Source organism: Miniopterus schreibersii, assembly GCF_964146895.1.
Source record: "Miniopterus schreibersii genome assembly, chromosome: 11".
Taxonomy (NCBI): domain Eukaryota; kingdom Metazoa; phylum Chordata; class Mammalia; order Chiroptera; family Miniopteridae; genus Miniopterus; species Miniopterus schreibersii.
Genome location: NC_138111.1, coordinates 67,444,673 through 67,567,959, shown reverse-complemented (window position 1 = coordinate 67,567,959; position 123,287 = coordinate 67,444,673). Strand labels below are relative to the sequence as shown.

General features: G+C 50.2%; 1 protein-coding gene across 1 annotated transcript; it reads left to right on the top strand.

Moving 5' to 3' along the window:
* Positions 1–2,005: 2,005 nt before the first annotated feature.
* Positions 2,006–87,238, top strand: PHF2 (PHD finger protein 2). The gene is made up of 22 exons (XM_081152381.1): positions 2,006–2,170; positions 46,400–46,485; positions 51,734–51,848; positions 58,341–58,501; positions 61,023–61,164; positions 63,742–63,928; positions 64,856–65,018; positions 65,968–66,055; positions 66,484–66,590; positions 68,049–68,140; positions 69,509–69,598; positions 70,444–70,812; positions 71,931–72,050; positions 72,548–72,666; positions 74,272–74,450; positions 74,574–74,644; positions 75,473–75,636; positions 80,954–81,228; positions 82,705–82,800; positions 83,250–83,359; positions 84,136–84,535; positions 85,300–87,238. Exons 1-22 carry the CDS (start codon positions 2,073–2,075, stop codon positions 85,386–85,388), a joined length of 3,321 nt encoding a protein of 1,106 aa, XP_081008507.1. The 5' UTR covers positions 2,006–2,072; the 3' UTR covers positions 85,389–87,238.
* Positions 87,239–123,287: the final 36,049 nt, after the last annotated feature.

Genomic DNA, 123,287 nt, shown 5'->3' with positions numbered 1-123,287 from the left:
AAGGAGATCAGCTGCTGGTGAGATGGGGGAGCAAGACAGGAACCTAGTAGCCTCCAGAAGTTTCTGGCTTCAGTGGACCCCTTGCGCGTGGAGATGGACACCGCTAGTTTGAGTGCTTCAGGACTGCTGGGGGGGGGGGTGAGTCACAGCAGTGCCCAGGCAGGCTCTGGGGCCTCCTCCCAGACTCTGACCTGCAGGCTGAGCACTGTGTACCTGCCCTAATTCACTCCATGGTGTCAAGGGTCAATAGTTACTCCCTTTTCAGAGCCCTACAGGCTGTCTCCAGGAGGAAGGACTCGGGAGGTGAGGGTGACAGCTGGAATTCAGGGAAGAAGGCCTTAGCTTCAGATCCTGAGCAGCTCGCCAAGGTGCGCAAGGGTGGGGAGGCAGCTTATCTCCGGCTGCCTTCCCTCTTCTCCAGCTTCCTTCCCCCTCATCTTCCTCACGCTGGTACCTCCCAGCTGACACTGCTGAGGTGGTGCCCTGTTAGGGGAGGCTGGCTGGCTACGTGAGGGCACATTCTGACTCAGGAGTGAGGACTTCAACTGGGCTGCCTGTAAGTGGAGCAAGTGGCCCTTAGAGGCTGCTGGTGGCAGCTGAGGGCCTGCCAAGGACGCTGCTGGGAGGTGGTCTGGACCAGGCTTCCTGCCTGGGGCCTGTAATTCTGAGTTTGCAGTGGCCAAGGTGGGACAGCGGAGGTAGCACACACAGGACCCTCCTCCAGTCTGCAGCCCAGGCCAGCACGGAGTACACAGCAGCAGCAGCTGGGAGGGGCAGGGGTCTGCCGAGGGGCGCCTTGGGGAAAGCTCCCTGCCAGCCACCGGCCCACCTGCACACACCAAAGACCAGGCCAGCCAGGTGAGGAGGGAGGAAACTTCAGGGCAAAGGCGGGGCCCAGAGGGCGTTACAGCACCTCTGCAGCCCCGCCTGCCCGGCCGCCAGCGCGGCTCGGTGCCCGGGTCGCAGACAGAAGGCAGGCCGGCTGCCTCCCAGCCCTTGGTCACCCAGGCCGGCGCTCTGACCAGTGTCCCGGGCAGCTCCGCTTTAGATAATCGCTCTCTTTTTACCGAGCTGAACTGTGCCAGTCTCCTGGGCCCCTGAATTCTGCCCCCTTGGGGGCTGAGCATCAGGGAAGTCCAGGGGCCGTACGAACAGCAGGAACGAGGGGAGCAGAAGGAAGGGCTGGGGGAACCCCCGGGCCCCGCGGGGTCGGCGCAGTCAGCCGAGCTCCGCCGCCTCCGCCCCGCAGCGGGCAGGGCAGCCGGGGTCCCACTCGCCTGAGGCTTCCGGGCCCCAGCGCACCCTCTCACCCCTCCCCGCCGCACCCCGGCAGCCGGCAGGGTGCCCCCGCCTTCTCGCGCAGGGGTCTCCCTGGGCGCCGCTCTCCCCTCCCCCGCCCCCCCGGGCCCAGGCCCACCTGCTCCCCGGAGGGTCCCCAGCTCCCCTGGAGACCCCAGCCCCCTGCCCTGGCAGGTCTCCGAGCCCCTCTTCCCTGGAGGGCACGCTGCCCGCCGTCCGTCCCCGAGCAGGGCTCCCGGGCCCGCCTGCCCCGGGCCGGACCGGCCACCCTCTCCGCAGGTCCCCAGCCCGCCTCCCCCGGAGGGTCCCGGCCCACCTGCGCCCCGTCGGGGCCTCAGACCCGCCTCTGCCCGCAGGTCGCGGCCCGTCTCCTCCCGCGGGTCCCGGGCCCGCCTTCCCGCCGCGGGAGCGGCCGCCAGGCCGCGGGCGGAGGCGGCGCCACCCGGGGCGCTGACGTAGAGGCCGCTCGGCGGCCGGGGGTCCCTTCGGTGGGGCCGCGGCTGCCGCCCGCCCGCCGCCCCCGCGCGTCCCTTCCCTTTTGTGTCCCGCGCCGCCCCGCGCACACTCGCGCCCAGCGCCCGGGCCGGCGGGCGGCTCCCGGCTGCGCGCGCCCCTTTGTGTGGACGCGCCGCGGGTGCGCGCGGGCTGTCGTGCGCCCCCGGCCCGTCCCCGGCCCCGGCCCCGGCCCCGGCCCGCCCGGCCCCCGCCCGGCCCGGCCCGCCCGGCCCGACCCGGAGCGCAGCGCGGGCGGCGGGCGGGCGGGCGGCGCGAACATGGCGACGGTGCCGGTGTACTGCGTCTGCCGGCTGCCCTACGACGTTACCCGCTTCATGATCGAGTGCGACGCCTGCAAGGACTGGTTCCACGGCAGGTGAGCGCGGCCCGGCCGCCCGGCCCGGCCCGGCCCGGCCCGCGCCCCGCGCCCCGCGCAGGCCCGGCCCGCCGCCCGCGGCCGCGCGCCCTTTTGTGCCCCGGGCGGGGGCCAGGCCGCGGGCGCCCCTCGCCGCCGCGCACAAAGCGGGCCCGGGGGCCGGCGGGCCGGCCGGGAGCCGGGGCGCCCGCGGCCTGGCGGCTGGCGGGGGCGCAGGCCGGCTCCGAGGCCCAGGCCGGCCGCCGCCTCCCCCGCGAAGTTGCAGGAACTTTCCCGGCGGCCCGGGGAGGCGCGAGCGGCGGGCTCGGGCGCCCGCGGGCTGGGCGGACGCGGGCCCGGGCGGGGGCGGCCGGCGCGCCCACCGCGCGTGGCCGGGGCTCGGGGCCTCGTCTCGCGGGCGGGACCCCTCCGGCCGCGGGCTCTGGCCCCGTGGCCCGCTGTCCCCGGTCGGGAGGGTGACAGGCGGTGCGCCGGTGGGTGTCGTGGCTTTGCCGCCCGCCCCGGCCCCGCGCCCCGCGCCCGTCTTCCCTGCTCCAGGCGGGGCACCCCTTCCGACTTGAACCCTGGGCTCCCGGAGGATGGGTGGGGGCGGCGAAGCTCCTCTTGCCCGCGGCCGTGACCTGGCCCTGCGCCCAGTTTTCAGAGCTGAGGTCCCTTCCCACCCAGAAGTGAGTGGAGGGGGAGCGGTGGCACCGCCGCCCAGACCGCTCCAACAGGTTCCGTGGGCTTGGGCCTCTGCGGACCGCGGGGCTGGCCAGCGCCGTGCCCTCCGAGGCCGCGGGGAGCAGGGCCGGGCCGAGGGGTCTGTGCTGGGGGCTGGCCCCTGACCCCCGTGGCTGTGGGGTCTGGTCCTGCCGGCTCGCATGTGGGGCACCAGGCACCCCGAGTGACGGGGCCTGTTCAACTGGTCAGCGCCAGGCCCGAGTCCCTGTGACAGGGACCCCAGCGAGGAGGGGGTGGGACTCTGGGGCAGGCCCACTGAAATCTCCTGGGCCTCCCAGGCTGCCTTCCTTGGGAGCCCGGGGCTGCAGGACCCCTCCCCCCATTTCCCACCCCCCGAAGCATGAGAGCCTGGGGTGTGGACACTGGGCTATGCACTCCACCAACGGGCATCCTCTCAAAGTTCTTAGCCAGACCAAGGGCGAGCGCTGCCATCTGATCCCTCAGGTCGCCTCAGTTTCAGAGATGCCGAGAAGGTGGCCCTCAGTGCCCTGAGAGTGAAGGGGCCTCTCCCTCCTCCCTAGGCCCACCTGGGCCTGCAGAGCTCCCAGGGTGCCCAGGTTTGGGGAGGTGTGAGGGCCTGGGAGGACCTTTGTCTGGCTGGCCAGGGCCTTCTCCTTCATCCTGGGAAGGCAAAGCCAGGTCTGAGCTAGGCAGGGGATTGGGGCTGGGGGCTGGCCTTAGGGGCTGGTGGCATTTGCTAGGTTGTTGGCCTGGGCAGAGGCTGGGAGAGAGGTGCTTCCTGACACCTTAAAGGGACTGTTTTGGGGAGGCCTTATCTCCTTATTTCTATTTTCTCATCTGAGGTCTTTGATTTGATCCCACACAGGCACAGATCATTTGATCAGCACAGATTCATGTCCACCTATGTGGAGTGGCCCTGGGGTCTGAAAGGGACTTCCCTCTGCGGAGGGACACAGCTTCTTTACATCTAAACAAGGGTCACTTGCAGAAGTGAGCCCTGAGGCTCGGGCCTGCAGTAGTTCCCTCCCCCTCCACCCACACACCAGGGGCCCTCACAGCCCTGGGGCCAGGCCCTCCTCCTCTGCAGCAGGGGTGTGTGTGACATGATGCTGTGGCTCCCAATCTCTAGATAGTCCTGGATGACTGGTGCTCTTTCCAGGTCCACTTACCATCTGTACTGTTGTTTACTTAGTATGAAACAGCTCAACTCACTCTATAAAAGTTTGAATACATTGTAACTTTTTATTTTAAGAGAATTTTAGACTTACAAGAGTTACAAAAACAGTACAGTTTCCCTTTCCCCATCCTTCACCTCCCCTGAAGTTAACATCTCACTAGATCATTCTGCGAGCGTGGAAACTGAGGCAGAAGCACTGGGCAGTACGTCATCCAGACCACAGGCGTCAGCGGATTTGTTTCACCAAGTTTTCTCTCCCTGCTGTCCATTTCTTGTTCCAGGACTCACAGTGCCTTTCACGCTCATGTCTCCTTACTCTCCATAATATTTTTTTTAGAGGGAAGCTTGGTATCATTCCCTGAAGTGGAACTTTAGTATCATTTGCCATAGATAGTACCTGTAAAAATAAACATAACTGTTAAAGTGACAGGCCCTGTCTTGTCCCTCTGTGATCTACCACATCTCTCCGGCACACCACATTTTGAGGGAACCGGAACAGGGTTCTGAGGTTACCCACATTCATGCCAGTGGAACGCACCAGCCGAGAACATGGTTGGGACAGCTCTTTTGTAGGGACAGAGCCTGCTCCCAGGGTATGATCCCCTCAGCACCCCAAGCACCCCTCCCCATGTTCTCTGGGGAGGCCTCTCTGCTGGATTGGGCTAGAAGTGTGCTTAGTCAGGAAGCCAGGAGTCCATGTGCCACCCCTTCTTGACCGTGGCTGGTCACTCTTGAGTCGGGGCACCTTGTCAGCCCATTCAGCTGTCACTGGCACTGATTGGGCCTCACCTGGGAATTGGCTGTGATGAGGAAGGAATGGATTTTGCAGCCAGTCGCCTTGTGAGCTATCTTGTCTGTGTGTTTGGTAGGGAGGTGTGGCACCACGTTGGCCTTGGGGACCCTCCTCCCCAATTAGGTTACCACAAAGCCACCTGTGCCAAGCACTGGACAGCTTCTTGTGTCTTCCACCAGACCCCAGGTGCCCTCCACCCTGGCCTGTGGTGAGGTGTCCAGCCGCTGTGGACCAGTTAGTTGCTCTATGAAGTGACCCAGGTGTTCATCTTGTCCCCACCCTGATGTGACGAGTATCTGTCTCTGGGAAATGGACATGATTCTGTTAAAGTAGCTGACGTCCTAAAGCTTCCTGGCCCTCTTTCAGTCACCTGTTCTATTGAATTTGAAGGGTTCGGGGAGGCAAATAAGTAAAATTGACTTTAAAGAGTTTGAAAGCTGAAGTTGTGTGTAAGTCCTTCAGAGATAAGTTTCATTTAGTCCTCGGTAAACATTTATGGGGGGGGGCATGTTCTCTGTGGGGTGCCGTACTGGCTGTGGGTTCCTGGGATAACAAGATAGATTCCTTGCCTGTGTGGGGTTTCTACTGTGGGAGTCAGACTTGTAGACTGGGAGTTCCAGGCCACCCTGGAGCCCTGTCAGAGTTGCGAAGAAACGTTGTGGGGGCGGGAGTGGGGCGAGAGCAAAGGGACGACATCAGGAACAGCCTGCAGTGGGACCAGGAGGCAGGAGCCATGTCAGAGGCTCTGAGCAAAGGAGTGGTGGGAGGGGACTAAGGACATGGCAGGGTCCTTTTGGTTGCTATGGGGACAGTTGGTGACAAGGGCAGGGGCAGGAGCCACTGTCCAGGTGAGAGGTACAGGGTAGGATGGGGGTGGGAGGAAGTGGGGTGGTGAGAAGGGGTCAGGTTCTGGCGCAGACCCCCCCCCCCCCAATCCCTGTGTGTTCTTCAGGCTGTCTGGGCTCTGCCTGCCTTCCCTGCCAGGGCCCTGTCTCTGTGCCCATCGCCTCCAGGACTTGTCGCCTTTGTGGGCTTTCGCCATGTCCCCACCCCACCCAGCGGTAAGATTCTTGGGGCAGAGCCACATCTAGAGGTCCTTGGCTCTCATGGGCTCCTGGCGACGCAGTGGGGCTCATGGCCAGCTCTGTTGGCCAGCGGAGCATGTGTGTGCTTGGACGGAAGGGAGGGCTCGCCAGGGGTCAAGCTTCAGTGTTGCAATCTGGGTGATTAGATCTGACAGTTAAATCCTAGAACCTGAGATTCCTAAATACCAGGGGAAGATGGAGTGTGGCCTGTTTGACGTGTTTAGAGATAACCATCACTTTAAAACGAGGAATTCTACTGTGTGAATTTAAGAAGTTCTGGAAGAGGTGGGGGATGCCAGCTTCTAGAGGGCAGAGCAGAGGCCCCTGTCCGCCGACCCTTTCCAAGTGAGGTGTCTCCAAGGGAGTCACTTGGAGTTGGGCTCATTGTAACTGGCAGAATGTTTGCTTTTGTTGAAAATATTGGGCTGGAAACATGCTTGGTGTGAGCCTTTTCCATGCATCCACATTTGTTTGGATCCAATTGGTCTCAGGTGTGGCTGCTGATGGCCTGAATTTGGGCAAAGGCTTGGGGGTCTTGGTATGGACCCTGCCACCCCTGGCACCCTGTCCTCTGGGGCCACCCCCTCACCTCTATGCTAGTGGCACCTGGTCACAGGGCAAGGCCTTATTCTCAAAGAATGTGGAGATTTGCTGTTGGGAGTATCAGGCAGAAAATAATGTTTCACATTGAATGTGCTGGAAGAATCTAACTCCTAAATTCTGGCTGTGGGGAAAGCAGAGTGGTCAGTTGGCTTCTAAATGACCAACGTGATAAAAGCACACACTGGGGTTGGCCTTTATGGCCTCAGGGTTTGCTCACAGTCGTCCTCTTATTGGTCCCCACAGTGACCTGGGTGGTTGTCCAGGAGGGCCACCTTGTCCTCCCACTTGTAGCAGAGAGGGGGAGTCCTGCCTCCTCGCCCTCTGGAGATGGACACTTCTGCTGAGGTACAGGGGCAGGGATTGCATCTGGCTTAAGTTATTCTGACCTGAACAAACACCAGCTACTGACAACCCCATTCATGTACATGGTTTCACAAATGCTATGTGGATGGAAACCTCTTTACAGCAGGAAGGTGGCATCTTTCGCCAGGTGAGGATGCCAGGCTCTCTGTAGCGCCCTCTGTGTCTCTGGTGTGCCCGGGTCCCACCAGCCTCTTGCTTAGAGTTGTCTCCATCTTTGCACCTCTGCTCCTCTTGCTCCGCCGTCATTCCCCTGTAATGCGTGCCTTGGTTCTCAGCTTCCTGGCTTGGTGGGCAACCCTAACCACACACTTTGGAATGGCTTGGCCCTGTGTTTTAAGAGTTTAGTGTCTGGCCCTGGCCAGGTGGCTCAGTTGGTTGGAGCATTGTCTTGTGCACCAAAAGGTTGCAGAAGGTGGTGGGTTCCATTCCCAGTCAGGGCACGTACCTAGGTTGCGGGTTCAATCCCTAGTCAGGGCTCGTATGAGAGGCAACCCATATATGTTTCTCTCTTCTTCTCTCTCTCCCTTCCTCTCTCTCTCTCATCAGTAAAAAATAAAATAAAATAAAATAAAATAAAATAAAATAAAATAAAATAAAATAAAATAAAATAAAATAAAATAAAATAAAATAAAATAATAAAATAAAATAAAATAAAATAAATAAAATAAAATAAAATAAATAAAAAACATATCCTTGAGTGAGGAAAAAAAAAAAAAAAAGAATTTAGTGCCTGTTCACTTCCCCTCAAAGTGGTGGGTCATCCATGGAAAAGCATAGAATTCCGATTGATGTCTGGCGTGGACCTCAGCACATAAAAACTAAAGGTCTCCGTGGCATTTGTCCAGGCAAGTGGAGAAACCAGCCTTTTGTTTTTTTAAAAAATTTGGGGTGAAATTCACATACCATGAAATTATCCATTTTAAAGTACACAGTTTATGGCAGTTAGTGCATTCAAAATGCTGTGCAACCATCACCTCTGTCTAGTTCCCAAACATTTTTATCACCCCAAAGAAAACCCCAAACCCATTAAATCACAGCTTTCCCTCCACTTCCCCATAGCCCTGGACAACCGTCCATCTGTTTTGTGTCCCTATGGGTTTACCTATTCTGGATACTTCATATAAATGGAATCATACAATGTGAAACCTTTTCTGTCTAGTTTCTTTCATTTAGCATGATGCTTTTTAGGTTCATCCATGTTGTAGCATGTTTCAGGACGTCACTGGTTTTTGTGGCGGGATGGTGTTGCATGTACGGGTGGACTACAGTTTGTGTGTCCATTCACCTGTTGATGGACACTTGGGCTTTTTCCACCTGTGGCTGTCGTCAGTAGTGCTGCTGTGAACATCCTTGTACAAATATTTGTTTGAAGACCTGTTTTCAATTCTTTTAGGAATTGTTGGGTCATATGGTTATTCTATGTTTACCTTTTTGAGAAACCAACAGACTTTTCCACAGCAGCTGCACTGTTTTACATTCTCACTACCAGTGTAGGAGCGAGCTGATCCCTCCCCATCCTCACCAGCACTAGGTGTTCCCCATTTTTAAAATCACAGCCACCCTAGTGGGTGTGAGGTGGGACCTCAGTGTGCTTTGGCTCGCATTTCCCTGATGGCTGATGATGGTCAGCATTTTTCCAGTGCTGCTTGTCCATTTGTATATGTTCTTTGGAGAAATGCTTATTGACACACTTTGCCCATTTGTAAATTGGGTTGTCTTTTTATTTTTGAATTGTAAGTGCTCTTTATATATTCTGGACACTAAACCCTTATCAGAAACACAATTTGCAAATATTTTCCCATTTGTGGGTTCTTTCTTCACTTTTGTGATAATGTCCGTGGATGCATAAAAGTTTTTAATTTAAATTTTTCTTCCGTTGTTTATGCTTTTGGTTTAATACCTAAGAATCCATTGCTAAATCCAAGGTCATGAAGATTTACCCCTTTGCTTTTTTTTAAGAGTTTTATAGTTTTAGCTCTTATATTTAGTTTTTAAATTTATTTTTAGTTAATTTTTGTACATGATTTGAGGTATGAATTCAACTTCATTTAGTTGAATGTGGGTATCTAGTTGCCCTGGCACCATTTGTTGAAAAAAATTATCTTTCCCTATTGAAATCTTGGTGACCTTGTTGAAAATCATTTGACCATATACATGAGCTCTGGACTCTTCCATTCCATTGATCTGTCTGTCTCTACTTATGCCAGTAGTACACTGTTTTAATTACTGTAGCTTTGTAAGTTTTGAAATCAGGAAATGTGAGACCTCCAACTTTGTTCTTTTTTAAAAATATTGTTTTGGCTTTTCAGAGCTTCTTGCAATTCCCTATGACTTTGAGAATTGCTCTCCACTTCTGCAGAAAGGGCTGTTGAATTTTGAAAGGGATTGCAGTGTAGACCATTTGGGGTAGTATTGACATCTTAACAATATTATGCCTTCTGATCCATGAGCGCGAGATGTCTTTCCATTTATTTAGATTTAGGTCTTTGATTTTTCTTAGCAATGTTTTATAGTTTTTATTGTATGAGCCTTTCATACCTTGGTTAAGTTTATTCCTAGATATTCTGTTCCTTTGGATGCAATTATAAATGGGATCATTTTTGTAATTTCCTTTTTGGATTGTTTATTGCTGGTACTTTTACCCTTTTAAAAAACATCACCTTTTAACGTGTGGTGACTGAATTTCCCGAAGCAGACACGTTCAGGGTGCAGGTGTTCGTGCACGTGTTGGGGTGTGCACATGCTCAGCTGAACGCCTGCGGAGGCCCCACGACCAGAGTGTGTCTACATGCCTGGGGAGGGGTGCTGCTTTCCCTTTTAACCATATGTGTTTGTTGAGCCTTGCCTCTGTCATATCCTGCGTTAGGCATTTTCCCTCCACATGTGGGGACTCCTTGTATTATTTATGGGTCCCTGTTTCTTTCACCCTGACCGTTGAGAAAGCCATGATGGGGTGGGTCAGGGACCACGTCTGGGTGTGCTGCACATGGCTGGAGAGATCAGCTGTGGAGGTCAACAGGACAGCATGATGGGCTGGGATGGCAGTGGTGTGTCTATTCAAGAGCTCCCCACCAGTGCCTTTTCATTGAGGAGAAGGATGGCGGGGTGCCAGAGACCCCAGAAGGCAGGCTGGTCCCAGGGGCCCTAACCTGCAGAATGGGTCAGCACTGCTCCCTGGGGTGAGCTGTGTCCCCAAGAAAGCTTTGGGCAGCCTCTGGCTGTGTATACCCCAGGCTGAGTCCTCCAAGTGGGGTGCTATTTTTTGCTTCACACAGAGGTGCAGAGTGAACCTCATTTTTTCCTACACCCAGCACACCATGGGCTGGGCACATGGGACAGTGTGAACATCTGGGTGGGCCTTGGAGAGGTCCGAGCCCATCAACACTGACCCCTGGGGCAGCCAGTCTCAGCTTGGGTCCCTTACCCTGCCTGCAACCCGCAATCCCAGAGCAACCTATGGGTAGCCCATAGCCTGGCTGTGTGAGCTCTGGTACTTGAAGATCGTGTAATGTTGCAGCTTCACCTCTTGTTTTGCTTTCCCCTTAGAAACCCTGTTAAGTCAGAGTGTGGGTGCAAATCACCAAGAAACTGGGCTGAGCAGGAAGGGTAGTGAGAAAGTGGAACCTGAGTGTGTCCTAGCAGGGCAAGGCGCCCTTCCCTACCTAGGCCTCATCTCCTGGGCTGCCTTTGGCTGGAGAGATGACACAGATTTGGGGGTTCAGGCCCCATTTTCGTGCAAGAGAGACTGAGGCCTGAGGTTCTGGTGCAGCGTGACACTTGGCATCATGACAAATTCTAGAAACTAAGGTGGATCCAGTCTGCCTCCCAGGTGAGCAAGGCTGAGGAGGGGCAGGTGGGGCTTCCTAAGAACTTCCCAGACCCTGTGGGGAGAGGGACCCTGTGGTACCACTTGAGGTAACATAGAGGGGCATGTTGGACAGGAGCTGGGTTCTCCCTAAACTTCCTTTGGCCTACATTTGTGAAACTTGGAGGATTAGTTGCCATTGGTGCTGTGGAGTCTCTTTCCATTTCTAACAGCGCTGGCTAGTCTGCCCAGCTGTTGTGGAGTTGCAGCTCATAAAAAAGAGGAGGGGCGTTTCCTGCCGCTCGTTTGCACCCAGCACCAGACACTTTCTAACTGTCATCTCCTCCTCTTCTCTCATCGGCTCCCAAGGGCACTGCACCTGGCTCTGCTGAGGAGCATCTGCCTGGGAGAGGCCCAGCAGCTGGCCTAGGTCACTGCTGACAAGTGATCTGTGGGACTTTGCCTGGACCTGGGGAGCCTCCCTGCCCCACTCTCTGCTGCAGCCACAGTGAGCAGCTGTGACGGTTTTGTGCGGTTCCTGTTGTGGTTGCAGACTGTGCTCACATTCGAGGCCAAAGCAGCCGGGAATCCCCAGTCTTAAAAGGCCAGGGCATTGCTCACAGATTGCAGTGGGAGTCGTGGGGTTGGCACTTGCCTGCCAAGTGAGGGAGCCCATCAGTCTGTCCAGCCTACCTTGGGGTTCAGGGCTCCAGTCTCAGCATCTGGTCACAGCACCGAGGAAGATACTGGGTCCCTGCACCACTGGGTGGCACATGCCAGCGGCCAGCCTCACAGGCAGTGCCGGGCACCCTCATGGCTGAGGCAGCAGGGTGATGGCCACAGGTGACTCAGAGTACATTGTGCAGGAGGGCAGAAGTGGTGGGGATGCACCTGGGCCAGGAGTGGGAGTTCTTCTTTTATCCTCAATGCAGCATCCAGACAGGAGTGGGACATTCTCTAATTTACCAAGTTCTCTCAGAGTGCTGTGTGCCCTGTATGAAGGGGCAGGATGAAGAGAGACCAGAGACCAGCTGGGAATCCTGGGGGGAGGGGCAGCAGGGGGCCTGGGATGGAAGGCCAACAGCGGAGTGTCTGGCACTCCCCCTTGCCTGCCCCTTGGGAAAGTCAGAGTCAACCACATGTTGCTCCTGCCCTGAATTCCACCCATGTTGCTGGAGGGTGGACGTATCACCTGCTGTTTAGCCTCAAGGTTACGAGGGTCCATGTCATCATGGTGACCCTGTGATCCCAGCCTGGGGTTTGTATAGCTGGCGCTGGCCTGGTCCTGGCACTGCCATGGGCTTCACCTGGGCCCCTGCCTTTCAGGATCCCTTCCACCTGCCTACTGCGCAGACATCAGGCACTTGTGTTTCAGTCCTGGCCCTAGGTGAGGCAGTGCACGACCACGTGTCTAGGGTCTGAGTCACATCTCCCCCTTCTCTGAGCTGCAACTGGTGCAGGACTAGGGCTTCAAGAACCTTTTACCTGGCACCTGCTTCAAAGGACAGGAAGAAATGCCTCTGTTCTCAGCCCAGATCTGTCCAATGTGTGCTGTGTGGTTCCCCCTGACTCCCACGTCCCCCTGCCCCCCAACTCTCTAAAATCTCTGTGGGGCCCTGTAGGCAGCTCTGGCGGTGACCGAGGGGATTCAGTTCAGAAGTCCCTCTGGCCATCTGGGGTGGGGTGGGGAGAGAGCGAGAGACCCTGGAGCAGGCAGTTGTGATGCCACTCTCCTGGGGCCCAACTCCGAACGCCAGACCCACACCCGCATGTTCTCTTCAGCTCTCCAGGGCACGTGGTTTTCCTTTCCTCTCTGTGGATGCCGTGTTCCCCTGGAGTAGAAGTGGGCATTGGTGGGAACAGAGCACCACGCGGTTTTGCTCCTGCTGGCCCTCAGCAGCTATCCCTGCCTCAGGCTATGAAGGAACCTAGTGCTAGATTAAAGTTTGGAGAAGGAGGCAGGCAGATTTGGGTTCAGTTTGAGAAATAACTTTAATAACTGAAACTGGCATCAAACTGGCATCAGGGGCACTAATGTATAGTTAGATCGGGGTTTCTCAGCCTGGCTGTGTGGACACTGAGGCTAGGGCTTCTGCTGGCAGGATGTGGGACCACTCTGGCCTCTACCCACTAATCCAGGATCATGTGTTACGCTGTCCACTCTGGCCCCTGCCCTCCAGTTGCACTGTTGGAACAGGATGTGCTAGTGGGATGTCCCTGGGAGCACTTAGTCCAAGCCCCTCTTTCACAAACAGGAAACAGAGGCTGCACACCAGTGTCCTCTTTCAGCCTGGTGCTCTTTGTGGACCCTGAGGTGTCCCTACAGAAGGACTGGACCCTCAGTGTGTGGGTTGGGTGCCCATGTGCAGCAAGGGGCTGCGGCCAGCTGGACTTGTGGTTCCAGGGAAAGGAGGAGGTGCCCTGATGCCTGTTGGAGTACAAGCCTGCCTGTCATTCTGCTGGGCCACCTTCTCTGCTGGCCTGTTTTTGTTCTCCATGGGGCCTCTGTGTCATGCTGGGGCCTGGCCAGCTCTCAGAGGTTCCAAGGCCTGCTCCCCCATTGAAACTATGGGTCAGGAGCCAGCCTATCACCAGTTCCCTTCGACCCGGTCGCTGGAGACCTAAGGGGCCGCAGAGCCGGCCAGGTTGTTTCCTGGCTCTCACGTCCCTCCAGACACTCTGGTATTCCAGGATTTGGTCTGTTCTTAAGCTCCTGAGGAATCCCTGTGCAGAGACTGCCAGTCTGTCCCAGTGGATGCAGGAGGACATGGCTGCATGCCCGCTCCTGGGCGGTATAGTCACTCCTGGCACTGGCCTGTCAGTGTGAAGGCATGCACCTAGGTAGTGAAGGAGGGCTCTTGGTGAAGTCACCCAGCGACACTTGGCCATCTGTCCTTCTTACCCTCTCTCAGCAAGAGCATTTGTCCAGGCCCTTTGAGAAGTGTCCCATCTTCAGGTTGGAACTTATGGATGAGGCTTCTGTGGTCTCCAGAGCCTGTCGGTGAGTGTCTCTCGGATGGATGGAGGACCTGGTGCTTCCCGTGCGTGAGGTCTGTGTGTGCACCTCATCCTGTCCGCAGGGGGCTCTGTGAGCCAGCGGGGTCCCGACACAGGGATGGGAACACAGGTGCTCCGAGCAGCTCAGGAGCCACAGGCATGCTGCTAGGTTGGAGGTGATCTGGCATGGCCCATGTCCTTTCACCACACTCACTGCCCCTTGGCCTGTGCTGGCTGCTGTTGAAGTGTCCCTGGAAGCCCAGCTTGTGCCATCCTAGCTTCATGGCCCCGGTGCCCTTGGAGTTGGGGACCCAGCAGAAGGCACTCAACCCAGGGGGCCACAGTGCTGTTCCTGCTCCAGGTCCCACACCCTGCAGTTGTGGCCTCTGGGGGTCTAGGGCAAGAACCAGCCGGAGCCCATCGAGGTTTCCATATCCTAATCTTTCCTTTTCTTGTCCTTTTGGGGCAGGGGAGTCGAAGAACAGATCATAAAATGTTCCAGTAGTACAGGACCTTGGAGAGCACCAGTCCCTCCCTCCTCCAGATGCTGTTGCAGTGGAGAGCCTGCCAACCTTTCTTTCTAGGGCTGCCCCCTGGAGGGTCGCAGAATAGAGCTGGCCCCCAGGTCCCACTCTAAGCACCCACCAGGTTGATACTCTCAGGGGTGTGGTGGAACCTATGGACAGAGGCCTCACCTCCCTTAGTCTAGAGTCTGTATTTCTGTTTATATGACCTGGACTGCATTTGCTCTCAGGTCAAATTTGTTTTCCCAGCAACTTTGTGAGTCTTGGGATTGTTAATCCAGGTGGAGGACTGTAATTCCCGGGGCTTCTAGAAAGAGGCATTTGTTGTACATCTGGATACAACTGATTTCCCTACAAACTGCTGGAACAGGTGCTCCAAAACCTGCTTCTGATGCTTAAAGCAACTATTTCTCTATCTGGAATATCTGTTAAAAATCCAGTGGAAAACGTTTAAAAACATAGAAAGAGACATTTGAACATTTATTTACTATATCAAGGATTCTGGACTCTTAGATGATAGAGTTGAGGACATGATTAAGTAAATTATGATATACGCACACAATAGAAAATTATGCAGTTATCAACAATGATGGTTACAACCAGGTTTTAGTGATATGTGAAAATGTTTGTTATGACACTGAATGGGAAAAAAGCAAGAGTCAACATTATATAATATGATAGTTGGTGTTAAGTAGTTGAAACAGAAAACAGCCTGGAAGAAAAGATGCCAACATGTTAAAAGGGCTAAGAGTATTTTTTCCTATAGCTTTTATACTTTACTTTCCATCTTGTTTTCCAGGAGCATAAAATTACTTTTATAATAAAAAATAATATTGTCAGAGTATAGAGGTCATCCTGTCCAGCTTCCCACTCACAGGTTTGTGATTATAGATACTATGGCTTGAGCATCTCCCACTCACAGTCACCAGGGGCAGGAAGGGGATGTCCACTTCAGGACTCCTTGCTCTAAAGGCTGGTATGGGGGTGTCTTTGCCCTTCTGGCACCCCCTTCTGATGTGACCTCCAGTAATGCACATTAGCCTGGCCTGCAGCCTGTCTGCTGAGAAGGGGCCCATCAACATCCATGGCCAGAGCTGCCCTGAGGGTCCCTGTACAGGTGTAGTTTTAAGCCCCAGGGCCCTGTCCAGTCAAAGCCCCCTCCCCTCCTTGAGGACCACCCCAGGCAGTAGGCCTCAGGGTGATGGGTTGTGGATGGAGCCACCATTGCACTAGGAGGAACAGCGAGGCCCCATGCCCATTTCCCAGGGCAGCAGAGCCATCCTGCCACAGCTACTCTCACTCCCAACAGTTGTACCCTAAGTTGGGACCCAGGTGCACAGCCAGCTTTGGAGGACACCACAGCTCCTGAGTCAAGCTCCCTCTGGTGTGTCCTGACATTTCCCTGCTGCAGACCTGCAGATCGGCCACAAAACTCCAATTTACTGCTCTCCACACAAGGGGAGAGCATGTGGGGCCTCTTGCTGCAGAATGTGTGGTTTGCAAGGCCGAGGGAACCCCAGTGGGGGCCCTTGGAGAGAGCTGAGCAGACATCAGCCTCACCAGACAGGCTGAGGGCATGGACCAGTGTAGGTTAGTTCCAGGCTGAGATGTTAAAACTGCTCTGCAAATGGGAGTCCTGCAGGGGCCTTTAAACCGTTACTTGCAGATACCAAATGATTGTTCATATATATTCGATACTTACAGATACTAAATTATTATTTACAGATGCTCCACCTGGAGGTGGAGAGTAGAGCAACCTAAGGCCAAAATATGGGGAGCCACTTCCAACTGGAGCTACTTTAGGAGTGACAGTAAAGAATTCTGAAGATATTACGGAAGCCTTGGGAAATTTAGAATTTTGTGTCGCAGAAAATATTTTCTGAGCACATTCATAATGTGACCATTCATTTTCACAGTACCCATTCTGGAATGCCCTGGGAACATGGTGTCTGTCTGTGCATACGCCCTTCCTGAGTGTGCCAGACACACTTTGCGCTGCACGAGGATGCATGTGGCTGCAGGTGCACCGCCGGGCACAGGTGCTTCACTCTGTGCGTGGCCACGTGGCTGGTCTGCACCACATATGTGCTTGTCCAAAGAGGCCCTTTTTTTTTAAATTTTTCTTACATAATTTACAAGATTTAGTTTTATTTTTCAGCTTTATTGAAGTATAATTGGCAAATGAAATTGTAACGTATGTAAAGTGTAATGATTTGATGTCTTTGTACATTGTGGAAGGATTCCCACCACCAGATTCATCAGCTCACTTGCTCACCCTTTTTTTTTTATGGGGATGCTGAACTCATATTGTCATGGCAGACTTTAAGTACTCTGTATATAGTGTAGCATTATGAACTCTGGTTCCCATGCTGTCCACCAGATCCTCTGACCTTACGTGCCTGGCAGCTGAAAGTTTGTCCCTACCCCCATTTCCCCTCCCCACAAAGGTCCCTTATTCTTGGCGGACCTGGGGTTCCTATAGGGGTTTCCATCAAACAGGAGGTCAGGGTCCTGAAGTTGACCAGTTTCTTTGTTTCACCGAGCGTCGTATTAACTTGGTTTTACGGCCATCTCACAGGACGGGTCCTGCTGGAGTGTTTCGGATTTGGTGGCTCATCTCTGTTTGAGTGGTCATGCCCACGATGGCCAGTAGGACTGCGCATTTTCCCAGGTGCTCGTTTACCAACCGTCCGACCTCTTGGGCAAGCTGCCCCTTGGCTCCGCGTTCCTGACCTGCCCGTTCAGCGTTTAGCAGGGCTCCTCCTCTCCTGTTCTCTGGGTCTGGGTTCTTCACTGAGATAGCTATAGGGCACTTGAAGCCTAAGGTCAGGTGAGTGACTGTCCCAGTGGGCAACTGTGTCACAGAGGTTCCCTTGTTTCTATCAGGACCCCGTGCCTGGAACAAAGGGGGCAGTTGCAGTTAGCATATGCTGGCACCCCCTCTTAGTTTTGGCACCTCCCAGCTCAGCTCACTGGGCGCTCTACTTCCTCTTCCTGCAGCCCCCAGCTGCTCATCCACTTGGGTGGGAGGCCTGCTTCCCGTGGTGACCACCAGCCTTGGGGTCCAGGAGAAGTCCAGATGCCACTAAAAGTAGAGAGGAAAGCCTGACTCACCCGGCTCCTGCCTATCCCTACAGGTGAAATCAGTTGTGTCCATGGTGACATGATTCCCCTGAATGTGACCCCATGTTTGGGGGGCGGCTGCCAAATTCCTTGTCTCCAGAACCTTGAGACTTGACCCCTGTCCCACTGGAAAGGCTATGGGGAGGGGCGCTAGAAGTAGCAGTGCCCACCTGTCCCAGCCCTCGCAGCCATCACCTCGCCTGCTGGATGAGGGTCTTGGTGTCCTAGCACCTCCTGGAAGGGCCCACTGCCCTGCAGACTGTGGGAAGGCCCAGGAGGCTGGCCCTGAGGCTGGGAGAGGGTCCTGCTGGTCGGGGAGATGGGTTGGGGAGGGCCTTCCAGGATGGGGCAGTTCCACAGCGGGCAAGGGTCTTGGCTTCCAAGTGGTTGTTCTCAGTGCTCAGGTCATTCCTGTCCCCGAGAACAGCACCTCTGGAGCTGGCCCAGGTGGCTGGGTCTCTCTGCCCCAGGCTGTGGTCCAGAGCCAGAGCCTAGCAGGCGTCCTGTTGGCCCCAAGCCTTGGGAAGTACAGTCCTTCTCAAGAGGATTCCCCCAGGAGCGTGTGCCCTGGGAGCACATTTGGATGGACTAGCCATCAGGACCCCAGTAAGAGAGTCCGGCACAGCAGTCCTCATGCAGGGAACTTGAACACCTCCAGGGGGACTCAGGAGAGCGTTTCCCTGAGAGGCTGGATCCACTTTGTCCCATTGGTACTGCCTCGCCCCAATCTGACCCAAGCCCCAATCTTTCCACAAGTTTGCCCTTGAAAATGGCTTTTATTGTGCATGTTCTTCATGAGTGATTTCATTTACTCCAGTTTTTCTGCAGCCTTTCTTCCCTTTTAACACAGGCCTCAGTGAGCCCTCCCTTTGGACACCCTTGTTGTCATGGGGCCCCAGGGGTGGGGTCTGCTAGCCATCCCTCTGTGGGAGGTGGGGGCCCCCTCAGACACCTGCCCTCATACACCCTGCAGAGGCTCCTGAGGGTGGTTCCAGGGCACTCAAGGGGCTGGGACTGTGCTCAGGGTTAGTTCTTGTGTTTAGCATGTTCACCTGCCAGTGGCAGGGCGGGCAGGGATCAGGTGGCACTGGCTTGGCCTGAGAGTGGAAGTGCACATACCAGAGCAGGATGGCACCACCACACTATGATGCCACCAGCCCCCCATGACCCCAGGTCAGCCCCTCCAGCAAGTCAAGAAGTAGGACCCCAGTGGACCAAGGAGGGGTTTCTAACAAATTCCAAGTTGGTGGTGATGGAGATTGTGCAAGGAGGTGGGGTGCCTGAGGTTGGAAGCAGCGATTTAAAAAAACTAAGTGAAGGGTGTCTATATTTTGAAATGGGAGCCAGTGCCAGTGAACAGCTGTGGGGGACCTGCTAACCTTGAGGACACTTGGTGACCATCCCTGCATTTCAGCTTCCCTGGATTGGCCTAAAGCATGTGATGTCATAGCTGGGACAGGGTGCTCATCCCTCATCTCACACATGGGGGAGTCAGAGCTGGAAGAGGGCTTAGATATGCCCATCGCGGTACCAGATAAAAATAATTTGAATTTCTGTCTACCTGAAATTCAAACTTAACTGGGTATCTGATATTTTTATTTGTTAACTCTGATCACCCTTGGTGTAGACTAGCCTCGTATCTCTGTCAATAAGATGATTAAGATGACACAAAGGTGGGATTTCCAGGGTCCCAGCACTTCTCAGGGGGGAATCTGGCTGTTGGGAAGTCCTGTGCCCCTGAGCTCGGTCCAAACTTCTTTCTGTGGGAGAGAACCCTACAGTGTGTGTGTGTGTGTGTGTGTGTGTGTGTGTGTGTGTGTGTGTGTGTCGTGCATGTGCGTGCATAGGTGTGGTGTGGTGTATGTATTATGTGTGTGGTATGTGAGCAGTATGTGTAATGTGTGTGATGTGGTATATGTGGTGTGCATGTATTTGTAGTGTGTGTGTGAGTGAGATGTGTAATGTGTGTGGTGTGTGGTGTATGTGGTGTGTATGTATTTGTGGTGTGTGTGTGAATGATACATGTAATGTGTGTAGCAGCCTGTGTTCAGCATTTGGAGGAGAATTTGGGGAGGCCCTCGTGAGCCCTCAAGGCCATTGGTGGCACACGCTTTCTCCTGAAAGGAAAGCAGCTGCACTGGGAGGGGCAGGGTCGAGTTTTCTAGAGCTTTACCTGTGATTCTCGTAGTCTGAAATCTCTTCAGACTGTGGGAGCCCCAGCCACCCCAGACCTACTGCTCTGTTAATGTGAGGCTGCCCAGCCTTCCTGCAACCTCAGATCCCAGTGGCCACTCAGTCTCTGCCTTCTTCACATGTAAGGTAAAAATGACAGGCCCACTTTGTAAATTGCCAGGAGGACTGAGGCCCAGGCCAATGGCCTCTCTGTGGTCTCATCCTGGCCCCCATCAGTCCCAATGCTGTGGCAGGAAGCTGCAGACTGGGGTGGGCAGGCCTCAGCCCTCCGCCCCACTGCCAGAGGTACGCCTTTGGAGAAGATGGTGAGAGACTTAGGGAAGCCTGTACCCAGCCCCTGACCAGCGGGGACTTGGCTCCATGGGGAGCTGGACCTGATAGGAGCGCTCATCTGCTGCGTTAGAGGAGCAGTAACTTGTGTGTTCGGGAATTTATGAGAGAACTCGAACTGTGACCTCAGAGAAGTAACCCTCTTGCAGTAACTGTGTAGCTGCATTCAAGTGTTTCTAGAACTTTGCTGAAACCGTGCACACTGGCCAGTGCCTGGCCCCAAGCACAGCCTTCCTGGGTTTGGCTGTCCATGTACATGCTGCCCAGGGAAGGGACTGCTCTGCTGTCAGAGGGAAGTTGTAAGTAGCCTCACTTTGTAAAATAGTTCATTCTAAAGTAAAAAAAAAAAAATTTATTGTAAAATAGCTCAGTCCTGAGAGAGGAAAATAATATCATAGCAGAGTAGTGCTGAGTTTATAGACAGGCTCTGGCTGGGAAAGCACAGCACGCGCGGGCCAATCCTCCCCCTCCCCCATACTGTCTTTATTTGGTGAAGAAAACAGGAGAAAGGAGCTGACTGTATACTTAGAGTCAGTGTTTCGTATTACTCAGCATTTGACAGGGGGGCTGGCACCCTGGCTACTCACGCTGTTGCCTGGAGGTCCTCCTTGGCCCTGGCACGATCAATGCTGGAGGCACATCAGCCCCAGCACCTAATGGCCACTCCAGGAAGGTTCTCGAGAGGTCGTGTGCCAGGCCCATGTGCTGTTCTTGGAGGAGGAGGAAGGGGTGTTGTTCCCAGTGGTTTCCAGGTAGTGAGGCTGCCCCCCCCCCCCCCCCCCCCCGGGAAACATGGGGCAGTGATGGCAGGAGTGTCATGGAGAATGGGAACAGGGCCCTGGTCCCGGCCTGTAGTGGTAAGGTGGTGGTAACACTCATCCTGCCCGGCCTGTGCTTCTGGAGCTGAGCCAGGCCTTTCCTCAACTCCACATAGCTCTTGGCCACTGCTCTCCTCACCTCCTGGAGCTGTTTTCACTTGTGTTGGACTTCCTGCTGCTCTTTCATGGCCATTAACTCTGCTTTCCCACCTTCCCATCCCCCCCCTTACATTCTGGGTGATTCCAGGTCACCAATTCTCTGATCTTGATGGAAATACTACACAAGTATTGCTTAAACTGTTGGTGGAGTTTTAGTTTTTAACGTAATTTTTTGATTTCTAGAAGTTCTGGTTTTCCAGATTTGTCTGATCGTTTTTTCTAGTGTTTGTTCCACATTTTGGAATATTTTTTCTGCAATTATTTAAAACAAATTTATTTCCTCTATTAAATCACTATTATGCGATGTGCTTGGAGGTTTAGCCCTACTTTTGCTCAGAGTAGATTATCTTGTGTTTGGAAATTCGTGACTCGGGAGAGGGCCACCGTCCTGACCCAAGTCTGCCCAAGCACAGCTCCCACGTACCTGCCCCACAGCATCGTTTCTCGGGGCATCGGAGCTTCTGGGACAGTACCCTAAAGGCATTCAAGGATTTGGTACCACGATGAGTAGTATGGGACTGTGAAAAGTGGGGTTGATCAGTAAAGCCACCTGCATCGTGGTCAGGGGATATAAGGCCCAGCACATGTCCACCCACAGCCCTTCTGTGGTCTGCGGCCCTGCTTCTACTCCATAGCATTCAGGTGCACCTGCCATGTTCACCCAGCTGGAGGCATGTCCTGATGTACTAAAGGTTTTCCACATTTCCCCACAGCCTCACGTTTCCCAGGGCGTGGTACCCGTCAGTCCCTAAGTTGGTGGCATCCTGACTCAGGCCTCCCTTTATGGGGCACCGGGTGAATCAGAAATCCCCAGAGCCAACCTTTCTGTTCTTTGGACTCCCTGTCGGCAGAGTCCCTGCAGTGAGGTTATTTGGTCAAAGGACCTGGTTGTGTGGCTCACTCATGGCAACACTGTCCCCCAGGGCTCTCAGGTGTGGCCCCAGGTTATGACAGGCTGGCAAGGCCATGGGAAGATGGAACCTTCTGGTTCTCCCAGAGCCTGGGGCTGGGGCCCTCCCTAGGAGTCTCTCCAGCAGGGAGGGAGTGACACAGAGCTAAGAGGCCCCTGAGTCACCTGGACCAATTGGGGCACAGTTGTGGGAAGGAAGCCAAAAAGTGGAAAAGGACCCTCAGGTCTGCAGCCTCCCATCCTGGGGGCCCTAGCTGCAGAGGCAGCTGGCCCAGATGATGGTGCTTGTGTGGGAACCTCACAGGCGCAGTATTGGTGCCCTGGTTCTCAGTGCACAGGTAGGACAAGGCCCGACCTAAATACTTGCTCCCCTCCCCTGGGCCCATCAGTTCTTGGTGGGAACAGCCAGGTCTGGGAAGGGACAGTGGCTCCTGGCTGGAGCTGGCACTTCCAGCCACAGAGCACAGATCATTCTCAGGTGGTGGACACAGTCTGTCCTGTGGTTGTGTTTTGAGGTGCTGTGGGCTCCTCAAAAATACTGCTGGTGCTGGACTCCTGCTACCCACACAGCTGGGTCACGGACCCCTCCCCCAACCCCCTCCAAGCCCAGCCCTCACCTCAGCTTCAGGGTCCTGTGCAGCTGGTACGTGTCTGCCCCCACTGCTCGAACATTCACCCCATGGGGTCCAGGATGCTCCGTTATCTGCACACTCAAGTGGTAACCTCAGCCTGGGTCTGGACATGCTGGGTGCACCCCAGGCCCCTACCAGCCTGTAAGGCCAGGACCACCTGGGCCCACTGGTACCCCTGCACCTATGACCAGTAGTGCCCCTTACGGGCACACCTGCCTGTGGAAGGGGGCCTCATCCTTCTCTGAGAGCTCTCGGGTGCAGCTCAAATGCGGCCCCGCTAGCATCCCCATGTGGTTGTGTAGGGACCTGGCATAGTGCACTTACCTTAAAACTCACCTTGATACCACACATTCATTAGTCAGCACCTGGAGGCAGCTGGCAGCCACCTCCGGTTTCCCCAGAAGAGGCCAGGCTATCTGTGGCTGTCCCAGATGCCTGCTGGCCAAGGGGCATTTCTGCTGAGTCAGGGGAACACCCTGGCCCAGACCAGGAGCAGATGCGGGAGCATTGGGAGGACCAAGGGGGAACCCTGAGATAAGGAGACCCTGAGGGGTTGGCGAAAGCAGATGGCGCTCCAGACCAAGCAGTGGACTGGTGGGCAAGGGCTGAGTAGGAGTGCGGGGGGATGTATTGGGGGGCAGAAGCCTGCACTTGCCAGGGGCTGAGCACCTCCTAGCCTGGAACCTGACCTCTGCTCCTGGTGTCAAGGACTAGGAGAGGAGCGGGCTTGGTGGGAGGCAGGGAAGCAGGAGACCTCGCTTGTGAGCTTAGAGAGCTGACAGCTCTGTACATTTAGTATTCTAAAGTGAAATAGCAGCATACTTCAGGATCTCATTACCCAGTACGTCAACATTTCTTATGTCCTAGCCCTTGTCCATTTGCTTGCTCATGTTTTACTTGTTTTAAATGTTGTCTGAGACAGATATTTCTATACGTCTTTTTAGTGCTTTGTTCATAATGTTTTCCCATTTTGGCAGCTTTTCTCCAGCATTCTCACCAGATGACTCCGCATGTTTCTCTAGGATCTTTCAGTTAGTAAGTGTGCAGACTCACATGGAGCTTTTCCTCTCTGATTAAAAAAATGGACTTAATTTTTAGAGTAGTTTTAGATTTACAGAAAGATTGAGTGGAAAGTGCAGAGTTCCCACATACTCCTTCATTCACCGTCGCCCAGCCTCCCCTACTATTAACATCTTGCATTAGTGAGTACATTTGTTACAGTTCATGAGCTAATATTCATATATTATTATTAACTGAAGTCCATAGTTTACATTAGGGTCATTCTCTGTGTTGTGCACTCCGTGGGTTTGGACAAATGAGTAATGACATGCTTCCTTCTATCATTATATCATACGGAATAGTTTCATTGCCTAAAAATCTTAGATGATCCCTCCACCTAACCCCTGGCAACCACCGAGCTTTTTCTGACAACACAGTTTCTGTCCGGCTTTTCCAGAATGTCATATAGTTAAACTCATATAGCATGTAGCCTTTTCAGGCTGACAGTTTTTCAGTTAGTCATATGCATTTCAGGTACTTTCATGTATTTTCAAATCTTGATAGCTCATTTCTTTTTAGTGCTGAGTAATATTTCATTGTCTGGATGTACCACATTTTATCCATTCGCCCACTGAAGGACAGCTTGGTGGCTTCCACATTTTGGCAATTGTGAATAAAGCTGCTGTAGACATCCATGTGTAGCAGGTCTTTGTGTAGTCAGCCATAAGTTTTCAACTCATTTGAGCAAATACCAAGAAGTGCAATTTCTGGATCATGTGTTAAGAGTACATTTAGTTTGTAAGATGCTACCAACTCTCTTCCAAAGTGGCTGTACCATCCTGCATTCGCACCAGCAGTGTATGAGAGCTCCTATTGTTCCACACGCTCACCAGCATTTGGTGGTGCCAGTGTTCCAGGTTTTTTGCCATTCTATTAGATGCATATGGCACCTCACTGTTGTTTTAATTTGCATTTTCCTGATGATATAAGATGTGAAACATATTTTCATGTTTATTTGATATCTGCATATCTTTGGGGAGGTGTCTGCTAGGTCTTTGGCCCATTTTATAATTGGGTTGTTAGTTTTCTTATTGAGTTTTTATGAGTTCTTTGTGTATTTTTGGATGCTAGTCATTTATCACATATATGTTTTGCAAAGGTTTTATATGTGGCTTATCTTTTATTTTCTTAAAAATGTCTTTTGCAGAGAAGTTTTTAATTTTGATGAAGTCCAGTTTTATCAATTTTTTTTTCTTTCAGAATCATGCTTTTGTTATTGTATCTAAAAAGTCATAACCAAACCAAAGTCATCTAGGGTTTCTTATATGTTATCTTCTGAGATATTTATAGTTTTGCATTTTACATTTAGGTTTATGATCCTTTTTTTTTTTTTTTGCATGTAGGTGTCCAGTTGTTCCTGTACCTTTTGTTGAAATGATTATCTTTCTCCACTGTATTGCCTTTGCTTTTTTATCAAAGATCAGTTAACCATATTTATGTGGCTTCATTTCCGGGCTCTCTATTCTGTTCCATTTATCTCTATCTCTGTTCTTTTGCCAATACCACAGTACTGTATGTCTTGATTACTGTAGTTTTGTAGTAAGTCTTCAAGTCAGGTAATGTCAGTCCTCCAGTTTTGTTCTTCAATATTGAATTGGCTGTTCTGGACCTTTTGCTTTTCCATGTAAACTTTAGAATCAATTTGTCAGTATCCACCAAATAACTTGCTGAGATTTGACTGGAATGTCATTGACTCTAGAACTCAAGTTGGGAAGAACAGATATCTTGACAATATTGACTCTTTCTGTCTATGAGTATAAACTATCTCTCCATACTTTGTTAGATTTATACCTAAGTATTTCATTTTTGGGGGTGCTAATGTAAGTTATTGTGTATTTAATTTCAAATTCCAATTGTTCATTGCTGATATATAGGATAGTAATTTGCTTTTGTATATAAACCTTGTATTCCACAACCTTGTTATAATCACCTTTAGTTCCAGGAGGTCTTTGGTTGATTGCTTGGGATTTTCTACATAGATGATTATGTCATATGCAAACAGAGACAGTTTTATTTCTTCCTTTCCAATCTACACATCTTTTATTTCCCTTTCTTGTCTTATTTTATGAGCTAGGACTTCCTGTACCATGTGGAATAGGAATAGTGATAGTGAATATCCTTGCCTTGTTCCTGATCTTACAGGAAAAACACCTAGTTTCTCATACTAAGTATATGTTAACTGTAGGTTTTTGTACTTGTTTTTTGTTTGTTTGTGTTTTTTTTATCAAGTAGAGGAAGTTCCCCTCTATTTCTGGTTTGCTGTGAATTTTTATCATGAAGGAATGTTGGGTTTTGTCAAATACTTTTTCTGCATCTATTGATACGTGCATATGATTTTTTCTTTAGCCTGTGTATGCGGTGATTTACATTAATTAGTTTTCGAATGTTGAACCAGCCTTGCATACCTGGAATAAAATCTTCTTGGTCATGATGTATAGCTCTTTTTATGCAGTATTGAATTTGATTTGTGAAAGTTTTGAACGAGAGATTTTTACATCTATGTTCATGAGGGATATGGGTCTGTAGTTTTTCCTTTTGTCTTTGCCTGTCTGGTCTTCCTGTCTGTCTGGTTTTTCCTCCTCTGTCCTTGTCTGTCTTGGGTATTAAGGTAATGCTGTGCCTTATAGAATGAGTTAGGAAGTATCTCCTCTGCTTCTAATTTCTGGAGGAGATTGTAGAGAATTGGTATAATATCATCCTTAAATCTATGGTGGAATTCATCACAGAACCGATTTAAGCCTTCTGCTTTCTGTTTTGGAAGGCTATTAATATTTGATTCAGTTTCCTTAGTACGTAGAGGCCTAATCAGATTCTTTATTTCTCCTTGTGTGAGTTTTGATAGATTGAATCTTTCAAGGAATTGGCTCATTTAATCCAGGTTATCAAATTTGTGGGCATATAATTGCTAATAATATCTCTTTATTGTCCCTTTAATGTCCATGGGATCTCTTTCATTTCTGACATTAGTAATTTGTGTCTATTCTCTTTTTCCTTATTAACCTGGCTAGAGGCTTATCGATTAGTCTTTTCAAAGAGTCATCTTTTGCTTTCATTGACTTTTCTCTATTTGCTGTTTTCACTTTTATTTATTTCTGCTCTAATTTTTATTTCTTTCCTTCTGCTTACTTTGGATTTAATTTTCTTTTATTTTTCTAGTTTCCTCTGGTGGAAGTTGAGTTTATTGATTTTAGATCTCCTTTTGTAGCTATAAATTTCCCTCTAAGCATTGCTTTGGCTGCAGTCCACAAATTTTCTTAAGTTGTGTTTCATTTTCATTTAGTTAGAAATACTTAAAAATTTCTCCTCAGACTTTGTGTTTGTGTTATTTAGAAGTGAGTTGTTTAATCTCTAAGTATTTTGGAGTTATCCTGAGATCTTTCTATATGATTTCTAGTATAATTCCATTGTGATACGAGAACATCATTTGTATGATTTTAATATTTTAAAATTTGTTAAGGTGTGATTTATTGCCCAGAATGTGATCTCTCTTGGTGAATGTTCTGTGTGAACTTGAGAAGAATGTTTATTCTGCTTTTGTTGGATGAAATACTAACTCTGTTATGCCAAGTAGATCGGGTTGATTGATGATATTGTTCAGTTGAACTATGTCCTTACTGATTTTTTTTGTCTTCTTTGTCTGTCAGTTATTGATAGAGGATGTGGAAATTTTCAGTATGACAGTGGATTCATCTATTTCTCCTTGTGGTCTATAAGTTTTTACCTCCTGTATTTTGATGCTCTGTTTTAGGCACAGACACATTAAGGGTTGTAATGTCTTTATTTTTAGAGTAGTTTTAGGTTCACAGCAAAATTGAGTAGAAATCAGAGGGGGTTTCCATATTCCCTCTACCCCTACACTGTCCCTTTACTTTTAATCTCTATGTGTTTTTATATTTAAAGTGGGTTTCTATAGACAATGTATAGTTGGTTCTTCTTTTTCCCCCAGTCTTACTGTCTCTTTTAATTTGTATAACATTGACATTAAAGAAACTATTGATAATGTTGGATTAATAGGAACAGTATTAGTTTTTGTTTTCTATTTATTGCCCATGTTTTTTTTTTGTTTTTGTCTTTCACTCTTTCTGCTCTCTGGTTTTCATCGAGCATTTTATGATTTCATTTTTTCCTCCACTTTCAGTATATCAGTTATTCTTCTTTTAAAACTTTTGGTGGTTGCCATTGAAGTTTATATATGTACACACACACACACACACACACACACACACACACGACTGAGCCTAGTCCACTTTCCAATACACTGTTACTGCTTAATACACTGTTACCGCTTATGGGCAGTGCAAGTCCCTTGTAACGGAGCACCCCAGACGTCCCCTCCCACCTCCTGTGACATTGCCATAGTTCATTTCCCTCATCCATAAACTACAATCACCAAGTACATTGTTGTTATTACTATTTTTGAACAAATTATTATCTGTTAGATTACTTAAGAAGAGGAAAAGAAGAGACTTTATGTCTCCTAACTTATGCCTTCTCTAACGTTCTTTCTTTTTTATGTGGGTTGTAGTTTCTGACGTGTGCTCTTTTCCTTCTCTCTGAAGACATTCTTTCAACATTTCTTGCAAAACAGGCCTACTGGTGAAAAATCTCCTCAGTTTCTCTTTGTCTGATAAAGTCTTCATTTCTCCTCAATTGTTTAGGGGGTAGTTTTTCAGGATATATGATTCTAGGTTGATGGTTTTTCTTTCAAGCCTGTAAGTGTTTCGTTCTACTCCATGTGTATGCTTTCTAAAGAGAAGTCTAATGTAATTCTTATCCTCACTCTGGCTTTTGTTTCAGGATTTTCTCTTTGTCATTAATTTTCTGTTTGAATATGATATGCTTAGGTGCCGTTTTTTTTTTGCTGTTGTTTTTTGTTTGTTTTTTATCCTGCTTGGTGTTCTCTGAGTCTTTGGGTCTGTGGTTTGGCGTCTGCCATTAATTTTGGAAAATTCTCAGCAATTTATTACTTCAGATATATCCTCTGGGTTTTTTTTTGTCTTCTCCTTGTGGTATTCCTATATGTTACACCTTTTGTAGTTGTCCCACAGTCCTTGGTTATTCTGTTTTGTTTTTTTTCTTTTTTCTCTTTGCTCTTAATATTTGAAGTTTCCATTGACCTATCTTCGAGCTCACTGATTCTTTCTTGGCTTTGTTCAGTCTAATGACGAAGCCACCAAAGGCATATTTCTTTTATAGTGTTTTTGATTTCTGGTATTTCCTTTTATTTTTTCCTTAGGTTCCAACTCTGTGTTACATTGCCCATCTAGTCTCACATGTTGTCCACTTTTTTCATTAAAGCCCTTATCATATTAATCAGTTATTTTATTTTGTTACTTTTATTTTTTGATTAGTTTGCATTCCATACTTTTTTGCGTTAGTTTCAGGTGTACAGCACAGTGGGTAGACATTCATATAAGTTATAAAGTAGTCCCTCCAATAATTCAAGTGCCCACCAGGCACCATAGTTATTACAGTACTGTTAACTATATTCCCTATGCTTTACGTTACATCCCCATGCCTATTTTGTAACTACCAATTAGTACTTTTTAATCCGATCATCTTTTTTTTAGCCTGTTCCACAACACCCCTCCCTTCTGGCCTTCATCAGTCTGCTCTCTATATCTATAAGTCTGTTTATATTTTGTTTGCTTATTTTGTTCTTAGGTTCCACATATAAATGATATCTTGTCTTTCTCTCTCTGGCTTATCTCATTTAGCATAGTACCCTCTAGGTCCATCCATGCTGTTGCAAATGGTAAGATTTCTTTTTTTTAACGGCTGAGTAATATTCAATTGTATAAATATACCTGCCACTACTTTTTAATCCACTTATCTGTTGATGGACACTTGGATTGATAATAGCCATATCTTGGCTATTATAAATAATGCTGCAATGAACATAGGGGTGCATATATTATTTCGAGTTAATGGGTTTCTTCAGATATACACCAGAAGTGGATTTGCTGGGTCATAAGGCAGCTCCATTTTTAATTTTTTGAGCAACGTCCATACTGCTGTCCACAGTGGCTGCACCAACCTGCATTCCCCCAGCAGTGTACTAGAGCTGTTCCCTTTCTCCACACCCTCGCCGGCACTAGTTGTTTGTTGATTATTGATGGAGCCATTCTGACAGGTGTGAGGTGGTATCTCATTGTGGTTTAGATTTGCATCTCTGATGATTAGTGATATTGAGCACTTTTCATATATCTATTGGCCATCTGTATGTCCTCTTTGGAGAAGTGTCTATTCAGGTCCTCTGCCCATTTTTTAATTGGATTGTTTGGGTTTTTTTGGTGTTGAGTTGTATGAGTTCTTTATAAATTTGGGATAGTAACCTTTATGAGATGTATCATTGGCAAATATGTTCTCCGATTCAATAGGTTGTCTTTTTGTTTTATTAATGGTTTCTCTTGCTGAGCAAAAACTTTTTAGTTGGATGTAGTCCCACTTGTTTATTTATTTTTTTCTTTTGTTTTCCTTATCCAAGGAGATATGTCAGAAAAAATATTGCTAGGAGAAATGTCAGAGATTTAACTGTCTGCTTTCTTCTAGGAGTTTTATGGTTTCAGATATTACATTTAAGTCTTTAATACATTTTGAGTTTATTCTTGTGTATGATGTAAGAAGGTGGTTTAGTTTCATTTATTTTCATGTATCTGTCCCGTTTTCCTAACACCATTTATTGAATAGACTGTTTTTACCCCACGTATATCCTTGCTTCTTTGTCATACATTAATTGACCATAGAGGTGTGGGCTTACTTCTGGGCTCTCTCTTCTGGTTTATTGGTCTGTATGTCTGTTTTTATGGCAGTACCATGCTGGTTTGATTACTGTAGCCTTGTACTGTAGTCGAATATCAGATAGTGTGATACCTCCTATCTTGTTCTCTTTTTTCAAGATTTCGGTCACTATTCAGGATTTTTTATGTTTCCATGCACGTTTTTGGATTACTTGTTCTAGTTCTATGAAAAACTACATTGGTATTTTGATAGGAATTGTGTTGAATCTATGGATTGCTTTGGGTAGTGTGGACATTTAAATGATGTTAATTCTTCCTACCCATGCGCACGGTTTGTCCTTCCATTTATTAGTATCTTCTTTGATTTCTTTCTTCATTGCCTTATAATTTTCTGAGTTCAGGTGTTTTACCTCCCTGGTTAAATTTATTCCTCGGTATCTTTTTGATGCAATTGTAAATGTTATAGTTTTCTTAGCTTCTCTTTCTGATGGTTTATTATTGGTGTATAAAAGTGCAACTGATTTCTGCATATTTTGTATCCTGCTACTTTACTAAGTTCCTTTATCACTTCTTCTAGTTTTTTGGTGGAATCTTTAGAGTTCTCTGTATACAGTATCATGTCATCTGCAACTAATGCCAGTTTTACCTTTTCCTTTCCAACCTGGATACCTTTTATTTCTTCTTCTTTTTTGATTACTGTGTCTAGGACTCCCACTCCTATGTTGAACAAAAGTACTAAGAGTGGACACCCCATCTTGTTCTTGATCTTAAGGGAACCACTTTTAGTTTTATTCTTTATAAAAGTTCCTGTAATATTTTTTGTAATACTGGTTTCGTTGTTGATAACTTTTAGCTTTTTCATGTCTGTGAAGCTTTTTATTTTTCATTCAGTTTTAAATGATAGCCTTGCCTGGGGAGAAGTGTCTTGGTTGTAGGTCCTTGCTTTTTATCACTTTGAATATTCCATGCCAGTCCCTTCTGGCCTGAAATGTTTCTGTTGAGAAATAAGCTGACAGTCTTATGGGGATTTCCGTGTTGGTAACTGTCATTCACTTGCTGACATTGAGGCTGGCTGACTATTGGGATTGATTCCGATCACATTGTACAAGCAGCTATGTGGAGGCTGACCCCACAAAGTGGAATTCGCCCAGCAGGGTGTGCTGCCTGTCGGAATCTCCCTTTGGGTGGGCTGCTTTTGGAGCTAACTGGGTCATACTTTGGTGTGGTCTGAAGCCTGCTACAGGGTGTATTGGTTCTGGGGACTCTTTCGAGGGACTCTGGTACAGGTCAATGTCAGATGCTGCCTGTAAGTGGCCTTAGGCTACCTGTCTGGAACTACCATGTGATCTGCTGTTTGTGGCTGCCTCTGCTGGGTCTGGGTGCAGGTGGGAGTGGCCAGGCTGTATACCAGCTTCAAGCCTGGGGGCAGGTTGGCAAAAGGCACCCCCAGGTCCAAGATCCACCTCCGCCTGCCAGTTTCCTGTTAGACTCAGACACTGGAGGAGCCTCTGGCTGTACAGCAAGTTGCATGGATTTGGTTCTCAGCAAGTCACCAGGTAGGGGTGAGTGGTGTTCACCAGGTTGGTACAGATTCAAACTCTGTGCCAATGCTGGGTCTGAGGCCACTCAGCAAAAGTCTCAGGGCACACCAAGGCCAGTGACACCCAACTCCATGGTCCTTTGTGGTGGGGTGAGGTCTCAGGGAGGCCAGCAAAGTTCACTAGGCTAAAATAGACCAAGATTTGGCCATGTGGATGGAAGGCTCCACACAATAGCAGAGGCACCACTCGGGGGCACAGGCGTGTTGGGGGGTATGGTCCTCCTCTCCAGCCTCACAGCTCAGTCTCTTCCTGTGTGATTCTGGCACTGTTCAAGCCTGCATGGACCTCCTCGAGAGCTCCTCAGTAAGCTTCACACCATGGGCACAGGCTGGAGTCTGCCAAAGAAAGGCGGAGCCTCCAGGAGACAGCAGGGAAGAGCTGTTGCCACTCCCCAGGCTGATGTGTGGAGGGGAAAGCTAGATTCAGGGAACATGGTTTCTGTGGGCAGTGTGGGAGAGGGACCTGTCGCAGGGGTGCTTGCTACTATCATTCCAGTCCTCTTCCTGCAGCCACACCACTCAGTGTTTCCCTTTATGACTCTGGTCCACGCCGAGCCGCCAGCTGCTGTGGCTCCGTCAGAGCCCATGGTGAGTGCTGTGCCTGAGATTCTTCGCACTGGCCCTTCAAGAGAGTTGACCCCTTCTAACCGGGGCTGGTGGAATCCCTGCGAATTTTCAAAGCCAGATATTGTGTGGGCTCCTCTTCTGAGCTCTAGTACTCTGGGTTGGGGAGCTTGGCCTGGGGCTGCGGCCCCTCGCTCCTCCAGGGGGAACCTTCTCAGCCAAGATATCCCTTTGGATTCTCACCCACTGCTCGTGGGGGCGGGGCCCACGCTGTTCTCCGCTCTGCCCTTTCTGCGTGTGTCAGTGTGGCTTCCTCCGTGACTCAGTATAAGACTTCTCTGCTCAGCTTGTCTTCAGATAGTTATTCAGGTTGATTGTTCCGTTCTTTAGTCGCTCCTCTGATGTGGTTCTGGGAGGAGTGAGTGTAACTTGACCTACTCTGCTGCCATTTTGCTGTCCCCTAATCATAGTTATTTTAATTCCTGGCACAATTCCATCATTTCTGCCACAGCTGAGAGAGCATATCTCATGCTTTCGTGTCTCTCCAGACTGTATTTTTTTGTCTTTTCATAGGCCTATTTTTTGTTGCAAAAAACTATTTTAAAGACAAGACAACTGTCCCCCTTATATGCTACCATCCAGAGATGCTCACCTGGAGCCTCTGCACGTTTGCCTCTTCTCTGTGTGGATGTTGGGATGGCTCAGTGTGCTGTTTCCCACAGCATCCCAGGAATGTGCCCTTGTCAGTACAGCTTTTGGCTGCATGATGATCTATTAGGTAGATACTGACCTACTAGCTCCCCTAATGCTGGGCTTTGGCTTGTGAGTTTTTTAGTCTTCCCTGGCCCAGGGAGGCTACAGGGCAGGTTTTCTTGCTGTAGTTTATGGACAAGGAGGCTGAGGGAGGTCCAGAGGGCAGTGCCCAGGCTGGCCTTCTCCTTCCTGGTCATTCTGATACTGTCCAAGGGAGCCTGGCACCTCAGTGTCCTGTGACTGCATGCCAGTGTGCTATTGGGCCTGCAGTGGATAACTCAGAGCGGCCCCAGTCCTGGAGTCTCTTAGCAAAGGTGTGGTCCCTGAGCTGCAGGACTGCCTCTCAGTCAGGGTGTGTGCAGACCCTGTGTTGACAGGGGTGGATGGGCTGCTGCCCTAGACAGCGCCACTGAGGCCTGGGCACAGAGGGAACACCGGGGGACCCAGAGGCTGGTGGTGGGATCTCTCACCACCCTGATGCTGGGCTGTGGAGGAGGGCCTTGGGTGGATTCCGCTTCCCAGAGCAAGAGGGGACATGCTGACTGTGGGGAGGGGCTGAGGTTGCAAACTGCCCACTGGCTGGGCACACCAGACCACAGCCATCTGCTGAGCCTATGACGTTGATCCATACAGGGTTTTCAAAAAATAGTTCCATTAGCTGCAATATATTAAAATCAGGAGATTTCACCTAAAGATGTGCATTTCAGGGTTTTTTTGAAAAATGAGACCTGACAGTGCTCAGTGCACATCCACAATGCACCCCCATGGCCTGTGCAGTCCTCAGCAGCCATCTCCTATTTCCCATTCTCACTAAGCTGAGCAGGGCTGCACCTCTGACCCCTCACACCTGCCCACTCCCTCCCTGTGGGCCAGGCACTGCACACGCAGGCCCACTTGGTGGCTTGTTCTAGATGACCCCCAGGTCTCTGAGTGTGGAAACATGGTGGGTCTTTGAGGGCCCAGCTGTGTGGAGACCTGTGACCACTGGGGCTTCTACTGTTTCCATTTCCACATTTCCTTAGAGTGGCACCGGGGAAAGCCCTCTCTACGCATCGGGCCTCTCGCGTCCCGCTGTCCCAGAGCAGCACGAAGCATGACTTACTGAAGGAATGAAAGTATGATGGGCAGGCCTTCCTGTCCACACTTGGCCTTAGTATTCTTATCTCACAAACGACAGTGCTGGACAGGATGGAGTTTTGCTGAGAGTCCTTTCATTTCTGATGCTGCAAGACCCTTAAATTCTGCCTACTTCAGGCACTCTCAGAAAGTTCTGAGCTCTTACCATAAATGCTTGATTTTGATTTGCATGCTATACAGATTTATTTTTGAGAATCAGAAGAGTATTGTCTTAAAACTCTATTTGTGTATACTTTTAAAAATGCAAATAGCTCTGCTTTGAATCAAATCAGTTTATTAGGATTAAAATTGTCCTTTAATTGTTCTTTAAAATTTTTGAATGTAGATAGCAATATGTACATACAGGAAAAAAATTCAACAGTCAAAAAAATTTGTCTTCAGTGACAAGCCTGTTCCCTCCACTCTGACGACCAGGCTTCTCCAGAGGTGGCTACTGGGGTCTGGTTTCTGAGTGTTTCCAGAACATTCTGATCACAGAGGAGAATGTGTATGCATTTCCTTCAGTGCCCAACAAAAATGAGTGTGCACTTCTGCAACGCATGCTCTTTGCTAAACAGTACATCCTGGAGATTGTTCCAGAGCAGCAGGTGTGGGGTTTGTACTTGTTGCAAATGCATTCCATGCGTTTGCCCAGGTCTCCCGTGGATGGACCCCGGTTGCTGCTTCAGCAAGTGTCCTGTGCACACCTGTGCCAGTTTCCCTTGCATTCTGGGGAGAGGGCCACAGGCCAGGGCACATGGGAGTGCGTGTGTGTGCAGTGTCAGCACACCACATGCTCTCCAGCCTCCTCGTTCTGTGCCAGCCGATAGGTGAGCATCTTACAAATGGTGTTGCACCGCTTTCCATATGTTGAAAAACCATTTATGTCCTTTACTGTAAGCTGTTTACTTAAAGTCACGATTTAAATCGTGGTCAGGCAGTTTCATTATGTTTTCTCCTGTGAAAGAGTCTCCCTGCTGTTTACTGTGCCTTTCACAGTCAGACAGGGTCTCCCAGAGGCATATAAGACTCCACGGAAAGCAGTCATTGATTTGGGCACTTGGTATTTTTTACTTCTGGTGCCGCTGTTCATTGTTGGGATTATTGCGTCTGTGAGGCTGGCAACAGAGCGCCTTGGCAGGGCCACGGGGTGTTGTCCCCCTGGGCTGTGTCTCCGTGGAGTGCAGGAAGGAAAAGCGAGGTCTCCTCAGGGTCCACAGCCAACCATGATGTGGCCTTGGTTAATTAGAGCCACGAGACTGTGCACCTTCTTACTTCTCTCCAACGAACACTTAACTAACCTGCAGATGGGTTTTGTACTTTTAAATGCTCTAGGAGTAAGATTTTAAGAAGGCAGCCCTTAGGAATGCATTGTTTCAGCTACGTCCGCGTGAGCAACTTGGGCCCCCTGGTGTGCTATCTCCACTCTGGTCCCTCCTGTTCCTTTTTTTTAAATACATTTTTAAAAATTGATTTGAGAGAGAGAGGAAGGGAGAGGAAGAGAGAGAGATAGAAACATCGATGAGAGAGAAACATCAACATTAAGCAGCTGCCTCCTGCATGCCCCTTGCTGAGAACTGAGCCCTCAACCTGGGCATGTGCCTTGGCTGGTAATCGAACCTGCGACCTCTTGGTGCATGCTCAACCTCTTGGTCAATGCTCAACCACTGAGCCACACCGGCCAGGCTGGTCCGTCCTGCTCTTGTTTGCTCACAGGTGGGGTGTCAGCTCTATTGCATTCTCCACCAGACTGAGTGTGCCAGTGGGAAATCAAAGACTTCCATGATTCCTCTGGGACGGGGCGGCGCCCTTAGGTTTCTCCATCACAGAGCTTTAGAACCTCCAGGACTTTGGAGACCACGCAGGAAGAACAGTTCCCTTAGAACTGAGTAACGGGCTCCAAAGATAACTGACTTGCGCCCCATGGATGGGGGGCTTGGCTTAGTCTGTGGTTTCTACTAGTCATGCTTGGGTTTTCCTGTAGCAAATAATAATTCAGAATTGTAGCTGAGTAGTGAATTCCTAGATAACGAAGCAAAGCTGGCACCTCGGCACCGATTGTGGCCAAGGACTGAGGATGCTAACGAGAAGTGAGTCTTGGGCTCCACGTATTGCCGCTTTTCTGGAAGGGGTTCTGTGTCCCCCTAAAAAGGAAGTTTTAGCCCCAGATGTCGAGGGTTGACGGGGCACAGCCTAAAACAGACCCTGCAGCAGCAGCTCCTGGTCCTGGCTGTGTTTAGAAATGGGCCTGACTCACAACCTTCCCAGCAGCTCTGTGCTCCAGCCTGCACCTATTGCCAAGACAGTCTAGTTGCCAGGACATATTGCTAAATGGAAACCTCCCAGGGCAATAACAGATTCCTGCTGAATCATCTCTTGATGTTGAGGCCATAGGTCAAAAGTTGTAGGGAAGCAGAGTGACCCCTCACAGAGTCCCTTCTTCATCAGCTAACAGGGGACTTGCCTTGGCCAAGAGACTCCAGTCTTTGTGCCTGGGAGGAACAGGCTGACCTGTGTCTGTGATCCACACCAGCACCACTCACGGGGTACCCACACTGGAAACACAGCTCTAGTGAGGTTGTGCAGGAATGCTGGACAGTCCAGAATGTGTCTCTCTAGGGACCACTGACCAGGACACCTCAAAAGGCAACACTGCCAAAGACAAAAAGCCCGTCCCCTTTAAGAATCCCAGAGACCTGGCTGTGGTACCCCACAGGATACTGGGTTCATGACAGCTGCAGAGAATGCTGGTGGGACAACTGGGGAAATGTGAATGTGTAGACACCTACATTAGGATAACTCTGGTGCTGTGGTTATGGTGCACATGGCGCTGTTTTGGGGAGACTTCAAGCTGATGAATTAGGGGGTCAGCGATATAAAGCAAATGAGGCAAATCGCCAACCATTGGAGAATGAGAGAAACAAACACAGGTGTCCATTGTACTAATCCGTCAACATTTCTTAAATTTAAAATTTTTAAAATAGGAATTGGGTGGGGAGAGCCCTTTCAGGTGACAGTGACATTGAGCAGACAGAGAACTGTCACCTGCCTGCCTCTGCCTGAGTCCCTCATCTGTGCGAGGGAAGGGCTTGGGTTCTGTCTGTGCCCTAGAGACAACCACTTGTAGACATCTCAGGGCTGCACTGCGCCTGACTCAGGACTTAGGACCCTTCCCTCGGACCTATGCTGGCTCCCCCTGCCCTGCCTCTCTCTTGTCCAGTTAATCCATACATTGTCCCTCACACCACTTTTGGTGACCCTTTCCAGATGAAGGACCGGGACTAGAGATGAGAGTCACCTGCCTCAGGGCAGCCGGCAGGAGAGGCACATGGATGTCAGGGACCTTTACCTCTACCTCCTTCCACTAGAGTGAGCAACATCAGTTTATAGAGTCATGACCTGCCTTGTTCAAACTATTGAACTAGGAGAGAGGAGCAAACTCCACGTGCCCCACAAGGGTACTTCCAGGAACCTGTGCTTCTATTGTAGGTGTGGATGCATGTGTTTCTCTTGTGAATTGTGGTAAACTGAGACGTTAAAGAAACATAGGCTTTCTGGGCCCTGCTATCCTCACCCTAGGACTGGGCTTTCTCCATATTCTCATGAGCGGCATTCCCAGGGATGACTTGGAGGATGGTGCAGGCTCCCCTCCAGCCAGCCTACCTGTGGCTTCCATCCCCCACCCCCACCCTGGCTTCTGTCCCCCTATGGCTTTCGTTTCTCCTGGATGCTCCATCTTGCTGAAGAGAAGTGTAGAGAAGCACAAAAACAGTGTCCCGGCCAGGGAGGAAAAACTTTGGGTGAGGTGGGGCAGGGCTCAGCTGATCAGAGGCTGCCAGCCCCTCCATCATCTCTTTGGAGATGGAAGGGCCTCAGCAGGGGCCCACTCACCTCAGAGGCCTAGAGGAGTGGTGTGAATGGATTTGATATTCTTCTCATGCAGGTTCTGTGATTCCATCTGGAGTTTTGTTCTTTCTCAGCCACTAGCTGCCAGGAATGATAGCATCTGTCGTGGTCCATCAGCCCAGCAGACAAAAGATGATGATGATGATGATGATGATGATGGGATTGATAGTGATTGTGATGATGTGATGGTGGTGGTGATGATATGATGGTAATGGGATGATGGTGATGGTGATGGTGATGGTGCTGATAATGTGATCGTAATGATGGTGATGATGATGATGAGGAGGATGGTGCTGATGAAAGATAGAAGAAGGAAGTGAACTGGTGATGGGTATTAATGACAGTGATGGTGATGGTGGTGGTGATGGTGGTGGTGGTGGTGATGGTGGTGGTCATGGTGATGGTGGTGGTGGTGATGGTGGTGGTGGTGGTGGTGGTGGTGATGCTGTGAAGTTGATGGTGGTGGTGATGATGATGATGATGATGTGATGGTGATGGATGTGACGAGCAGTAAACTTTCTTCAAAGGCCCCTGCTGTGTGCCAGATATGGTGCTGGGTATTGTACATACAACCCATCTTGAGCTTACCTGTCTCACCGGCAAGGGCTGGGAGGACAATTGTCCTTTGCATTTCAGAGCCTGTGTTCATCTCTTCTAAGCATCTAGTTCCTCCCCATAGTCTTGGTTATCTATGGTTGTTTAATAGTTACCCCAAAGCCTAGTGACCTCTGACAATAATCACACTGTTTTTTCCCATGAGTCTGCATCTTGAACTCAGCAGATGGACCTCATCTGGGCCCCCAAAGCCCTGTCATCATTCTGTAGCTGGGCCTCCATGAGGGACAGGTGGAAGCCAGATGGTCTATGTGACCCTGCTGCACTGATTCCCCAGGCTGGCCACCCTCCAGGAGGGAGTAAGCCCCCTCCTCTTTGGACAGTGTCACCTGCTGTCCCAGGGCTGTGGCAGGTACCCCATCACCCCTTGCACATATGCCCCCAGGTCGGCCAGGCTCTCCTGGATGTTTCCTCTTTTCCGTTTTCTGCCCATTTTTTGTGACTTGTCCTCTGAGGGCCTGGCTGCATCAGAGGTCCAGCTCAGAAGGCTTCTTCATAGAGTGCCAGCACCCAGGAAAGACAAAAGAAGGAAGTGAACTGGGAAGGGGCACTCGGGGACCTTTCCAGCCTTCAAACTGAAGCTTCCTATTTCAAAGGGAATACACTGCCTATTTGGTGACTTAGCAAAATACAGAAAAGTATAAAGAGAAAATGAGCATGTCATCGTCTAGCACCAGCACAGAGCCCTTCTGGGTGTTGCTCTATGCCAGGGCTATAGTTTTAGTGTCTATAGATCTTAAATGTCTAAATTCAAAAATGTGTGCAACCTGATATTTAATGGCTGCATAATAGTCAATCCACCATGTGAGCGCAGCATGCCCTGGAGACCTGACCTCCTGGCTGGAGGTGTTTGCTTCTCCTAATTTTTGCTATTTTAAGAAATCTTAGGATGATCCACCTTGCACACGAACCTTGTGTGCATTTCTACTTTTTGCCTTAGAATAGGTTTGTAGAATTACTGACCTGTAGGATAAAAACCTTTCTAAAGCTCTTGGCCCACATGACTATATTCCGGGAGACTCCTTCCCACTTTAGTCCCTCCAAGAGCAGGATGAGCCCCCGGTCTGTGCAGCCCATCCGTATCATGGCCATTACTGACAGATCAGCTGTGCCACCACTGATCTCCTGGGTGCCTCCCCCCAGTGCTGCAGGGCCAGCCACGTGAAGGGAGGCTCTGCCTGTCTACTCTGGGATTGGAAGGGGCCACTTCCTTTTGTTGAGGCTCCTCCTTTAATTAAAAAATGTGTCAGAACAGGGTTATAGAAGTTTTAGGTTACATCAAATAAACACCCTTGACAACAACATTAGGAAAAAACACGTTGTATAATCTAATTGTGGAATCAGGACATAATTTTACCCTTGATTTGCAAACGCTAAACAGTGTGGTGTAGGGTGACCAGGCCAGACCCTGGGAGCCTGTGCCCTGGAGGAGCTTCTGTCCTAAAATCCCTTCACAGCTCCCTGCAGGAGGGCAGAGCAGGGATTCCTGTGAGAAGCCTTCCTCTCTTGCCTCTGTCCTTGGTGCCATGAGGGTCTCATCGAGGGGCAGACCCAGGCTGCTCAGCACGCAGTTCCCCTGCACTCCTGTGGCCTTGTGAGCGGCTTGAGTTCTGCCCCTTTCAGTTTCTTTTTCTTGGCCATTTTCGTTGGTAGCTCATTTCCCTTCCCCATCCCACCTCTACTTTTGAGATTTCTGTTATCTCTATATTTCCTGGGCTCTGGGCACTAAGTTAGCTTTAACTTTATTTGAGGTTGACTCAGTGCCAGGTTCCAGGGTCATCAGTGGCTAAGATCAAACCCATCTCAGGCCTCACAGGGCTGTGAGCCCCTAAAAACTCAGTCTCCTCCCTCCCCGGTTCTCGCCACTGGGCCCCCTCAGCAGGGTCCACTGAGTGAGCTCACTGACAAGAGCACACAGGCGGATGCAGGTCCACACTTATGCACACACGACAAACCACATCTCTGGTTTGGGTTTTCCATCTAAAGGGATTGTACTGTACACATTCTCCTATAGCCTGGGCTTTTCACCTCACAATATACTGGGAATTTCTTTCCAGGTCAGTATGTGAAATCTGCTTTATTCTTCTTATTTTGCAATTAGTTTAGCAGAATCCAGGCCACACAGAGCACTGTGCATTGTGTGTCCTATGGTGCGTACATGGTGACAGGATGCTTTAATGTTCTCGATTGCTTCCCCACTTCGTGGCCACCCACACAGAGCTGTGGGTCCCAGCCATTGTCTCATGTCCCACTCTCCGTGGTGTGTGGGGCCTCGTCCCCTGGGCCCAAGGTGCACTTGAGTGTCTCCCCCCTACTTAGGTTATAGTGTACCGCTCCCCACACGTGTCTTTGGGCCAGCTGGTGGTCCTCACTTCTCCTTCACTGCATGAGGCCTGGCTCCATCCTTGGTCCCATCCCAGCCTTTCCCGTGATTATCACACAGGCAGCACCATCGCCAGGCCCTTGGGAGGTTCGCATGTTGACGGGAATATCACTTGTTCATTTCAGTCTGTCCCCTAGGGCCCTGGGTGCTGGCGACCTGGGTTCTCGGCAGTGGAAAGGGAGTACAGGGTCAGCAAAGACCCAAGGAGATGTCTTAGGTGGCCCCCGTGACCTGTGGCCTCATCTGCTGCCCACCACCCAGAGTGGCCATGGCCTTTCCACCAGGGACGCTGAGGCTAGATGGCCTGGATTTGGCTCCTGAAGCTCCTGTACTCCCGGGAGGCCTGCAGCCCATGAGGCCACTGCAGGTATCTGGCTGTGTCTCTGCTGAGGTGTCAGAGCCATTGAAGTGGTAGCTGTTCTGTTTCAAACTGATACCTGGGGGGCTTTTGTCCTCTCCCATCCCCTCTGTGGCCCTGAAACACCCCTCCCAGCTCCTTGGCTTCTCCACTCTGCCCTGAGCTAACTGCCCGGCTCGGTGCCCTCTTTCTCACCCTCTTCCTGGCCTCCCTGTCCCCACAGTTGTGCCCACCTGGCTCCTAGCCCTCGGCCTCTCGCAAGCACCTGGGCTGCATCCCTGTGTGGCCCGTCTTGGCTCTGGACAGCCTTGTACGGAGGTGGAGATCTCAGGGACACAGGTGTAGCAGGGCCTGGCTTATCCAGCTGGCGCCCCTCATCCTCCCCATGTACCTGGACCTTCAGCAGGTAACTTGTAAGCCCTGCTTGGGCCTAAGCGTGGGGCGGGCCCTAATGCCTGCTTCCCGGGAGGTGGTGCGCACCTTCCTTCCCGAGTCCTGAGTCTGGGGCCCGGTGCTGTGAGGACCATCCTCCTCCTCTGAACATCCAGGACCTCACCAAACTTTTGTCCACACAGTCCCTGGGGCACACCTCGGGGCAGGCAAGGCCTCGGCCACTTGCTGCAGACACGGGTTCGAGCAGGCCTTCCATCCGGGAGGAGACCTCCACATCAATGAGATCCAGCCACTTGGGCGCAGGTGGCCCTCGCCAGGGTTCCTGCAGGGGGCGTAGTGTGGACATCTGCCCATGGGCATGTGCAGGCTTGACATTTTCTTCAAACTGATGCTCTTTCAGCACTTGGCTGCTGTATTTAGTGCATGTGGACAGCCTTGGTCACACGCACCGAGGGCGGGGGCCCGAGGACAGTCTCCACAACGGCAGTGTGTGCTCCTGGCTCAGTGCAGGGAAATGCTTCTGACTTTGGGTCACTGTTGTTCTCCTCTCGTGTTTTGGGATAATTTTCTAAATAGTTTCTTAAGGGCAGCTCAGAAGGGCTTCACTTTGGGATAATAACATAAATGAGCAGTTTCAGTGAATGCCTGCCCAGCGAGAATGGAGCTGACCACAACAAGGTCCAGCCCTCACTGCACAGGAGCTCACACTGAACAGTGGGGTCCCTGGACCCTCAAAGTGCCCTGGGCAGGAGCTAGGGCTGTCCCCTCTGCACACAGTATAGCCAGTGAGCTAGTTCCAGGGCGTTAGCACACCAGGTGACCCTTGTCAGGGTGCAGGCACAGGCAGCTGGGGCTGAGAGGCCAGCCCTGGGGGTGTTGCTGTATCCCCATTAGAGGCGGGGGTCGGCCTGTCTGTCGTTATCCCCCTGGTGGGCAGCCCTGGCTGCAGCCTTGGCCCCTGCCTATGGCTCAGACCCTGGGTGTCTCTTTCAGGTGAGGGGTAGCTCCAAGGTGTTTGGGGCAGAACAGAAGACCTACCATCCCTGCCTCTTAATTTTCCTTTCAATCCTGGGCTACCATTCCACCCAGGTGAGACTTGTACCCTCAGTGGATGGTGGGTGAAGAAGGAGCCCCAGGGGGTGGGGTGTTGGCATGCACACAGTCATGACCCCTGGACCTCAGCTTCCCACCTGTCATGTGTGATGGTCCCCTCCACCTACCAGAGTACAATAGGGCTTCAGGGACATGTGGGACCAGCAGCAGTGCTTGGGGATCCTGTCCTGGTAACAAGGGCTGAGGATCGCCCACTGGGGGGTTGTATTTTAAGGGATGTTGATATCCTTCCTTTTGATTGACCTGGAACTCAACCTCCATGTGGCCTTTGGGTTGGGGTGGCACATAGAGGCCTGGTGGTAGACCCTCCTTGTAGGTCCCCAGGCCTTTTGTGGCTTGGGCATAAAATGCTACATGATAACCATGGGTATGTATGGCCCCTGCAGGGATGGAGACTCATCAGGGAGGTGGGCTATCCTGAGTGTCTGTCTGCTCTAGGAACTGCCAGTGAGGAGACAGCCTGGAGCTACTGCCGCGTGTGAACTTGATATGTGGACCTAGGGTGTGGATGCAGCGTGTAGACTTGGGGTGTGGATCTGGGATGTAGAGGTGGGTTGTGACCATGGGCTATGGAGGTGGGGTGTGGACGTGGGGTGTGGACATGGGTTATGGACCTGGGCTGTGGACGTGGGATGTGGACTTCAGATGTGGATGGAGGGTGTGGACTTAGGGTGTGGCCTGGGTTGTGGACCTGGGATGTGAAGGTGGGGTGTGGACTCAGGGTGGAGACCTAAAATGTGGACTCAGGATGTGGACACAGGGTGTGGATGTGGGATGTAAATTCAAGGTATGGACATAGAGTGTGGACCTGGGGTGTGTACAGGGGTGTGGAATTCTCTGTCCAGTTTCTGGACCCAGCCCATCCTAACTAGGTGCACAGGGCTCTGCTCTGCCTCTTGCTCTGGCCCATGGCTCCTGGTGGGTGTGGGCTATGGGAGCTCACTGCATGTGAAGCATCTCCATCCCAGTGTGATCACTCATATCATGAGGCCACTTGATGGATGAGCAAACAGAGGCTGGCCGGCCCAGGGCGGTGCTGTGGAGACAGACCAGCAGTGTTCTGGCTGTGGTTGCCATCCTCACTGTGCCTTCACCAACATGGTGTCACCAGTGTGATGTGTTTGGTTGTGATCAGTTTGTCAGGTGAAAGCCATAAGGTGTTGTGATTTTAGTGTGCCTCTCATGGGATGGCGAGGGTATCTGTTTCCCACAGCAGCAGGGTGCCTGTTCTATTCTGGCCTTGCCCTGGTCTCCTGTGGGGAGAGGCCCTTCCAATACTTGGCTGTATTTGCTGTCAGTGTTTTTTATACTTTTCCCTTGAAAGTTTGTTTTCATGATTTGGAGCACTTTCAGTCCATCAGCGAACACTGATGATTTCCTTTCCCATTTCTCATACGTTTGTTTAGAAAGTTACCTGCATGGTGAGAGCAAACCTCTCCTTACGTCCTGCTTCTCAGTCGATTCTTCATACTCCTTACACTTTATTTCAGTTTATGTTCTGAGATGAAAAGTGGACTTAATGTTTTCAAAAACAGGTGTCAAGGACCTTCTGGGCTGCAGGTCTCTTCCCAGAACCGCAGGATTGTGGCCTTGGTGGCCTGCAGTGCGCCTTGTCTGTTGAGTGCTGGGCAGCTGCCTGTGGTGAGGGAGGACTGTCCCATTGGACAGTGAGGAGACATCCACCTCTATTGCCTCAGTTTCCTCATTGCACAGTAGGGCTAGTAACAATCATCCCCGTTATTGCAGGGCTCTTGCTGCTGCCAGCCACAGAGCGAGTGGTCCTTTTACTGAAATAAAAAAGAAATAGCATAAAATCAACCATTTAGTGAATATTTCTGAACATTTCAGAGTGTTGTGCAACCATCTCCTCCATCTAGTTCTAAAACATTTCATCTTAAAGGAGACCCCATGCCCACTAAACAGTCACTTCCCTTTCCCCTCTACCCCCTACTCCAGTACCACCAGCCATCCTCTGTCTAATATGGGCATTTTATATAATTGGGATCATATAATATGTGGCCTTTTATGTCTGGCTTCTTTCACTCAGCATAACTTTTTTGAGGTTCATCCATGTTGTAGCATGTGTCAGCCCTTCATTCCTTTTTATGGCTGAATACTACTCCGTTGTATAGATACACCACAATTTCTTTACCCATTTGTCAGCTGATGGACATTTGGGGTGCTTCCATCTTTTGGCTACGGTGACTAATGCTGCTGTGACGTTTGTATAAAAGGATTTGATGCCTGTCTCAGTTCTTTTGGGTGTATAGATAGAAGTGGAATTGCTAGGTCATAGGGTAATCCTATCTTTAACTTTTTGAAGAATCGCCATACTGTTTCCATAGAAACCACACCATTTTACATTTGTACCAGCCAGGTAAGAGGGTTATAACTTCTCTATATCCTTGCCAGTGCTTGTTAGTTTCTGGGTTTTTTCCTTCTTTTAAAAATTTTAACCATCCTGTTCTGAATGCTAGGCCCTTATCAAGGTGTATGACCTAAAAATATTTTCTTCTGTTTTGTAGGTTGTCTTTTCACTTTCTTGATAGTGTACTTAAATGCACAAAAGTTTTTTGTTTTGTTTTTTAAAAATATATCTTTGGTTTCAGAGAGAGGAAGGGAGAGGGGGAGAGAGAGAGAGAGAGAGAAACATCAATGATGAGAGAGTCATTGATCGGCTGCCTCCTGCACGCCCCCTGCTGGGGATCGAGCCTGCAACCTGGGCATGTGCCCTGACCAGGAATCGAACCTCAAGCTCCTGGATCATAGGCTGCAGCTCAACCGCTGAGCCACTTCTGGCCAGGCCACAAAAGTTTTTAATGACATCTAATTTATTTTTCTGTTGTTGCTTGAGCTTTTGGTGTATCTAGAAATCCATGACCAAATCCAAGGCTGTGGAGATTTATCTCTCTTTTCTTCTAAGAGTGTTACAGTTTTAGCTCTTATATACAGGTTGTTAACCTGTTTTCAATTAATTTTTGTATATGGTATAAGATAGGAGTTCAGCTTTATTCTTTTGATATCTAGTTGTCTCAGCACCATGCTGCTGCTCCCGGGGAGATTTATGCAGTCCCTTTTGGGGTCCAAAGGGACCCTGACCATGGCTCCGAGCTGCCCCTAGTGAAGTGACCCCCTTAGCCTCCCTGAGCTCCGTGGTGACAGGGCAGTGACAGCTTTCATGGAGGCAGGCCTGCTGGACCACCTGCTCTGTCTCCTCTCCTGGTCATGCATTGGCAAGGCCTTCCTTACCCCTCCTTTCCTCCTCCTCGTTGCCTGACTTGTCCCCGTGGGCCAGTGTCCCCACACACACTCTGCCCATCTGCGTGCACACTGCCCGGACCCTCCCAAGCGGTGAGCAAGAGCTGCGGGAATCTTTGCAGGAAGTGGTCGTGGAATTGTTGACCGCCAGTGATACCTTTTCCCTGCGTTTCAGCTGTGTTGGAGTAGAAGAGGAGGAGGCCCCAGACATCGACATATACCACTGCCCCAACTGCGAGAAAACCCACGGGAAGTCCACTCGTAAGTACAGCACCACGCGCTGCACCTTGGCTCTGATGGACTCCTGACCTGGGTTGCTGGGGTAAAACTCTCTGGGTGGTCACACCCTCGTGCTTGGGGACCATCTCTGGCCTCCTTTACCACCCCTATGGCCTTGCCAGGCCCATTGCAGCCCCTCCTGATCGGCTCCCGCACTCATAGCCACTGTGCAGAGACTCTTTTGGCTCTCAAAGGCCTTAGCAGGGGCTGCAAACTCCAGCACCTGCAGGGGCCAAGCTGACCTGAGACAGGGATGTGATGCAGGGCTATCCAAGGGGTTGCTCAGCCCACCCCTGCCCAGCTGACTTCTGCCTTGCTGGGGTCTTGAAATTTGCATCATGGAGATCTGCTCTTTCTCCCTTCTCCACCCCTCAGGGAATCAGTCGATTTCCTTTCCCAAACTGCCTGCTGATTGCCAATCCCAAGGGTTTTATCCCCACCTTCCTCTGGTTTCTTGGGGGTGTGGCAGTTACTCTGGGGGCTCCCCAAAGGTTCAGGCTCATCCAAGGTGGCTCCAGGGGTGCCCATGTCATGGCTGAAAGACAAATTGCAAGGCTGAACTCAAAGGGGATGAGGTGCTATGGTCTGCAGAGACCACAGAAGGGGCCAGCCTGGGAACAAGGCAGATGGCATGAGGGTGTTAATGTGGCTTCTGCTTTCCAGCCTGGGTCAGGGCTGCTCAAAGAAGGTGGAGGCTGGACACTGGCCTTGGCTGGTGGCAGCAAGTTTGCAGTTTCTAACCTACACTTGTACCCTGGGGACTTGGCAGCACTGGTGTTGCTCTAATTACCACATTGACTGTCTCGTCACTGCTTTTCAGCAGATACAGGAGGTGACTACCTCCCCATGGGTTAACTGGTGGCATTTCTGGCACCTCTTGAGCCACTGGGAAGGCTCAGGGCCTGGGAAAGATGAACAGGGTGGGGACTTGTTGCGGGGGTGGGGAGGTATACCATGTGACCCTGGGGCATGGCCAGGGACAAAGCAGGGCTGGATCAGAGACCCCTCTTGACTCCTCCACCCCCCCCACACACACACCAGTGTCCTGGGGAGGCACAGTCTTAGGGGGCTCAGGGAGAGTGGGGCCACACTTCTGTGTGGTTCTGGGGGGTGCTATTGCATGAATTGAGGCTGGGATTGGGCTACAGCAGGGTGCGAGGTGGGCATTGGTGTGCACACACAGTGCAGTTTCTCCAGTGTCCCTGAGTGTCCCCAGAAGCTCCCTTCCTTGATGATGACAGCTTGCCTACCTTTGAGGTATGTGTGCCTGCCTCACCCAGCCCCTGTTCCTGTGCTCCTGGGTTTGGGCAGAGGCTGGGTGGTCCCCAGCTGCCTGTTATGGCCACTTAAAGTCAAATGCAGGCACCTTTTCCTGGTACTTACAGACAGCTTCCCAGGGCCTGTGGGACAGCAGCCCAGTGGGACCCAGCAGCCCTTCCCTGGTTGTGCATATGTATGTGTGTGTGTGTGTGTGTGTGGAGGTTATGTATATATGTGTGTGCATGTTCTCTCTGTGTGCATGTGTGAGAGCATGTGTGTGCGTGAGTATTTGCACACATGTGCATAAGTGCACGTGTATATGTATGTGCATGAATATGTGCTTTCCCTGTCTGATGTTATTGTTGGCCATTTGGCATCAAGAACAAAGGCACAGGTTCTAGTACTTTCCACCAGTGTGCATTCCAGATTGGCTATCACTTTTTATTTGAACTGAGTCTGTGCTCTGTCTGGAGCCTGTCTGTGACACACCAGTTGGGTTTTTGCCAAATCAACTCAGTCACACCTTTTACAGCAAGGCCCCTTGGGGACAGGAGGCCCCTTTATGTCACTGTGTTTCCAGGGAAGCCCCCAAACCCGTGGGCTGTGCCTCTTTCCCTTCCCTAAGTGGGCTTTGTAGCGGGCATGGCAAGGTGAGGAGGGGAAGCCCACAGGTTTTCCCTGTTCACATAGATTTGGTGCAGGGCCTAGTGGTCCCAGTGGGAACTCAGCAAGGAATCCCCATTGACAGTTGACATGAAGGCTCATGGAAAGCAGGTGGCATACCCTCAAAGTGGCTCTGATCCCAGTGTTGTCTCTCTTTAGCTCTGTGACTGCTGATGAGGTTACTTTACTCACTAACTTCTCACTTTGACCCTCCCTGAGCTGGCCTCGGTGTCACACCCGGCGATGGAGGTGTTGCCCCCACACTCCAGGTGTCCCACTGGGCAACTCTCTTTAGGGTGTGCATTGTCAGAGATCTTGGGGTGCCATAGGCAGGAGTACTCTCAGCCTCTGGGCTCAGGATGTCACGGGCCCTGGGGAGGGAAGGAGCCCTCTGGCCAGGGCTGCAGGGGGAGCCCTGCAGAGATCAGATCGGGCCTCGCAGCTCTGTCTGTGGCTGTTGTCCCAGCCCCCCTGCTCCAGCCATAGCATCAGGCAGGGCAGTCTCTCCATGAGGTGGTGGAGCTGCTCAGTCGTGAGAGAGGACCTAGAATGCCAGATGGTCCAGGACTGCCCCAGCTACCGGTCAGCACCTGCTTCTCAGGCCCAGCTCCTGGGGGCACGTGGAGGTGCTGCTTATTTCTCCTCTGTCCACTGTACCCTGTGACTTGGCCCCATGCCCCTTCCAAGACTCAGTTTTCTCATGTGGCCTCTCGGGGCGGGGCACTCAGTGCCCGGTAGTGTGCATCCTTGTGCCTCTGCATACCCTCCTAGGGAAGACCCTGGCATGGCTCAAGCCTCAATCTCTTCCTTAGAAATGAGGCTTCCCTGGGACCACGCTGCCTGTGGAGGGAGGGACAGATGCAGGCGACAGCTCAGGCACCCTCAGGCCCTGCTGGGAAGACAGTGGCTAGGGAGCATGGGAACACCCCCACCCTGCCAGCCTAAAGGGATTCACATGGAGTCCCCTCCTCAGCACCTTCTTTCTCCTGCCTGCACCCGCCCCCCCCCCCACCTGACCCATGCAGCACTAGGATTACCTGTCTCATCAGTCAGCCTCTGTTCTCTGCAGTGTCGTGGGTGCCAGTGTGTGCCCTGGGCTTCCCTTCTCATCCCACCGCAGATCCCTGAATGCACTGGACCTCTCATAGGTGGGAGCCCCCTTAGAGCCAGGCTCACCTTCTACTTGGGGCAGGCAGTGCCCCCCCATTTGTGTGGACAGCCTGGGTTCAGGAGGCCAGGTGCGCCAAGTTCCACTCCGCTCCTCCTGCCTTCCCTCAGGCCCTTTGAGGGGAGAGTGCCTTGTCAACTCTAAAGCCTTGTACACACTGGATGTCCCTGGGTCACTTCCTGATGCAACTACAGGCCCAGCTGAAAAGACAATGATGTTTAGGCTATTTTCAGAATCAGAGTGACCCAGGTTGTGATTGGGGTGGTGTCCCCACCCCAGGGCTTTGCCTTTGCCATTGCCATGGGCACCCTATCCCAGCTCCCTGGGCTCTTTAGGAAGCTGAGATGACCCAAGGCCATCGTCCTGGGTCATTTTGGTGACCCCTGTGCAGAGCTGAGCTGCTTGGTGTGTGCTTACAAACTTCTGGGGAGAAAAGACTGAGATGGGGTAACTAAAGGGCGGTGGGGATTTATCCCTGACCCTGACACTGCCTAGTTCTGGTGGGCATCAATGGGCAGGGGTATGGACTGAGCCCTTCTTTTCTGAGGTTCATCCCCCATCCCAGAGGCTCTGGACAGAGGGGCACAATGGGGCACATGGGGAAGAGCCTGTGGGTCTAGAATAGGTGCTGAGTTTGCCTGTGGACCAAGCAGCTGTGAGAAAGGGGCCTAAGCTTGTGCCCTGCAGAGCTTCCCAGAGCACGCATGGTGCCAAGTACCATTCCCTTATTACATCTCAGAAGGAGCCCAGGAGGCTAGGATTAGTGTCTCTCTATTAAAGATAAGACACAGATATGCCCACTAACTTGCCCAAGGTCACACAGCACCAACATGGTAGGGCAAGAAAGATTTGGGCAGGTGACTCTGAGCCTTTGGATCTCCCATCTATGCCTGGGCCTGGTGCTGCCTCTGGAAGTCATAGCCTGCATCCTGCCAGGTTTCCATACCATCCACTCGCACCTTGGCCATGGAGACAGGCATGACATAGTATCACTCCAGCTTGACTGATGGAGATAGGGAAGGGTTGGTGATTTGGAATGGAGGCCAGCTCAGCCACCAGCCACCCGCGCTGTTCCCTTTCTGCTTTAGGGAAGTCCTCGGGCAGGCACCGTCACTGGGCTGTCATCAGCTGCCTTCGTGCCCACAACCTCAGAAGCGCAGGAGTCCCAGGGCTCACCCCTGCAGCTCCCTCCCCACCCTCATCTGGGAAGGACAGCCACCCTGAAGGCCCTGCCATCAGTCCCTCATATCCGGTCTCATTTCTGCAGAGGGCAACCTCCTTCAGACCCCCTCAGCAGTTCTAAGGAGCAGGTCCTCCTCGCTCACCGAGTTACCTGTGGCTGCCCTGAACCAGGGCAATCGCTTCCCTCCCTGGGGGCTCACAGTCCAGTAGGGTGTGTGTGCATGTATGTGCATATATGTGTGTGTGAGTGCACATGTATGTGTGCAATTGTGTCACAGTCCAGCGGGTATGTATGCACATGTTCACATGTAAAAAGTCCAAAGTGTGTGTACCAATGCCCTGGGAGCATGCCTGAGGACAGGGCTGCCTGAGAGGGTGGGCAGGGTGCCGTGGACAGGGTGGCTATGCAGAAGGGTATGAGGTGGGTACAGCCCAGGACTGGGTAGGGCAGAGGTGGTCAACTTGTTTCTGTATGTGAGCTGTGGGCTGCTGAGACAGGATGGTCTCAGCAGCATGGTGACAGGGTCTGTGCTATTTGAAGACAAGTTCGTGGGGAGGTGTCCTGAAGGCTGACCTTGGTGGGACCTCAGGAGATTCCTCTAAGGAGTTCTTAGCAGACTGGGTGCTGAGTAGGGAGGGGTCCTGGGAGACCCCAGCTTCTGGTGCCATTGACTGAGCCACAGAGTTGGGAGGTATGAGATGGGCGTGGGATTGGGGGTCTAACCAGAGGCCGAGGATGGTGAGGGCTCCTGATCATGTGACGGCACCGGGTAATGGTGGGTGTGGAAGGCTGGGTGCGCCGGGCCCAGGGACCCCGAGGACTTTGCCTGAGGACAGTTGAGTCTGGCTGCATTCTTGACTCCTTGGCCACCTTCCTGGCTGGTGTCTGGAGGCATGGGGAGGGGAATGCAAGGAGGGGGCCTGCGTGGGTGCTGACCCAGCCCGTGTCCCCTGCAGTGAAGAAGAAGCGGACCTGGCACAAACATGGCCCAGGACAGACGCCCGATGTGAAACCTGTGCAGAACGGCAGCCAGCTCTTCATCAAGGAGTTGCGGAGTCGGACCTTCCCCAGGTGGGCAGCATGTCCCCCTGCCGCTCGCTCACTTCTAGGCCCAATGTGCACCCCCAAAGGGACTCAGAGCATAGTTCCCTGAAACTCCAGTCCCTGGCAGGGGGTTGACCCCCCTTTTCTCAGAACCTCTGGGTGTGGGAGGCAAGAGACCCACGTCCCCACCGGCTGTATCCTTCCCATGGGGCCTTCTTAAGGGAGAGGAGTGGGGCCAGCGTCCAGCCTAAGACCATTCTCCAGACGTGCGTCCTGGCCCCCAGGTCAGGGTCAATGGGTATCCCTGGTGTCCCTAGTGTTCTAACCCTCCCTATTGCCCACACCCTTGTCCTGCCTGAGGGCAGAGGGCAGGATTAGGGCTGTGCGAACGGCTTCTGGTAAGAAAAGGGCATGGTGACATGGGACCTGCTCTGAGCCACTTCTCAGCCCTCCATGCTCAGCGATGGTGCTGTCATCAGACAATTCCACTTTCTGTCACCCCAGTCTCTTTTTCATGTGTGGTTTCTAATGAGAATCCCGTGTAACTCTTATCCTTGGTTCTCTATAGACAAGGCAGTTTTCCCCCTCTGGCTCATTTTCTTTTCTTTTCTGTTTTTCTATCTTTATTGAGATAAAATTCATATACCATACAAATCAGCCATTTAAAGGGTACAGTTCAGTTGTCTTTGGTATATTCACAGATACGTGCACCACCGTTAATCAATTTTAGACATTTTATCATCCAGAAGAAACCTGTAACTTTATCACTCCCATCCCTGCTCCCCCTGTCCCCAGACCTAAGCAACCACTAATCTGCATCCTGCCTCTGGGTTTGCCTGCAGTGAACATTTCTTCTAAATGGAGTCATACATATGTGGCCGTCGTGTCTGGCTTCTTTCACTCAGCATAATGTCCTCAGGGTTCACCCATGTCATAGCATGCACTAGCACTTCATTCCTTTTTCATGGCAGAATAATATTCCAGTGTGTGGGCTTACCACATTGTGTTTATTTGTTAATCAGTTGACAGACATTTGGGTTATTTCTGATTTGGAGGTACTGTGAATAATTCTGTTATAACCATTCTTGTACAAGTTTTTGTGTGGACATATATTTTCATATTCTAGGAGTAACTATTTAATTATTTGAGGAACTTGCAGGCTGTTTTCCAAAATGTTGCACCACTTCTCATTCCTACCGGCAGCATATGGAGGCTCCAGTTTTGCCATGTCCTCAGCAGCACTTTCTAGGAAATGTTCTTTAATCCTCACCTGAGGGCGTGTTTTTTTATTGATTTGAGAGAGGGAGGAAAGGAGAGGAATGGGGAGAGAGAGAGAGAAATAAACATCCATGGGAGAGAAACATCAATCGGTTGCCTCCCTTATGAGCCCCGACCACGGGGGACCGAACCCACACCTGAGCATGTGCCCTGCCTGGGAATTGAGTTCCCCGCCTCCAGGTGTACAGGACGCCGCTCCAGCCAGCTGAGCCACACCAGCCAGGGCCTCACCAGCACTTGATATCTGACTTTTTTAGTCTAATCACCCTTGCAGGTGTGAAGTGTTCTCTCACTGTGGTTTTGATTTGTGTTTCCCTAATCGCTGGTGATATTGAGCATCTTTTCATTTGCTTTTTTGGTTATTTGTATATCTTCTTTGGAGAAATGTCAATTCAGATCCTTTGCCCATTTAAATTATTTTTGTCTTTTTGTTGTTGAGTTCTAGGAGTTTTTATATGCTTTATATACAAGTCCCTTATCAGACATATGATTTCTGAATACTTTATCCCATTTTGTGGGTTGACTTCATTTTTCTTGTTGGTGTCGTTTGAGACACAAACTTTTTGTAATTTTGATGAAGTCTATTTTATCTATCTTTTTTTGTTGTTGTTTATGCTTTTATTGTTATATCTAAAAATCCTTTGCCAAATCCAAGATCATGAGGATTTATCCCCATGTTTTCTATTAAGAGTTTTATAGCTTTAGGTCTTACAGTTTGGCCTTTGATTTTTAGTTAATTTTTGCACATAGTGTGAGGTGAGGATCTAACTTCGTTTTTCTCGTTTGCTTGCAGCTGTCTGTTTTGTCCCTGCACCATTTGTTGAAAAGAACAATTCTTTCACTATTAAATGGCCTTGGCACCTTTGTTGAAAAACTCTCAGCCGTAGATCTGTGCACTCATTTATGGACACGTCATTCTGTCCCACTGATCTGTTTATCCTTAGTCCAGTCTTCCACTGCCTTGATTGATGTAGCTCTGTAGCTCTGCAGTAAGTTTTGAAACTGAGAAGTGTGAGTCCTCTAATTCTGTTTTGGTTTTTTCAAGATTGTTTTGGTCATTTTGGGTCTCTTGCAATGCCACATGAAATTTAGGATCAGTTTGTCAGTTTCTACAAAGAGGTCACCTGAGACTCCGGTATGGATTGTGTTGAATCCATAGATAAGTAGATTCACAGTATTGCCGTCTTAACAATGTTAGGTCTCTGACCCCGTGAATATGAGATATGTTTCCATTTATTGAGATCTTTTAAACTTCTTTCAATAATGTTTTATAGTTTTCAGAGTATAATTTTCCACTTCCTTTGTTAAATTTATTCCTAAGTAATTTATTCTTTTTAATACTCTTGTAAATGTTTTTTCTTAATTTTATTTTCAGATTGTTCATTGCTACTGTACTGAAATACAGTTGATGTTTATATATGGAGCTTATATCCTGCAATCTTGATGAACTAGTTTATTCTAATTATTTTAGTGGATTCCTTGTGTTTTTTTATACACAAGATCATAATCATCTTTGAATAGTTTTACTTCTTCCTTTTCCAATCTTGGTTACTTTTATTATTTTTCTTGCCTATTTGCTTTGGCCAGGACCTCCAGCAGAATGCTGAGAAGTGGCCAGGCAAGGGTGATCAGAGCCCCAGTTTTCTCAGGGTGCCACACTCAGGGCAGAGCCTCAGTTCCATGAGTGTGGGCTAGGTGGAAGAAGGGAGCCCCTACCTTTTAGCAGCCCTTGCTCAGGACTTAGCCTCAGCAATAGACAGACGGGGGAGGATAAGAAAGATTGACATCCTGCTCCTCCAGGAAGAAAGCCCTCCACCTGGGACCTTGAGGGACGTTTTCATTCAGCATTCCTCTGTCCTTGGCTGCAGCCTCTGGAGTGGAGCCTGCTCCTCACTGAGCTGGAAAAGTGTAGGGAAGGCGTGTTTTTGGGCCAGATATCACATAATCTTACCATTCTTTTACCAAGCTTTCATAGATTTTTTCTTGCATAGATGTTTCTTCTTTTGCTGTTTGCTCTTAGGACCAATTCCAGAGGCTTGAATAGCTTTTAAAATAATTTTCACCCATTTCACTGGGGTGCAGGTCAGTAGAGCTCTTCATCTGTCGTGCCAGGAGTTGATCTCTCTCATCTGGCTTCCTTCAAGATAGTGTCTTTTTCTTTTATTTTCTGCAGTTTGAATATAACATGCGTAAGTGAAGTTTTATTTTTTTAAGATATTTTGTTTTTTTGGTGTTTATGTTGCTTGGTGGTGCTGCCTGAGCTTTCTGGACCTGTGCTTACATGTCTATCATTAATTTTGGAAAATTTTCAGCCATTATTATTACTTCAAACATTCCCCTCTCCCTCCCTCCCTCCCTCCCTCCCTTCCTCCCTCCCTCCCTCCCTCCCTTCCCCCCCTCCCTCCCTCCCTCCCTTCCCTCCCTCCCTCCCTCCCTCCCCTCCCTCCCTCCCTCCCTCCCTCCCTTCCCCCCCTCCCCCCTCCCTCCCTCCCTCCCTCCCTTCCCCCCCTCCCCCCTCCCTCCCTCCCTCCCTCCCTCCCTTCCCCCCCTCCCTCCCTCCCTCCCTTCCCCCCTCCCTCCCTCCCTCCCTACTTCCCTCCCTTCCCCCCCTCCCTCCCTCCCTCCCTCCTTCCCTCCCTTCCCCCCCTCCCTCCCTCCCTCCCTCCCTCCCTCCCTCCCTCCCTCCCTCCCTTCCTTCCCCCCTCCCTCCCTCCCTCCCTCCCTCCCCCCCTCCGTCCCTCCGTCCCTCCCTCCCTCCCTCCCTTTCCCTTCTGGTATGCCCATGTGCATACATTACTCTATTTGTAATTATTCAACATGTCTTGGATATACTGTATCCCCCCTTTTTATTCTTTTATCTCTTTGCCTTTCAGGTTGAGAAGTTTTTGTTGGCGTACTTCAAGCTTACTGATTTTTTCCTCAGCTGTGTCCAGTCTACTGATGAATGCTTCTTTCATTTCTGTTAGTTTTTTTTTTTTTTTACTTCTAGCATTTCCTTTTGATTCTTAGAGTTTCCATCTCTCTGTTTACATTACCCATCTGTTCTTGCATGTTGTCCACATTTTCTGTTAGTGTGCTTAACATATTAATAATTATTTTAAATTTCCTATTTGATAATTCCAAATTCTGTGCTTTACCTGAGTCTTGTTCTGATTCTTGATTTGTCTCTTCAGACTATGGGTTTTCTTGCATTTACCATGCCCTGTAATAGTTAGTTGAAAGCTAGGTAATAGGAATTGAGGTAATTAGGCATTTAGTGTGAGGTTTTACGTTGGCCTGACTAGGAGCTGGGCTGTTAGTGTTTGCTGTAGCTGTGGGTGCCAGAGGCATCACTTTCTTCTAGTTTCCTTGTTTTTCTCCCCGTTTTGTTCTCTTCAGGTTTCCCTAAGAAATCCTTCTTAAATAGCCAGTGTCTTGCAGCTCTCTCAACTATACTTAATTGTTATTATACTGTTATACGGTGATAAGGTTTGGGAGAGGGGATGTGTTCTATAATTTAATGATTAAAGTTCAGTGTTTTAGTGGGCTTGAGGCTCTGGTCTGTCACCTTGAGAAGTATTTCTTGGCCTTTTCTTTTTCTCTCCTTACCGGAGACAGGAAGGCTGTGGGGCTACAGTTGGCTACTTGCCCTTCCTCTGTCAGATAAGGATCTGGTAAAGCAAGTTCTCTTGGAGGTAAACTTTGTTATGAACACTCTGAGTGTATTTAAACATAGTTACTTTTCCTCTCCCCCTGCCTGAAATAGGAGCAGATCTTTATTATGAGAACCTGGTAGAGTTCTTGAAGGTAAAATCCATGAAAGTATGGGTCTCCTTTGAGACTGGGCCCCCACAAGTTTTTAACTGTTAAGCTAGTCCACACTCAAGTTCCCTACTTTGTCAAAAATTACCATTTAAGTATTTTTTTCTACCAGTTACTACCTCCAGCAGCTTCTACTTCAGGTAAGGTTGTCTTGGCTGTGATTTTCTGTATATGCCTGTCTCTCCAGATTTTGGGGTGGCTCTTTTCCCTGTAATCCCAATTACCTGATGAATCTAAGTCTTCAACTTTTTTTCTTGTTGTGAGGATAGGAGTGACAACTTCCAAGGTCTTTACATGTGAGATTTGAAACCAGAAGTCTGGTTCCCTGTTATTTTAACCCCTTCCCATTAATTGGATTGTCCTTTTATTGCTGAGTTGTAAGAGTCCTTTACATATTCTGGATACTCATCGCTTATCAAATACTTTCTTTCATCCTGTGGATTGTCTTTCCACTTTATTGATAGTGCTCATTTGAACCACAAAAATTTATAATTTTGATAAAGTATAATGTATCTGTTTTTTCTTTTGTTTGTGCTTTTGGTGTCTAATCTAAGAAACCAGTGCTAAATTCAAGGTCATGAAGATTTATGCCTATATTTTCTTCTAAAAGTTTTATAGTTTTAGCTTTTATATTTAGGTCATTTTGAGTTAATTTTTGTATATTTCATTCTTTTGAATGTAGATATCCATTTCTCCCATGCATCATTTACTGAAATGACTGTTCTTTCTCCATTGAATTGTCTTGGCACTCTTAATGAAAAGCAGTTGACCATATATATTTAGGTTTATTTCTGGACTCTTCGTATGCCCATACCACACAGTCTTGATTACTGTAGCTTTGTAGTGAATTTTGAAATTAAGAAGTGTCTTGCAGTTTTGTTGTTCATTTTTAAGACTATTTTGGTCATCTGGGTACCTTGCATTTTCATTCAGCATTCTAAGTTCAGCTTGTCAGTTTCTGCAAAGATGTCAGCTGGTATTTTGATAGGGAACGTGTGAAATCTGTGTGTCAATTTATCATTGAGAAGGGCTTTGTCTCCATCTGCTGTATCCTGACTCCAAACCCATCCTGTGCAAGGTCTACTCACCCATTAAGGGGCTTAGGGTGGGGCTAGGAGAACAAGGGAGGTGGGTGAGGATCTCAGCCTTGGTAGGAGGGATGGTTGTATCCCCATCCCCCACTCACCACTCACCTCACCCCTAGCCAGGCCTCCTGGTCCTTGAGGTTTCCATATGTGAGGAGTGCATAGGACTCTGCCGTGGCTGCCCTGTGACTCCGGGGCATGGGGCTGTGGGGAGTTCTCCACTTGGAGCCTTGGGAGATGGGTGGCAGGAGCTCGGGCTCCATGTCTCAAGCCCTGAGGCCCTCTCCAGGCCTGTCATGGTGCATAGAGGCTGGGACCTGTGCTGATGTGACTTCTGACCTGCATTTCCCCACAGTGCGGAAGACATAGTGGCCCGTGTGCCAGGCAGCCAGCTCACACTGGGCTACATGGAGGAGCATGGCTTCACGGAGCCCATTCTTGTCCCCAAGAAAGATGGGCTGGGCCTGGCGGTCCCAGCCCCCACCTTCTATGTCAGCGATGTTGAGAACTACGTGGGTAAGTGCCCTCCACCCCATTCATATGGCTGTGGGCATCTGGGCCTGCTGGTCTGGAGCCCTGGTTGTTTCCCTGTGCCATGTGAGTTGAGTGTGACTCAGGGTCTCTGTTCTCTGTTCTGGGCACTCTTGGTATTAGACCACACATCCACCTAACTGGCATGTGACCCTGGCTTCTCCCCCTCTCAGTTACTCCAGCTACAAAGTGGGGTCTGTCTTGGAGACCCCTTGATTTTGCTGGCTGCCAATTCCATTACTGTTGGGCTCTAGTGACAGTCATGTTAGGAGGGCTCTGCCAGGTCAGGGCCCTTCCCCTGGGCTTGCGTTTTGTCCCCCTCAGCTTCTCCTGGGGGCTGACCCAGCTCATTTGCCCCAGGATGAACCTGCCCATGACCCAGGGCCACCTCTCTCCTGGGCTCCCCTGGGTCCTAGCTGATGCTTTCAGCAGCTCCGTCTTGTGTCCCCTGGCAGTTCCCAGCACTGTAGACACCCTCAGACAGGACACTTCTGTGTGGAGGGAAGTGCCCATGTGTGCTGAGGCGTCATCCATGAGGCAGCTGGCATGGAGAGGCACACACACCTGGCATTGACCCTAGCAGGGTTGGCGGCCACACTGTCCTGGGTTTGAGACTCGCATGGTTGCCAGGGCTTGGTATGTTCATGGGGATGCCTAAGTGGCCAGTGAGGGGAAAAGCAAAGATTCCCTGAAATGGCAAATGCACAGGCCAGTGCTGGCCACATGCTGGGACTACAGAGGAGTTGTTCCATTGCCTGAAGCTTGACCCTCTACATCTGCAAAGCCTGCAGTGGTGGTGGGCACGGGACCTAAATGAAATCATCTGTACGAGAACCAGAAACCACACTCCTCTCTGGAGCTGGGTCCCCAGGGACTGGCCGACTTGTGGCAGGGAGGGAGAGGGAATCACTTTCCAGTCTGGTAATGACTGTCCGGGACTATAAGAGCACCCAGAAGAATAGCCAACATCTAGTGGATTCCTCCCAAGAGCCACATTTTTTTCTAGACTCTCCCTACATATGAGCTAGTGTCATCCTGCCCATGGCTCTGTCTTCCAGGCCCCAGGCTTGGGTCTGCCTAGGCCCTGCCCCCTGCACCACCACTATGCCACAAGGGAAGGCAGTCTTAGAGACTTTTATTGTAAATGCCTTTCTTTCCCCTCTTGTTTTATTATAAAACTTTTCACACACACAAAACAAGAGGAGTCAACAGTGAGCCCCCACTTGCCCAGTACTGACCACAAACACCACCAGCTTTTGGCTGTTTTTTTGTCTCTTCCACTTCCCCCTTCCCCGAGTATTTTAAAGCAAAACTCTGGTACATCCATCATGTCACTCATGACAGCTCCAGTACACAGTTCTAACAGACCATATTTTTAAAAAATGTAATCACAATTCTATTCTTGCACTCTATAACACAAATGATAATTCCTTCATATCATCTTAAGGCCCACAGAAATTCTCCCCAGTTGCCTCAGAAACACCCTTTTACGTTTGGCTGTTTGAATGAGAACCTAGACAAGACCACACACTGCACTGGGTTTTTATATCCCTTCAAGTCTCTTTTCTTTTGGAACAGTCCCTCCCTTCCCCATCCCCTGGTATGTTGGAGAAATGGGATTGTTGGTCCTGGAGAATCTCCCACATTAGAATTGAGGAAAATCCTATACTGGGGATCTGGCTGATGGCATCCCTGTGGTATCATGTAGCATGTTCCTCTGTCCCCAGTGACTCCTGCACACATGGTGAGAAGCTTGCTCAGGTCTGTGTTCAGGTTGTCGGCAGGATCCTTCCCACTGGGGTGCTTCAGTCAGCTGGAGGCCGGGGGGTACCTGGCCACCCACTTCTAGGCAGTGATCCAGCAGCCCAGCGCCATCTGTCCACAGAACCTTCTGTCAGCCTATCAGCCTGAGGTCTGGGCAGCTGTGGAGGACTGTTGGGAGAAAGAATTGGCTAATCCTGTCCTTTCTCCCTCTATTCATTGTGAGTCTTATCCGAAGAATTTCGTCAGTGGTCACTTGGTTTTGCTGAACTTTCTTTTCATCATCAATGATATTTACCTGCACTTTCCCTCATCAACTGTAGGAAGCAGCATAAATGTTTTCCTTCTACTTATCAGTTTTCAGAATAATGAGTTGGTACCCTAGAAATGCAGAAGTTGCTTGATTTTTTTAATTTTTAAAGTATAAGTGTGTGCCATGCATTATTTGGGACATACATGGTAAACATCTTCATTACTTATTTCAAGTACAAATTTACTTGGAGTCCTGTACTTCTAGTTGCTGATCTGGCCACCTTAGCTGAGGCAGGCCCCACTGTATCATGGAGTCCTTCTGACAGTTGGAGGGAGCAGGCAGGGCAGGGTGGAGGGTTTGGGCAGCAGAGACCAGAGCCTTGGCGTGCAGCCCCCCCCTCAGTAGCCGCCCCCCTCTGCTTGTCCTGGCCCAGCTTCACGGAGGCCAGGCCATTCTCCCCTGGGCACCCACCCTCCTCCACTGCCTCCCCAGGCCCAGAGCGGAGCGTGGATGTGACCGACGTCACCAAGCAGAAGGACTGCAAGATGAAGCTGAAGGAGTTTGTGGACTATTACTACAGCACCAGTCGCAGGCGGGTCCTCAGCCTCACCAGCCTGGAGTTCTCTGACACCAGGTGAGCGGGTGCGCGGGCGCGGCTGGGCCCTTCGCTCCAGGGAGGCACGCGCGGGGCAGGTCTCAGGGAGTGTATAAAATTCCACACACGGCGTTATTTTGTGTTTCTCTGCTAAAGTATGAAAGTTATTCATTGTGAACAATTCAAACAGAAAATAAAGAATAAGACGCCAACCCCTCCTCTGGAGAGAACCATTGGCAACAGTACTTTCTCCTGGAATGCACGCGCTCATGCGCGACGCACTCAAACACGCACATCACACGCACACGCACTGAGACACCAGCACTGACCCCCGCTCACACACAAGCGTACACACTCCCACCTGCCCGTGCCCCACGGACACGTGCACACATGCCATTACACACTTGCTCTTGTGCCTACACACACTTCAGTGTGCGTCTTTAGCACAGTGCGATCATGCCGTAGCAGCTGCTCTGCTCGAGCCTCCCGCCTTAGCCACCCCCCTGTCATCCTCCCCACCCCCGTGTTGGGGCCCTGACCTACTGGCTGTTGTTCTCAGGACGAGGTCCCGACACAAGGTGTCATGGCTGTCTGGGCCCACCTAGTTCCAGGATTCTGTTATTAGAGGTTGGTCAGACTCTGGCTCTCCCCCATGTCTTTATGATGCTGTTTTCTCAGGACCATCTGCTTACCTGTGCCCACCTACAGCGGTGCCCCTCTTGCCCCCTTTTCCAAATACCCACTGCTCTCCAGCTGGCCTTGGGAAAGATCCAGTGCACTGTCTCCCCATAAGGTGTGAGTCGATGATGGTTTAATTTAAGAACAATTTTGTTTTTGGATTATTTTCACCTTACTAATTCTAGAAAGCACACAAGATAACAAAATAGACCAGGTGAAAAAAGACAGGTAGGAAAAAAAAAGAGTTATCAAAAACCATATTGAGAAATAGAATACAGCACTACCAGGAGCCATAATAAAATAATGTAATTGGATGATGGGTTTTATTTGAGCTTCCTGACAGCAAAGGCAAAAAGGGGAATGAGGTTTATGGTATCTGGAGGAAACAGCCTCTTATCTGTGTGTGTACAAGAAGATATTCTCCAAGGCTGAGTTTTGATGAGTGGTACCAAAGAACACACTCATGTTGCTATCAACTTGATTGGCCTCCCTGGCCAGAGATCTTCACAGAGTGACACTGGGATGGTTTAGGTGATGGAGCTAGGCCTGGGGTTTCCCCTTGGGACTCTCACTGCCATTACTTTGCTGGCAGAAAAATATATGGGTGCTTCTGGTTTCCTCTGACCCTGTCCAAGGACAGTGGGGCAGGGGGGGACATGAACACTTCAAACCAGGCTGTTCATGGTCTTGGTGCCAGAGCCATCAAATGCCCTGAGATCATGTTCTATACCATCCGAGAGGGAGGAGGTATGGTCTCTGCTTCATCGGTGCAGTCTGTCCTTGAAGATGTCTTCTGGGGCTATAAAGGCAGGGCCTAACTCCGTGGGCTGTCTGGGGCTGCATTCAAGGCATCCACAGGGGTCTTGTGTTACCTTCCCTTCTCTCTGAGAGTCTCCAAAAGGCTTCAAAGAGCCTCTGGCATTGGCAGCAGGCTTTGTACCTGAGGAACCAACAAGCAAGGAAAGAAGGACATTTGGAGCCACGTGGGGAGGGGGCAGTGGTCCCACTGCTGTGTGTGGTGTATGGAGGGTTATGAGTGCCCCAAGCTGGTGGGGCAGGGCCCTCTCCTGTGGCAGTGCTGTGCCTAGACTGTGGAGGGTCTGGGAGGCGGACATGGGCACAGATGGGCAAAGATGGCTCTCATGTTGGATGGAGAGGCATTCTAGTTTGGAAGAAGCCAGAGATTTAAAGAGGAGGGCCAGTGACTGAGGCCACTGAGCTCAAGGTGGCCTGACCTCTGATTTGTGATAGGCTTGTATGGGTGGCATGGCCCTCAGTGCAGAGTTGTACAGATTCCCTCCTGCCCAAGGCACCAAGAAAACAGAGATGGCCCTTGGGGCAGCTGAAGTGTCACTGAGCAGGTGCTTCTGAGCTGGGTGTTCCTAATGCAGTATTGTGCATTTTATCCAGAAGGGACATTTAATTGAAGCAAAGGCGGCCTTCACCTTTTTGCACATTCCCTGGAAGTAAGCTGGCTGGTCTGACAGTGACCAGTGTGGCAGAGGGTTCTCGGCACCCATTGTCAGCACTAGAGATCAGTGACTTTTCTTCAGGCAGTGCCAGGAGGCACCTAGGCTGTGCATGAAGAATGATACTCTCAGCCCATCACACCAACACAGCATGGACCAGCCCAGGAAAACTCCCTTTCTGGGTCTCCCTGAAGAGGCTGTCTCCAGGGTGGATGGTCCTCAGGCCTTCTCCCCAGTGGGGAGACCAGTGTTAGACATTTTCCACAGCCACACCTACTGGCTAGGCTTGTTCTGCCTTCTGTGAGCCTCAGTTTGCATATCTGTAAGATGGGAACGATGCCATATAGCCCAAAGTGAGAAATGTGTGTGGACAGGCATCTCAGAGCACCTTTCCCTGCCTACCTAGGGCATAACAAATGTGGCGACACTTTCCCACCATTGCTGACCCTCTTCCTATCCCTGCCCCCAGAATGTCCAACTTCGTGGAGCCGCCTGATATTGTGAAGAAACTGTCCTGGGTAGAAAATTACTGGCCTGATGATGCGTTGCTGGCCAAGCCCAAGGTGACTAAGTACTGCCTGATCTGTGTGAAGGACAGCTACACCGACTTCCACATCGACTCCGGCGGCGCCTCCGCCTGGTACCACGTGCTCAAGGTGAGCCTTGGGGGCCCACCCCGTCTTTGACCAGGTCACTGTGGGTCTTCAAGAAGGTCTGCAGTCTTCTCGAGCCTTAATTGTGGCCAACACTGGGAAGGATGCGGGACAAGATGCATCTACCCCTGGAGGTGTGGGGGGCAGCAGGCATGTGTTGCCTTTTTCTAAAGACTAAGACTCATGAGGCCATTGGAGACAGCCCCGTGGGGTGGACTGAGTGCTCAGCAGCCGCTCTTATCCAGGGAAGGGAGAGTAGTGCTGGAAAGAATTCCTGAAAGAGGGGACAAGGGAGCTTAGCTTGCCCCACTGCCACCCCCAAAGGAGTGAGCCAAGGGATGGAGGTGGCCTTCAGGTGCATCTGAGCAGCAGGAAGGGCTGGGGTCTGGGCTGGGGGCAGATAGAGAAGCTGGGGGGAAAGGAAGGTGTGAAAACAAACAATAAACGAGACCCAGAACTTTGGGTTCAGCTACTCTGAGTCTCTCCCAATGAGCAAGTCCCAAACTGCGTGTCCCTCAGTCTGTTTGCTGAGAGTAAGGGGCTCCATGTCTCCTGGTGGGGTCGGCCAGGGCCCAGCAGTGGGGCCTCCTTCCATCTCCAGCAGGACACAAGCCTCTCTCTAAAGTAAAGCTTTCCTCTAATTCAGGAAACAGGATCACAGCTTTGTTTCCCCTTGGCACACACGGTGTCCCTACTGCTGCAGAGTTGTATGTGGGAGGGTGAGGGTGCCCCAGCCATGTTGGGGTTCCTGTGCTTAGAACCTTCTGAACATGTTGACTTCCAATCTGTAAAATATGTGTGGCCCCAGTGTTTGGGGAACGGTGGCCTAGGCAGGATGGTGTTTGAGCCAGGACCCAGCTCCAGGACCCTAGCATCTCAGGCTCTGTCCCCACTGCACTGCAAGCTCTGTCAATGGCCTCTCATTGGCAGGGGGAGAAGATCTTCTATCTCATCAAGCCAGCTTCGGCCAACATCTCCCTGTATGAGCGCTGGCAGTCGGCCTCCAACCACAGCGAGATGTTCTTTGCCGACCAGGTAGACAAATGCTACAAGTGCACCCTCAAGCAGGGCCAGACGCTCTTCATCCCCTCAGGTGAGTGCCTTGTTTCATGCCACGTCACCGCCACTGGGGTCTTCCCTGGAAGGGCACTTCCTGGCTGTCTGCTGCCTTGTCCTGGGGCAGGCCTGTTGTGCAGTCACCTCTGGGGTCACCTCAAGCCAAGAGCCCCAGCAGCCTCCATCCTGGGTATGCTTACAGAAGCTGGGCTGGGGACATGGGGTTCCATGGGCTCCCAAGAGCCCGGCCATGCCGTTTGAGATGGGTGTTTGCTGATCTTGACATTTCAAACATAGCAGGAGGAAGCAGGGCGTGAACAAATGAACATCTTTTATAGGTGTCACATTGCTTCACCTGTAACCATTTCCCCATCTCAGAGAGGCTTCTTTTTAAAAATAACATGATTACAATACTGTCATCATATCTTAAAAATGAATAGTTAACAAGCCCTTAGTTTCACCAAATAGCCGACTGATGCTCAGATCTTCTTAAGAGGCCTCATATTTCTATTGACTTATCTGCCTCTGAGTCTTTCTTGATCTAGGTCCACCCCTACCTCTGGTTCCCCACAATCAGTTGTATCCCCCAGCGTGGCCCAGGCTCCGTTTCTGAGGATGATGTAGGGATGACCCCAGCTCTTTAAGGAGGCGTGGTAGCCCTGCGTCGTCTCCTGCCCCTGCATGTGGAGATCAGGGATGACAGGCAACCTGACCCTGGGTGGTCTGAGCACGTCCCCTCAGCTTCCCGGCCTGAGTTTCCCCATCTGTACTGTTCAGGGCTGGATTGAACAGACTGGGCCAGCTCAGACACAGTCTCCTTCCTGGAGGGCCCATCCACTCAGTACACGAGGCCAGGCCAGAGCTCCTTCCAGGGGTATCAGGTGGGCAGGGGCCCTGAGCCCATGCTGGCCAGAGACAGGCCAGGCAGCCACTGCGAGCCTGGCGTGAGAACGCCGTGAAGGGCTAGCCACATCTGTCTCCCCCAGGCTGGATTTATGCCACACTCACGCCCGTGGACTGCCTGGCCTTCGCGGGACATTTCCTCCACAGCCTGAGTGTGGAGATGCAGATGAGGTAGGGCCACACCTGCCCCCGGGCTCCACCAGGCAGGGTCCCCAACATCAGTGTGATGCCACCTCCCCTGAGTGGCTGGGCCTCCATGATCGTGGGAGGAAGGAAAAGATGGGCCCTTGAGGTGCCTAGTATCTAGACACCCTCCATGGCCCGTGGTGGGTTTGAATGAACTGAAAGGCCGAGCTGCCTTCTCCTTAGGCACTGACCCAGAGGTCTGGAAGCCACGGCCAGTGGGACTCACCCTCACACTAGACACTTGTCCCAAAGTGATCCCTGGTTCACTTCACCACGAGTGCCTAGCAGGGAAGCTGAGTGGGCATGGCCTCAGTGTGGCTGTGTCTGGCCACAGTTGTGGCATGGGCCCACTGTTCTTTAGTGTCACCTGCTCAGGACTCAGTGCCTGAACAATTCTTTGCTGTGGCTTCCAGAGCATATGAAGTGGAAAGAAGGTTGAAACTGGGCAGCCTGACTCAGTTCCCCAACTTTGAAACTGCCTGCTGGTACATGGGAAAGCACCTGTTGGAGGCCTTCAGAGGTACGTCCCTGTGTCTGGCCTACAGCTTTGGGCCATTTGTTTGTCTGTGGAGCTCAGGGACTCCAGGAGGAGGACAGGTTTGCCCTCATGCAGCAGGGCAGCCAGACCCTGGGGCCGGCTGAGCACTGCCTTCAGGAGGGTGTCCACATTCCCTCAGCTCCCTGGCCTGGTTTCCATGGATTTATGCCGAAAAGAGTCCAGACTGGACTCTTGCCTGTAGGGCCATGTCCTGCATTCTGCTTGATGTCCATGGCATCATGTGGATGTTGACAGTGTTCAGTTGGGACATGCAGAGGCCTGGGGTCTGATTGGCCCTGCACCACCAGCTGAGGGACCTCTGAGGCATTCCCGCTGTGTGGGGCTGGGTGTGCATGTCAAGGTCCCATGAGGGGCCCTTGAGGGGCGCTCCACTGGGTCCCTCACCTCCGAGGACATGGTGCCCTCAATCCCAGGCCCTGCTGGCCACTCCCTGGGCATCACTCTGGCACCCTTTCTCAGGTCCACAGACTTTCCACAGCTTCTGAGCAACCTGAGGAGCTTTGCTTCCAGGTGCTCTTTTCTCAGCGGTGCCTGTCTGGAAGCTACTCTTTTGAGTAGAGTGGAGCCCACCTGTTGGGACCCTCAGGACTTTGGCTTTAGTTTGAGAAGAGAAAGCTGAAAATGGTTCTTAATCTGGGCTGGCCAGGTTTCAGTGAAATTTGTCATTGAGCCCCAAATTCGGAGCTTTATATACCCTGGCAGAGGGAGTGCCCTGCCCTGGGGGCTCAGTGGAGGTGGGGTGGGGAGTGTGGGTGGAGCCATGCCCCACACTGACTGACTGTCTAGGAGGACTTGTGGCCAGCCGGCCAGCCGGCCCCTCTGCCTCAGGCCCTCCTCTGTGAATGGTGACAGCACAGCTGTTTGGGGCCAATAGGACCCAGAGAGCTGCCTCCTGCCAGGCAAACAGTCACTAGTGGTGTCAGCTCTCCTGCAGGAGTGGCAAGTGCTCTGTCCCTTTTCTATGGGGCTGGCCCTGGCCCCCAAGGGCATCTTTGAGATGGGCCCAATGGGATCCAGACCCCACTCCCTGGTGTCCCTCAGCTGTGCAGGGGATGATGTGATGGTGGGAATCAGAAAGCACCTAGGGATACTTGGTTTGGGTACAGCTCTGACCCCTTGCTCAGGTGGGCGGAAAACCAGGGGGAGGGGGGAACCAGGCCAGCTGTGTGAGAGGCCTGGAGTAGGGATGGTGGGAGGCCAGCTCTGCCCTAAAGGGCGGCCTGGACAGTGTCCCCCAGGTTCTAAGAGGAACCGTTGGCAGTTGGGCAGGTGGCCATGGGCGGGGGCCTCTGGAAGGTCCAGCCCTGAGTGGTCTCCCCATTTCCACCCTCCACCCCACCCTGGGTGTGAAGTTGCCTGTGGGCAGCAGGTGAGGGCAGGCAGGCTCCCACCTGAGCACACCTCTCCATCTCTCCCCAGGTTCTCACAAATCCGGGAAGCAGCTGCCCCCTCACTTAGTTCAAGGAGCTAAAATTCTCAATGGTGCTTTCAGATCATGGACGAAAAAGCAGGTAGGGAGTGCCAGGCATGGCCCTGGTGGGGGAGGGTGGCAGGGGCGAGCCACCCAGGGCTCCTCCTTCCCATCCTGGGAACCAGTGTATGAAGAGCAGGAGGGAGCCAGCAGCAGGGCAGACAGCTGGGTAGGGGTGTGGAAACAAGAGCGAGCCCTTCATCCTGGAGCCCAGCCTAAAGGTGGGGCCAGGTAGGCTGGAGATGCGGTATGAGGAAGGCTGGTGGTGGAGACAGTGCTGAGTGAACCCTGAGGTCACAGAGCAGGAGGACTCAGAGCAGCTGCTGCCAGTGACTAAGTGTGGGGCTCTGGACAGGGGAGCAGGGACTCCCTCTTACCCTTCCTGGCTTTGCTGACCCACCCAAGGCCCCCCACAGTTCCGCTGTCCTGTGCCCCCCCCCGTGTCCCCACAGTAACACATCCTGTGCCCCTCACCTTCCCCACAGTAACACATCCTGTGTCCCCCCCATTCCCCTAGTACCACTGTCCTGTGCCCCCTGTCCCCAACAGTAGCACTATCCTTTGCCCCCTCATGTCCCCCACAGTATCACTGTCCTATAGCTCCTGCAGCTGAGTGTTAACGCTTCACTAGCACCCATACAGCAACTGATTTTCCAATGGAGGCCCCAGAGGAGCCCCTTCAGACTTCTCTTGGCATTTTGCCTAGATTGTTGGTACAGAGAGAGGGGTGGGTGCCACTCATCCTTGGGCACTCTCTGTGGCAGTGTCCCCTCTCCCAGTCAGGAGAGCCAGCACTGTCTGAGCAGGCCCTGCAGGAGGCTTTGGGGGTAGGGGCCAGGAGGGGAACACCTGTGTGCTTCCTGCCTCTCTCACAGGCTGGCCTGGTTGGTGGGTGGGCCAGTGTCCTCCCAATGCTGTCCTGTGGCCACATCTCTACTGGCCTTAAGGCTTGGAGTGAGCAGTGCAGAGTGTCCCTCCCACTTCACCCCAGCCAGGTGGCCAGGAGGAGCAGCCTTGTGCTCAGGAAGAACAGACAGCCCACATTCACTTCATAGCTGGTGGTGGCTTTGGGTACCTCGTCCTCTCTGGGACTCAGTTTCTCCATCTATAGAGTGGGGTCATGGCAGAGCTTTCTTGTTGGGGCAGTGTCTCACTGGAGTGGGCTGATTTCTGCAGGACCCCATGCAGCCAGTCCACGCCCATGGCAGCCCCTGCCCTGTGCCTGTCTGGGTAGTGGTGGGTCCTGGGTCAGTAGGCAGGGCAGGGCCTGGAGGGACAGAGAGGGTTGGTCAGGAATCCCAGAGGCTGGGCATGCTTGGGCCCCTGTAGGTGGGAGGGGGAGTGGAGGTGGGCATCCTTATCTGGACTTGGTGGCTGACCCGTTGCCCTGTGCATGGCTGTCCTGCAGGCTTTGGCGGAGCATGAAGACGAGCTCCCAGAGCACTTCAAACCCTCGCAGCTCATCAAAGACCTCGCCAAAGAGATCCGGCTCAGTGAGGTAGGCTGAGCACGGGCCCACTGACGCTGGTCATGGGAGGCCTCTTTCCTCTGGCCCTCTTTAGAGCTGCCTGCCAGGAATGGCCATGTGGGTCACCTGCAAGATGTGGGCTCAATTCCTAGGCCCCTGTGGAGTCCCCTGTGGGAGTTTAGGGAGTGAGAGGTGGAATGGGGGCTCCTCTGAAGCTCCCTGTGAGGTGAGCGATGATGATTCCAGCCCAGCCAGCACTCCCCACCAAGGACGTAGAGGGGTCAAGTGGCTGCTGGTGTATGAATGTGGCCATGGCACATGGGTGGTGTAGACAGGTGTGTGCATGTCACACAGAGGGTGTAGACATGCAAATATGTCACACGATGGTGTAGATGGATGTGCGTGTCACACAGTGGTATAGATAGATGTGTCTCAGACAGTGGTGTAGATGGATGTGAGTGTGTCACATGGTGGTGTAGATAGATGTGTGTCATAGTGGTGTAGATGGGTGTGAGTGTGTCACACTGGTGTAGATGGATATGTGTCACATGGTGTAGATGAATGTGAGTGTGTCACATGGTGGTGTAGATGGATGTGTGTCATAGTGTAGATGGATGTGAGTGTCACACTGGTGTAGATGGGTATGTGTCACATGGTGTAGATGAATGTGAATGTGTCACATGGTGGTGTAGATGGATGTGTGTCATAGTGGTGTAGATGGGTGTGAGTGTGTCACACAGTGGTGCAGATGGGTGTGAGCGTGTCACACGGTGATGTAGACAGATGCTCCTTTTCTGCTTGAGTGTCTCTCGCAGCTGAGCCATGATCCCTTTCTGACAAGAGGTGGTTGGTTACCTTTTTCTCTCCTTTCTCAGAATGCCTCCAAGGCTGCCAGACCGGAAGTGACTTCTGCCATCTCCTCGAATGAGGTCTGTTTTGGGGACCGAGAGAAGGAGGAGCCCCCATCCCCCATTGAGGCCAGCCCTCCTCGTTCCTTCCTGGAGAAAGTGTCCAAAAAAAAGACTTCCAAAACCATGAAGATGCCCAAGCCATCCAAAATCCCCAAGCCCCCAAAGCCCCCCAAGCCTCCGAAGCCCCCCAAATCGCTGAAGCTCAAGGATGGGGGCAAAAAGAAAGGAAAGAAGTGTAGGGGGTCAGCCTCACCCACCATCCCCAACCTGGACCTCTTGGAGGCCCACACCAAGGAGGCACTGACCAAGATCGAGCCGCCCAAGAAGGGCAAGGTGAGTGGCCTGCCCTCCCCACCTGTAGTCAGTTAGCCTACAGACACTTCTGGGGGCCAGACCTATGGGGTAGAGCTGCGGCTGCCATGTTCTTGTGCCTGAGATCCATTTCAGATGGGCTCTGCCCCAAGCTTAGCGTGGTGGGCAGCTGGGAGAGACCATGATGAAGGCAGCAGAGTCTGTGCTGGGACAGTGTGGGATCGTGGAGGGTCACCTGGGGAATGAGCTAGCTTTGTCTTCCCTGGGGCCCAGGCATTGGCTGAGATCTGAAGGTAGGTGAGGCACGGAGTAGAGGGCAGTGGGGAGGCAGGAGGAAGACTGGCAATGGGGGCCTGAGCCCCTGTGGGCAGTGAGAGAGACAGGACTGTCCCTGAGGACCCAATAGGGTAATCAGAGGGTCTTAAATATGGGCTTCGGGGACTATAAGCTTCTGAGTCCAGGTCTCATTAGTGATTTGCTGCTAGTGGGAGGCTGTTAACCTTCCAGAAGGTTGGTGACCACCAGGGCCAGTGTTGCAGGGCTGCAGTGGGCCACATGGTTTTCCCTTCCTCAAGGCAAAGAGAGTAAATAAATGAATGAATGAACAGATGGATGTAAGGAAGAAGGGAGGGAGGAAGGGGGGCTAGAAGTAGGGTGAATGGGTGGGTAGGTAGGTGGATGGATGGTTGATAAATGGATGGGTGGGTAGGTGGATAGGTGGGTGGATGGATGGGTAAGTGGATCATTGGGTGGGTGGGTGAATGGATAGGTGGATAGCTGGGTGGATGGTAAATGGATTGGTGGGCAGATGGGTGAGTAGGTAGATGGAGAATGGATGGATGGAGAATGGGTAGATGGATGGTGGGTGGGTGGAGAATGGGTGGATGGATGGGTAAGTGGGTAGATGGTGGATGGGTGGGTGAGTAGGTAGATGGAGAATGGGTGGATGGATGGGTGGGTAGGGGACAGAGAATGGGTGGATGGGTGGGGTGGGGGGGTGGATAGTGGATGGGTGGATGAGCTGCTGCATGTGGGCTAGGAGGAGAGAGGGGCTCTGTGGTTCTTGTTTTATCCTGTAGCCTGAGGTTGCCCTGCTGCCCTCCCATGTCCACCACTGGATCATGGCTCCTGTTTTCTAGGCCACAAAGAGTGTCCTAAGTGTGCCCAACAAGGAGGCGATCAGCACACAGAACGATGTGGAGAGGCTGGAAATCCGAGAGCAAACTAAGAGCAAATCAGAGGCCAAGTGGAAGTACAAGGTGAGATGTGCGTGTGTGGTATGCATGTGTGTGCACCTGTGTGTTTGCATGTGCATGCGGGTAGGGAGTCTACTTTCAGGGAGTGCAGTGTTCATGAGAGGTGTTGTGTGGGGCATGTGTGGGCTGGGTGTTGTGAGCAGAGGTACACACCTGTGCAGCTGTGTATGAGTGTTCTTGCAGGGAGTGTGTCCACCTGTCCCCAGTAGGCAGAGCTGTGAAGGTGTGGGTATGTACGTGGCCTTGGAGGGATCACCTCCCATGGTGGTGTTACGGGAGCAACCTGGCCTAAGAGGCTGAGCTTGCTGCCCTCTGAGCTGACTGATGGCGTTGCCCTCCTTCACCCTGCCCCTCTTTGAGCTCACACTCCCAGGGCAGGTCCTGTAGGCCTCGGTGTCCCCTGTTGACGTGTTCAGAGGGAGGAGGCTGACTGGTCCCGCTGCTTCTACTTTCTGACATCCTGTGTGGGACTTAAGGACGGTCCCTGGTTTGCTTTTCAGAACAGCAAACCTGACTCCCTACTGAAGATGGAGGAAGAGCAGAAGTTGGAGAAGCCTCCTACGTCTGGGAGCAAGGACACCAAATTCTCATTTTCCTTCTCCAACAGGAAGCTTCTGGGGTATGTGATGCTCTCGGCAGGAGGGGCTGTTCCCACTTGGATCACAGACACACACGCCGCACCTCCCATCTCCCCCACACATCACGCACATGCACACACACTGCACACCCCTCCACACACATCACACACACATCCCCCCCCCCACATCAAACACATGTACATACCTCGCACACCCTTCCACACACATCACACACACATACACCTGGAGGGCTGCCAGATGAAGTTCTTTTCCTGAGCTGGCTGACAACACTGGAAATACCTTGTTGGGGCCACACTGGGCAGATCTCTCTTCTGCCTCCCAAGCCAATAGCTTGTGTGGATGGGGAGAGGGGCGACAGTGTGTGTTGGCAGGGAGGGGAGAGTGTGATTGGGTGGATGTTAGTCGAGTGACTCTCCTGGGATGATACAGGATATAGTGGGGGTCAGGGCCCTGTCCTTGGAGTTCAGTGGGGAGGGGCCAGCGTGAAAGCGGTACTCTCAAATCCACCTAAAATCATGACTGTGACAGGGGCCGTGGGTTCTTATGTGCCCGAGGGAGCTAGGAGGGCTTCCAAGGGGAGATAGAACTGGCTGAGACATTGGAGTGCCTAGCCTGTGAGGGGGTGTGTGCGAGCATGTCTGGTTTCCAGACTGTGGAACAATGCGAGGTGTATGGGAAGCAGCCTCGCGCCAGCTGAGAAAGCTCTCACCCGCTGTGGTCCTACAAGTTGCTAGCAGAGTCAGAAGTCCAGGTTGGGTGCCCTGAAGCCAGGAAGCAGATACATCCCAGTGGGAATGGGGCCACTTTTCTGCAGTGGGCCTGGTTCCTCATCTGCGAGATGGGAGGAGAAGGCCACTTCCAGGTGTGGAGAAAGGGGGCAGCCAGCATCTGGTGACCAGGCAGAGCCTGTAGGCAGGCCCATTATTCCCAAGAACTCATGGCAATGTGCTGAGGCCGCTCAGTGAGCAGGTGGGGTGGCATTGGTCTGTGGGGCCCTATTGCCCTGACTTCTGAGCATGTCCTGGGTTATCCTGGGGTCCCAAGACCTTTTAAATGGCATTAACTCTCTGACCCACTGTGTTGTGTAGTTTAGAAATGGAGGGGAGAAAGGTGGACGTGACTCTATAACCACATCATGCCTGTTATGTACATGGTTTTGTGTGTGTGTGTGTGTGGTGTTACCTGGCTCATTCCCACACCCAGCAGGCTCGCCAATGGGCAGCCTCCGTGTTTCTGCTGTTGGGAACTGGAGCTGTACCCTTGGGAATTGCAGACCTCTCTGCTCCAGCCTGCTGTCCCCACTGCTGAGTACATGCCCAGGCCCGAGCCAGTGGGGAGCTTGTGGAACAGGCTGAAGCAAGGCCATGCTGGTCCAGCAGCCAGGGTGGGGCAGTGTGGGGCACACCCTGAAACAGCTCGAGGGGAGGCCGTGTGTCAGTGGGAGGGCCAGGCCCTGCCTCGGGGGGCTGTGCACTGTCCTGGCCTGTGCCTGTGGCGTCTGGGAGGAAGCCACGGGATTGGGAAGCGTTCGTCCTGACTGCCGATCCTCTGAAGTCTGTGGCAGGGTGCTGGGGGCACTGGCCAGGCCATGTGGACCCCCACTGACCAGCCTACTTCTGTCCCAGCTCCAAGGCCCTCAAGCCGCAGCCGAGCCCGGGGGTGTTTGGGGCCTTGCAGAACTTCAAGGAGGACAAGCCACAGCCCGTTCGGGACGAGTACGAATACGTGTCCGATGATGGGGAGCTCAAGATTGACGAGTTTCCCATCAGGAGGAAGAAAAATGCCCCAAAGAGGGACCTGTCCTGTGAGTTGGGGGGACACATGGAGGGGCAGACCCAGCCCTGTGGGGCCATCCTGGAGAGGGTGGGTATCAAATGGCCAGAGCCATCTTCCCAAAGCCACCACCAACTCATCTGCTTTGTCTCAGTCTTACTAGACAAGAAAGAGCCACTGCCCACACCCGTTACGAAGCCAAAGCTGGACTCTGCACTCTACAAGGTGAGCTTTTTTGGAGGCCCCAAGGATGTGGCCTGTATGCTTTCTGCTTGGAATGCAAAGGGGAGTCTTCACGGGCCACCCTTTTCTTGGAGTTTTTGTGGGGAGGCAGGGCTGGGCTCCGGGGTGGGGATGTGAGGCCAGGGCCTTGCACAGGAGGGATGAAAGAAGGTGCGGGGTGTGGGGGGTCTGCAGGTCTATGGGAGTGCTGGGGCCTCGGGAGTGCCCAGCCAGACCTGTCATGAAGATGCTGCATCTCCTTGATGCTGAGGATCTGGTGCAGGGAGAAGAGGGGTGGACCTGCTGGGGGATTAGATTAGATAACTGGTCAGGCTTCATCCCACCACAATGTGATAGCTGTCTCAGTGAGACTGGTGGACTCCATGAGGGTCACATGCTGCCTGGGGAGCACTGGGGTGTCCCCTCAGAGCCTCCTGCCAGAGGCTGTTAACTGGGGCCCTTGGGTGTGGGCTCATTTTCCCACCCACTCCTCTGAACATGCTGGCTCCTTTGTACCTGTATTCAATATTGAGGCTCTCACTTAAGGTCCTGGGGACCATGGTTCCTCTGGAAAATAGCACTGGGCATGGTGGCACTCAGTCCTTTGTGGGCGGGGCTTCACCACCCCAGTGGAGAGCTCTAGTACCCACACCAGGGCGTGTCTGGCCAGCCAGTCCCACATGCTTATCACAGGTTGGGATCTTAAAATTTCAATTTTTGCTTTCTTATGTTTTTTATTTTAGTTTTTAAAAACTTATTTTTCTTCTCAAGGGGAATGGTAGCCATGTCCCTCCCCTCAGCTCTGTTCTGACTGGCTCCCTATCCCCACAGCCGAGTGATGACTCCTCTGACGAAGGCTCCCTTCAAATCGACACAGACACCAAGCCCACCCGCAACGCCAAAGTGAAGAAGGATGGCGGGGGCTCAGCCGCGGGCATCCTGGACCTGCTGCAGGCCAGCGAGGAGGTGGGCGCACTTGACTACAATCCCAACAGGTAGGCCTGGCCCAGCAGTGGCCAGGGGTGTGGGTGCTTCCACTTGAGCCATGCGGGTATTTGGGGTAGGGCTCTGTTGGCCATGGCATTGTGCATGCAGGGGCTCACATCTCAGGGTCCCACTCTCCAGGGGCCAGGTAGCCAGAGCAGGACCCCTATCCGGCAGAGGTGGTACTGGGCAGTCACGGAGGTGCGTATTTGCTGGCCATGAGGGTCCTGCATGTCTGTGGAAGTCCTGATCAAGGGCACAGAGCTCCAAGGATGGAGGCTCTTCCCCTCCATAGTTCCAGGTGCCTGGGCAGGGAAGTGACTGAGGAGTGATTGCAGGTAGGGACTGTGGCAGGAGAAATCAGGGACTGCTGTACCTCGGGGTCCCTGTGGGGAAGCAGTGCCAGGCCAGGGACCTGCCAGGTGTCAGGTCTACTCCAGATTGGGACTTCCAGCCATCTCTGTCTTGAAATGCCATAAAAATAATGTAAGAAAATTTTCATGGCATGTGCCCTGAGTTCAAGTCAAGGGCATTTGGTGAGCCTCTCTGAGACCCCAAGGCTGCCTTCTGTGCAGAGACCTCACCCCAAGGCACAGGAGACAGTGGCCTCAGAGCACAGGGGAGTGAGAACTGCACCCTGAGGGGCTGGGTTGGCACCAATTGGGGGCAGACTGTCCTTGAGACCAGATATGCGGCTTGTACAGCTGGTCAGGAGCCCACTCATGTGGGTGTGGATGCTGTTCTGTCCTGGAGGCCCTGAGATTCTGGGCAGATGAGCAGATGGTCCAGAGTGTGTGTCCACTTATCTTAGGCCAGGTGGCCCTTTCTGCCCAGGCCTGACGTGCCCCAGTCCTCTGATTCAAGAGAAATGGATTAATCTGGGCTTTTCATTGGATGAAGGGCTAGGGCTTGTTTCTCTCTCAGTCCCAGTTAAACTGTTTTTAAGCATTTTCGGCCAACTTTTTCCCCACATGGAATTTCTACACGTACCGCAGACGGAGAACTGAGGTGTTGTGGCCTATGCCCCCTACAGCCTCCCACTCGGACCTTAGCCACCGTGGGAGGTGTCTCCCCTTCTAGCACTCAAGATAGCAGCAGATTGCTGCAGCATAGATGGGGAAACTGAGGCTCAGACAACTCACTCAAGGCCACAGTGCTGGGAGGCAGCAGAGGGAGGACCAGAATCTCCATCTGCCTGATAGCAGAACCCAAATATGGGGGCCAGGAAGGTTGACCATGGGGGTAGACATCCAGGCCAGAGTGACTTGGCCTGAGGAAGGTAGCAGCTATGTGGCCTGCACGATGCCCTCTCTGTCCCCCAGATCTGCCCTCCACACAGCCCCCTCTGCCTCTGAGTCTTTGTTTCTAGGACTGAGGTTCCAGGGCTGTGTAAGTCCATGGAGGACACACACCAGGCCCACCTTAGACAGAGGGGCTCTCGGGAGGCAGATTGGGGCTTGATTGAAAGGGACTCTTGCTAATCAAATGGCTGTATTTTCGTTCATAAGTTACTATTTGTGTGCAGTGTTATGTCCTCTCATGGGAGTGGGAGCAAGTTCCCTGTCAGCTTGAAGTGGTGTCTGTGGGTGTGAAACCTAGGCCCTCACTGCAGGGATGCCCAGGACCTTTGCCAGGAGATGTCTGGCTGTGAGCCCCTTTCCTGGAGGGCACCAGTGCCCAATGTAGGCTCCATTCCCCTTTGGGGTGCCTTTTCCTGAGTGGAACTGTGGCTAGCCAGCACCTCAGTACCTTGTTGACACTCAGACCCTGGAGAGGAGCCCTAGATGCCCGGGGCTCCTACAAGGCCCAGGGAGGGTCCCCCAGGATGAGGTACCCAGGACGCCTGTGGAGCTGGGATCTCAGGTGCCCTGGCTGGGGCTCTTGACCGGCTGGGCAGGCCCCCTCCAGGAGGTGCAGTGCTCTGCAGGCGTGCACACTTGTGCCTCACCCCCCCCCCCCCCCCCCCGCACTGCACATGTGCCTGCTGGGCCGCCCCCCAGCCCACCACAAGTTCCTCTCTGGAGTCTCCCATTTGGAGCGTAGGTCAGTGTTTGATGGTCCATTTGCTCTGTTTTAAGTATTCACCATTTGGAAAAAAATAGCTGAAGAAAACGGAGGAAAATATGTTAATTTCTTGTGGATGGTTTGCTTAGTGTTTATTGCTGGGGGGAACGGGGAGGATTTTGATATGATAATTGGAGGATTAAGGTATTACTTTCCATGTGCACTGGTTAGACTTTGCTCCTTGATCTGCCCCTGCTGAGGACTGGCGGTAGCCCTGGGCTCCATGGCCCCCCTCTTGGGTTGCAGCTGAGCTTGACCTCAGGCTCCATCTGGTACGGGCAGGCAGCTGGCTTCTAGGGAACCCTCAAGGTGGGTGTCCTGGCCTCCACCTTCCCATCCTTTTTGGAAGCCTGGTGTCTGTATGGTCTGAGGCTGAGTAAGGGGCCTAGACCTTCAGTGGTGGCCATACTGTGCCCTCCCTCCACAAGAGCCTGGTGCAGAGGGTGGAGGGCCAGCTATGGGCTTGCTAGCTCCCGCACTGGGTCAGGGGACTGTCCCTGCTTCAGAGAGCGTCAGTGACAATGGTATAGCAGACACTGCCAAATGCTGCATGCCCCAGTAGGGTCTGGGCAGCCCTTTGCTCATGCTCTATGGGCAAGGCAGGTCATGGTGCTGTGGGGCCGGTACTGGGGCCATGGGCACTGGGCAGACAAGAGGGGCCAGCTGGGGGTTCTAGAAGACCCAGGGTGGTCTGACTCTACTTGATTTTCCCATTGTTTGTGGCTTAGGAACATAATCCTGTTCAGTTCCAGTGAAACCCTAAAACACTTTGGTCCAGTACATCTTGGGTGGGGCGGGAAAAGTGGTATTGGGGGAGGGCTGCCCATCGCCCCCTCCCTCAGCTCAGCCTGGAGTCCGGCAGTCCCTCTCGCAGGATGGCTTCTGTCCACACTTGCCTAGGTGGCTCCGGGACTTCAGGGACTGTCCTGTGTCTGTGCCCTTTGTGGCAGCTCCATCTCTCCACCCCACTCCAGCTTTAGTCTTGGGAACTTCTTGTTTCTGAGCAGGTACTCCTGACCCCTTCTCGTTCTAACTGTCTTACCGAATGTACTTCAGATGCTTCTTGGAAGTGGAGGTGGGGCGGGGAGAGGCAGCGTGAGAGAGGATGGTGCAGAACCATTGGGGAGGCCTCGTGGACCAGCGCTTTTCGGTGCTGCGTCGGGGTCACAGCACCCCTCCGGGCAGGTTCGTCCCCTAGGGGGGCACATGGAGTGGGCATCAGACACATAGGGTGGGACTCTTGCTGCCTTCTCATGGGACTCCTGGGTCTGTGACAGGAGGAGGGGCTGTGGTTCTCCCAACCCCATGCCAGGCTCCCGGCCCTGCCTCCCAGGACTCCAGGGAGCAGAGAGAGAGTCACCCTCCTCTATCAGGCCCTGATGCAGTGACAGGTGTGGTTGGGCCCCCACAGGCTGGGTCAGTCAATTCTGTCCCAGTTGGTGCCCTGAAGGGAGACACCCCACTGGGGTGGGCCCCCTGGGAGCTGCCTGGCTGGGAGCTATGCTTTTTGGGGATGTGGAGGGTAAACAGTGCAGGGCACTTTGTCCTGGCTGCAGGGGTACCTGGAGCCCAGGCCAGTCCAGACTCTCTGGGCAGGGCTTGGGTATTAGCATTTATAAGATACCCAGGGATTCTGGTGCATGGAATCCCTAGGGGTACTGGCTGTGAGAGATGTGGGCTGGGACATGGATGGGCTGTGGGGCAGGGGAAGGGCATGGAGCAGAGAAGCTCCCCGACACTCGAGGAGGCTGGGCAGGACCCTATGGGAGGGTCCGCAGTGACAAGGAGGGGAGGGAAACTGCTGGAGGAACCTAGGACTCAGCCTGGAGGGGCCGGCTGTTCAGAGCTCTTTGGACCTGGCTCTGTGGAAAGGTGCCACTCGCCTGCCCCTCAGAACCAGGACAGCACATAACAAGGTGTTGGGCAGTGGTGCTGGCTGCACTGGGTGTTTCAGAAGCCAGAGCAGGTCCTTCTGGAGAGGGGGAGCCAGAGCAGCAAGGGGAAGCAGCAGAGGCTCAAGCATGGGGCAGGGAACAAGGACACGGCCAGGAAAACATAGGCTGGTGCTGGGGGACAACACTGCCCAGACCTGGAGGGCAGCAGGGTGGGGTCAGTGAGGGGAATGTGGCATCCAGAAGTTGCCTCATTTCAGCCTGTGCATCTCTGGGGCTAAGAGGGACTAAACTCTGACTGAGCTGAGTGTGGCTGTGGCTGTCAGGCGACGTGTAGGTGGAGGTGCAGATGCAGACAGGTGTGGGTGTGAATGTAGATGCAGGTGCAGATGTGTGTGTGGGAGTAAATGTAGGTGCAGGTGGGGGTGTAGATACAGGTGTGGGTGGGGTATAGATAGTGGTAGGGGTAGAGAAGCAGATGCAGGTGTGGGTGCAGGTGCAGGTGGGAGTGGGAGTACAGGTGCAGGTAGGGGTGTAGATACAGGTGTGGGTGGGGTGTAGATACAGGTGTGGGTGGGGTGTAGATACAGGTGGAGGTGGAGAAGCAGATGGGGGTGGGGTGGGGGTGGGGGTGTAGATGCAGGTACCAATGGTGTAGGTGCAGGTGAGGGTGTGAATGCAGGTGTGGGTATAGGTCCAGGTGTAGATATGGTTGCTGGTATTAGTGTAGGTCCAGGTGTAGATGTGGTTGCAGGTATGGGTGTGGGGTAGGTCCAGGTATAGATATGGTTGCAGGTGTGGGTGTGGGTATAGGTTAGATGTGTGTATAGGATCAAGTGTAGATTTGAGTGCAGATGTGATTGCAGGTCATGGAGAGAACTTTAGTGTCACCTGGGCAGAGCATAGGCCATGGGCAAGAGTGTTGTGGCACCACCATGTCAGGGTGCCGGACGGAAGGGTGCCCTCAAAGGTGCTGTGGGAAGAGCACATGAGAGGTGTCTGAGGGCAGGGGTCCATGGTGGGATTGCAGCATGGGGGCACATTGGACACACAGAGCCAGCTGGAGTGAAGGAGGTCTGTTGGCTTGTGGCCTCAGTCTGCCAACCATCTCCCTCTGTCCCTTTTTCTCTCTTCCCTCCATCTCCCCTCCCTGTGTTCCCTCTCCAGGACCCTCTATCTAGAGGCCTCCAGCCTTCGTTTTGGAATAGGGTGGTGGGAGCAGAGGGTAGGGAATGGGGAGTGGTTGGCCATTTCCACGGAGAGGTCATCAGCCACCACCATGCTTCGCATATGCTCTACTGATCACTGGGACAGAGGCTGTGTGGCCATGGGCTGTGGGTCGGTCTGAGTGCCTGTCTCTCTTTGCCTCCAGCCAGCCCCCAGCCTCCCCCAGCACGCAGGAAGCCATTCAGGGAATGCTATCCATGGCCAACCTGCAGGCCTCCGACTCGTGCCTGCAGACCGCGTGGGGCACTGGCCAGGCCAAGGGCAGCTCGCTGGCGGCCCATGGTGCCCGGAAGAACGGGGCTGGCAGCAAGGGCGCAGGTAAGCGGCTGCTGAAGAGAGTGGCCAAGAACAGTGTGGACCTGGATGACTATGAGGAGGAGCAGGACCACCTGGACGCCTGCTTCAAGGACTCGGACTACGGTGAGCACCGCGCGGGGAGAGCTCTGACAGCGGAGCTGGCCCTTCTTTATGAGAGAATTCACAGACCGTAAATGTCACCCTTTCAAAGTGTGCGGCTCAGTGGTGTTTAGTATATTTAGAGGGTGCATCACCATCACTACAGCCAGTTTGAGAATGTCACCATCCCTAGAGGAAACCGCTCCCCCAGCCCCTGGTGACGGCTGTCACCCAGATATCTTGGGCGTGTCTTGTTCATGGTCTCCAGCAATGCTTGCTCCTTCATGTCTGGCTTCTTCATGAGCTCTTCAGGGTTCACCCACGTGACAGCGCATCACTTCATGGCTGAACATTGCACAATGTGGACACACCACATTGTGTATCTCTTCATCTATCTGTGACACTTGGGGGTGTCCACCTCTGGTGACTGTGGGCAGTGCTGCTGTGACACTGGTGTGCAGGGCTTTGTGTGGCCTATGCTGCAGTGTCCCCAGGTACATGGGAGGGGCATCGCTGGGTCGAAGGTTATAGCTTGTTTTACCTTCTGAGGGCCTGGCCGACTGTTCTCCATGCACTGCACCATTTCACACTAGTAAATGCATTGAGGCTGCGTCTTCCCTATCTGTCTGCGTGTAGAGGGAACAGACTCAGAGTGACTCTGTGGCCTGCGTCTGAGGTGGGCAGCGAGTTGGCTGGGCCATGGGTGCAGTCTCCTCCTGGGGGTATGGCCCCTCCAGGCTCTAGAAGGTCCAACTGTCAGCCTCATGGGAGGGGACTTGGAAGCAAGGAGCTGCTTAGGGAGATCTCAGTCCCCTTGGCCTACCATTCTCTAGGGTTAGGAGTGCACTGCCCCCATGCTGTAGGGCCTGCCTTCAGCACAGTCCTGATGGTCCAAGGGCCATGTGTCCATGCCCCTTTCCCCAGACAGCCCTCTGGCAGTGAGGCTGGCCCTGCCCAACCTGGTAGGCACATTCATGCCTCGCTGTGGGGTCTGCCCTGGTCTGATGGACAGTGGACAGAGGTCCATGTTCTTGTCATGGAGTAGGTCCTGGGTGTTCGGGTGCCACAATTCCTTGTGGTCAAGAATCACAACCTATAGTGTGGGAGGTAGGGGCGGCAAGTCACCTAGAGCTAGTGTGAGGCTGCCTCCTCCAGAGACTCCCTGAGGCATGTCTGGGGATGTTCAGAGCCACCCAACTCCATGCACATTTAATGTGTTCTTTTCTGGTAGAAGCAGAGAGCTAGAGATTCTCAGAACTGGGCGAACAAAGAGTGGGTGCCGCAGTCAGGCTGGGGTGGGCGAGGCTGTTAAGGCCCCCCCCAGGGGGCTGGATGGGGCCTCTTGGCTGCCCAATTGCTGCCCTTCTCTGAACCTAAAGGGGGCCTGGGATGGACAGTTTCTGGGGCACTTGATGCCTGATGCTCAGTGACCAGGTCTGCAGCACCCATGCCCCTCAGCCATTCCAGCGGCTCAGCCCTTTCTCCCCCTTGCCTCTCTAGTGTACCCCTCTCTGGAGTCTGACGAGGACAGCCCAGTCTTCAAGTCCCGGTCCAAGAAGAGGAAAGCCTCAGACGATGCTCCCTACAGCCCAACAGGTAATGCTGGGGCGGGAGGGGCTCTGTCCACACCTCACAGGACAACCATGGGCACATTGGCTCTATGCAGGGCTCAGGTGGGGTGTCACTGGCCTGCTTCCTTCCTGGGACCTGGAGCCCAGGTGTTCCTACCAGTGGGCTGGTGTGGTGCCCCTGAGGTGGGCCAGCTCTTTTCCTAGTTTCTCCTCAGTGAGCAGCCCTGGGAGGGTCATCTTTGCACCTGGCCCTCACTGTGGCAGCCAGTAGGATGGGGGCCTTGTCCACTTTCCATGTGAACCTCTCCTGCCCACTACAGTCTTGCTAGTTGGGATCCCCTACTCTGTTGGACCTCTCACTGACCCTCCCCAACTTGTGGGTGTCCCTGGGACTCAGGGACAGATTGGGGTAGGTCCAGGGATGCCCACAGTGGCAGGTGGCCAACTGAGGCAGGCTGATATTCTTTCCCAAAGCGAGGGTTGGTCCGTCGGTGCCGAGGCAGGACAGGCCCGTTCGAGAAGGGACCAGAGTGGCCTCCATCGAGACCGGGCTGGCAGCCGCCGCAGCCAAGCTATCCCAGCAGGTGAGGAGCGGGCCCTCTTACCTGATGTGGAAACCACCCAGACCAGGGGCTAGCACAGGCTTAGGGGAATTTGAGTATTGTGACCCCTATTCTTCCAGACCCCCAAGCCCTTAAAGTGGGGGTGGGGAAGTGGGGAACTGGTTGTCTGGGCCCCTGACACTAACTATGTCTTGATGGTGAAGATAGCTGTCCGAGGTGTGGGGGCAGCAGCTCCTCTGGGGGGTCCTCCCTAGTCCCTGGCAATCCGGCATTTTCCTCGTCTTCATGGAGCTGGAAATGGCTGCTCCATCTCACGTGCACTTCCTTTGCCACTCCAGCTCCTCCTGGTCCCAGGTCCCTCAGAAGAGAGGGTCTTGGACTCTCAGGTGCCAGCCAGACCAAGCCCGACCCCATCTGGGCACCAGAGGAAGTTAATAGGACCAAAGTGAATATTCTAGAACCAAGAGTCCCAAGGCAGCTCAGAGTAGGGTGAGGGAGGTTGGGGGCTGGGTGCTAGTGCTGCATCCTGCTCGGTCCTGTATGCGGGACATCCCCCTGCACGGGGACAAGTGTGGTGTCCCTCTTCGGGCCCTGGTCCTACTCTGAGGGGCTCAGGCACTGGCCTGGCGCTTTCTGCTCCCAGGGCACTGGCAGCTCAGCTCCACTGGAGAGGCCTTGTGCACAGGGACCTGCCTCCCCTGGTCCAAGGTTGTGAGGGCTGCTCTCAGCCCTGACTGCCCGGCACCTGAGGCCTGACTGGCCCTGCTGGCTCACTTGCCCACATGCTTTGTTCAAAGGAGGAGCAGAAAAGCAGGAAGAAAAAGAACTCCAAGAGGAAGCTGACTCCCAACACCACCTCCACCTCCACCTCTGCCAGTACCACCTCTGCCAGCACCACCTCGGCCTCCACCACCTCGGCCAGCACCACCTCGGCTTCCACCACCTCGGCCTCCACCACCCCTGCCTCCACCAGCACCGCCTCCACCAGCACCGCCAGCAGCCAGGCCTCGCAGGAGGGCAGCTCGCCCGAGATCCCGCCCGAGGCGCACAGCAGCAGCCTGGCCGACCATGAATACACCGTGGCCGGTGCCTTCACTGGGGCCCAGGCAGGCCGTGCCTCTCAGCCCATGGCCCCTGGGGTCTTCCTTACACAGAGGCGGCCCTCCGCATCGTCCCCCAACAACACCGCTGCCAAAGGTACCGTACCTGCCAGCCCTAAGCAGCCTAGACTTGCAGACTGTCTCCGTAGATGACCACAGGTTTCCTCTGTCCCACCGTAGCCACTTGCGTCTGTGAGGCAAATGGTCTCTTTCGAGGTCGAGGGGCAGCCTCACACACCAGGGGTGTCTGGTTACCTGTGTGGTCCGGTCCTCGGACCCCACTTGGAGTCAGGGTGTGGTAAATGGTTTGCCAGGGTTCTCTGGGAGGGGCTATGGTGACCGGCCCAGGACCCTCTGTGTGAATTGGGGGTGGCACGGCTGTCGGCATCTCCACTGTCAGCCCCCTAGCCCCCTGGCCCCCTGGCCCCCAGCCTCCTGGCCTGGTGAGTGGTTGGCTCACTTCTTCCTCAGAGGACTTGTGCTCCCATCAGTGTCCTTCATCCTGGCCATGAGACGCAGCCAGTTGTGGATGCGGCTAATGTGGCTCCACGTGGCCCTGCTGCCAGGAGATGGGGCAGGGGCCTCACACCATCACATTGCCATTGTCCTGCCCTGTCCCACACTGGCTTCAGCCCCACCCCTTCATCACCGCCCCCTTGTCAGTGTAACCTCTGAGCTGGGAACTTTGTCGAAGATTTGTGATTTTAGAGGGCACGGAGCCCCCAGGCTTGGGTGTCACAGGCCCATTTTACAGCTGATGGAAGTGTTAAGGGGGGGTATGCAGGCTCCTCACCCCCATGCTGCTCCTCTCACCCTCTCACACATCTATCTTCCTTTTTGTGTCCCCTCTTCTACCCCTAGGAAAACGTACAAAAAAGGGCATGGCCACCGCCAAGCAGAGGCTTGGGAAAATTTTGAAAATTCATCGGAATGGAAAACTGCTCCTTTAAAGTGTGGAAAGCCAGGATCCTCTGCTCCGCTCAGGACCCCGGAGCCCCGCCACAGCATCCGCCCCCAGGAGGGTGGCCATGCTGCCTCGCCCCGGGAGGGCCTGGCCTCCTCCCAGCCACCACTCCCCACACACGAGCAAGCGCCCGTTGCTTTAGCAGGCGGAGCTCACCAATGCGGACAGATGTCCTTTTTCCAGTTGCTTAGAGTGACCAGCTCCTGAAACTCGGCCCTGCCAGTTTGAGGACCATTCCAGTTTCAGGAAGCCTCTAGGCACCCCCGAGCGTGGTTGTGATTGCAGGGCATCTGCAGCTCTGCTGGGAGCATGAGTCCTTCAAGGAAGGAGGAGTGAGCCAACCATTCATCAGGCCCAGCGTCTGAGCCAGCCACAGGCTGGTAGCCTCCAGAGGCTTAAAAAAAGGCAAAGAACACTAGAGAGGAAGAGGAGGAGAAAGCAGGGTGTTTCTGTGCCCCCCATCTCTTCCCACGTGATTCTCCGACATGTCCAGAGAGCATTCATTCTGGCCAGGAGAGGGGGGCCTCCAAGCCTCCCTGGCCTGCATGTGGCAGGCCAGATGGTGGGTGTCGCCCTCTGAATGCCCAGGGCATTTCTAGGAACGACTGGGGCCGGCAGCAGGGTCAGTGTGTTTGTGGGCAGGGGAGCCACCGTGGGATCCCCAGCCCTGATGTGGGGTACAGGGGGCCCAGGCAAAGCCACATGGGTGGGTCCTGTCCAGCCCCACTGGCTATACTCCCAAAAGCACTTGTTAGCCAAGGCTCCCTGCCCCAGGCCTGGCGAGGTGGATGGTGGCTGGGTGGCCCGAGGATGTGGGGGGCCTGGCACTCCTGTCTTGTCACCTGTCACTTGGTGTCGAGTGCATGGGTGGCTCCTGGACCGAGAGTCCACCCATCGTCACGGAGGGGCTGGATTTGTTTCTCAGGCAATCCTGTATTTTAATTTTAGATGTATTTCCTGAAGCATATTTTTCATAGAATGTAGCGTGTAAATAGCTTTTTAAAAAACTTCTTTTTTATAAGAGTAAAAGTATCTTTAGGAATTTCTTTGTAGAGTCCTTCATTAACATTTATACGAGTTTTTTGCCGAGTCTGATGAACAGTTGGGTTTCCAATGCTTTTCCTTTTTCTTTCTTTTTTTTTTTTATTGTTACGGTTATTTTTTTTCTTTTAGGGACTAAGGTATTGCCTGAAAAACAAGTGATGTCTGTGCAGCCTTATATCTGTCTTTACAGAAGCAAACAGTACACAAAAGATCTCTTTCAGACCTGTTTGAAGATGAGTCTTCAACTTGAATACCAGCTTTCTTTCCTTCTTGTTGATGAAGGGGTGGGGTACAGTTATTTTACTAGCACCTTGTGAAGTGTTCTGTGTTTTGTGATGCTGTAATTTATTAATGTTTGTAGCTTTTTATATTTGTACATTTCTTATGAGCTTTGTTTATATGCCCATCCCTGGGTGTTCTGTTCATGCAGAGAGGCAGCTTCGTGCAGGCCTCGGCCCCGGCTCAGCCTGTCGGGCGCGGCCGCCGGGCCTGGAGACTGGGCAGGCGGCGCTCATGGACCCGACTATTCCAACCCAGCGTTTTGAAGGTTTCCTTGCCTGTCATTGTTGAACATTTATATAATCTAACCCAGCCATCAAACTGTTCTCTCTCTCTCTTATTTTTTAATTTTATTATTATTTTGGCAACATGTACATTTCTAACAAAGTTTATCGTGGCTATTAAAGTGTTTTATTTCCCAATTCATATTACTCTTGTATCGAGTCCATGAGGTCTAAGGCAACTTAAATCAAAGTTTTAAAAGAGTAAAGATATTTCAGGTTTTGTACAGAACCATGTCTGTGTCATTTCTGCCTCATTCACCGACGCCCATCCTGGCAGTGAGGGTGGTAGGGGTCCTCAGTGGGGTGGGGGGTGCTGTGGTCTGGGGGTGAGGTCTTGTGCACCCCACGGGCTGGGTGTGAGGGTGGGCAGTCAGGCCAGGCCCCTGTCCACACCAGGGCTGCCACTGTTCCCCTCAGAATTCCTTGGATTGCCTATAGGGCACACACTGCCCTGCACTCCAGGCCGGCCTGCAGGGATGGGCAGAAGAGACCCTCAGGGCAGGCAGCCTTTGAGATGCCAACTTCACCAGCCCTGGCCCCAAGCATCCTCGAAAGCTAAATAAAACCTTATGGTTCACAGGTGGACAATTTAGCTGAGTCCAATGTGCACGGGGCCAACCCTTGGAGGCACTCAGGAGCCATACAGGGTTTCAGTCTAAATCTGACATTCACAGCAAATGAACAGAGGCAGAATTCACTCCCCCCCACGGACGTGGGGCAGGCACACTGATCATCAAGGATTGGGCGTCAAGGAAAACCAGCTGGCTGGAGGGGCTGCTGCAGAGGAGCACGGGCTGCCTGGCTGCTGGCCACCTCGGGCACCACTGGGTCTGGGCACAGGATGTTCTCCCCACATGCCCACAGCTCGAGTCCATCCCACTGGACCCCGCAAGAGGTATGGCCTCTTCACATCCCCAGGCCAGGCATTCAACCTGTCCAGGCAGCCTTCCCATCGCTACTCAGATCCAGCCAGACTCTGCCTTGTGGCTCCCGACACCCTCACCTCACAGATACTAGGGGACCAGGCCTGGCCTGTGGCTGCTCTCTGTAGCCCCTGCAGGCCCAGCTCTGGACCCCCCACTATGCCAGGCTGGTTGGCCCCTGAGCCGGGTCTTGGAGGCCTAGCTGTGCTCCTTGGGTCCCTTGGCTGTTGGTATTGACCTCCAGAGGCTGTAAAGGAGCTGGAGGCCTGGAGCCCAGGGAAGGGCTCCCAGAGGCTGCCCACAGTCCCCCCTGTTCCAGGCCCTGTCCTGGTCTGCGCCCACGCAATCTTGGCCCTGTGTGGCCTGGCCCTGCCTTGGGACCTCACTGTGGCCCCATTTGCAAGGTGTTTGGGTGTATCTGCGCAAAAACCTGAGACTCATATCTCTGGGTGTGTCTGTGGAAGGGGCAGCGAGGGGCCCAGGTCTATCAGTTCGAGGCTGAGAGCCCCATGACCGTGAACTGGGAGGGGAGGGGCTGAATGTGCCCGGGCATGGCCCACGGGTGAGTAACAGTTCCAACTCCTTCCTCCTTGATAGTGTCCCACTCAAAGGGCAGGCTGGGGGCCAGCCGGAGGGGCCTGGCAAGCCCAGCCACCAAGGCTCCCCAGGGAGTTCAGTTCAGGCCAGTCCTTCACCTGGGCCTTCACCACGGGCTTCCCTGCGATGCCAGGAGAAGCCCCTCTGGAGCCCTCTCCAGGCACCTGGACCCATCATGCGCGCAGTCCACTCTCAGGGTCTCAGGACCAAACCCAGAGCTGTGTCCCCAGCACGGCAGGACCACAGCACGCTGACCGACACAGGGCAGCAGGCCCTGAGGCCTCAGAGCTGAGACCTCTCCTCCCCAGGCTGCTCACCAGCCCGGCCCGCAGGTGCCCTGACAGTGCCAGGCCCTCGGGTGCAGGGGCGAGCCTGGCAGGGTCTCTTCGCCATCATTTTTAAAAAATTTATTTTAAATTTATTTTTATTCTTGTTCAAAATATTACAGGTGTCCCTTTTTCTCCCCAGTGACCCATCCATACCACACCTCCCCAGTCCCTGTCCCCACCATCGTCCGTGTCCTTGGTTGTGCATAGATGCATATAAGTTCTTTGGTTCCTCTCTCCCCCTCCCCCCACCCCCCTTCCCCATCCCTCTGACATTCGTCAGTCTGATCCCTGCTTCCATGTCACTGAATCATTTCTGTTCATCAGTTTATTTTGTTCTTTAGACTCCACATATAAGTGAGATCATGTGATGTTTGTCTTTCTCTGCCTGGCTTATTTCTCTTAGCATAATACTCCCCAGGTCCATCCATACTGTCCCAAAGGGCACAAGATCCTCCTTCTTTACGGCTGCGTAGTATTCCATGTGTGTGAATGTCCCACAGCTTTTTATCCACTCAGCTACTGATGGGCACTGGGGCTGTTTCCAGAGTTTAGCTATTGTAAACTGCACTGCTAGGAACATAGGGGAGCATATACTCTTCCTGATTGGTGTTTCAGGATTCTTAGGATATATTCCTAGAGGTGGGATCACTGGGTCAAAAGGCAGCTCCATTTTTAATTTTTTGAGGACCCTCCACACTGTTTTCCATAGTGGCTGCACCAGTCTGCATTCCCACCAGCAGTGCACCAGGGCTCCCTTTTCTCCACATCCCCTCCAGCACATGTCGTTTGTTGGTTTGTTGATGGAGCCATTCTGACAGGTGTGAGGTGACACCTCATTGTTGTTTTAATTTGCGTCTCTCTGATGATTAGTGAGCATTTTCTCATGTGTCTCCTGGCCATCTGCATGTCATCATTTTGCAGCCCCTGGCGGCAGGTGACTGGTGTGAGACTGGAGCACCACTATCTTGTTGAGTTGCCCCAGGGGCCGCAGGATGCCAGTGGTTGGGGTCCTGGGGTTCCCTCTGCGAGAAGAGCTGCCTGACCAGCAGAGAACTTTGCAGAGAAAACATGAAGACTTGCGTGTTAGGCCTCAGAGATGCGCAGGCTCTGACAGGGATACACGTGCAGCCACAGCCTGTGACTGAACATTGCATAAAGAAACACATGGCCCTTAACTCAGCTTTCCAAAGTTCAGTTGGATTCCAGAGTCATTTTCTGAGTAGCTAGTGTGTGCTGGGCCATTGAGAATCTCCCAGTCTTCATCAAAGCCGACAGCAAGCCCACTTTGCCGAGGAGGACACCTGCTGCCCTGCACCTCACAAGGAGCCCAGGCCTTGCCAGCTCTGGGACCCCCACCATCTCCTGCTCCCTTGGACAGTAGGACATATGGTGTCCTCTAAAATCCCAAGTGTGTGTGTGTGTGTGGGGGGGGGGTGTCTGAGATGTCCCAGGAGCCACCCATGGGAGATGAAAGTGTCTTCAGCCAACGTGAGCAAAGGCCCTGAGGCAGGCAGTCAGGACTCAGGGTGCTAAGATGGTACAAGGTGAGGCCACAGCCAGCACAGTGAGGACCAAGGGCATACACATGGGGGCCGTGGTGGGCCCTGGGGAGGCCCAGCATGCTAGCGAGGAGGTGCAGTGCTTCTTTTGGGGAGCAGCCTACTGGGGGGGAGGGCTGAGGACAAGGGCTCCCTTCACTAGGGGCCCCCTCTCCCCCTTGCCCTGTGCCCCATCAGCATATCCCCATGGTCTCTGCGTGGGTGGGGAGCTCAGCACTGCAGGCAGCTTGGCCTGTTTTGCATGGACTGCTGTCTGAACAGAGCCAGTCCCAGAACCTCCAGGAAAGGGTCCTGCTGGGCCCCTGGGGCAATACTGAGATTGACCAGTAGAGGGCAGGGGAGGGCCGGGAACGAGCAGGCCTGGGACCGCAGGAGCGGAGCTCCGAGTGGCTCAGCGCCTGGTGTGGGGCAGGCTGGAGGGAGGAGGGTGCCGGCAGCAAGTGCTGGCAAGCAGATAGTAACAATCAGATCAGCTTCGTCCTGAAAGCTTTAAGTGTCAGGTGTGCCAGGATCTGTGTTAGCATCAGGCACGTTAGCGCACTCTGAGGAAAGGCCTACGGTGGTCTTTATCTTACCACAGGGATACTGAGGCACAGAGCCTAACAGCTTGTGGAGCTGGGGTTCAAGGTCAAGTAGGCCAGCTCCAGGGCCCTTGGGCTTATGAGACAGACCCCCAGGGAGACCTTCCCATAGAAAGTGGCCAGATGGGCAGCTCCCCAGGGCCCCAAGAGGAGGAGCTGTGCCTGAGCAAAGAAAAGTGAGCCGCTGTGCAAAGGCCCTGAGGTGGGGCCAAGAGAAGTGTCTGTCTTTGAGGAGGCAACTGGAATGAGGCGCTGTGCTCAGGGCAGGAGGTGGTGAGGTGAGACAGGGCAGCAGGCCAGGCCCACGCTGTGGCAGGTGAAGCTTTTCTAAAGGGCAGCACCCCTGCACCAGGCACTCCCCTTTATCACAGGGGTCTCCCTCTTTCCAGCCAACCATCTCTCTCCATTCCTCCCCCTCTGGGCCCTGCGCACCCACCTCTGTGCACAGCCCTGAGCAAGGAGACCTCTTGGAGATGTGGACACTGAGGCAGGTTTTGTGCAGGACACATTTGCAGGGAGGTCTCCCCTCTTTGTCCACAATACTGAGAGTCTGAACAGGGTGTAGGAGAATCAAGAGGGCTCCTCATCAAGAATTTAAAAAAGACGCTGCTGATGTAAAAATCTAGGCTGTGTTCCCAGCCCTATGAGCAAGTCTCTTTAACAGTAACTCCCAATAATAATGGTGCATGCGAGTCATGTCAAAGGCACTAGACAGCAGTGCTGAATTTCACGAGTTTGTGCAGTGACTGTGCTGCCAGTGTGGCCACACTTCCTGAGGGCATTCTGTGTTCTGGGCGCGTGCTCAGGCTGTATCCCCTGATGTGAGTGGCTGCATTTGCTGGCTCAAAGAGCTCTTGGCTGGCTCCTGCCCAGGTTGGCTGCGTGACCTGTTTCCTCATCTGCAGAGCTGGTAGGCAGTGGCTGCAACCCCACACAGAGGGGCTGTAGGGCGGACTCCTCCCTGCAGGCCTGCATTCCTATTAGGCCCTCTGCTGGGGCACTCCCGCTCTTCCCCAGCCTGCCCTAAGGACTTCTTCGGTGTGTGATCTCTGGCAGGCCACTTCTTTCTGGGCTTCTTCTTCTGCCTGCCTTCTAGGTGATAAGGAGAGGCATTAAGGGGAGGGGGCAACTGGAGCTAAGGGGGAAGCTGTCCCACTCAACCTGGCCCACATCCTCTCCACCATGGCCGGCAGAGGACTCCCTCCCCCACTGGGGGTGGGTCCAGCAGGACTCAGTCGGGCCTTAGGCAGCCTGGCCTGGCCTGAGAGGTCTCCAAAGGTGTGCCGTACCCCAAGGGGCAGGGGTGTGAGGCTGCTCCCCTTGGCATGTTTGGTTGTATCGATGCTCAATAAAACATTTACCCACTTCCAATGTTCTGTCTCCTCATATTTGGAAGAGAATCCTTACTTTTCACAACTCAGTTTTGTGTCCCCACAACCCAGTGGACAGAGGGATGCTGGGTGGGGCAGCCAGTCTCAAGAGGACTGATGGCAGGAGGGGAGTCCAGGCCAGGCTGTCGGGCGGCCTGACAAATGGCCTCTCTCCTTAGCCGCCAGCCCGCCTTTCCCAGGCTGAGTCCTGCCGGCAGCCTCATCCAAACATCCCTGGGGATGCCACCTCGGCAGAAAAATGATGCTGTTCCATTAACATCTGACACGGATTTGCAGGCCCCAAACAGACGAGCGTGCATGTAAACACCCGGCCTGGCCAGGCCCTCGCTGGCTCAAAGAGGATTCCTCGTAATTAATTGTCCTCCTGCTGGCCCAGCCAGTGTTATTTCAAGATTGCAATTCCTCCTCGCCTCCCACAAACAGCACTTACCAAACAGCGGATGTACCGGCTCTTGTAGGAAGGACAGAGAGGGTTCCTGGCTCAACTTTTGGGCATCAATTTTTTTCTGGTAAAATGGAGCCATCACCCTGGCCTCCCAGTGATCGTGAGAACAGGGTCCACATGCCTGGCATGGGCCAAGCCGGAGCATCTCCCACCTGCTGGCATGCTTTCTCCAGCTGTCCGGTGGAGTGGGTCAGGTGCTGAGCAACTCACACTGGCTGGCATGCTCTCTGGGCTGCCCCGTGGAGTGGGTCAGGGCCTGGCAGAGCCACACAACACTCCCACCATGTGCCCAGCAGGCCAGGGCTACAGCTTATCATTTCCATGCAACTGGGTGGATTTTATAAGTGGTAAGGCTGCCTTGATGTCCTTTTACCCCGAAGAGAGAGGATTTGTTCTAGAATGCTGTTCTAGAAAGTTGTCTGGAATCAGTGATACCTCCTGTGTACATGTGTACAAATAAGGCCTTTTCCTCAGAATTTACGAAAATACCTGACTTTGCCTATGGCTGCCCTCGGGGGTCTCGCTGCTCTGCACCCTCATCTGATAGGTACACCGCCCCTGTGAGCTGCAACACGGGGACAGTCATCTTCCATTCAGGGACAAACCAGTGCCTGCTCACAGGTGCATCCGCACATTGTGTATTAGGATCAGTATCTTTGCTCAGAAAGTCATTTATTTCACCCGTAAATCTGGGGGGAAACAGTCTACTTCCTTATTTGTTACTTTTTAAAGCACCTAACTCTGATCCCTGAAATGTGTTGTAATTCGTAGCTGAGAGCTAGGGCCCACGTTTATCATCCACCCAGGTGCCTGTGGCCAGGGTCACACAGACAGATGGGGGGTTTCTCCTGGTGGCTGTGTTTTAAGCTCTAGAGAAGTTTATCAGCATCTTCACTCTGCTCCTCCGGGGTGTCTAGGAGCTCCGTGGGATGGGGGCTCCTTGAGAAGGAGGCGTCCTGGGCTCGTGGCAGACGTGAATAAGGACACTTTCGGAGGATCCTTCTTCTTCCTTCCTCCTTCCTTCCTCCTTCCTCCCTCCTTCCTCCCTCCTTCCTCCTCTCTTCCTTCCTCCTTCCTTCCTCCTTCCTCCTTCCTTCCTCCTTCCTTCTTCTTCCCTCTTCCTTTCTTCCCCCTTCCTTCCTTCCTTCCTTCCTTCCTTCCTTCCTTCCTTCCTTCCTTCCTTCCTTCCTCCCTCCCTCCCTCCCTCCCTCCCTCCCTCCCTCCCTCCCTCCACAAGCACAGACATTCTCTGGACTTAGCTCCCCCGTCTCTACCACACAGTCTCCCGGGACCCCCAGAACTCTGGGCCCTCCCGTGGGGTGCCGCACAGCCACATCCACTCTGCTGCTCTAACCTTCACTCCTGGGTTCCTTAGGCCTTGGGCATCCTTCTCTGCTGCCCTAACCCCACAAGCCTAGACTGGGTTGGTCTGGCTTTGTCAAATCTCAGGGACCTGTTGGCACCCCCAACCCTCCCTCTCTGGCACCCGCTACCACAACCTCTCTTCCCAGGAACCTCCTATACCAACCCTGCCCTAGCTCTGTCACTCTGATTTTCTTCCTCACGGTCCCCAAATTTAGCCCAAACACCTTTCCTCTGGTAACTCTGAAGCTCAGCCATCAGACTCCTCACTAACTGCCTATGGGATCCTCATATTCCGGACCCTCCAGCCTCTTGTGCCCCAACTCCTGCAGCCCCAGCAGGAGTGGTCTAACAGGCTCATCCTGGCCCATTTTACTCCTCAGGATAGTGTCTGTGGGACCCTACACTGGGCCCTGGAGCCATGAGGAGCCCCAGCTCTGGGCAGGCAAGGGCACCAGTGACTGGTGGATGGTGGGAAAGCAGGGTGCACTGAAAGATGAGGGACCCCTGAGGGGGAAGGAAACAGGAAGGAGACGGGAAAGCACAAGTGGAACTTTGAGAAGAGATGGTGCCCCCAAAGCAGGGAGAAGAAGGGGGTTCCACATAGAGGATACATGGTATGTGTGGGGCAGAGCCTGGGCTCCCTGGGCTGCAAAGGTGGGGTAATGAGTGGGGGCTGTGTTGATCCTTGCCCTGCAGGGTGGATCAGGACAGACTAGCATCCGAGAGCCCTTCTGGGTCCTGACGTTATCACTGCTTCCTCTTGTGAGTCTGTTGATTCATGGCAAGGGCTGATGGGCAAGGGGTCAGGGGCAAGGCTAAGCCAGCCAAGATGGGGGCTGACCACTTCCTCTGTGGTGGGTTGGAGTAACCCATTCCTGCAGGCCTGAGGCATCTAGAAGCCTTGATGGCAGGGTACAAGGCCCCTGACACAGCCTTAAGCCATTCCAGGTGAGTGCCTTCAGACCTCAGTCCCATACACCAACTGATAGGGAGCTTATACCCTCCCAGACACTCTGCCTCACCCCAAACTTGGCTGGCCTCAGAGAGCTGGAGCCTCCGAGGCTCTGTGGGGTCTGACAAGAAGGTTTCTCTGTGCCTTGGCTCTGGGGCTTAGGCCACAAACCAGGCCCAACAGAAATGGGAATGCATACCAGTGGGTGACTGAGACCAAGTGACACAAGTGACATGGGTGTCCTCAATGGCCCATCTAAAACCATGGCTCAGCATTCTTATCTCCTGTGTGAGCTCAGCTTACACCATGCCCCAACAGGAGAATTATTTGAGGTGTTCCTGCAATGCCCAAAGGCCCTGCCCTGCTGAGCTTTCTCCTACAGAGGGGCCACTGGCTGCACCAAACTAAACCTGTAGTATACTCCTTCTGGGGGAGCTAGGGTGAGAGGTTCAGGCAGAGACTGAGTGGTATGGCTCTGGAGTAAGGGCCACTTACCTGTTGAGTGTCTAGCCATGCTGCCCCCAAGCAGGAGACCCACTAGCCCCATCCTTCTGACACCGGTCACACCACCCTTGTGAAAGGGTCTGTGGGTTGCGGTCAGCCTGAACCCACTCTACATAGAAGGCTCTAAAGAAAGACCAGGCAACCTCAGGGTGCCTTGGAGCTTTTACTATTCCACTCCGGTTCAGAGCTTGAGGAAGCCAACCCTTGTACACACCATGGCCCCTCCCACGTACACCAGGCCCAGTAGAGGCAGCCACAAACAGCATATTGCATGGTTGATCCAGGCAGGTAGCCCAAGGCTGGTTACAGGCAGTGTCTGACATCAACCTGTACCAGAACCCTGCCCACATGGACTCAGAACCAACAACTAATGGAGGACTTCAGACCACACCAAAGTCTGACCTAACTAGAGACACAAGCGGTACACCCAAAGGGAGGTGCCTTGGAGGGCGGCCCTGCACAACAGTTTATACACTGTGATTGAGGTCTATCCCCCTTTTTTTTTTTAATCCTCAGAGGATATTTTTTCCATTGCTTTTCAGAGCGAGTGGAAGGGAGAGAGAGACATTGATATGAGAGACACACATCAATTGGTTGCCTCCTGCACATGCCCAGACCGGGGCTTGGGATTGAGCCTGCAACTGAGATATGTGCCCTTGGCCAGAATAAAACCTGATAACCTTCAGTCTGAGAGTTGATGCTCTAACCACTAAGTCAGACCAGCTAGGGCGAGGTCTATCTTTATAGTCAGCCATCTTGAGGGTTAAACCTACCCATGAACAGGCCAACAGCATTCAAGACCCAAGTACAACAAGAGGGCACACATAGCCTACACAAGAGACATTCTTGGAGCCCCCAGCTCAAGTGATCTGGAAGATTGTGCAACTGAGTCCCACAAGACACTTACAACATAAAACCATTATAACAAGTTTGGGAGTCATAGCAGATCTACCTAATACACAAAAATGCAGACAAAATGGGGCAAAGAAAGAAACATGTCCTAAATGAAAGAGCTAGAGAAATCCCCAGAAAAAGAATGAAATGAAATAGAAGCAACCAAGATACCAGATGCAAAGTTCAAAACAATGGTTATAAAGATGCTCAAGAACCTTACAGAAAGAATGATTGATTTCAGTGAGAACTTAAATAAAGAGGGAGTAAACATAAAAGGGACATAAAAATAAACAACAAAAAAGAACCAGACAGAAATAAAGAATACAATATCTGAAATGAAGAGTACACTAAAAGGAATGCCATGGCTGGCATGGCTCAGTGGTTAGAGTATTGGCCCACACACCGAAGGGTGACATTTGATTCCAGGTCAAGGGCATGTACCTGGGTTGCAGGTTGAATCCCCGGCCCCAGTTGGAGCACATACAAGAGGCAATCAATTGATGTGTCTCTTTCACATTGATGTTTCTCTTTCTCTCTCTTCCCGTCCCCCTCCCTTCTACTCTCTTTAAAAATCAATGGGAAAAAATATCCTCAGGTGAGGGTTAACAACAACAACAAGAAAGAATACACTAGAAGGAATCAACAGCAAGTTAGATGAAGCAGAGGATCAAATCAGCAATTTAGAGAACAACAGAAAACACCCAAGCAGAACAGCAAAAAGAAAAAAAATAATTTTTAAAACTGAGGAGAGCCTAAGGGACCTCTGGGACAACATCAAGCATAACAACTTCTGCATCATAAGGCTATCAAAAGGCGAAGACAGAGACCAAAGGATCAAAAAACAGTTAGGGACATAATGGCTGAAAATTCCCTAACCTGGTGAAGAAAAAAGACATAGAAGTCCGGGAAACACAGAGGGTCCCAAAAAAGATGAACCCAAAGAGGCTCACATCAAGACACATCATAATTAAAATGGCAAAGGTTAAAGATAGAGAATCTTAACAGCAGCCAGAGACAGTTACCTACAAAAGAGCTCCCATAGGCTGTCAGCTGATTTCTCAACAGAAACATTTCAGGCAAGAAGGGACTGGCATGAAATATTATAAGTGATTAAAAGTAAGGACCTACAACCAAGGTTACTCTACCAGCAAGGCTATTACTTAAAATTAAAGGGCAAATAAAGAGTTTCCCAGACAAAAAAAAAAAAAAGTTAAAGGAATTCATTACCACCAAACCAGTATTACAAGAAATGTAAAAGGGTATTGTTTAACTAAAAGAAAGGGGGGGAGGGAGGGAAGGAAAGAGGGAGGGGGAGAGAGAGAGAGAGAGAGAGAGAGAGAGGAACATAGGTATAAAGAGTAAAATGGGAATAAACAAATACCTATCAATAATTTCTTAAAATGTAAACAGATTAAATGCACCAATCAAAAGACATAGGGTAGTTGAATGGACAAGAAAAAAGGACCCATATATACACTGTCTAGAAGAGACTCACCTTAGAGCAAAATATACACACAGGATAGAAGATATTCCATGTAAATGGAACAAATCAAGCTGAAGTAACAATACTTATATCAGACAAAATAGATTTCAAAACGAAGGTCATAACAAGAGACAGAGAAGGACACTATATAATACTAAGGAGATCAATCCAACAAGAGGATGTAACCCTTGTAAACATATATGCACCCAATGTAAGAACACTTAAATATATAATTAAAATCTTGGTTGACCTAAAGGGAAAGATTGATAGTACTATAGTCATAATATGAGGTTTTAACACCCCAATGACATCAATGAATTAATCTTCCAGACAAAAAATCAAAAAGGAAACAGCAGCCTTAAACAATGTAATAGATCAGATGGATTTAATTGGTATTTACAGAGCATTTCACCCCAAAGCAGAATATACATTCTTTTCAAGTGCATATGGAACATTCTCTAGGATAGACCACATGTTAGGACACAAACAAGTCTTAAAATTCAAGCATTTTCTCTGACCAGAATGGTATGAAACTAAAAATCAATTATAAGAAAAAAACAAACACCTGAAAGAAAGACGAACACATGAAGGCTAAATGACACACTACTGAACAATGAATGGATCAACAATGAGACCAAGGAAAAAAATCAGAAGTTACTTTCAGACAAGTGAAAAAACACGCACAACAACCACAAGTCTAAGGGATGCAGTGAAAGCTGTTCTAAGAGAGAAATTGATAGCATTACAGGCCTACCTCAAGAAACAAGAAATATCTCAAATAAACAATCTAACCTCACACCTAAAAGAACTAAAAAAAGAACAACAAACAAAGCCCAAAGTAAGTAGAAGGAAGGAAATAATAAAGATTAGAGTGGAAATAAATGTCATAGAGACTAAAAACAACAACAATACAAAATATCAATGAAACCAAGAGTTGGTTCTTTGAAAAGATAAGCAAGATAGATGAACTTTTAGCCAGACTCATCAAGAAACAGAGAGAGGACCCAAATAAGTAACATCAGAAATGAAAGAGAAGTCACAACTGACACCAGAGAAATACAAAGAATTATAAGAAAATATTATGAACAACTAACTATAGGACAACAAATAGGACAACCTGGAAGAAATAGATAAATTCTTATAAACATACAACCCCCCAAAATGGAATCAGGAAGAATCAGAAATGTGTATATGTATATGTATATGTATATGTATATGTATATGTATATGTATATGTATATGTATATGTATATGTATATGTATATTGTTGTTGTTCTTAAGCCTCACCTGAGGATTTTCCCCCCATTGCTTTTCAGAGAGAGTGGAAGGAGGTAGGGAGGGTGGGGGGAGAGAGAGAGAAACATCAATGTGAGAGAAACACATCAACTGGTCACCTCCTGCATGTGCCCCAACCAGGGGCAGGGAATGAACCACAACTCAGGTAAGCGCTCTTAGCTGGGAATCGAACTCACAACCCTTTGGTGCATGGGCTGATGCTCCACCCACTGAGCCATGCCAGCCAGGGCCAGAAAATCTGAATAGACTGAGTGCAACTAATGAAATCAAAGCAGTAATTAAAAAAAAACTCCCAGCAAACAAAAGTCCTGGACCAGATGGCTTCACAGGTGAATTTTAACAAACATGCAGAGAAGAATGAGCACCTATCCTTCTCAAGCTCTTCCAAAAAATTCAAGAGAAGGGAAGACTCCCAAGCTCATTTTACAATACCAGCATTATCTTAATTCCAAAACCAGATAAAGACACTACATAGAAAGAAAATTATAAGCCACTATCCCTGATGAGCATAGATACAAAATTCCTCAACAAAATATTAGTAATAACAGATCCAGCAATACATTGAGAAGATCATATACCATGATCAAGTGGGATTTATTCTGGGGATGCAAAGGTTGGTACAATATTCACAAATCAATAAACATAATACACCACATAAACAAAATGAAGGATAAAAATCACATAGTCATATCAATAGATGCAGAAAAAGCAATTGATAAAATCTAGCACCCATTATATAATAAAATTCTTAGCAAAGTGGGAATAGAGTCTTCATATCTCAACATAATAAAGGCCATATATGACAAACACTCAGCCAACATCAAACTCAATGGGCAAAAACCAAAAGAGTTTCCCTTAAGATCAGGAACAAGACAGGGGATGTCCACTTTCATCACTCTGATTCAACACAGTATTGTAAGTTCTAGCCACAGCAATCAGACAAGAAAAAGAAATAAAAGGCATCCAAATTGGAAAGGAAGAAGTAAAACTGTCATTATTTTCAGATGACGTTACTTTATATTAAAAACCCTGAAGATTCCACCATAAAACTACTAGAACTGATAAATTAATGCAGCAAAGTAGCAGGATACAAAATTAATATTCAGAAGTCAGTGGCATTTTAAAAAATATGTTTTTATTGATTTTAGATAGCAAGGAAGGGAGAGAGAGAGAGACACACACACACATACACATCTCTCTCTCTAAAATGTGTGAGAGAACTATCAATGGGTTGCCTTCCACACATACCCTGACTTGTGATCAAATCCACAAACTGGTCATATGCCCTGACTGGGAAACAAACTGATAACCTTTCGGTGCACAGGATGACGCTCAACCAACTAAGCCACAGGCAGAATGGCAAAGGCAGAAATTTGTGGCATTTTTATACATCAATAATGAACTATTAGAAATAGAAAACTAATAAAACAATTCCATTTACAATTGCATTAAAAAAATAAGGTACCTAAGAGTACATTTAACCAAGGTGGCAAAAGACCTATACTCGGAAAATTATAGGATACTGAAGAGGAAATTGAGGAAGATACAAACAAATGGAGGCATACAATGTGTTCATGAATAGGAAGCATTAATATCATTAAAATGTCCATACTACCCAAAGCAATCTATAGATTCCATGCAATTCTTATAAAATACCAATGACATATTTCAAGGAACTAGAACAAATATGCCAAAAATTTATATGGAACTACAAAAGACCTCGAATAGTGAAAGTAATTTTGAGAAAGCAGAATAAAGTTGGAGGAATCATGGTACTTGATATCAAACTATACTACAAGGCCACAGTAATCAAAACAGCATGGAACTGGCATAAAAACAGACATATAGATCAATGGAACAGAATAGAGAGCCCAGAAATAAACCCATGCTTTTATGGTCAATTAGTATTTGACAAAGGTGGCAAGAACATACAATGGTGTGAAGACAGTCTAATTAATAAATGGTGTTGGGCCCAGCCAGCGTGGCTCAGTGAATTGAGTATCATATCATGCACCAAGAGGTCACCATTTGGTTCCCAGTCATGGCACATGCACAGGTTGCAGGCTCGATCCTCAGTGGGGAGGGTGCAGGAGGCAACCAATCAATGTTTTTCTCTCATTGATGTTTCTATCTCTCTCTCCCTCTCCCTTACTCTCTCTCTAAAATCAATAAAAACATATTTTTTTAAAAAAGGAATGGTGTTGGGAAAATTGGACAGATACATGCAAAAATATAAAACTAGACCACATCCTTACACCATACACAAGAATAAACTCAAAATGGATTAAACACTTAAATGTAAACTTGAAACATAAAAACCCTAGGAGAAAATAGGCCATAAAATCTTAGGCATTTCTCAGAGCAATATTTTTTTCTGATGTGTCTCCTCAGGCAAGGGAAACAAAAGAAAAAATAAACAAATGGGACTACATCAAACTAAAAATTTCTTGCACAGCAAACTATCAAAAAAATGAAAAGACAACCCACTGAATGAGAGAACATAATCACCAATGAAACAGCTGATAAGGGGTTAATATCCAAAATCTATTAAGAACTTATACAACTCAACACCAAAAAAAAAAAAAATCCAGTTAAAAAATGAGCAAAGGACCTGAATAAGTACTTCTCCAAAAAGGTCATACAGATGGCCAATAGACATGAAAAGATTCGAAACATTACTAATCATCAGAGAAATGCAAATTAAAACCACAATGAGACATCACCTAACACCTGTCAGAATGGCTGTCATTAATAAATCCACAAATGACAAGTGGGAGTAAAAATGCAGAGAAAAGGGATCCCTTATGCACTGTTGGTGGAAATGCAGACTGGTGCAGCCACTATGGAAAAAATTATATAGTTTCCTCAAAAAATTAAAAATGGAACTGCCTTATGACCCAACAATTCCACTTTTGGGAATATATCTGAGAAAACCTGAAATACTGATTCAAAAGAATATATGCACCCCTATGTTCATTGCAGCGCTATTTACAATAGCCCAGATTTGGAAGTGGAAGGACCCATCAGGAGAGGAGTGGATAAAAAAGCTGTGGTACATTTATACAATGGAAGATTACTCATCTGTAAGTAAGTAAATCTTACATTTCAAGACAGCATGGATAGACCTAGATGATATATTATGCTAAATGAAATAAGCCAGTCAGAGAAAGACAAATACCATATGATTTCATTTACATGTAGAATCTAATGTACAAAATAAACAAACAAAATAGAAACAGACTCATAGATACAGAGGACAGACTGATAGCTAGCTGTCAGAGGGGATGGGGCTGGCGGACTGGGTGAAACAGTTGAAGGGATTAAGCAAACAAAAAAACAAAAAACCCTCCTGGACACAGAGAACAGTACGGTGGTTACCAAAGGGAAGGGATGTGGGGGAGGGTGGAAGAGAGTAAATGAGGGATAAATGGTGATGGAAGGAGACTAAACTTTGGATTGTGAGCACACAGTGCAATATGCAGATGATGTATTATGTAATTGTACTCTTGAAACCTATATAATTTTATTGACCAATGTAACCTCAATAAATTCAATAAAAAAGAAAAAATCAATAAAACCATGGATCAGGATTGTGGGGGAGACAAATTATGTCCTACTGGGACATCTCATGGGACTCGAGGTAACAGGAGCATTGCGATTTGAGCAGGTGGTGCAGGGGAAAATAGTTGTGGTGAACTCTCCCTCTGGAAGCAGAGGTGGGGAAAAAGCAGCCCAGGCTGAAAGGAAGCAGAGGGACCAGGAAGAAGGGAGGCAGCCATAATTTCCGAGCTGGATCCAAGACCAGGGTCTTCAAGAGGACAGGATGGAGTTGAGAGCCTCTTGGCCCTCCTTTGAAGCTTAGAGAAAATGCCTAGCTAAGAGAAATGGGACCAACTGAGAAAAAGACCTCCGACCTCCAAGAACAAAGACATCTAACAAAATCATTTGCAAAGATGGTAATGTTCATATAATGCAATTAACATTTGAAATGTGGCTAGTGTGACTGAGTTCTGAATTCTTAATTTTATATAATTTTAATTACTTTAATTTTAGCCCAGCTGGGCATGGCTCAGTGGTTGAGCATCGACCTAGGATCCAGATCGAGGTTCGATTCCGGGTCAGGGCACATGCCAGGATTGCGGGCTCAATCCCCAGTTGGGGGCATGCAGGAGGTAGCCAAACAATGACGGTTCTCTCATCATTGATGTTTCAACTCTCTCTCCCTCTCCCTTCCTCTCTTTAAAATAAAAAAAGATATATTTTTAAAAATTAATTTTAATTTAAAAAGTCACATAAAAAAATCAATGAAGTAGGGAAACAATAGAGAAAATCAATGAACACAAAAATTGGTTCTTTGAAAAGATCAGTAACATTGATAAACCTCTATCTAGACAGACTAAGAAAAAAATGGAGATGATACAAATTCCCAATATCACAAATAGAAGAGTGGTCATTACTATAGATCCTGCTGACATTAAAAGACTAACAAAAATATTATGATCAATTTTATGCAAATAGGTGTTACCACTTTGATAATATGTACAAATTCTTTGAAAGACATAAATAACCAAACTGATGCAAGAAGAAATAAGAAATCTGATTAACCCTCTTTCTGTATTAACAAAGCATTTTTAAAAATTCATAATGAAAAAACCTTTCCCCACACACAAAAATTCCAGGACCAGTTTGCTTTACTGGTTAATTCTGGCCAACATTTTATAAAGATGTAATATATAAGCTCTTTCAGAAAATACAGGATGAGACAATGTTTCTTATTTCATTTTATGAGGCCAGCATAACCTTGATATGAAAACTAGAGATATTATAAAGAAATTACAAATAAAACTGTAAATCTTTATTTCTTATGAATAAAAACATAAGATTCTCCATAAAAAATTGACAATCAAATCCAGCAATATAAAGAAAGATCATGTTTAAGTGGGGTTTAGCTCAGAAAGGCAAGGTTGGTTTAACATTCTCAAATCAATCAATCAATGTAATTCACCATATTAAGCAAAGAAGGACAGCGTATGACAATTTCAATACACTAAAAATAAATAAATGAACCAATCACTTGATAAAATTGAGCACATATTTAAAACAAAAACTTTCAAGAAACTGGATATAGAAGGTAATATATTCAATCTGATATCTCATCAAAAGCATCTATTTATAGTGAGAAAACTGGGTATTTTACCTCAAGAACAGAATTGAGGTAAGGATACCCACTCTTAGCACTTCAATACAATAGTATACTTAGCCAGTGCCGTAAAGAAAGAGAAACAAAAGGCCTATAAATAAGACGACATTCACAAATGGCATTATTGGGCACATAACAACTTCTAAAGATTTTAAAAGATACTGGAACTGATTTGAGCAAAGATCCAGAGCACATATGAGTTTTATGTATAGTGACCAAAGAAGAGTAGTAGTAGGGAAAAATGGTAAGACTGGACATATTGGCAAAGGCCAGTTTATCAAGGTCACAGGATACAGGATCAGTATCAAAAAATCAATTGTGTTTCTATATTCTAGCAATGAATAACTGAAAAGTGAAATTATAAAGCAATACTTTGCAAAATAGCATAAAAATATGAAACAGGTAAATTCAACAAAACTATTTGCAAGAATTATACACTAAAAACTATAAAAATTTCTGAGAGAAATTAAATACTTAAATAAATGGAGAGATAAACAGTGTTTACTGATTGAGAGGATTGATATTGAGATGTCAATATTCCCCAACTGAAATTATACATTTATTGTAATTCCAATCTTAGCAAGCTTTTTGGTAGAAATTGACATGGAAATGAAAAGGACCTAGAACAACCAAGACAAACAATATTATAAAAAGAAGAACAAAGTTGGACCTACATTGGTTGGTTTCAAGATTTGACACAAAGTTATTAAGCTAAAAAACAAAACAATGTAGTAGATACAGAGACATGGAACTGAGTGGAATGTCCAGAAATGAATCCACATGTATATGTTCAACTGATTTTCAACAAAGGTACCAAGGTAATTCAATATGGAAAGAAAAATCTTTTCAACAAATGGTGCTGGGAAAATTAGATATCTGGCTAGGGAAAAAAAGAGCCTTGGCTTTTACTTCATTCATAAACAAAACTTAAAGTTAAAGGGATCAGAGACCTTAACTTAAAAGCTAAAACTATACATCTTCTGAGGGGGGAAATAGGAGAAAATTTCATGAAATTGTGTAGGCAAATATTTCTTAGAATACACAAAACCCCCCAAAACTATCCTAACCAGTATTGCTCAATGGTTAGAGCGTCTGCCCACAGACTGAAGGGTTGGGGGTTCAATTCCAGCCGAGGGCATGTACCTTGGTTGCAGGCTCAACCCTCAGTCCTGGGTGGGGTGCAGGTGTGAGGCAACCAATCAATGTCTCTCTCTCACATCGATGTCTCTCTCTCTCTCTCTTCCTTCCACTCTCTCTGAAAAGCAATGGAAAAATATATCTGGGTGAAGATTAAAAAAAAAATAGAACAAAACAAAATTAAAAATTGACATATTTGAAGTCATCAAAATAAAAATGCTTTGTTTTTAGTAAATTTCTGATACAATGATAAAAAAGCAAGCCACATGAAAGATGTGAACCTACCAATTCAAGAAGCTAAGCAAATTCCAAGTAAAATAAACCCAAAGAAATCCACAGGAACCATGACACATCAAAATAAAAATCAGATAAAGACAACGAAAAAAATCTTTTAATAAAAAATTCAAAGACAAATGACACTTCATCTACAAAAAAACACGAATTCAAGTAACAGCAGATTCTTCATCTGAAACTGTTGTATTTACAAGGAAGTAGTAGAATGATTTTTAAGTGAGGAAAGAAAAAAACTGTCAACCTCACATCCTATATTCAGCAAAACTACCATTCATAACTAAAGGGGAAATAAACATACTTTCAGACAATTGAACACTAAAATAACTTGTTTCTAGCACACCTAATCTTAAAAATAGCTAAAGGAAGCTCTCCAGCATAAATAAAATGACAACAGAAGAAAGGCAAGAACAACAGAATAGATGAAAAAAAAAAAGAGGAAGCAATAAGTAAAAATAAAAGCAAACAGGATAGGTAAATATAGAGGTAAAACAGAAGTAATCTCTTTATCTTGAGTTTCTCTAATCACATTTTGTAGTTGAAACAAATGTAATGCTCAACATATGTAAATAAAATAATTAATAAAATTATACTTTAAAAGTTGGGAGGGTAAAAAATATCTAGATGGAAGTAAAGTTTCTACTGTGAACCCTGAGAAAAAAAGACACCTACTAAGAAGAGCTCCTGGTGGCTAACTGGCCTCAAATTTTTAAAAACAGAGCCTAGCAGCCATTTCTGCACAGGAGCCACTCATGGAAACTGCACTTCTTGGAGAAGCCTGTGTTGGACTAGCTGCCTTGGCACTAAATTGCTTGCCTCTGCGCTGAACTACCTGCCTGCACTGTGTCCTGCCATCTGAGCCTTTATAAAGGAGTTCCTGGAATCCTATTTCAATCAACTGGGCTAAGGCTTTCCCCATCCAATTGGAGCTGTGCAGCTTCAGCCAATTAAAGGAGCTCTATTCTGACCAACCAGGGCAGTGCCTTTTGGACCAATTAAACTGTGAGGATTTGGAGTCCTCATTTGTATGAGGACAGACCAATCAGGGACAAAGGGTGAAGACAGCTGTCCATATAAGCCAGTTCCCTGGCTTGGGGAGCACAATTCCCTTTGCACTGAAAACCTAAGCCTGCATCTTCCTGGCTGAGCTGAAACACTGAAGATGTCTCAGCAGAGCAGACCAATGCAGCACAAAGCAGAATGGCATGGAGCAGAGCAGAGCTGTTTAGCCAGAGGGGTCTAGCCCCAGGGCTGCCTCACAGCTGTGCTGTTTTCACAGCTGTGCTGTATCAAAATTGAACTCTTCCACAGCTGTGCTGTTTTTACAACTATGTTATATCACAATTGAGATATTTTTGCAATGAATAAAGTTTCATTTTCACCACACCCTAAGTTGGGGATTCCTGTTGGCGTTGAATTGGTGCCAGTGACCATCAGTTTACGCTGCCCATTACACAAACTGGTAAAACAACTATACACTCAGCTGTAAAAAGTAATGTTGGTGTATGGTGACACCTAGAGCAACCACTCAAAGTGAGAGACTTTATTTATATTTAAATTTAAAATTATTATATCTAGTTATAAAATTATACGAAATCTAAGTGGAACCTCAAAAATGTTCAGGTGATCCACAAAAAGGCAAGAAAAAAGAAACAGGAGGATAGACACAAAAGGGACAAACAGAAAATAATAATAAAATTGCAGGTGTAAGCCCTAAAATCTCAATAATTATTTTAAATGTAAATTATATAAATACATGAATAAGAAGACAGAGATTGGTGGATTTAAAAATATTCCAATTAAAGGCTGTCATCAAGAAATTCACTGCAAACATAATGACATAGCTTGAAAGTCAAAGAATGGAAAAAGATATATACATTTCAGGAATTACTTTTTAAAAGAAGTGACTATGTTAATATCACATAAAGCAGAATTTAGTGCAAAAAAAATTTCTAGAGAAAAGGAAAGAGATTACATAATGATAGAAGCATCAGTTCACCAAGAAGATATAGCAATCCTAATCCTAAATGTTTAAGTACTAAACAACTCTTCCAAGTCCATGAAGCAAAAACTGATAGAGCTGAAAGGAGAAACAGAAAAAGCCACAGTTATGATTGGGACTTCAACACCTTACTTTTAGCAACTGAGAGAACACAGAATGCTCCACCAGACAACAGCAGAATAAACATTCTTTTCAAACTGCCATGGGGCATTTACCAAGATAGGCTATATTCTGGGCCATAAAACAAATCCTAACAAATTTAAAATAATTAAAATCGTACATAGAATGTGTCTGACCATAATTGATTTACCTTAGAAATCAATAAGGTAAAGACAAATCTTCAAATGCTAGGGAAACAATAAACACATTTCTAAATAATCTATGGGATAGAAAAGAAGTCTCTGAGAAAATATAATAATAAATAGAACTAGATAAATATCAAAACATGGCATTTCAAGCCCTGGCCAGTGTTGCTTAGTGGTTAGAGTATTGGCCCACACACCAAAGGGTTGCTAGTTTGGTTCCTGGTGAAACGCATGTACTTGGGTTGCAGGTTATATCCCCGGACCGGTGGTGGCATGTTGTGCGCAAGGCAACCAATGTTTCTCTCTCACACTGATCTCTTTCTCCTCCTCTCCTCACTTTCTTCTTTCTACTCTCTAAAAATCAATAGGAAAAAAAACCCTCTAGTGAGTATTAACAACAAAAAACCCCACAAGAAACAAAAACAAAAAACAAAAAAACATGCCATATCAAAATTTGTGGCATACAGTGAAAGCCATACTGAGTGGGAAATGTATAGCATTAAATGCTTATATTAAGAATCAGAAAAGTTCTCAAAATAATAATTTTTACATCTATACCTCAAGAAATTAGAAAGAGAAGAGCAAAATATAACCAAAAGAATCTGAAGAAAATAATAAAGAGCAGAAATCTATGACATTGAAAAGAGGAAAATAATACAGAAAATTAACAAAAAATCAGTAAAGTTGATTATTAAGACTGAAGTAAACAGAGAGAAAACCCAAATTACCCATATCAAGAATGAAACAGGAGGTATTACAAGAGATTCTACAGCCAATTACAATGGAATAAGGAGGAGGCAGCAGTCTCAGGGGGCGGCAGCAGCTGGCTTTGGGGCAGGGACATGTTCCCCACATCCCTGGGAACCGGGCTGGTGCTTCCCTCTCATGGGAGAGCTGATAGAAACTCCTGGCTTCTGGTAGACTCCACCAGCCTGCTTAAGAGGGACTCAGCTGGGCAAGGACAGGGAAATAATTTGGGAATACACCCACCATCTTCCTTGAAGTCTGAATGTTTGCTGACCTGCCTTAGGACCCTGTGCTGCTAAAAAAAGAAAACCAGGAGACTCCAAGGTGGCAGTATATTGAATGGAAGCTATACTGACACTCTCCCAGGACCAAACTGGAATTACAACTAAAATATAGGAAAACCACCCTGAATAATCAACTGCAACAGAAGACTAGCTGGGGAGCACCCTCATAACCAAGGACCTAAAGTGGAGACTGCATAGAGACTGGTAGGAAGTGCGGAGGTGAGAGAGGGCTGGCTGGGCACCCAAATGCAGTAGCCGAAGGTCTGGAGGAATATCTCAGCTGTGGGAGGTTCCCACTGAGAACTCTGGGGTCTAAACCCCAAGCTGGGCTTCCCAGCCCAGAGCACCAGAGCTGAGAAAGGTACCCACATAATATTTGGCTGTGAAAAGAAGCCAGGTTTCTGTCTGCCAGGGAGAGGTGGCTGGAAATGCAGGTACTTCTTAAAGGGCCAACACACAAAGTGTTATGTGCAGCCACTCAACTTGGGCTCTGGCAGAGGGAAGGCGGAGTGGACTAGAGCAGTGTGAGGAGACTCCAGAAGGGCTGGCTGGGGAAATAGATCTCAGAGGACACCCATCTGGACCCCGGTGCAGAGTCATTCCCCCAAAGGGCAGAGGGCATGTTTCTCAGGCAGACATTTACCTTCCAAGCACTTTTTGCCTTGGGGGGAAGCAATTCCCCACCCCGCTGGAAAACCTCTGGCCTCACCGTGTGGAGTTTCTACAGCCTGAGACTCATTAAGAGACTGAGAGCAATCAGCTGCCCCACCTGGTGGAGTGTCTACAGCCTGAGGCTCATTAAAAAACTGAATAAGAACCAGCCTCTGAGTCCTTTCAGTCTTTGCCTGATTTGCTTCTGGACCCAGGCTTGGAAAAGCAGACCTTGGTGAGCATCTGGGTCTTGTCCAAACACATCCAGCCTCAGCAGAGGGAACCACAAGCTGTGGAGTACAGAAAGCTTCAAACAGGGTTCGCAAGGCCACTAACAAACAGCCTCTGACATTGGCCTGCACCAGAGACCATCCAAAAGACAGGGAGTCCTAGCCGATCTACCTAACACATAGAAACAAATCCAAACAGCCAGCCAAAATGAGGAGACAAAAAAACCACAAAACAAAACCCAAAAAACAAGTCCCAAATGAAAGAACAAAATAATTCTCCAGAAGAAGAAATAAATGAAATGGAGATAAGCAGTCTATCGGTTATAGAGTTTAGAATACTGATCATAAGGATGCTCAACAGTATGAGAAAAGAATTGGAAACTATGAAGGAAAGTAAGAATGACATAGTAGTTAAAAATAAAAAAACACTGGAAGGAATAAACTGCAGATTACGGGAAGCTGAGAATTGGATCAGTGAATTATAAGACAGGATAGAAAAAATCACTCAATCAGAGACTGAAAAACAAAAAACAATTAAAAAACAGGAGGACGGTTTATGGGAGTTGTGAGACAACAGGAAACATAACAATATTCACATCATAGGAGTCCCAAAAGATGATGAAAGTAAGCAATGGTTAGAGAACCTGTTTGATGAAATAATGGCAGAAAAGCTCCCTAACCTGGTGAAGAAAAAAAAATCACACAAATTCAGGAGGCACAGAGAGTCCCAAGCAAGAAGAATCCAAAGAGGACCATGCCCAGACACATCATAATTAAAATGCCAATAATCCAAGACACATACAGAATCTTAAAGGCAGGAAGAGAAAAGCAAGCTGTTATCTACAAAGGAGCTCCCATAAGGCTGTCAGCTGATTTCTTACCAGACGCTCTACAGGCCAGAAGGGAATGACATGAAGTATTCAAGGTAATGCAAAACAAGGATCTGAAACCAAGACTACTCTATCCAGCAAGGCTATCATTCAAAATAGATGGTGAAATAGCAAGCTTCCCAGACCAAAAAAAAAAAACAAAAAAAAAACGTGGGGGGCTAAAGGAATTTATCACCACCAAATCAGCATTGCAAGAAATGTTAAAGGGACTGCTGTAATAAGAAGTGGAAATAGATATATAGAAACATAGGCATAAAGAATTAAATTGGCAATAGATAAGTACCTATCAATAATTACCTTAAATGTAAATGGATTAAATGCTCCAATCAAAAGACATAGGATAGTTGAATTGATAAGAAAACAAAACCCAAATATATGTTGTCTACAAGAGACCCACCTCAGAACAAAAGACTCACATAGGCAAAAAAAGCAAAAACAAAAACAAACAACAAAAAAATCTTCTGGATGATTTTAAAGGAGAAATTGACAGCAATACAGTCACAGTCATACTAAGGGACTTTAACACCTCACTGACCTTACTGGATAGATCTTCCAGACAAAAAATCAACAAGGAAACAGTGATTCTAAATAACACTAGATCAGATGGACTTAATTGACATTTACAGAACATTTCACCCCAAAGCTGCAGGATATGCATTCTCTTCAAGTGCACAGGGGACATTCTCAAAGATAGACCACATGTTACCACACAGCACAAGTCTCTACAAGTTTAAGAAGATTGAAATTATATCAAGCATCTTCTAGGACATTTACACCATGGAATACAATGCAAAAAAAGGGGGGAAAAAAGATACCTTATCCTTTGAGACAGCATGGTGGGACCTGGAGAATATTATGCTAAGTGAAATAAACCAGTTAGAGAAAGATAAGTTTCATATGATCTTACTCATATGTGAAATCTAATGAACAAAATAAACCAATGAAGAAAATAGATCGAGAGACATAGAAGCATGGAACAGACCATGAATCTCAGAGGGAAGGCACGAGTGAGTGGGTGGGTGGGGAGAGATTAACCTAACAACTTATATGCATATATGCATAGCTCATGGACACAGACAATAGTGTGGTGAAGGCCAGGGGGTGGGGTGCAGGGTGGAGAGAATCAATGGGGAGAAAAAGGGGATATCTGTAATACTTTCAACAATAAAGATAAATTTTTTTAAAAGAAAATATAAACAACTATATCCCAATAAATTGGACAATCTGGGGGAAATCAATAAATTTTTGGAAATATGCAATCTTCCAAGACTTAATAAAAAAAACAGAAAATCTGAACAGACCAATTACAACTAATAAAATTAAAGCAATAATAACAAACTCCCAGCAAAAAGTCCTGACTAGATAGCTTCACAGGTGAATTTTATCAAAAGTTCAAAGAAGAGCTAATGCTTATCCTATCACAAACTATTCCACAAAATTGAAGAGGAGGGAAGACTCCCAAGCTGATTTTACAAGGACAGCATTATCCTAATTCCAAAACTAGATAAAAAATACTACAAAGAAAGAAAATTATAGGCCTATATCCATGATGAACATAGATGCTTAAATCTTCAACAAAATATTAGCAAAGAAAATTCAGCAAAACATTAAAAAAATAACACAGCATGATCAAGTATGATTTATTCCAGGGATACAGTGTGGCTACAATGTTTGTAAATCAACAAACGTGATAACACCACATAAACAAAATGAAGGATAAAAATTATATGATCAAATCAACGTCTCAAGAAAGTGGGAATAGAGGGAACATACCTCAATATAACAAAGGCCATGTGTGACAAATACACAGCTAACATCATACTCAACAGCGAAAAATCAGAAGTGGTTTCCTTAAGATCAGGAACAAGACAGGGATGTTCAACAGTCTTATTCAACACAGTACTGGAAGAGTTAGCCTCAACAATCAGACAAGAAGAGACAAAAGGCATTGAAATTGGAAAGGAAGAAATAAAACTGTTATTTGAAGATGACATGACACTATATATAGAAAGTCCTAAAGATTCCACAAAAATTACTAGAACTGATAAATGAATTCAGTAAAGTAGCAGGACACAAAATAAATATTCAGAAATTGTTTGCATTTTTATAAACCAATAATAAACTATCAGAAAGGAAATATAAGAAAATAATCTCATTTATAATTGCATTCAAAAAATAAAATATCTAGAAATAAATTTAACCAAGGAGGTATAAGATCTATACTTGAAAAATTACAAGACACTGAAGAAAGAAACTGAAGAAGACACAAATAAAGGGAAGCATATACCATGCTCATGGGTGGTAAAAATTAACATAATTAAAATGACCATTCCAGCCATAGCAATCTGTAGATTCATAGCAATTTCTATCAATATATCAATGGTGTATTTCACAGAACTAGAACAAATAATCCTAAAATTTATACTGAACCACAAAAAAAACCCTGAATAGCCATAGCAACCTTGAGAAAGAAGAACAAAGTTGGGGGTATTATGCCACCTGATATCAAACTGTACTACAAGGCCAAAGTAAGGAAAACCGCATTGTACTACCATAAAAACAGACACATAGATCAATGGAACACAACAGAGAGACCAGAAATAAACCCACACTATATGGTCAGTTAACATATGACAAAGAAGGCAAAAGCATACAATGGTGTAAAGACATTCTATTCAATAAATAGCATTGGAAAAATTGGACAGATACATGCAAAAAAACCCAAAAAACAAACAAAAAAGAAACTATACCACCTTCTTACACCTTATACAAGAATAAACTCAAAATGTATTAAAGACTTTAATATAAGACCAGAAACCATAAATCTCTTAGAAGAAAATATAGGGGTAAAATCTCAGACATTTCTCTTAGCAATATTTTTTTCTAATATATTTCCTTGGGCAAAGAAAACAAAAGGAAAAATAAACAAATGGGACTATATCAAACTAAAAAGTTTTTGCACAGCAAAGAAAACCATCAATACAATGAAAAGACAACCTACTGAATGGAAGAAGATATTTGCCAATGATAAGTCTGATATGGGGTTACTATCTAAAATGTATAAATGACTCTTCTTACTCAACACCAAAAAAACCCAAACACTCCAATTTAAAAATGGGCAGAAGACCTGAATAGACACTTCTCCAAAGAGGGCATATAGATGGCCAATAGACATGAAAAGATGCTCAACATCATTAATCATCAGAGAAATGCAAATTAAAACCACAATGAGATATTTCACATCTGTTAGAATCACTCCATCAATAAATCAACAAACAAGAAGTGCTGGCGAGGGTGTGGGACCCTAGTGTACTAGTGGGAATGCAGACTGGTGCAGCCACTATGAAAAACAGTATGGAGGTTCCTTAAAAACTTAAAAATTAAACTGCCTTATGACCCAGCAATTCCACTTCTGGGTATATATCTGAAGAAACCCAAAACATTAATTTGAAAGAGTATATGTACTCCTATATCCATTACAGCATTATTTACAATCCCCCAAAAGTGGAAGCAACCCAAGTGCCCATCAATAGATGAGTGAATGAAAAAGCTGGGGTACATATATACGATGGAATATTACTCGGTCATAAAAAATGAATACTTACCATTTGCCACAGCATGGATGCACCTAGAGGGTATTATGCTAAGTAAAATAAGTCAGTCAGAGAAAGACAAATACCATATGATTTCACTTATATGTGGAATCTAAAGAGCAAAATAAATGAGCAAACAAAATAGAAAGAGGCTCATCAATACACAGGGGAGGGGACTTGGAGGTCTGGGTGCAAAAGGTGAATGAATTAAGAAGTACAAATTGGTAGTCACAAAATAGTCATAGGGACGTAAAGTACAGCACAAGGAATATAGTCAATAATATTGTAATTACTATATATGGTGTCAGGTGGTTACTTGAAGTATCAGGGGGACCACTTTGCAATGTAACCATTATGCCATTTGATACCAAATAATATGATTGTAAATTGTAATTGTAAAATAAAAAAGAAAATAAATTGGGCCTCCTGGGTCACATGTTTCGGTACTTTCTTATTAAGCCAAACACAGTTACATAGCACCCAACCAAGGTTCCTAGTCTTAGTACTTGTCCAGGAGCAATGAAAGCTTATGGCCACAGACCTGGCCACAGTAGCTTTAGGTATGATTTTCTGAAACTGGAAAAGCTTCAAGTATCTTGCACCAGGTGAATGAGCACGTGAACTCTGGTGCACCCACGCCATGGAATCCCTCTCAGCAATAAGAGGAGTGAAGCAGGACACACGCAGTCCCAGGCAAGGATCTCAAAGCCACTCTCCTGAATGGAAACCCAACATCTTCAGTACGTGGTGTGTGCAGTTCTCCAGCAGGCAAAGCCAGCCTAACAGTGCCCAGAGGCTTGGCTGCCTGAGGCCAGTGTGGGTGGGGTGGGGACCAAGGGGCAGGAGGGATCTTTCCAGGGTGATGGAGATGCTCCCCTTAGGTGAGGGTCAAAATGCATCCAGCTCTACATGAAAAATGGGTGTGTGTTATAGTATGGAAATCAATAAGGTTGACTTAAAAACATCTTCCATGTCTCCACTTCATCTGAGGCTGAAGTCCTGCCCCTTTAATACCCACCAATGGCTCTGCTTGGCTGAATGGCTCCCCATTGGCTTCCGGAATGGAATGTTCCATGTGAAAGAATTGTTCCCCTTGTCTCCTTTGGGCAACTACTTTCAACCCACAGAATCTCCTCGGACCACGTGCGGCTTCTTGCAGGGCACTCTCCCACAGGCCTTCCTTCACCCTGCTCTGTCCACCTCTACTTTTTCCTTCCAGTCTCTGGTTTAGGCACTTGCTTCTCCAGGAAGCTTTCCCTGATTCCCAGACTGAACTGAGTCTCTGTGCGTCCTTTGGTATTCCCATGGTGTCACAGAGCTGACCTGTTGTTTTGTCCCTTGCTCCCTGGGGATTTCTTCTGGGGAGACCTCCATCGGCGGCTAGCATGGCATCACGGCTGCTGTGCACAGGGGACTCCTCACCTCCCCAGGGCTGTCCTGAAGGACACGGGACTTCTGCTCAGTGCAGGACAGAACATTGCATCCAGTCTCCCCATACCTGGACACATCAGGAAATGCAAGCCTGACAGGTGGGGTGGGCCTGGCTCAGGGTTCAGGGCTGATTCGTTAAAGGTTTTATGAAAACATGCTAAATAGACCGTGCAATTGCAAGAGTAAGTCCTTCTCTGGTGGAAATTACTCAGCCATTTGGTTTTTATTTTTGCAAACGTGGTTCGGCCCTTTTGAACACTCACTTGATATGCCTTCACTGCCAAAGCAACAGGAAGATATGCTTTGAATTCTCTGTAAAACCCCCGTGTAAACACCAGGCTTAGGGGTAATTGCAACAGAACACCAGCCCTGCTTGGGGAGCCTTCACATGGCCCTCCCTCCCCGACTACTGCGGGTAAACACACATTGCCCCTGGGAGCCCCTGCCTGCCCCGCAGCACCCACCCCCCAAAGCTCCAAGGGACTACTAAAACATGCTGGTTGGGCCCTCATTCCAGACAGAGAGGTGGGGCTTCTGTCAGGGTTTTCTCTGTGGGGAAACGGAGCTCCCAGCTTTCTGGGGCTTCTGGCTTTTGGGTTCACTGTCTCTCCTGTTTAGCTCTGATCCTTGAGGTCTAGTCCTGGGGAGCCTTCCCAGACTCCCCACTCAGGTATGAGCAGCAGCCCCTGTTCCTCCTGGCTCCCCAGTGGTGCCCATCCTCCACCCCCACTCCTGTTGGTCCACCCAGATGGACCTGCTCCTCCTGCCACATGGGCCAGCCTTTACTATGATACCCCCAGCCTGCTCAGCATACCTGACCCCTCTCCTAGGAGGCTTTTACCTGGGCCTTCCTATTTGGTGCTACTGGACAAGTGGCAGGAGCCTTCCCAAAGCTCCCAGCAGGGTCATTTTCTCTGGCTTCACAAGCTTCTGGATCCTCAGAGGGGGGGGTGTATACCCCCTGCCCTCACCAGACTGGACTGTGTCTTGGCTCTGGGTTGGGGTCCATGCCATTCTGGGGAGCACTGGCTTGGGGCGGGATGTTGACATGGACATTTTAGCCCACACCCCTAGACACAGTAGATAGAGCATTCCGGAGGTGGATTCCAAGCCATGTAACTCAGCCCAGCGAGGTCCAGGGAAAGGGCTTGGGACTTCTGTAGGACCCTCAGGAGCTGTTCTCTGCTGCTGAGAGGTCCCGGCCTGGAGGAGCAGAGGCAGCCTCACCAGGAACCTCCGGACAAAGCTCCATTCATCTCTAGGCCCAGGACAGCGACTGGCGCAGGCCCCACACTCAGTGTCCCAGAGCCCATGACACCCTGCCACAGATCCCACGCTTGGAACTGAACACAGGCATCGTTTTCCCGAGATCACACATGAGTGACTATAGGATGGATGTGGGGAAGCATGGGTGAGTTGGTGTCCATCACAGGCAGGCACAGGGACCACTGAGCACATGAAAATGGGCAGAGCAGGGCAGGTGTGCATGGGCTGAATGGCCTCCCAGGAGCCATGCGTTCATGTCCCCTACATGCATGAAGAGCTGGAGGCCAAGACCCAGAGGAGGGTGTGTGCAGCCCATGTCATGTCCTCCTTCATTCCATTCATTCATTCACTTGGCACTTCCCCAGCATCTGCTGGTCCCAAGCCCAGTGCTGAGCATCACTCTGAGCTGATGGTGAGTCCTTAGGGGCCATGGGCTGGCGGGGAGAGCTAACAGGGGGGAGCATAGCACCACACAGGCTGCCAGGGGCTGGCCAGGTGGGAGATGGTGGATATGTTCCTGGGCGACAATGTGCTCCTGGTGGGGCCAACACAAAAGCCTGGGTATGACAGCAGTGGGGCTGGTGACTGAGTGGCCCAGGCAGGGGCCTCTGAACCAGTTCCATCCCCCATGTGGCACACAGGCCCAGGGACCCTGGGCTCAGGGGCTTGACGGCCACCTAGTCCAGCCTCCACCCAAAACTGGAAGCTTTTGCCTCTCCCTGCACACACGCCTGTGATGAGGCCTCCCGGGCATCTCCTTCCATCCAGCTGAGCACCCACCATGAGGACGGCCTCACACTGTGTCACCAGGGGTCTGGACTGGTCAGGCAGCAGGGGATGGTGGTGCAGAGACAGGTCCTTGTGGGGCAGAAAAGAAGCTGCCAGCACCGAGCTTCATGCAAGCACACTCAGCCAGTTGTTAGCTCCCGACAGCCACTGGACCTCTTTGTGTTTCAGTGTCCTCGACTGTGCAAACTCGGGGGGTGTTCTGGAACCCGCAGATGGGTGGTGTGTTAAATATAGCAATGTCTGAGAAACTCTTAACTCCTCTGTTGGACATGAGTGATTGGCACAGTTATGGATCCAGAATGCGCTCTGTACTCTTTAGCCAAGGCGCTGCCCCCAGGTCAGTCAGCCCTGGACACAGCCTGAAAGCCATGGACACCGCCAGCAGTGTGCATTGTTCCAGCAGCACCCCGTCTGAGGTGTGGGAGCTCACCTCCACTCTGCATGCAGAGACTGGCCTGCCTGGAGGCCCTGGGGGTTGGAGCCCCTGGGGTCTCTGCAGCCTGGGGCGCATGAAGCTTGCAGAGCAGCCTTGACCACACCATGGGGAGTCTCATTCACCCCATTCTTGTTATAAATGTTGCTGAGAGAAAACGCTGAAGACAAATAGCTAATCGCCCGGCCACATGGAGGAGAGTGGCTGTGGCAGTCCCTGTCCTTCACCTTTCAGTGAAGGTCCCATCATCTGTCACCATCAACAGTTGTCCCTTGCTCCAATGAGGAGTCGAGAGAGGCTGGCTCTCCCATAAGCAGACCCAGGACAAGAGCTCAAATGCAGCAGTGTGTTTGGGAGGAGCCCCAGGACATGCTGAGGGGTAGCGGCAGGAAGTGAGGCTTGGAAGGCAGGAGCTAGGTGAAGCGAATATTACAGGGCCGGCCACCCTTGGAGGCACCTGTGTAGGACTTAAACCTTGGTTTCCCGGCCTGAGTGAGCCGAGGCCTCTACTCACTGCTCCTGTCAGCAGCTGGTTAGGGACTGCTCCCAAGGGCACTTCATCCCAGCAAGTCCCATGTTCTTGGTAAAGGCAGAGGCTCGCCAAAGGGTCCCAGGCTGGATAGAGTGGCTCACACAGGCAGGAAACAGAGACAGTCAGTCTTTTGAGGATACAGAATCTGGATCCCTGGCACATATCTGCTACCGGCATTTGGCTTGGCCTACGGAGGGTGTCCATACATTCTAAGTGGAGCCTGACTTGGAGGCTCTAATGGCAGGGGATTTTCAGGACCATCCAGAAGCTTTTTTCATCATAGGCCCAGAACATCCAAGTGGAGACTCTACCTCTTGATGGAACTCCCGAGGATTTGCAGCCATGCTGAACACCACCTTTTACTGTGCTAAACAGTGGCCTGGGAGCTTTACCCAGCCACCTTCCCCCCATTACCCATCCCTAAACTTTCTCACTACACTGCTACCCCTGGCCCATGAGGAAGCACGAGGGTGGTGCAGGCAGAATCCGACCTGGTTTCCTTCCTGGCTCCATAGCCTCCTCTTTTGTAAACCACTGAACTTCCTTGTTGCATAAAAACTTCACTCTGTCAACAAATGCTTATTGAGTCAAGGTGACCAAGCTGGATGTAACCTTGTTTCCTGGAGCTACAGGATGGGGCCCAAGAGACAAGAACCAGTAAAGACCTGCCAGGCTTGGGTGAGCTGAAGTGAAGGTGTGGCGAGGAGGGGGTTCTATGACAAGGAGAATCAGAGAAGGCCCCTCTGAGAAAGTGACTTTCCGTCTGAGGTGGCAGTGGTAAGAAGACCTAAGATGAGTGCAGACCTGGGCAAGGGCTCTCCTGGCAGCAGGAACAGCAATGCAAAGGCCCTGGGGTGGGACTGAGCTGGGAGTATCTGGAGGTTGAAAGGAGCGACTAGGGAGGAGAGGGAAAGGGTGTGATGGAGAGGTCACCTGGAGTTGCCATGATGGCCTGTTGTGTCAGGAGGAGGAAATGGAGCTGAGGAGTAAACGAAAGTCCCATGAGGCCATCTCAGACCCAGCTGTCCCTCCCTACCCACCACCAGGGCACATTCAAGGTGTGCAAGTTCTCGCCTAGTTAGTGCCAAGGCCAGCCCTGTGGCAGTGCTCTTCTCCCCCTGCTGCTCCCACTCTTTGCTCTGGGTCCCCCACCTTCTGCTCCAGTCCTGTCAGGGAGCAGTGGGCCAGCGGTGTGGATCAAAAGGCCCCCAGGGCTCGGCCTTGCCATCAGGGAAACATCACATTGCTCTGGAATGAGGTGATTTCGAGCAGCCGATGCAAGGAAATGGGTATTTATGTAACGGTGGGCATGGTTTTTATTTTCTCTAATTTTCAGATTACTTTCGATTAGGCCTCTTCGGAGTAGAAAAGGCTTGAAGTGAAATAGATCCTGCCTAAATCATTATGGCCCGCCCAGCCCCAGGCTGCCTCTGCAGACAATTACCCCAGACCCTGAGGTTAGGGGGCAAACTCCAGGCCGGGGCACTTCCTCGGTGCTCACACGGGAGAGCCCTGGGCTCGGCGAATGGCCTCTGTGCTTGGTGGACACACAGCGGCCATTGATTCCGACGTCCCTCTGGCCAGAGGGGCTTGGGGGAGGGAGAGAGAAAGTAATTCCCACCAACATCTGGACTCTATCTCTTCCCCCTGCCTCCCACTCGGGACAAAGGGGAGGGGGAGAGGGAAAAAGGAAAAAAATGCCCAGGCCAAATTCAAATGCTTTCATAAATTTTGCCCCAGAAATGTTTTGACGTGAGTATTTTTGTCAGTCTCCAGTGTTTGCCAAAAGAAACTCAACTCCACACGAAGCTCAAATACATTCTCTAGATGACTCTGGAGCCACTGGGAGGCCGAGCTGCTGGGCCCCCCAGCACCTGTGAGGCACCGGGCCTGGCGCCTCACTGAGGGGGCGGTGAAGGGGGAGGAGAAAGCTGCTGGGCCCTGGGGCCTGGGCCTGCGGGCATGCCAGTGGGCTCTGGCCTCTGCCTAGTGGGGGCCTGGTTTGGCACCTTGCAGCCAGGGAGTGCTCTTCCCAATGTCCGCTCATGGGGCGGATCCATCCCAGAGTCCAGCCGAGTCTGGGGTGCCTAACTTGGGAGCAGGACAGTGGGCAGGAACACGAACCTGAGGGGTGGGGAGGAAGCATGTTCACACCTCAGGCTGGAACCACACACATGTGTTAATAGTAGGGTTCTTCTGCGGTGTTGAAAACAGTAATTTTTGGTTTTCTTTTTTTCTTGACTGTCCTTACTCCACTTTCCTCCAATCGACATAAGTTACTGAAAATGTCATTTTAAAACATATATCTCTCTCTTCCTCAAAAATTTCAAAGTAGAATTACCATATGACCTAAAGTTTTATTTCTGATATATATCCAAAGAATTGAAAGCAGGGACTTGAAGAGATATCTGTACACCCATGTTCACAGCAGCATTACTCGCAATAGCTAAAATGGGAACGCAGCCCACGTGTCCGTCGATGGATGAATGGATAAACAAAATGTGGTAAATTCATACAATGGAACATAACTCAGCCTTTGCAAAGGCAATTCTGACACAGCCTACAGCATGGATGAACCTTGAGGACATGATGCTAAATGAAGTAAGCCAGTCACAAAGGACAAATACTGTATGGTTCCACTTACGTGAGGTCCCTGGAGTAGTTACTGAGAGAGGCAGAGAGTGGAGTGGTGGGTACCAGGGGCTGGGGGAGGAGGTGGGCAGTTAGTGTTTAATGGGTGTGGTTTCAGTTTTGTGAGATGAAAAGAACTCTGGAGATGGATGGTGGTGATGGTTACACACAATGTGAATGTACTTAATGCCACTGAGCTGTACACTGAAAAATGGTTAAAATGATCAATTTTATGTTTTGTATATTTTACCACAATTAAAAAAAAACTAACAGATACTTGTCCCCTCCTTGCTAAATCAGTTGTCCTCTCTGGTGCACTGGCCCTACTCAAAGGTCTCCCCTGGGAGCTGTGACCCAGACAAACCACGTCTCCTGTCCATGTGGCCTTGGTTTCTCATCCACAGAAGGGGATGCTGGCTCTCCCCAGCATGAGGCAAATGTGTCCTCCAACAGGTATCCAGGGCATGGTGGCCATTAGGGAAATTGATAGGGACAGCAAGGGGCCAAGCTGGGTAGACACCCTCTCTTGACCAGCCTCACTTCCAGGAGCAAGGTTCTTCCTGTAGGAACCCAGGGCATCAGGAGTCTCAAGAGAAGATGAGGGAGTCTGATACCCAGGTGGAATTCTGAGCCTGGAGCTGGGAGGGACACGGCCCCCAGGGTGGACATAGGCAAGCTTCAGACTCTCCCATGCCTCAGTTTCTGTAGACAGGGCAATGACTCCTGAGTGCCAGCCTCAGAGGCTGCCACGGGAACTGAGTGAGAGAAGTCTTTGCTATACAGGAAGCTCCCCGCACCTGCCACTGTTCATTAGGCCAGTGCCTGCTGCAGTACCTGACACGCAACTGGGCAGCAGTGATGGCTGAAATCATTTTTATCTGAAAAGTGGGAGTCCAGTGTCTTCACTTGTTTGTTTCTTCTAAGATAATCTGAGTACCTATCTTGTGGGCCTAGACTTGGGATGGGCCCAGAGATTCCTGGGGGCTGCAGGTTGGGTGGGGGAACAGCAGCAATGAGCCATTGTAGACACAAAGGCCAAAGGGCAGAAATGAGGTGGCAGAGAGCACACAGGGGCCAAGCAAGGGGGCTGAGGCTTCAGCAGAGGCACCACCTCCAGGAAGGGGTGGGCAGTGTGGGTGATGGCGTTGCCAGTCCCCGCACACAAGCTAGCTTGTTTCTGTCACATCTGGTCTCCAGCATTTCTTGCTATCCAGCTCATAGTCCTAGGCCAGGACCCTGGCACCTGGGCCACATCCTACCAGCAGACAGTTTCTGTGTGGCCTGCACACTGATGAAAGTGGTTTAACATCAGTTCCCAGCATTCACTAATCAGGAGGTGGGGTGGCTGGCTGTGTGGATGTATTTCCTCTCAAGGCCACGGTTAGCTCACACCTAGGACTTCATGGGGCCACGTAGGCCTTGTGCACAGCTCTGACCATTGAGATGAACAGAGGTGCCATGTCCCTTCGGTACTGAGCATTCGACTGTGACGGGGAGGCCCTCCAGATCTCTTTCCTTGGCATGGAGGCATCTGGGATTGGACTGGT

Excerpts from the sequence above, each read along its gene's own strand:
- PHF2 (XM_081152381.1), top strand. The coding sequence starts at position 2,073 with ATGGCGACGGTGCCGGTGTACTGCGTCTGCCGGCTGCCCTACGACGTT. Across the intron at positions 58,502-61,022 it reads CGATGTTGAGAACTACGTGG|GCCCAGAGCGGAGCGTGGAT; the intron begins GTAAGTGCCCTC and ends CTGCCTCCCCAG. Across the intron at positions 81,229-82,704 it reads CTTCAAGGACTCGGACTACG|TGTACCCCTCTCTGGAGTCT; the intron begins GTGAGCACCGCG and ends TTGCCTCTCTAG.